We start from the raw sequence: 123,448 nt of genomic DNA, 5'->3' as shown, positions 1-123,448 counted from the left end.
CAGTTTTTTCGTGAAAACTTAACACGTAGCCTTATGTGTGGGACAAACTTGTTTAGCGTTTTTCTCAGCTTGCTGTTTTTGCATATGGGACATTTATGCGAACATGGGCAGTATAACAACTGAAAGACATTCCCCTTTTCACAGCGCATGCTCCAGTTTTAAAAAGCGCCTTGAAGTTTGCAACCACGCGGCACATTTCTTCTCACTGCTCACCCTGCTCACTCTCATCACCTTCCACTTGAGTGAGGACGCCGTTCGACGTCAAACTGCACACACACGAGCCAGAGCAGGAGAGTTTTGCGTTCACGTGGTCGCAGCCATGCCAGATATACAGATAAATCTGTATTGTACAGATTTTTTGATCCCAAAAATCTCAAAAATCTGTATATACAGATTTTTTTAAAAATGATTTAATTTTAAAATTTCATTAATTTAGTATATGAATTATGCTTTAATGTGATTAAAAAGCTTAAATCTGTTGTGAAAAGTCTAAAAAATTCTTCTATGGCTTCGAATTTGACATGATACAGATAAAATACAGATTTATTTTTAAGAAAATACAGATTTCCCCTAAAATAATCTGGCAACGTTGCGTGGTCGGTCTTTCTCACGCTCTCTCTGCTGTTCTGCTCAGTCTTTTGCTTGGGTTTGAGGGTTGATTCCTCCTTCCTTCCCTTGAGTTTCCCAACCTCCTGCCGAACCATTCCGCAAATTCCACGCATCTGGGCTGGGAGGATATTTTCCGCCAATCAAACGCAATGGTACCGGCGATTGGTGTGATTTGGATTATGTTGTGGGTTAAACAAAAAGTTCAGACTTGAGCATACGAAGCCTCGATTATCCGAAGTTTCGATTGTCCGAAGGTTTGTATGGGACTTCGGATAATTGAATCATAAGCAAAAAAAAACTTGTTTCAGGTTTTTTATTTCTTGATGTTTGACATCAAATTCGAGTTCTGCGATAACATTTGATTATTGCCTATTTATTATTGATTTGATTGCCTATGGGTCATTTCGCCTCAACTGTACACAAAAAAGTACAAAGTCGAAATGGACTTTTTCTGATCAAGCTCAGATTTGGTGGAGCTATTGATACCATCAAAACATATAAGAATTCCGATTTTGAACCAAATTGGACCACCCCTTCTTTTTTGGCACCCCCCCCCCCCCCCCCCGAAGTTAAGCAGTTTTCGTCATTTTATCAAAAAACATCGGACGCTGAATTGAATGGCGCTATCAGATTTTCGATTGAAATCAAACTTTGATGCATTTTGCGCAATTCAAAACCCTACAGCAATTTTTTCAATATAAATGCGCTTAAATTTTGAATTAAACTTCACCATCGTGTTCCCCAGACGATTTTACATAAGAATCAATTTTTCGAATGTTGGACAAATTGAAATCTCTTGAGATAACTATTTTTTAAGCTTGCAGATGCAGAATTTACCTACCACGCGGTGCATACCTTTAAAAATAACTGTCAAGTTTTGCTCTATGATTTTTTGTTTCCGAGATATGGCCATTTAAAAAAAGTTTTTTGCAAAAATGACCAAAATCGCAAAACTTTGGGGCGGTGTCAAAAAAGAAGGGGTGGTCCAATTTGGTTCAAAATCGGGATTCTTACATGTTTTGATGGTATCAATAGCTTCACCAAATTTGAGCTTGATCAGAAAAAGTGCATTTCGAGTGGTGTGCCAGTTGGCGCGAATGACCCCTTTTGCATTTTTCAAAATGTCCGGAACTTTGTCCGGACCCAGCATCAAACCCATAACCTTTCAAACAAGTCTAAATGTTTGAAGATCTGGCAAATTTTTATCAAGTTAAGACCACTTAAGTGATTTTGGTGTAGTTTTTTGAAGCCGGATCTTTCAGATTTAGTTGGTTCCATACAAAAAAACATTTTTGGTGCTTGATGTCGATTATGTCCTTATCTTTAAAGTGAGCAATTTTTGGTAAGGAGTGGTGAAGGCAACAACCACATAAGAGGATTAAGTTAGTTTTTTTCATTAAAAAATCCCATAAAATCAGGTGTAAAACTAATATTGCTAAAATTTAAATTTCATTATAAAACTTTCAAAATCGATTGTAAACTTTAAAGAAAACATTTTATATCGCTCTTTTGTATTTTGTTTCAAGTTAAGAAACTTTTTTACTTTTTGAATTTTTGAATCACAGAACGGAAAACCTTTAAAAAACCTTTGTGAAGAAATATTTCAGTATATTTATTGATATTTAATTTTTGAAATTTTTGGCGTATAGCATGTTGTCAATGAATTTATAATAATATTTTCAACATCAAAATATGATGCTTGGTTTGTACTTTTTTCAATTCAAGATGTCAAAAACTACCGCAAATTGACTGCAATAGAAAATAAACATTGCAAAACACATTAAAATCAGTTTACAAGCGTACGTATAAATTTCGCCAAGAAAGTTATAAGATTTTGACAATATCGAAGAAAATATAAGTTGCATAACGCCTTTGCAAACTGTACGGATTTTTTCCGTACCGTACGAATTTTCGATCCTCTTCGCGGATTTTTTACAGGCTGGATTCTTGTACGGTTTTTTTTGTATAATATGGATTTTAGAAGAATTTAATGATGTTAGCAAAAACATTTCAAAATATAATTGCTTTTATGCTCTGGCCATACTTTTCCAATTACACATTTTTTATTCAACTGTACACACTTAGATTTTTTTACCGAATTCGGTAGTAGAAAAAATCGGTAAAGTTTAGATCGGTAAACCTTCTGTCAAAATGAACAAAATTTTACCGAAAATCGGTTGTATGATGAACAATAACGAACTTCATTACTGATTTACCGAATTCGGTAGTTTTCAGTTTACCGAACTGTTCAGCAGTTGAAAATTCGGTAAAAAATTTAAGTGTGTATGTTTGATTATAAAAGAATAATTTGAGTACTTCAAACAGTAGTAAACTAATTAATGTTTTTAAATTCCTTACAAATTTATTTTATACAGTACAATATCCAAGAGCATTCAAAAGCATGGGAAAACCTGTGAAAATCACATTTTCTCGTATAAACACATTTTCTCGTATAAACACTCAGAGCAATAGTACTCGTAAAAGCAAACTTGACAATTCGTGAACTTTAAATCGCTTAATTTGAAAAAAAAAATTGAACCGTGCAAGTCATAAGCAGCAAATTTAAATTTATAAGGTGTGGATGCCACTCAGTTTGATGTTTGTATGTACTAAATTCATTTTTTTCTGAATATTTTTTGGAAAAATGTGTGTTATGCCCTGGGTCAAATCGGCGAAGCGTACGAATTTTTGCTAAGCAAGAGTTGGTAGCCATACACATGTCTACATTTTTACAATGTTTTTTTTTTTAATTTGCTTCCAACAAGAACTGGGTTTGCACGGCTTAGTGAATGACCGCCTTAAAAATTCTACTCTGGATTTTTGCCTGTTAAAAACTCATGTTTCTAAATCATTTTACTTAACAATAAAGCAATCTATTGTGACTGAACAAGCAGGAGAAATGGAAAAAAGATTCAATATTGGTGAGGTTAATTAAAAATCGATTAAAGATTAATGTATAGGGGAGAGTGGGGAGACTTGATCCCCGGGGACACTTGATCCCAAGCCTGTATCTCGTCATCATGTGGGTAAAACAATTAGCTTTGTTCTAGAAAGTTGTGCGAAATTAACTAAAACTCATTGTAGAAAACAAAGCAAAAAATTAAAAAATGTTTAGATTGAGTTACACACATTTTTCTAAAACGAGCTGCCAAAAACATCCAAGAGATCTTTTTTTCTTTGTTTTGATATGTATAGAAAACACTCAAAAATAATTCAAAAATATATTTTTATGCATGAATTGTTTGATATACTTATCAACTCCAAAACCCTTACGCATTTGATGTTAAATTTATCGTCATACTATTTTTACAATCAATTGATTAAAAAAGTGCGTTTAGGGAGACTTGATCCCTGCATTTTTACAGTCACTGGAATCAGCCTCAAGATTATTTAATTGGGCTGGGTTTTCATACATAGTTTCCTTTAGTATAGTTGCACATAACTTACTGCAGTTTGAACTTTTTTTCAAAAGTTTTGTAAACAAAAATTTCAAATTTTTGTAAACATGCTTAATTTTGGTCTAAAAAATAATATTTTAAGTTTTTAAATATTTTACATACTAAACTTGTTATATTTTGAACACAAACGTACAGGTTTTATGTGAAATTGCTGTAACTTATAGAAAATTAAAAGTTTGGATGAATAAAAAACATTTTGCTTAAGATTTCTTCAAAATGTTGAAAGGGGGCTCAAGTTACCCCTAACATTTTTAAAATGCCGGTTTAAAATATTTTTTTAAAATGCTTGGCATGATTCGAAGAGTTCATCTGATGAAATACCCTTATTAGCCAAACATAGATGAATTTTTAAGCCAGGGTTGCGAATGAGCGAGCGCTCACGGAAGGCGCGCTCGCTCCAGCTGGAGCGTGAGTTTTTATCAGGTAGCTCGCGCTCGCTCACGCTCACCGGAGTGTTTTGCGCTCACGTGAGCTGGTGAGCCAAAGTAGGTAGTTGTTTTTTACTGTTGAAGCATCTGCCTGTTTGAAACGAAGTTTCTAGAACTATCCTAGCACAGGCAGCAAAAACAAACAAGAAAGTGGTCCATCAAACAAAAGTAAGCAATGAAATGGATTTGGTCAGCGAACTGAAATTTACGTTCTATTTAAAATCTAGAATCATATAAAACTTATAATTGAATATTTTCAGGTTGCGGAAATGTTGAATAAAATCTACTTGGGGGAAGAAGAGTTAACCTTTTCGTGGTGAAAATATTGACAATTTATATGATTTGAGACAAAAGGGTTATTTCAACCATCAGCAATTTTGAGGCTTATTTTTAAAAATAGAACTGCTTCAACAATGTTACTCTATTTTCTAAAATGTTTGTCCAAATAAAGACTAACTTAATAGAAATGATCAGCCGTTTCTAATAACTGAATCACCGAAAGATTTAATAAACAGAATAACTTTTTTTTAATGGTAGCTCATTCAGTTTAATGTTACATTTTAATCAACCAAGCACATACACATTGAATCGATCTTACCAAAGCATAAATCCTCTCGAATCAATTCATTGTGTAGTAAGTTTTTCTAAGGTTTACAGGCCCTTTTATTTATTTATTTATTATTTATACAATAGGCCTATTAATTCGAAAATATTTATACATTCAACTGTATGTCTGTATGGTTAGCGAACGACTGGACATGGCGTACCATAGGTACTTCGAGTACCGCAGGAATAAAATAGACCCACCAAGCGGTCCTTTAGCCTCTTGTCCAGTAACTCCGATACCCTGGCCTCCCCGCGGCGCTAGCCGGGATACTAGTAACCATTGGAGAGATCGGGTAACCAACCCCGGTGGGAACTATGGTAGTATGCTGACAGGGAAGGGGGGCTCCATCCTCTTCGGAGGGTGTAGCTATGCCGTTAGGCCTCGTGAGAAAGGCCCCCGTTACGGTGTCGAGAGAAAACCGGAGCTGGGTCTCGGTAGCTTCAAGGTGGCAGCCCCACCCCGAGACTAGGTATCGCAGCCCCAATCCGGCTGCATACCGAAAATTCAAGTATTACGAACAATCAAGAAGGAATAAGGATCCGGAACAAACGGCATAGACCTAGGCACGAAAAGGACACCGATTGGAAACTCGGAACATGGAACTGCAGATCGCTACGTTTCGATGGGTATGAGTACGCTCTGTTGAACGAGCTCAAACCCCGCAACTTCGATGTTGTAGCACTGCAGGAGATGTGCTGGAAGGGAGCGAAGATGTGGGAGGATGATGCTTTGGAGCTCACCATGTACCAGAGCGGCGGAGCCGAAAACAAGCTGGGAACCGGCTTCATAGTGTTGGGCAAGATGCGGAGTCGTGTGATAGATTGGGAGCCGATCGACGACCGGATGTGTAGGTTGAGGATTAAAGGCCGTTTCTTCAACTATCACATCTTCAACGTACATTGCCCACACGAGGAATCATCCGATGCCGAGAAGGAAGCGTTCTACGCGAAGCTGGAGCAGAAGTTCGACAGCTGCCCGCAGAGGGACGTCAAGATCGTCATCGGAGATATGAACGCCCGCATAGGAAGGGAGGAGATGTACAAGCCGGTGATCGGGCCGAACAGCCTGCACACCGTCACCAACGACAACGGCCAGCGGTGCATCAACTTCGCAGCCTCCCGCGGTATGGTGGTACGGAGCACATTCTTCCCCCGGAAAGACATCCACAAAGTCACCTGGACATCGCCTAACCAACGAACAAAAACACAAATCGACCACGTCCTCATCGACGGCCGATTCTTCTCGGACATACGGAACATCCGCACGTACCGCGGTGCGGACATCCACTCGGACCACTACCTGGTGGGTGCAAGCATGCACTCAAAACTGTCGACGACGTACCACCGACGACGGACCCGGCTCCCACCGCCGTTCAACACCGAGCGGCTGCAGGACACGGCTGCGGCTCAGCACTACGTGCAGCAGCTGGAAGCGAGCCTGCCAACGGAGGAGGAACTCGGCGCTGCCTCGCTCAACGATGGATGGAGCAGAATATGCTCGGCCATCGGCAGTGCCGCTGAAGCCGCGCTAGGTAGTACGGTCCGAGTTGGAAAGCAGCGCTGGTTCGACGAGGAGTGCCAGCGGCTACTTGACGAGAAGAAAGCAGCTTATGCGGTGAAGCTGAGAGCTGCAACTGATGAGAACGTGGCCAGATACAAACAAGCGCTGAAACAGCAGAGAACGGTCTTCAAGCTCAAGAAGCGCCAGCTGGAAGATCGCGATCGCGCCGAAATGGAGCAGCTGTTCCGGCAGAACGAGACGCGAAAGTTCTACGAGAAGGTTAACCGGTCCCGCAAAGGCTATGCGCCGCAAGCCAACACTTGTCGGGACGCCGAGGGAAACCTTCTTATGGACAAAGGCGAGGTGTTGAACAGGTGGCAGCAGTTCTTCAACGAGCACCTCAACGGCGATGTAGCGCATGGAGACGGCTTTGAAGCCCAACTTGGACCGCCCGCTGCTGACCAACAGTTCCCGGCACCTGATCTGGAGACGGTGAAGAAGGAGATCAGGCAGCTGAAGAACAACAGGGCCGCCGGTAAAGATCGGTTACCCGGTGAGCTCTTCAAATATGGAGGAGAGCAGTTGGCGAGGGCGATCCACTTGGTGATTTCTAAGATCTGGAGGGAGGAGAAACTACCAGAAGAATGGATGGATGGTGTCGTGTGTCCCATCTACAAAAAGGGCGATAAGCTGGACTGCGGCAACTACCGCGGCATCACGCTTATCAACGCGGCCTATAAAATCCTCTCCCAGATCCTCTGCCGTCTGCTGACACCGTACGCACGGAGGTTCGTGGGCCCCTATCAAGCGGGGTTTACTGGCGCTCGGGCCACCACGGACCAAATTTTCTCGCTCCGGCAGATCCTCGAGAAATGCCGTGAGTACAACGTGCCCACACATCACATCTTCATCGATTTCAAGGCAGCGTACGATACAGTCGACCGCGAACAGCTATGGCAGATCATGCACGAGAACGGATTTCCGGACAAACTGACTCGGCTGATCAAGGCTACCTTGGATCGTGTGATGTGTCACGTGCGAGTGGCAGGGGAGCTAGCGGACCCCTTCCAATCGCATCAAGGGTTACGACAAGGTGACGGCTTATCCAATGCGCTGTTTAACATCGGACTTGAGGGAGTTGTGCGAAGAGCGGGTATAGACACGAGAGGCACGATTTGCAACAGGACAGTCCAACTTCTTGCTTATGCGGACGACATTGATATTATAGCGAGAGACCTAGAGACGGTAAAAAGGGTTTACACCGCCTTAAAGACGCAAGCAAGACGAATTGGATTGGCCATGAATACGACGAAAACAAAGTACATGAAAGGGAGGGGCTCAAAGGACGTTGACCCCCCAAGACTCACCCCTTTAGCTGTGGATGGCGATGTGCTGGAGGAGGTGAGTGAATTCGTGTACTTGGGATCGCTGGTAACGGCCGACAACGACACCAGCTTAGAGATCCGGACTCGTATCCACTCCGCGAATCGCGCTTACTTTGGATTACGGAAAACCTTGACATCTGATCGAGTGCAACGCGCCACGAAGCTGACCCTGTACAAGACACTGATTAGACCGGTTGCCCTCTATGGCCACGAGACCTGGACGCTGCGGCAAGAGGACGAACGAGCCCTTGGAGTTTTCGAACGGAAGGTGCTGCGAACGATCTACGGTGGAGTACGTACAGCTCAGAACGAGTGGCGAAGGCGCATGAACCACGAACTGCACGCGCTGCTGGGAGAACCGACCATCGTCACCCTGGCGAGAATCGGGAGGCTCAGGTGGGCCGGCCATGTCGCGAGGATGGACGAAGACCATCCTGTCAGGATGCTCTTTGACCGCGCGCGACCGGATGGCGGCACAGGCCGAAGAGCAGGAGCACAGCGTGCACGATGGGGAAATCAGATCGAGGCGGACCTAAGAAAGATCTGCAACCTAGGAGACTGGCGAGCTGCAGCCCAGAACCGAGCAACATGGAACAACCTTCTTGATACAGCACGGGCACCGCGTATGGTGTTCTAAGCTGATTGGTATGGTATGTATGTATGTCTCCAAAATGATTTGACACTTGCGAATCCAACCTATTATTCAAAAACATGGTTGATATATGGTCAAATATCATAAAATTTGTTCACAAAGTGATATTTCCACAGCCCTGCAAAAGCTCCATCTAGAATAAAAAAAAACTTTCTCAAAAACGTTAAATGATTAACGATACGTCCAAAATGAGCGCTCCGTGAGTGCAAGATGAGCGCGAGCGCGAGCGTGGAGCAAACGTGAGCTGGAAAAATCGGAGCAAACGTGAGCGCGGGCAAACGCGAGCTAGCTCGCGCAGCGCTCCTCCTCACGAATGAGCGAAAAGTGAGCGATCACGAGCGGGTGAGCGCGTGAGGAACGCAACACTGGTTTAAGCTTTCAATTCATGCAAAAAGTTTATAGTTTTGTGAGAAATTGACAGAGTTATGTGCGATACAAAAAAAGGGGATCAAGTCTCCCCACTCTCCCCTACTAAAGTGGAGAAAATATCATCAGTACTTTCAATATGAGATTTCCTAGGTTATTACAATTTGTTTTAGTTCTGGGAAATTTCAAAGGAATGGGGTGTTTTTGAATTTTGGTCCCCATCGAGAAATTAAAAGTGAGAGTGTGTGCAACATGGAGTTAAACATTCTATGAAGATGCTGTGAAGGTTACCATGACTCTGAGCTTAAAGAATCACTAACCCAACTAATAATTTATAAATCATTTTATTGATAATTTTTACTTCAACATTGTGACAGTTTGGTTTAAATTCAGTCTTGATTTTTTATGTTTATTTTTCCGTCATAATTTCATTAAAATCTGTGCACTTTTAAACACTTTTTTGATCAATGAAGACAAAAAAAACTATCGCTTTGAAGGTGGTAGGACTATAATATATTTAACAACATTTTAACATTTTTTTGCAAAAAAAAATTCAAACTGTGTTTTTTTCACTTTATCTATAGATTGATCAGAACCAAGAATAGAATTAGATTTAGAAATTTATAAAGAAGAATAAAAAACTTTTGAAACATTTCAATAACTCGATTTGTTGATAAGCATACCAGAATTTTTGCAAATATTTTTTTAAATGTCTGCCCTACAACATGTAGATTACTGTTACACTGTTAAAATGTTCCTGCAAAGATACAAAAAATACAAGAATGGGTAAAATAATATGTTGTTAAAAACAAAATAATTTAAGTTTAACGAAAATCGATGATTTTCTGATTTAATTTGTTAATTTTGTAGAATTTTGTTGAAAAAGGCGTTAAAAAGATAAGTTTGAGCATACTAAGTTTTTTGCTTGGTATGCTCAAAGTGTAAATGATTTTATATTTATAGCAAGGCCGTTTCAAATACTTTTTGAAGTTTATGTCCCTCGACTCTGACCATAGTCGAGGGAAGGGTAAAAAACAATTGAAATTACAAGTCAGATTTTATACATCTGGATGGAAAACCATGTTTTACATTTATTTTACACCAATCCAGTATTTTTGAACTCATTGGTTAAAAATAAAAATCTTGTAAGCTAATCCGGTAACACTATGTTGTCGAATTTGTAAACAGTGAAATGTTGTCAAAATCGTCATTATTTTTTCTGATTTTGAACTAAAATGTTGTCGATTTTGAAAACATTTACAGCGAAATCGAACAAATGTAAACGATTTTGGAACATTTCAATGTAGCCGTCATCTAGGGCAAATCGGAACTACAGTTTGAATAGGAACTGCAGGTTTTAGAGCTTTTAAAAGCTTGTGGTTTAGAAACCGATGCACTATTTTTTGTTAATTGGTGTATGTTAACCAATTAAAAATATCCAAATATTGTACAGTAACGAGGCTAAAACCGCTTCGCCTCAGATGGCGGTACCCTATTCTGATGGTACATTTTACGAGAAACAAATTATCATTTTTATCGACTGTCAACTCTCAACTGTGACAGAAAAATCTTACTAAGAAATAATAAAAATGTTTTAAAAAGAATTATTTGTTTCTGTTTTAAAATTTTAGCTAACCTCTATCACACATAAAAAAATAAATTAACTGAAAATAATAATAATTTTCCAGATCATATTTTTTAAATCCGTTCCAAAGTCACCCCCCTTCGACGGTACCCCAACACCGGTCGACTACAAATCCCATCCACGAGGCGACGTTTCTCTCAGTCTCATCGCAGCACTCAAGCTGCACACACCGTGTGTTCTCCTCTTCTGACAGCATCGGTACCAAGCGGGAGCCAAAGGAAGCTTTCCCATTTTCCTCCTTCCTCCCTACCTTACATATCGGTGGCGGGCAATCCTTGACACAGCAGACTGTGGTGTGGTGTGTTGTTTCCTGTTGATGTCCTTCCGAGCGGGTGCTAATCGGTTGTAACGCACACACACCGTGTACGGTGGTGGAAATCTGTTGATGTTTACGTGACTCAAAGTTGTGATTTTTTGATAAACTTTTCAAGTGAAATTCGCGGATAATCGGATTTTCGTGTGGTTTGAACTCGAGGACCAACCACACACTCAACCACCCCCCACCAGGGAGACGACCCAGCCGGAGATTATGTAATTTAGTGCAAACTGCAGCTGCAAAGTGCAACCGGACTAAAAAAATAAAAGTTTCTTCAAGTGAGTAACAAACCAATTTGAAAAGGCGACAGTTTTGAGTGTTTTTAAGCACTTTTCCACCGCGAAAAGTGCCAAGATTTTCCGAGCCAGTGTCGAGTGTCATCAGTCTGGGAGAGCCCTTCCAAAGGGGGGTGGTGGGTGGTGGGTGGTGGGTTTTCTATAAATATCATCCCTGCTGCTGCTGCTGCTGTTGGGGGGTGTTTTACAACCACCACCCACCACTCCCAGAAAATGGTGGAGCAAAAGTGGGGTGGAAAACTGTGGGTGAAGCGGTCGACATTGAGGGCGGTTTTTTGGTTGTGGCGCAGCGGAATTGGCCGGTTTCGGCAAGACTTTGTATGAATTGTCTTTTTATAAATTAGCGAGAAAGAAAAGCACGTGAATGCCAAAGTCTTGTTAGCAAATTTCTTTGAAGGAAAAAAAAAAAACTGCCAACAAGCCCGATAGAGATTTGGACGATTGCAGAATAATTGAGGGGTAAACAACGTGGCGAAACATATCGTACACGATTTCGTCTTCTTCTTGTGGTTTTAAAAGGACTCGTTCGAGGGCCATTCTTGAAGGATTCTTTTGTGGGGTTCTCTCTTGTTTGAATCGCGATTAAAGGGTTGAAGAAGGGCAACGTAAAAAGTGATGCAACATTGAACGGAAAGCACGTTTGCTTTCATGAGAGAGGGGGGTTAATGTTTATGAAACGTGGCCTTTGCGTGGTATCTGGAGTGCTGCCGATTAAATTTTGATGGTAAAAGAAAAAAGGACTTTCAAAGGGTACATATCAAGTTACTCAGAGTTATAAGTGCTGTTTTTAAATTTATTTTGAGCAAAACATCATAAGTAGTTCGTCTTTCAGTTTAAAGAATATTTTTTATATCGAGAATTCCGATGTTTTTTTTTATATTGTGTGCAACCAAAAAACAAATCTTGGTGCAAAAAGCTGTGGTTGATGTGCCCTTTAAAGCAGTTTAAAAAAATATATAAATTTTCAGGTTTCCGGCCTATCTGAAGCTATGTAAACTGATTACTTGACTAGACATTTTATTATTTTGAAGAAATAAAAATACTGGATAATCATTTGACGGTCTCCATACCAAATTTAAAAATCACCGCTTCCAAATCGTTCGGAACTTTTAAGGCTGATTTTTTTGCATATAAATAATAAACAATGCTACAAAAGAATCCATGTTGTAATAGTTCGATAATTTCACAAATTTACTAAACAATCTACATGTATTTTTTTTCTAAAGAAAAAGTGCAATTTAAATTATTTACGTCAAATGTGCCTTCACTAAGATTGCTTTTGATGTTTAATTGAAAAAAATAAAGATTTTTGCTATACACCCAAACTTCCAAGCTCGAGAAAAGGAGAGTCTTCATAAAAATTGCACCTTTTTATCAAGCTTGGGAGTTTAGGTGCTAAGATTACAAATATACCGGAAAAGTTGTTGTACTTTTTGTTTCAGATTTTTGCTCAAACCTGAAACCATTGGATAGTAAAAAAAAAAACTTGTTAATCTCCTGAAGATAACATTGGCCATAAACCGTTTTGAAGCATGATTAAAAACTAACATTCACCACTGTGCTGGTTCTACACAGCAAAAAAAAGTTGAATTTTGGAATGTTGAAAATTTGGTTGAATATTATCTCATTTTTGAGTAATATTACCGAAAAAATGTGTAAGAATGGGAACCTGATGAATATTCACCAGAAACCGATGAAAATTAATCATTTTCTGATGTAAGATAACACATTTTTTTACAAAAAATCTGTCACCATTTCCCGATGAATATTACCTTTATTTTTTCTGTGCACTTGAAATGCCAATATATTTAAAAACAAAGAATCCTGTAAAAAATAAATTTTTAAATGCTAATTTGCAGTTATAAATTGTCTTACATATTTCAGATAGATAATATGACATATTGAGGGTATTGAAGAATTGAAGTAATACTTAAAATTTTCAAGATAAAGTTGAGCTAAAAATATTAATTTATGTTTTTTGGCCCCACTCTTGAACGGAAGGACAAAGACTGGTATGAACATCAAGCTAAGTATTATTCCAAGCAATTCGTTAATACTTTTGATTCTATTCTGAAAAAAATATTACATAATTTTAAAAATTCAAATACTTGTATATTCAATTCCATTCAAGTCATTTCGTTTTACGGTAGTAATAAAATTCATATGCATTGAACTAACATGTGTCTTTAAATTGTTGTATATTATTATTCAAACAATTAGTTTTTTTTAGTTTTTTGTTGTTTTTGTACCTTTGTATTGAATTATTTGATTTTGAATCACCAAATTTTGTTACGATATTTTAAAAGCTTCATGGAAATAAATGACTTAGACCATAAAAATCAGGAGAAACATCTTTCTGAGTGAGTGCATTGCTAAACTCTTTGATGAAAAGTTCTTTGGTCTCTTTGGCTGGCTTTTTGGTGCAAGAATAAATGATAATTGTAAATCTAGAGACGTTTATGCTTAACTGCCCGTCTTTTTCTATAATTTGTTCTTTTCTTATGCAAAAAAACTGAACAGGATAGATGTTAATTATTCTTAAAAAATTGGGAAGGAAATTATTAAAGATAGGCATTAAATAATTTCTTACACAAAACTGGCCTTAATTTTTAGAATAAATTGCTTTTGCATTTATCTAGTTATTGTTTTTCGTATTATTAGTTTTGTGTACACCGTACAGCCTCCAATTATTATCTCTTGTCAGTTTTATAATTTTATATTTTTTTCATTGCAACACATTTCTTTAAAACATATTCCATATAAATTTTAGTCTAGGAAATGTTTTTGAAAGTGGCAGCCAAAGCAGACGACATTTTTTTTCTAGGTTGAGGCAATTGTACAAAAAAAAGTCGAAACATAAACTCAAAACACTTTTAAGAAAAAATATTGTTTGAGTAATGTTGGTTTGGCAAATTTTTAACAAAATTATATCACTGTTACCTTTTCTCCGTCTTTGACTTTATCAAAGTAATGCGACTTAAATATAAGTTAAACATGTTTTGATATTGACAAGTTAAATTTTTTGGAATATCTTAAGAGATGTCCCCTGGCTCAATTCTTTAGGTTTTGAGCAAAATCGGTTAAGGTTTAAGGGTCACTGTTGGTCGTTGAAGTTTGTATGGGAAAATTTGCATAAATGTATGAGGAAAAGCAAAACTTTCAAATTTTCATCAAATGGTGGCATTGTATGTGTCGGATCATAGTCAAGTTTGAGATTCTTATGTAAACTTTTATGTCAAACAACTTTGCCGAAGCCCGCAAAATGATCCGAGTTAACTCTGATGAGTTATTAGTGTTTTAAAAAAGACGTTTCTGTATGAAAAGATTTGTCATCATCAGCTTTAACGAACTGTAGCGACCCTTAAACCTTAACCGATTTCGCTCAATATTTTCAGAGTTACTTATTTTTGCCTAAGGAATCGAATCAGAGGGTATTCCTGAGGTCGATTTCTTAAATGTTATCCTAATGCACAGTGGTACTGATAGCAAAATTAAGTGGAAAGTGGATTTTCCAAAAAAAAAAAAATTTTTTTTAGACCTATGTTGTCTTCAGAAGAGTTGTTGCAAATGGAAACTGGGCAACTTTTGGTTTAGTTGAAAATTGGGGTGTTTCACGGTTAGTATGATTTTGAAAATCTAACTTTTCAGGAAAATTTTGGTATCTTCTTGAAAGTTGTTGGGCTTGCTAATCTTTGCAATTTTGTCGAAGACACCAATACTTTATCTCAAAATCTTCGCCATCTACGACCAGATTTAGAGAAAGCAAACCTTCAAAAATAAGTAAGTTAAAAAAAGTTAAACGTAGCAATTCCAGTGCATTTTTGAGATTGAGTTTAAAGTTTGCAATTTTTTTAAATTGAAATGTCTGTAATTTTGACCCGTAAGTACAAATTTACCTGTCAAAAAATTTAGTATGTTTGTCACTTTTCTTAAACTTAACCCTGAACTGCTTCGTTTAAAATACTTATTTTTGGAGGTTTGCTCTTACACGCCGTAGAATTGCGAGATAAAATTTTGATGTTTCGACCAAGTTGTTTGGATTTGCAAGCCCAACAAGTTTCTAGAAAACAAAAACAAACCCAAAAATATTTCTGAAAAGTTAGATTTTAAAAACCATCCAAATCGTGAACCACCCTAGTTTTCAACCAAACCTAAAGCTGCTCAGTTTTCATTTGCAACAACTCTTCTGAAGATACCAAAGCTCCAAAACTTCACAATTTTTCAGAAAATCAATTTTCCACTTAATTTTGAGCAATTCCAGCCCAAAACAGTAATTTTTTAAGTACTTTTTTCTCGACCCTCTCCGATTTCAATGAAACTTTGTAGACATGTTATCCTAGGCATATATAAGCCATTTTTGTGTATATGGAGCCAGTAACACCCGATAATGACATTTGAGAAGGGCGTAAGTGTTTTAAATATTTTTGTATTTCGTAATTTAAATATCGCTATATCTCGAAGCCGTTGCATCGTATCAAAAAGTGGTCAAAGACAAACTTGTAAGAAATTTGACGAGCTTTCCGGAAAAAATACACTGAAAGAAAAAAATACGCCACTTTTACGAGATTTTTTGATTTTTATGTTTAAAAGTATAATTTGAAGGTGAGCCCACGATTTTTTTTCGTTCAAATTTTTTGTGAAAATAGATGTTACAAAGATTCACAAAAAATGCATGAAAATACAAAAATCATTTACTGAAACTGTTGTTTTGAAAAGTGCTCTAAACGTCAAAATTTTCAAAATCAGAGTACGGGAATCGATTCTCCAGACAATTTTACATAAAAGTCTCCATATTGACCATTGTCCTAATCCTTAGGAATATACAGCGGTTCCAAAAATAAAAATGTTGAAAAAATAGGTTTTTTGATGGTTTTTGACTATTTCTATATGACAGACTTGATTTTTCAGTCTCAAAAATATTTTTACCGGAAAGCTCGTCCAATTTCCCATAAATTTGTCTTTGACCACATTTCAATTAGATGTATGGGCTTACAGATATAAGCTAATTGCGTTGCTCATAACTGAAAACATAATATTTTTTCAGTGTAGTATAGTAACCTGGATAGTAAATAAGCTTTTATCTGTAAGCCCATAAATCCAATTGAAATGTGGTCAAAGACAAACTTATGGGAAATCGGACGAGCTTTCCGGTAAAAATATTTTCGAGACTGAAAAATCAAGTCTGTCATATAGAAATAGTCAAAAACCATCAAAAAACCTATTTTTTCAACATTTTTATTTTTGGAAACGCTGTTAATTCACAAGGATTGGACGTAGGACAATGGTCAATATGGAGACTTTTATCTAAAATTGTCTGGAGAATCGATTCCCGTACTAGAATTTTTAAAAATTTTGACGTTTAGAACACTTTTTAAAAAACAGTTTCAGTAAATGATTTTTGTATTTTTTAAGGTGAGTTGCTCCATGCTGCATTTATCGTGAGTCTTTTTGTAACATCTTAGGCTATTTTCACAAAAATTTTGAACGAAAAAAAATCGTGGGCTCACCTTAAAATTTGACTTTTAAACTTAAAAATCAAAAAATCTCATAAAAATGGCATATTTTTTTCTTTCTGTGTATTTGTAAAAGTTTGTCTTTGACCACTTTTTGATACGATGCAACGGCTTCGAGATATAGAAATATTTAAATTCCGAATTACAAAAATATTTAAAACACTTACGCCCTTCTCAAATGTCATTATCAAGTGTAACTGGCTCCATATACACAAAAATGGCTTATATATGCCTAAGATAACATGTCTACAAAGTTTCATTGAAATCGGAGAGGGTCGGGTACAACCGATTCCCTATTTGACATGGAATTGCTCTTTTGCGATCTGGATCACTGTGCAATGCTATCATGAGAAAAACCGGAATTTTATATGCAACAAACTGCGTCTATCTGAATGAAAAATGGAAGTTGGATATGTGATTGATATTTCAGATTTGAAATTATTGTTGCCATCTGTTTGTTTTTTATCCATGGGATGAAAAACTATTTTGCGGGGATCTAAATGGTGAAGCATGAAAGCTGTACCAAATTGCTTTTTAAACTTATTGTATCAAAATGGAGATGAGTCATTTACAACTTATCGAACCTGACAGGGTTAAATTTTATAGCAACAAACAAATTTAACCGAATTTTATTTTAATTTATAGATTCACTGCACATTGTATCTGTCAAAATCTTTTGTCATCTATTGTACTGACAGTGTCAAGGTTAAATTTGATAATTCGAAGAGCGTTTCATCTTGTTTTACATAACTTATTTTAATTTGTGTATTGATGTTGTTCAAGTGATGATATAATAGTTATCATTTGTTTGGTTTGTAGTAATAAATAAATATGGCATCCAACTTAGGGTAAGTCAAAGTACAAACCTCCAGTATAATAATTGACCAGAAAATCTGGTTCAATTGGTCGTTTAGGGCCATGCGTCTGCGTGTACGTCCCCGTTTCTCCAGTTTCTACCATTGGTCACCGTTTCCAATCAGGCTGCAGACATGCAAAAGTCCGAGAAGGGGCACGTGTCGGTTGTTAACGTTACTTGTTACATGTGCACTTTGCACTTGTGTCTGTCCTCAAATGGACCAATTTACTGTTTGACACGTTCTTCTTAGTCGTCTTCGTACTCTTAGCGTAGTGGACGGTAGTCAAGTGACAATAATGCACCTCTCGTGATGTATTCTTTTAATTTGTGTCCACTGCCCCCTATAAATACCGATTTGTGAGCCCGAGCGATGCACAACAAAACGTGTGCCCGGGATTCAATTGGCCACCAACCCCGGCCTCTGGTGGCGTGTGGAACGTCAGGTTAACTGGTGACGTCCGTTTGATTCGGACGTCATGGGCTGGGCAACAAGTAAGCGTGATGGTTTGTTGTCATCTTCTGGTTTGTTGTTGTGACCGGGTGAGTGCAAGTTTCATTTGGTTTTGGGTACAGATTCGTTTGGCCTTTTATTGGTTTGGTCAGATGACCTGTAATGTTCCCAAATTAAATTAATTCGAATAGTTAATAGACTCAATTATTTAGGAAACAGACAGTTATCAACAACTTTGTTTTTTTACGTAAAACTCAGTCTTCTTCAAATCGAATCTTTTAATAACTCAATTTGTAGTTGAATTGATTTACATGATACGTGAAATTCCTTCTTTCGTGCATCCCATTAAAAAAGTGCTGGGAAAAGCTGCCAACGCAATACTCCCCCCTCCCCCTGGACCACTTTTATTGGTTTAATTTAGTTTGAACCGCCAACGCAAACCAACCCAACGACCGACCACCAACTGGGGCCGAGAAATTCCCCGTTTGATGAGCATGTAGAGCAAAGGCGTCGTCGTCATCGCTAATGCAAAGGTTGCCAACAAAACGTCACGATCGATTTTCCCAGCATCCCTAGGACACTCGATCACCAGCGTTTTTCCTCCCGCAGATGGTTTCAAGCCGTGGCGCAGTTCGGAAGTTGGACGCATAAATTTTCTGCCTTTGCAGTGCAAGTCTGGCCACAACAGTGTGTTCATTTTGCCAACTTGGAGGAAAGTTTTTGCTGGGTTGAGAGAAAAGCGTGGAGGCGTACATTTGGAATTTCGTGAACAATTTTCTTGGAAGCAAAGATCTGTGAAAAGCACTTGCAAGTCTGCCAGCCGTGGGATTGTTTACGATTGGTGGATTAAGTTTTCCGCTGGATAAGATAGATGAGTTTAATTAAGTGGTGTGAAGGTCCCGTCATGTGTTGATAGTTGACTGTTAAAACTGTGATATTACATAAATTGTGAAATTTCTCTCAGTAAGTAACTGAAAGTGTTTTGAAAACTGGATTCGAAATTAAAACAGCATGGATTTTCCATGGCGCAAAAAAAAAATCGCGGGGTGCCAATTACAAAACATAGGCATTTCACGGCTATTTTACGCTGCACTAAAATCTGGTTAAAATAAACGCAAAAATGAGTTGTTCTAGAATATTTGTGTACAGGAAAGTTACAGAAAAGTTCATGGTACAAAATATAACCCTTCGACACATAAAATCATGGTACAAAAATAGATTTCAGATTTGTGAAATTGTGTAGCATTCATCAGCTATATTTGAGGTATAGCTATTCTGAATGTACGTTGATTTTTGGAATTTAATTTGCTAAAATATCTAAAGAACGAAGCACAACACAAACATAAAGTAACATAAAATTGTTTATAGTCATGATTCTAGCCAAAGCAAAATTTGAGTTTTTCGTTCCGAGTTGTATATATTTTAAGCATTTTTATATGACTGCTTCTAAAAATACCAGATAAAAGTCTTCTGAAAAAAAATACACCAAGAAGCTATTTGAAAATAGTTTATTTCAAATTTCGCTAAATTCGTGGTTTCCCTCAATACTTATGTATATCCAGCAGTTACACACGAAAACAGCACGAATCGAAAAAAATGTCCGATCTGGCCCATGGTCTGAGTGTTGATTATACCTTTTTTTTTCTCCTGATTATAATCGTTTTTTTCACTAAAACTGCGATAAGTTTAAAAATTAATCGTCTTTCAATTACGCAAATGTTTTTACTTACAAAATTTAGATCATTGCCTAAATTTCATCCTTCCTTTTTGTAGGATTTGAAAATTTACTGGAGAATGTAGTTATGAGGAATCTATCCCATTCTTTATTTTTTCAATGATTATTTCAAATTGCAAGCCTTATTTTTGAAATATTGGAACAATTACCACATAATGCACCAGTCAATAATTTGCACAAAATCAAGCAGCTTATGTAATTTTTTAAAAGGTTTTTCATCATAATTCTAAATTTTAAAAAATCTTTGATTTAACTACTGGATTAAAAAAGCAAAAACCATCAAACAATGTATTTTCAATAGTTTAAGATCAATTGCACAAATTTATTGAAAGAAATTGTCAATTTCCAGCATTATTGTTTCCCATAGTTTCTAAGAAAATATTTAAGGCCTATAAAACAAATTGAGAGCAGTTCTCTACGGAATCGGTCTTTTTTCTTCAATTTTAATTTTTGTATTTTTTAATCCGGCTGAACCTTTTTTGGTGCCTTCGGTATGCCCAAAGAAGCCATTTTGCATCATTAGTTAGTCCATATAATTTTCCATACAAATTTGGCAGCTGTCCATACAAAATGATATGTGAAAATTCAAAAATCTGTATCTTTTGAAGGAATTTTTTGATCGATTTGTTGTCTTCGGCAAAGTTGTAGGTATGGATATGAACTACACTGAAAAAAATGATGCACGGTAAAAAAATTTTTGGTGATTTTTTATTTAACTTTTTGTTACTAAAACTTGATTTGCAAAAAAAAACTCTATTTTTATTTTTTTAACATTTCAAAAAGACCAACCATTCAATATTACGCCCTTTTGAAATGTTAGTCTTGATTTTAAATTTTTGAAAATATTTTTTTCGAAAAGATCGGAAAATTTCACAAATGTTTCATATTTTAACATTGTAAATCGGACCATTAGTTGCTGAGATATCGACATTAGAAAATGTTGGGTTGTTTGGGTGAGACTTAGAAAACATCAATTTTCTTGTTTTTAAACCTTTGCATGGACATATCTCAGCAACTAAGGGTCGTATCAACAAAGTCCGAAAAAGCAAAATATAGAGAATTTTCTCAGCTTTTCAAAAATATTTTTTTCAAAACTGCGACTATTTTGAAAAAAATACATAAAAATGGCTATAACTTGAAAACGGTGCACTTTATCAAAATTTCACAAAAGTACTTTTGATTGCAAATTCAATTTTACATCGAAAAATGAAGATGAAAAGTTTTTGCGACAAATATTTCGATTTTTTGAAAAAAATTGTATTGATTAAAAAAATCATAACTCGTAAAAAATCATAATTTCATTTTTTAAAAGGATTAACATGGATGGAAATAAACATTTTTATGCAAGTTTCTATTGTGAAATTGTCTCAGGAACACGAATATGATAAAATTATCACCGACAAATTTGATCTAAGGGGTCCCCCGAGCAAAAAATTACAACCAAAAAAATCGTTTAAAGAAAAAGTGTCTATTGAACATGATAAACTGCCTTACCCAAAGCGTTCTTAGTCTCAGATGGTAGTCCCAGATGTCCTCTACAAGCTGCAGGTCGAACCGAGTTGATATCTGGATGGAACACTTTTTTATTTAAGTTTGAATATTATGCTATTTTTTCACTAAAATGCCAATAACTCCCTTTAGATTTAACCAATTGGGATGCTCTATCCTGCATTTTGTTGCATTTTTTAAGCCCTTTCAGATGCATTTTGAATTTTGAAATTAAATTGAATTTTGCCTAAGTTATAGCCTTTTTAAGATTTTTTACGTTTTTAAACCATAAAACTTTCTGTCCCGATTTGCCCCACTTCCCGTTGACCTAGAGTGCTCATAGTTTGGCTAGATGCTAGATGCAAAATTCCAATAACAAAGTATCAATTTTGGTTCAATATAACAGAGATATGCCAAATTTTGTAAAAAAAAGAGTGACTATCTCCAAAATTTCTGGATTTATTTCCAATTCAAATGATGAAAAACACTTGCCAAGATTTTTTTATGATTATTAAAAATAAATCCATAAATTTCAACAAAATTTTATATAATTTTCATTATATAATTCGTCATTACAAATATCGGAGTAGGCTGTGTTCATCATTTGATTGGGAATGAAATCTAGAAATTTTAGAGAAAGTAACTTTTTGTATTATATTGAACCAAAATTGCTACATTTTTAAGGAAATTGTTCTAGAAACTGTTTTCTAGTATATGATTGGCTGGAAAATGTTTTAAAATGTCATGGTATAATATAGCAGTAGATTGAAAAAATAATGCTGGGAACCTTCTAGGTAACACATAAATAGCTTTTTAATGAAATACTCCAAGTTTAGCAGTGTTTTATGCTCAAATTTGTATCTGGGCAATCTATTGTTGTTTTTCATGACACAATGTACAATGAAAATATATTTATTCAGTTGTATTGGGTTTTCCAGCTAAGATTATGGGGTTCTTTGTTGGATATTTACATAAATCCATCGATTTTCAGCTACTTTTCTGAAAAAAAAAAAAACTAAAAATTGTAATAAAAAAAACACAAAAAAAGTTGCTTCAGAACCACCGCCAAATATCGGGAAAGAGCTCTTCATTCATGGTGCCAAATATCAGACTTGTCAAATTTGTAAACTTAATGTTCTCGAAAAAAAATACCGGGGTGACATAAACATTCAAAAATATTTGCAACAGCCTTATAAAAAGCATTTAAATCATCGTTTAAAATTATTTAAATTTTTTATTAAGGGAAATGCTTTCATTAGTCGCTCTGCCTTAAAAGTATTTTGAAACTTTCCTGAGGATGAGAATTAGGAACTAAATGTTTGGAAGATGCAAAAAAAATATTAATTATTATTTAAAATAATCCTTGTTCCAAACTCCATTATTTTAATGTCAAATTGAATTAATCATAAAATCATACCTTATCAATATCGAGTTTGACCCTAAATTGAAGAATTTGTTAAATATAAATATTTTGATACACATTTAAATTGACAATTATTGAATACTGTTACTGTATACTGAATGGAGTATAATGTTGATATTGGTGAAACCAGTGTTGACTTGTGGATAAATCATCAAGCATTTATACAAAGCAATTTGTTAATTCTCTTTTTTTTATTGAAATCCAGCAACAAACTATTTCAATTACGACAATTCACCAACAAGCGCACCATTCCGTCGAATTTCAGCCAGCATATCTCTTTGTTGCTCAACCTCATCCAAGTCGTAGATGACCTCTGAAAAAAAATCTCTTATTAGCTTGGATTAAATAATATCAAAAAGCGTCCAACTTACCACCCTTTTTTGGCCCAACTATCCAGACTCCAAGCGGTTTTTGTCCATCGTCACTATAGAGCGGCGTATCGAGACATTTGAGAATCTTGATGGAGCACGGTTTCCCAACCGAAGTGGACACAATTGCACCGAGCAGTAGGAGTAAGAGGATAGTCTTCATTTTCGCCACTGATTTGGGTACAATGGACGAATTTATACGTCTGGAACCGAGCACTGCTGGAAGGGAACTAAGACAGTTTTGTCACAGTTTGGTGATGATAAAGAATATTCTGGTTTCTTGGTGCAGCTTATTGAGGATGACACAACAGTAATTTAAATAGAAAAAAAAACTTAGAGACATGTTCATGACTTTATTAATGATCTTGTTCATCTTCTTTAGGAGGCCACGTGCCATTTCGACGCATTTCCGCCAGCATTTATTTCTGTTGCTGCAACTCTTTCTGATAATAGATTATTTCTAAGAAAAAAAACGAGGCTATTTAAACGATATTTTTAAAAATAGCTGATTTTCACAACTTACGCCCTTTCTTCGGTCCAACGATCCAAATTCCGACAGCTTTGAACTGCGCTCCAGGTTCAGCATGCTCAGCTGTGGGAACGCAATCTGGTGTTTTGGTAGAACAAGGTTCTTCACATGAAACTATGCAAAGAGTGCAAAGAACTACCGAGAATATCAGGAACTTCATTTCGACTAACTGTGTGCTAATGAGAACTGCTCAAGATGGCTGGTGATAAGCAACTGTTTGCTACTTTGTAATTCTGTGGTAAACATCTATACTAGAATTGACAATACAGTCCGGACTCGATTACACGAAGCCTCGATTATCCTTAATTTCAATTTTCCAAAGTTCCAAAGAATAAATTCAAAATAAATTTAAAAATTCTAAATAATTTCAGCGTGGTCATACTTAAGCTCGACCGATTTTTTTTTGTGGTTTGATTATCAGTAGGGTTGGTGAAATTTCACGATTTCGCGGTCAGCGTGAAATCCGCGAAATTTGGCTTTTCCCGTGAAATCCCGTGATTTTTTTTTTGTGTGAAAATGTAACGGTTTTTCTTAAAATAATTTATCAAACTCAAAAATGAATAAAAATAATCTTATGAACTGCTGTAAAATTTAGCGAGTGAATACCCTGGTTAAATAACTAATTTAGGGTTAGTGATTTTTGACGATTTCGTGGACGGCGTGAAATTCGTGAAATTTATCAATTTTCTTAATTTTTTATTTTAAAAGCAACTTAATAAATATTTCATCCAAAAAGACCATTTAATTAAATTTTATTAGTTTTCAATTAAAAATCTTGAATATATATATATATGTCAAGTTGATATGAACCATTTGAAGAAATTTTCAGATTTTGTTTAGTTTTTTAGACTAAATTTAGAGTAATATTTTCAATTGCTGTATTGAAAATTTTTATTTTTGCTATTTTATTTTAAAGGCATAGTTTTGAAAGAAATAAAAAGAATCAAGCTTTGTTTTATTCAAAATAAAATGAAGAGTTTTTTTTTATCTTTGGAATCTCATTTTAAAAACATGTACATTTTTTTTTTGAGTCTGTTTAATTTAACGATATTTGTTTATTTGGGTGGATAATTCCCGTGAAAATTAAAGAATAAACTACTTTTCTGTTTTCTTCTCTCATTTAGAATTAAAATTTCGATTTTGTTAAAAAAAAATTTTTTTTGCAAATTAATTTTAAATTTTGTTTTTGAAAAGTGAGCTGAACCCTTAAAAAATATGTTCAATGCGCTAAATTTCGCAGAAAATTCAATTTATTTTACTCATTTTGACTGGACAAGATTGTTAAATCTTGCTTTGATATGAAATTCAATAAAATGTAAAATGATATATCAGATGCAAATTAGCGAAAACAAATTAATAAAAGTCGAATATTAAAAGAGCAGTTCAGTAAATGAGAATACGCGTGCCCTACATCCATACAATCCATAAACCAAGAGGCTTTTTTTTTGAAAATTTGGAGAATTTTGTTTGTGTCGCATATAAATTTAGTGTAGATTTTTCTAGTTTATTGAAGAATAATATTTAATGAAGCATAAAAAGTAGTTTCTGTGATTTAAACATAGGATTTTCAGAGTTATTTTAACATTTTTCAAGTTCCGCGAAATTTGCATGAAATTTGGTGTTTTGAATTTGAGGTCTCCGTGAAATTTGCAATTTTCGAGCGTGAAAAATCACTAAGCCTAATTATCAGAAATAAAATTCGAAATAAAATTCGAATAATCGAATCTGGACTGTACTGATTACAGATGACATTTCACAGCCATTAATATGTAAATAGTTGGGTCTTTGAATATTATTTTGAATTTTTATCTTCAAAAACTCAAAAATTCTTTCGTAATTTCATGACGCCGGTCGAAAAATATTTTCCAATGCATTTTTGGCACAGTCACAATCAACCTCCAATCACGTGACATTTGAAAACACTTTCGAGAGCATGCAGCTTCCTTCTGACTAGAATTGCAACTAATCTGCACAATGTCAGCTTTGTCAACTATTTTGGGACTCGAACCGGCAGATGTCTCATGTAATCCAAAGAAGCCTAATTACATCCGACGTTCAGCTGATCGGCGATCGTGAATTCTGCCGAGGGGTTGACTTTGACCGAGTTGTGACGAACCAGGTGCTTTCATAGTGTAACTCAATTGGCGGAGATTAAAATAAATTTGTTTAAACCACAAGGGGGCAGGGGAATGTGTCTAGTTGGTATTTGGTACTAAGTGGGGACGTCGTCGGACGGGGTGTGTTTGAAGTTCCCAAAATAAGCTGCACGTAGGGGGGTGTGAGGTGGACTTCAACTAGTTAAGATCTGTTACAAAATTAGATTTCAATCGCAAGATCACGGTCACTAGCCGGTTTGATCTGGTATTTCTCTGGGCAGAGTTGAATTTGATCAATTTTAAAGGTAGACTTGGACGCAGATGATCGATCAAGTGATTCCCTGACTGATAGCTCGAGTTCAATTAGAAGTTGCTCCTGATTGTTGTACTGATTCCGATTGAATCACTAGATTGATCTTAATTGGAAGTGACTTGCATTGCTAGTATTAATATCAAGTACAGAGTCCAGTGCTAACCTCCTCCACGTGTTTGTTTCTCCCCGTAGACCATTCAAGTTACCTCTGCCCATCATCACCATCGAGATGAGCAGCCCCAAGAAGGATGTCAACCTGGACATGCAGCTGCTCAGCAAGCCGGGCTCGCCAACCCGGAACGGGGACACGATCGTGGACGACAACTACGATCCCCACCTGCACCGGAATCGACCCCATCCCACGACGTAAGATGATTCCAATATCTAGTTTGAAACCGTAAAATCTGACCATCCTTCCCCCTTCCCTTCCAGCAACTTTGAAACGTTGGTCCATCTGCTCAAGGGATCGCTGGGAACGGGCATCCTGGCGATGCCGCAGGCCTTCTACAACGCCGGATGGCTGTCCGGGTTCATCAACACGATTCTGATCGGTGCGTTGTGTACGTACTGCTTGCACGTGCTCGTCCAAACGCAGTATGCACTCTGTAAGCGGCACCGCGTTCCCATCCTGACGTACCCGATCTCGATGAAGATGGCCCTGGCAGAGGGACCGCAGTGTTTGCGGGGGTTTTCCAAGTATGCCGTGTAAGTACAATCATTATAATTAAAAAAAACGTAGATTTGGTAGTTTGAACTAGTTCCTTGAACTGGATATATGGATTAAAAGTTAGTTGATTTTTATTTTCAAGCTGGAAAAAGGCTGTCAGTTTTAAAAGCAGCCTTTTGACAGGCATATTTTTTTTTGCATTTCTTGCTGAGTTTTTCGTTAGTCCAGCTAGTTTGTAGGCTACTATTTTTTTTGGAATTAAATTGCATCCTAGAAAAATACTAAAATACTGAAATACTAAAATACTAAAATACTAAAATACTAAAATACTAAAATACTAAAATACTAAAATACTAAAATACTAAAATACTAAAATACTAAAATACTAAAATACTAAAATACTAAAATACTAAAATACTAAAATACTAAAATACTAAAATACTAAAATACTAAAATACTAAAATACTAAAATACTTAAATACTAAAATACTAAAATACTAAAATACTAAAATACTAAAATACTAAAATACTAAAATACTAAAATACTAAAATACTAAAATACTAAAATACTAAAATACTAAAATACTAAAATACTAAAATACTAAAATACTAAAATACTAAAATACTAAAATACTAAAATACTAAAATACTAAAATACTAAAATACTAAAATACTAAAATACTAAAATACTAAAATACTAAAATACTAAAATACTAAAATACTAAAATACTAAAATACTAAAATACTAAAATACTAAAATACTAAAATACTAAAATACTAAAATACTAAAATACTAAAATACTAAAATACTAAAATACTAAAATACTAAAATACTAAAATACTAAAATACTAAAATACTAAAATACTAAAATACTAAAATACTTAAATACTAAAATACTAAAATACTAAAATACTAAAATACTAAAATACTAAAATACTAAAATACTAAAATACTAAAATACTAAAATACTAAAATACTAAAATACTAAAATACTAAAATACTAAAATACTAAAATACTAAAATACTAAAATACTAAAATACTAAAATACTAAAATACTAAAATACTAAAATACTAAAATACTAAAATACTAAAATACTAAAATACTAAAATACTAAAATACTAAAATACTTAAATACTAAAATACTAAAATACTAAAATACTAAAATACTAAGATAGAGCAATTCAAGCTCAAATCAGGATTTTTTCTGGTACATTTGTACCCGACCCTCTCCGATTTCAATGAAACTTATGGGAAATTGGACGAGCTTTCCGTTAAAAATATTTACGAGACTGAAAACCCAAGTCTGTCATATACTGCCGCTCTAATCTAGTCCGTCCCATATGTATTTTTGTCAAAATAGAGATAAACTTGACAAAAGTTTTAATTTTACATGTACCTTTAGCCTACTGAATAAAAAAGTAGTGTTTGTTCTAAAAAATCCAAAATAAATATGACTTTGGTGCTGTCCCATATGCAAAATAAAGGCAAGTCAGTTCCTCATATAGAAATGTCCCGCAAATCGTTTAAATGGCTGTAAAATTATTTGAAATCAACAGAGTATGTTTTTAAGAGTACGTTTAACTTGAAAATATCATTAATTGTTCATTTCTGAAGAAATATTTGAAATTTTTAAAACAAGATGCTCCATCCTTTAGTAACTTTTTTCTTTTGAAATGTACAACCACGGAAAGAAAATAGAAAATACATACCGTTATAGCTACTATCTTAACCATAAAATTAGTTATATTAGTTATATCTTGAATGAATAAGGTTGATCCTGGTTCTGGGAGAGACTCCGCCAACGATAAGCGTAGTTTTTAAAATTATTTTCAAGGGCTTAGCAGTTGAGAATTTGCCTCTGTAATATATTGACAATTTCTGGTGACGTTGCAGATCATATTTTCATATCCAGGAACTTTATTAAATACATTATTAAAAGTAAATAAATCTGAAATAAACATTTTTTTTTATAATTTGGTTATAATTATTTAATTAGAAAACTACCAAAACAAACCTGGAAATGACAGTTGAACCAGGTTGAAACTGTGTTGTAAATGTTCAAGCCTACCTTGATATCATAACCGACTTGCCTTTATTTATGGACAAATAAAGTCAAGTTGGTCTCTTGCAGGAAATTTCTAAAATTTACCTCCAAATTGTTAATTTTTTAAATCCAATTTATGGTAGTTGCGTTTTAAGACTGTTATTGAAATAACTGTACGAATATTTATATAAAAATATTTAGTTTAGAATGGGAAAAATGGTGAAACTTTTTTTGGGTTTCTCACAGCGTTATCTCAGCACTCACTTTTTACATATGGGACGGACCAGATTAGAGCGGCAGTATAGAAATTGCCAAAAACCACATAAAATCCCGTTTTTTCAACATTTTTATTTTTAAAACCGCTGTATCTTCACAAGGATTGGACAAAGGACAATGGTCAATATGGAGACTTTTATGTAAAATTGTCTGGAGAATCGCTTCTCACTACCAGTTTTCAAAAATTTTGACGTTTAGACCACTTTTCAAAAAAACTGTTTTAGTAAATGATTTTTGTATTTTTTTAGGGGAGACATACCATCCTGCATTTTTCGTCAGTCTTTTGGTAACATTTTAGGCTATTTCCTCAAAAATTTTGAACGAAAAAAAATCGTGACATCACCTTTAAATTTAAGTTTTAGACTTAAAAATCAAAAAATCTCATAGATGTGGCGTGTATTTTTGTTTCAGTGTATTTTTTTCAGAAAGCCCGTCCAATTTCCTACAAGTTTGTCTTTGATCACTTTTCGATACGACGCAACGGCTTCGAGATACAGTAATTTTCAAATTATAAAATACAAAAATATTTAAATATCTTACGCCCTTCTCAAATGTTATTTTCGAGTACTGTTGGCTCCATATATATAAAAATGGCTTATATAGGCCTAGGATAGCATGTCTACAAAGTTTCATTGAAATCGGAGAGGGTCGGGTACAAAAGCACCAGAAAAAATCCTGATTTGAGCTGGAATTGCTCAATACTAAAATACTAAAATACTAAAATACTAAAATACTAAAATACTGAAATACTAAAATACTAAAATACTAAAATACTAAAATACTAAAATACTAAAAAACTAAAATACTAAAATACTAAAATGCTTAAATGTTTAAATACTGAACTACTAACAATTAAATGAAAATCCCATTTTTAAGTGATTTTGTATGATATCTTTTCTAGGGTGATCGTCGATGGCTTCATGATCCTGTATCAACTAGGAATTTGCTGCGTGTACATTGTTTTCGTCGCCACCAACATCAAGCAGGTGAGTTAGTATATCTCCGTCCAAAGACATTCGGCTAATCCTCAAACAATGACCCCTCCCCTAGCTCGTCGACGTGTACCTGGTGCTGGACGTCAAGCTGCACTGTCTGATCCTGCTGGTGCCGCTGATAGGCATCAACATGATCCGCAACCTGAAGGTGCTGGCTCCGTTCTCGTCGCTCGCGAACGTGATCACCTTCGTTGGCATCGGCATGATACTGTACTACGTCTGCCAAGACCTGCCGTCGATTTCCGAGCGCGAAGCCGTGGCGGACCTGGGAAAGTTTCCGCTGTTCTTCGGCACGACGCTGTTTGCGCTGGAAGCCGTCGGAGTGGTGAGTTGGTTACGGGTGGTTGGAGGAGTTGAGATGGGTTTGATTGTGTAATTCTTGTTTGTAGATCATCGCGCTGGAGAACAACATGGCTACGCCCAAGTCGTTTGGTGGAACCTGTGGAGTTTTGAACTCCGGCATGACCGTCATCATCATCCTGTATGCCGGCATGGGCTTTCTGGGTTATCTGAAGTACGGAGCGGATGCGTTGGGAAGTGTTACGTTGAACCTGCCTGAGGGAGAATGGTAGGTCGTTCTTGGAATTTGGGTGATTCTTAGTGACTTGATCGATCTTGCTGTTTCAGGGTTTCCCAGAGCATCCGAGTGCTGTTCGCCATCGCCATCTTCATCTCGTACGGCCTGCAGTGCTACGTCCCGGTGGACATTATCTGGAACGTGTACCTGGCGGACAAGTACAAGGATTCGGGCAAGAAGCAGCTGGTGTACGAGATGTTGGTCCGCATCGTGGTTGTCATCACGACCTGTAAGTATATCCAATTGACTTTCAAATCTCAAAGTTTCACGCAATTTTCTTCGTTTCAGTCCTCCTGGCCGTGGCCATTCCGCGTCTTGGCCTGTTCATCTCGCTTTTCGGGGCACTCTGTCTGTCGGCGCTGGGAATCGCCTTCCCGGCCATCATGGAGATTTGCGTTCGATGGCCCGACCAGCTCGGTCCCGGAAAGCTCATCCTGTGGAAGGACATCGTGCTGATTTTGCTCGGAATTGTTGGCCTCGCCGCTGGAACGTACACCAGCGTGCGGGATATTATCTACAGTTTTCAGTAGAAGGTTAAGCTAGGTTGTCCCAAACTTTACCCCACCCCGAAAATCCCCATCGGAAGCAATTTGTACTCCTCTTCTCAAGCTATCTCTCTCTTTTCAACGTGTAGTAACAGAGATTACCAATATTCGGCCTCGTCAGTGCAACAACACAAAAACTAACAAAAGAAATTCAATAGACTGTAGTCGTTGTAACGTTTAAGGCACCCACCCAAACCCACAAACAAGCAACAAGCTTAAACGCATCAGCCAATCTCAAGAATACCAAAAAACTAAACTAAATACTAACTAAACACAATCAGGCGCTTATCACTTACAAAGTGATACTGCTGCACCAATACACTAAAACACACACCCCCCAACTACACAACAAGGCCTTGGTAGCAATATTTGTGCGAACTCTAGTTACTATAGCAAACAATAGCAAACAATACGTAGAAGCTCAAGCGAAGGTAGATAAAAGAACAATTGCTGGCCAACATATCACAATTTAAATTTTCATCCGTTTCTCAATCTCTCTTTATTTGTATTTGTATAACGTTTAGATTTTAGATAGCGCAATAATGAAGGCTCTACCTGTGTCCTATTATTTGTCTACACTCCTTTTTTTTTAGAATGGTGTTTTCTAATTGTATGTCTAATGTTTAGTTTGTTACAAAAAAAAAGAAAGTGGAGCATTTCACTTTAAAAAGCACTCGCGCAAAAGAAGCTGGTTTAGGTTTTAGGTACTGCAAAAATAAAATAAAAAGATAATTTGAAGGAATGCGCTCACTTTTATCTGCATCTAATGTAACAACTCACATGTTGTATTGGTTAAACTTAAACAAAACAAAAATGTACCAAATTTATCGCCCGAAAATTGTAAGCAGGGAAATAAAGCATACCGTGCATAGTATTGTGTAAACGTTGTTGAGTTTTATTTGCAGTAAAATGTGAAATCTTAATTCAGAAATGTTAAGATGAAATGACGAGCTTTATATTTAAGCCTTTCACAATATAATAGGTCAACCAAAACAATAATAATAAAAAAAAAATATTTCGTTGTTTATTTTTGATTGTTAAGCCATAAACTACTCTAAAATGAATTAGAATTTTTAAATCCAAGATTGCTGCCAAAATGGCGGTGATAACATATGAGCAGTTCTCTCAGATTTCGGTCATTCGTTTTTTTTTGTATTTTTTAATCCGGCTGAAACTTTTTTGGTGCCTTTGGTATGCCCAAAGAAGCCATTTTGCATCATTAGTTTATCCATATAATTTTCCATACAAATTTGGCAGCTGTCCATACAAAAATGATGTAAAAATTAAAAAATCTGTATTATTTGAAGGAATTTTTTGATCGATTTGGTGTCTTCGGCAAAGTTGTAGGTATGGATACGGACTACACTGAAAAAAAAAATGATACACGGTAAAAAAATTTTTGGTGATTTTTTATTTAACTTTTTGTCACTAAAACTTAATTTGCAAAAAGCACTATTTTATTTTATTTTTTCATTTTTTGATATGTTTTAGAGGACAACAAATGCCAACTTTTCAGAAATTTCCAGGTGGTGCAAAAAATCTTTGACCGAGTTATAAATTTTTTAATCAATACTGATTTTTCAAAAAAATCGAAATATTGGTCGCAAAAATTTTTCAACTGCATTTTTCGATGTAAAATCAAATTTGCAATCAAAAATAACTTTAGTGAAATTTTGATGAAGTGCACCGTTTTCAAGTTAAAGCCATTTTTAGGTAACTTTTGTGAAAATAGTCGCAGTTTTTCATTTTTTTAAATTAGTGCACATGTTTGCACACCTTGAAAAAAATATTTTTGAAATGCTGATAATATTGAATATTTGGCCCTTTTAAAATGTTAGTCTTGATTTAAAAAATTTGAAAATATTTTTTTCGAAAAGATCGGAAAATTTCACGGATGTTTCATATTTTAACATTGTAAATCGGACCATAAGTTGCTGAGATATTGACGTTAGAAAATGGTGGGTTGTTTGGGTGAGACTTGGAAAACATCAATTTTCCTGTTTTTTAAACACTTGCATGGCCATATCTCAGCAACTAAGGGTCGTATCAACAAAGTTCAAAAAAGCGAAATATAGAGAATTTTCTCAGCTTTTCGAAAATAATTTTTTCAAAAGTGGGCAAATATGTGCACTCATTTAAAAAAAAATAAAAACTGCGACTATTTTCAAAAAAGTTAACTAAAAATGGCTTTAACTTGAAAACGGTGCACTTTATCAAAATTTCACTAAAGTTATTTTTGATTGCAAATTTGATTTTACATCGAAAAATGAAGTTGAAAAATTTTTGCGACCAATATTTGGATTTTTTGAAAAATCAGTATTGTTTAAAAAATTTATAACTCGGTCATAGATTTTTTGCACAACCTGGAAATTTCTGAAAAGTTGGCATTTGATGTCCTCTAAAACATATCAAAAAATGAAAAAAAATAAAAATAGTGCTTTTTGCAAATTAAGTTTTAGTGACAAAAAGTTAAATAAAAAATCACCAAAATTGTTTTACCGTGTATCATTTTTTTTCAGTGTAGTCCGTATCCATACCTACAACTTTGCCAAAGACACCAAATCGATCAAAAAATTTTTTCAAAAGATACAGATTTTTGAATTTTCATACATCATTTTTGTATGGACAGCTGCCAAATTTGTATGGAAAATTATATGGACAAACTAATGATGCAAAATAGATTCTTTGGGCATACCGAAGGCACCAAAAAAGTTTCAGTCGGATTAAAAAATACAAAAAATAAAATTCTAAAAAAAGACCGATTTCGTAGAGAATTGCTCATATTGAAAAATGCAATTTTTCATTTAACCCATTCAGGCCTGATATATGACTAAAAATGTTTTTTTTTTATTTTCAAAAAGTGCTTAAACCACGTTCATTAAGGGATGTGAGTTGAACTTAAATAAAACAAAACATGTTTTTTGTTTTTATGGTATCTTTATTCCAGTAAGAATTTTTGTCACTGTCCACATTAAAACATATGTTTAGTCCAATTTGCCTGATAGTTTGATAGTTTACTGTTTACACGTTTTGAGACACCTTTTATCCACACCTATCTATCGATTTAATTGACAACGAATGACACTCTTACCAAATCGCTATCCTCCACTAAAATTAGCCTGTTAGAGAAAATTAAAAAAAGAAAACCAAAAGTGACAATGTTGTTGTCTGGCTATGGCTCGTTGCACTGTTTTTTATAAAAATCAACACTCCGTTTCAGAGCACGGGCGCTTGGTCTAACCTAATGAAATCAATTCACGCTCATCCGATATGTGTAGTACGAATTAAACTTAAAAACTTTGGAACTTTTTTTTCGCTTCTCAGCTGTTCCGATTCCCGATTTCCCTTCTCTGCCGATTTGACCCATCTTCAACACAGAAGGTGTGTGCTTTGCCACTTAATATCACAACTATTATCACAAGCTGTACAAGTTTATCATTCGCGCGCGGTTCGCTTTCTTCTCCTTCCAATAATTGAAACATAGACTGAAACCGATTTGATCGGTTCCACTTCTATCCTCTTACTCGCTCTCGCTCTCTCTCTTTCTTAATTAAGCTGCCACTAATCTTACTCACTATTACTATTTTGTTTAATGTAACATTTCTTGTTTTGTAATTGTTTACGGAAGCTTTCGTCCTGGTTAGATTTTCTTACAGTTTGTTAATTGGGTTTTTGTATCCGTTTTTAAGCATAGCTTAAAAGCATCGTTTTTCTTCACAAATCTTAAACGTCTAATTTGATACTCTCGGTAGTGTAGCATTGTTTTGTGTTTCTCGCTTGGCGCTGGGTAGCCGTTTTATGGTGACGACAGCTCGAAATCACACACCAGCGAAAAGTGATCCGACGGGTACTGGTAGCTGGGCGTCCGGTCCGGGCTGATCTCCTCGCCCGTGGGGAACATGAGACAGTTTTTGACCTGGAATATAAAGTGATGTTTGTATGATTTTTTTCTCAGTTTCAACATAAAATTCTTTAAATCAATTCGAAGGAAAAATATTTATAACAGTCGAGTAGTTCTTAGATTTTTGCAAATTGTTTCGCGATTTTTAAATATGTGTTTTTATTTGAATGAAACATTGCCCATTCCCTACGTCATAAAAAGCAACTGAATCTTGATTTTTTTTTTCATTCATGTCTCCAAACAGACACAGTAAAAAAATTGTGTAAATTTGAAAGGTGTAATTTTGGAAGCTTGAAAAAAAAAAACGGAATCGACGTAACACCTTATAATGTGGCCCTCTTAAACCTTGCGGTTTCGTCTACGGTTCCACAGGCGTGTATCGTTCTTTTTGCGACAAGACTCCGCCTCCCGGGTCTCCTAAGTGTGAAGGTATGGCACGGGGAGAGGGCACCGAATACCTATATTAACACTTAGAATTTTTTGCGTCTGCCTCGGGATTCGAACCGGCGACCTCTGGATTGTGAGTCCAGTGCGCGGTCCGATTGATCCACACAGGCAGACAGGCAGATTGATCCACACAGGAAGCTTGAATATAACCCCTTTAATGATGTAATTTTATCTCAATTTAGACTGAAAAAGTGAGATTACACCAGAAAAGTGGTAAAATTACACATTTTTTCTGACATCAAAAATGTACCCCTTCCCAGATGTAATATTACCATGATTGTTTTACTGTGTGCATATCAAATGGAATACATAATGGATAGGTTCATATATGAAAATCTATATTTTGTTTTTCATTCTGTGTCTTCGGCAAAGTTGTAGATTATAATTTGACTTCACATTAAAAAATAATGCGAATTTGGAAGCTGTAATTTTGGCCGGGACTGCTGTAGAGCGAACCTACGCTACCCCTAAGAAAATATCTTTGAAAAGCTGAAAAAGTTTTATACAATTTTTTCTCTGAGACTTTGCAAACATTAAATTAATTGTTATTTCCAACTGTAAATTAAAATTTGTTTGGCCTTCTTTTCGATATTTTTCAAAAAAAAAACTTTTGGGGGAAAAAGTGTTTTAAGTAGCATTTCTCACTAGTCAAGTTGTTTTGCAATCATTGGTTTTCAAAATATTAAAGCACAGACGAAATTTTATTTTTCCACGAAAAAAAAACTTTTTGCGGTACTGTACATTCCAATGCATTGGAATTTCACAAAAAGTTAAAATATGTTTAAACGTGTGTAAGGAAAAATACGTTTCAAATAGTTTTCAGTTGATTAGACTTATAATTCCTTTAAAATTTGCAGGTTTTCGTAAAAAAAAATATTTCTCCTCCGATTTTTGGGCCAGTTTTAAAAGGGAGGGATATAAAATTTGAAAAATATATTTGCTATATATTTCTGAATAGTCCTTATTATAATTGGGACTATTATCATTTTATTGGACCTCATATTTGTATCTGACGATATCTCGGAAAATATTGATTCGGCTTTCGATGTTGAAATGAAACGTTTTGTGAAAGTTTCGCTGTTTTCACCAAAAGTATCTTTTAAATTATCAAATAAAGCATTACTCTTTAAAATTAAAAAAAATAAGGGTTTGTCCTATAAATGTAAGGCTTCATCCATAAAGTACGTCACACTAAAATCAGCCAAAATTTCCCCACCCTCCCACCCTTTGTCACGCTTTTCCTATACTTATAACACGCAAAGTCTCACTTCCTCAGACCCCCCCCTCCCCCCACCCCCTTCTAGAGCGTGACTTAGGCGTCATCCATAAAGTACGTATGCTCTACGTGTGACAAGATGTGACCAAGGGGGGAGGGGGGGTTTGCGAGACTGTGACGTCACGCTAGGTTGTTTTTTTTATGATTGCATAATATTAATTCGAAATGTACACAATTAAATTAAATCCTCGTGTCTAAAATTGTTTGCTTACTATTATTTAGAATTTCCGTTATCAGGGGTGACATTGGGTCTGGGGGGTGAGATTGGGTCATACAAATTTCTGCATTTTTGTATAACCCAAACTCACCCCCAGACCCAATGTCACCCCTGATGACGGTATCACATTATAATTTATTATATAGTCACATTTTTTTTTCAGCTGGAACTTCAATATTTTGCAAATTCTTGCTTGATAAAAATAAATGCTTTGAAAGCAGGGTGTTCATAAGAAAACTGCTATAAATGGTTTGAACTTATTAGATATAAAGCTATGAAAAACAGTTTTCAAGATTTTTAAATACTTGAATGTTATACCAGGTCTTCTAATTTTTAAAAGATACAATTTTTTTATATAGCAATGTTTATTCTAAAAATTGAATAATTAGAATAATTTAACTTTTTTTTTATATTAAAATTGCCAAAATTATGAGAGTTTAAAGATATAAAAACTATAGAAAATCCCATCGAAAACAGGGGGAGGGGGTTTTGGCAAAATGTGACGTACTTTTTGAGGGGGGGTTCAACCTTGTGTGACAAAGTGTGACATAGGGGGGAGGGGGGGTTAATTTTGGCCAATTTTTGCGTGACATACTTTATGGATGACGCCTTACTTTATGGATGACGCCTAAGCAATGTATTTAAAAATTTGAACATTTTGATTCGAAAAGAAGGCAAATGACAAAAAAAAATTAATTGCAAAATATTGAACATTTTGAAAATGTTAACCCAAAAACTTGAACCCTATAACTTGAAAACGGTCCGCTTTATCAGAAAAAAGTTGGGGTATTCTCTGTTGATTGATTTTGGTTTCCAAAAAACCTTTTTTTTTTTTCAAGGAAATATACTGCCGTTCTACGCATAATTGTCCCATGTTCGAAAAAGTGCAACTGAGAAAAACGCGATTGAAATTTTTCGATCGATTTCTGTGTTTCTACGCATAATTGTCCCGTTGGTCCCTATTCACCCCATAAGTCCCTAATCATCCCAGATAGCAGTGTATTACTCTTTTTTGTGATCCTCTTGCTAAAAAACAGGTAAACACGACATAATGCTTCATAAACCTATTGATTCCGTATGAGAAAATACTTGGTGGGACAATTATGCGTAGAAGTACAACGATGGGACAAACAGACTTGATGTTGTTTTCAGTGAGTTTCCGAACAAAGTACCAGATTTTATGTGTTTTTCTGAAAGTATACGACAAACTAAACATAAAAATTTTAAAAAGTCAAAATCGACAAAAAATGATATGGGACAATTATGCGTAGAACGGCAGTATAACTGCCGTACAAGATTTTGCACAATCTTAAACTCTATCAAAAATGGAATGAATAACACTAAAGTGTTCATAACTTTTTATGGGTTGGTCAGATATGTAATGTTTTGGTCTTTCAAATACCTTCTGAAAAATATATAAAAATGATGCGTTTTCTTAAAAAATTACCCTTTTCCACAATTTAGCCACTTTAGCCAAAATCATTTTTAAGCATAACATTTGAAATACTTCATGAAACTTCATTTTTGTTTCAAAACAGTCAAAATCGGTTCCGATTTTGAAATTGGCTTCCACTTGAAAAAAAATAAGGCAAATTATCCAAGAGAGCAAATAACCAAAATAGTGCATTTAAAAAAAGAACCTAACGTTCTAGCAATATAAACAAATAATAAAATATCTCGTCCCGGGCAGACGGTAATAACAACATTCATGCCATTTCAATAACAAAAACTGTTAAAATAACAGAAAGTGTTATGGAATCTTCTTGAAAAATCCAGTTCTGCATAACGGTTTTTTTTTGCATAAGGGTTTAATAACAGTTTATGTTATCATAACAAAATATGTTATTGGTCTGATTTTGGTTGAAAGCCAAAACAACTTGGGAATAACATTTTTTGTTATGGAAGAATACCTCGAACTGTTATTGGGATGATCGGATTAGTTGTTAAAATAACAAAAAATAATAAGCAGACGGAAATAACCTGGGAATAGCATTTTTTGATATTTGAAAATACTAGGCCAATAACATTTTATGTTATTTATAACAAGATTTGTTATTCGTCGTTATGATTTTTTTGTTATTGGATCGTTATTGTAATAACATACCAATAACATTTTGCGTTATTCTTCGAACAAATCTTTGTTATTATTTTTTGTTATTTTAACAACTAATCCGATCATCCCAATAACAGTTCGAGGTATTCTTCCATAACAAAAAATGTTATTCCCAAGTTGTTTTGGTTTTCAACCAAAATCAGACCAATAACATATTTTGTTATGATAACATAAACTGTTATTAAACCCTTATGCAAAAAAAACCGTTATGCAGAACTGGATTTTTCAAGAAGATTCCATAACACTTTCTGTTATTTTAACAGTTTTTGTTATTGAAATGGCATGAATGTTGTTATTACCGTCTGCCCGGGACGAGATATTTTATTATTTGTTTATATTGCTAGAACGTTAGGTTCTTTTTTTAAATGCACTATTTTGGTTATTTGCTCTCTTGGATAATTTGCCTTATTTTTTTCAAGTGGAAGCCAATTTCAAAATCGGAACCGATTTTGACTGTTTTGAAACAAAAATGAAGTTTCATGAAGTATTTCAAATGTTATGCTTAAAAATGATTTTGGCTAAAGTGGCTAAATTGTGGAAAAGGGTTATTTTTTAAGAAAACGCATCATTTTTATATATTTTTCAGAAGGTATTTGAAAGACCAAAACATTACATATCTGACCAACCCATAAAAAGTTATGAACACTTTAGTGTTATTCATCCCAATAACAGTTGGTGTTATTATTCCATAACAAAAAATGTTATTCCCATGTTGATTTGGCTTTTAACCAATATCAGACCAATAACAAATTTTGTTATGATAACATAAACTGTTATAAAACCCTTATGCAAAAAATGATTTTTCAAGAAGATTCCATAACACTTTCTGTTATTTTAACAGTATTTGTTATTGAAATGGCATGAATTTTGTTATTACCGTCTGCCCGGGGTGATACACAATTATTAACCATTTTTAAAATAAGTTTTGGGGATGCTATTAGTTTTCTTCTCATTACCGATGATCATGATTTTCTGACAACAAAACAAGTTTTGTAACAAGTTTTGTTATTCCTACCTTCCCGGGCAGTATGAGCATGAGAAAACTAACTCCTTTTAATCATAGCCTCTGTTTTGCCAAAACTACGAAGGGGAGCTGGGGGTAAAATTTTAACATTCTATCACATTTTTTATGGACAGCTGCCCAAACTGCATGGAAAGGTGCATGGACAAAAGGAGCGTTCTTTTATTACATAACGCAAAAAATCGGATTTTTAAACCCCCTCGTAACAAAATTTCCATACAAATTAAAAAAAATGTATGGAGCGTAACACGGCCTCAAAAAAGGTGCGTTACGTAATAAAAGAACGCTCTTAAACCATTGATGCAAAATGACCTCTTCTATCATATGAAAGGCCCCACAAAAAGTTTAGGTCCAATCAAAATCTTAAGAGATTTAAAACAAATGAAATTAGTCGTATTGCAAAGAATTAATCGAATGTATAAATATATAAAATTAAAATTTATACTCATCTTACAATGCACTATTCAATTTTGACAAAAATATACCGTTACTTTACTTGACAATTTGGGACAAAACTAAATAAAAAAAAAAAACATCTTTCCAATACTCACAGTGATCTGCTCTTTGGAATAGAAGACGTAGTCGATGGTGTGGCACACTTCGCCCTCCTCGCGGATCTTCCACGTCGTGTAGGAAGGCTCGCAGGAGGCGGACTGTTCGGCCTTGGTCCGGCCACCCGCGCTTATACTACTGGCGCAGTCGTCGTCGACACTGTGCGCGGAGCTGATGCTGGACTGGTGCTGCAAAGACTTGAGGTCCTTGATCATCAACGACGGATCGCCCTCCTCGGCCAACAGGTCCGAGTACGCACTGGTCAGTCCGAGCGGTTTGTAGTTCAACACCGTGCTGTAGATCGGCTCGATGGGTTCGGCGTTAAAGTCTCCGCACAGTATCACAGGTCGCTTCTCGGCCACGGCATCGACGAACCCGAGCAGATCCTTGCCCTGCTCGTTGCGCAGCTTGGACAGCAGCGCTCCCTTGCGGGCTTTAAGGTGGGTCGTGGTCACGCACAGTTCCTGGTTTGTGTCACGCGTCCGGAAGAGGGCGGCGATCGCGACCTGGTTGCTTTGGACGCGCCACACTTCCAGGACCCGCGTAAAGTGGTTCAGCAGTTCGAGGCGATCCTTTTTGTAGAACACCGCACAGCCGTCCGGTCCGTTGTTGTCGTTGATGTACAGACAGGGCGAGTCGGGCTTGGGGAAGAATACGCCCTCGTAGTTCTGGGTGGCGAGGATCTTCTGCAGGAACTTGAAGTGGTCGACTTCCTGCGGAATAAAGTAAAATTGTTGAAGTGGTGAAACCAATATTGGATCTTCAAATTACCTGCAGGCACACAATGTCCGGATCGTTTTGTACAATTTCCTGTATCAATTGATACCGCCGGCAATCCCAGGTTAGCGCATCAACTGGACACCGTACAAACCCATCGTTATGCATGCCGAGGGCTGAAATTTGAAATTAGATATTTATTAACTTGAACTTGGACGAATCAAGCCTAAAGTACTCACTTTGTGAGAGCATATTCCACTGGAAGATCCGCAGCTGGGCTGGATTTGTCGTCGGTTCGCTACAATCTGAAATTTGCGCAACATTATTCAACACTGTCTTCTTCCTTCTTTCCGCAAAAACAAACTCACTCTTGGATATCGCGTCCAGCTTCAGCATCCGGAAGCCATCGGTCAGGTCGGGCTGGCCCGTGCGCTCGTCCGGCCGCAGAAACTTGCGCTTCACGAGCTGGGGCCGGTCCTCACCCCGCATGATCCGGCAGTACTCGACCAGGTCCGGGATGGACATCCCGTCCGAGATCTGCAGCTGGTCGTCCTGGTAGTCGACGTTCTTGATTTGGGGCGCCGACGTGAACGAACCCATCCTAAGGGGAAGAAACAATAAATAGTTTTTTTTTGGTTAAATTTAGGTAAGATTCTGAGAAGTTAGGGTAATGAGGATGAGACGAGGTTTCCAGGTTCTACCTTTGCAGCATGACCCGCTGCAGGTGGGACTTCTTCTTGGGACCACCAGCATCTTTGGGCAGCTGTTCGTCGCAATTTCTACCGTTTACAACCGCTTTAGTTTCAATCATCTTGTGTTTCCTTGACTACCTTAACGACTCGCAATTCACATCCCACTCTGTCTACGATCCACGCTAGACTGAATATCTACGAACAAGACACGACTCTGGTTGAGCTATCTCAAAAAAGAAGTAGAAGATCCAACGTTTGAGATATGGCGAGGAAAGTAGAGCTCGCGCGTGGACTAGCAAATCACGCGAGTGCGAGAGAGGTGAATAAAACATTCAATCTTTGCCTAGGACCACGCTTATTGTTGGGTAAGAATATTCAACAAACACGCGGATTATCAAGATCAAGTCCCCCTTCCCTAGGGGGTGTCATCTTTCTTTTGTTAGTACGATATGGTCGAGGCCGAGGTTACTACTCCTGAGTGAAGATAGTGCCGACGGATTTGTTTGTATGCGAAGTCAGTGAGAGGTCAGAAAATTTTTCTTTGAATAGTTGATAATAATGTGAAGTTTTATATAAATTTTCATTAGGGTGGTCCGAATTCGGAAACCTCCTTATTATTTTAGATTTGCCCATGAATTGGTTACATTGAAAATAATTGTTCCGAATATTACCTCTGTTTCGATGTTATTTTACCTCAATGTATGTGAAATGAGTGCAATCAATTTAAAAAAATCCATAGATCTAGGGTTTTCTCTCAAAATGTATTTTCCATAAAAGGGAACTTAGCTAGCAAAATCTAAACTTAGAAACATGTACCCTCCCTGTAAAGGCTTATGAATTGATCTCAGTTAAAAGGTTCTCCAAATCTCTGAACTGCAAATGTAACATCCTGGAGCAGAACTGTTAAATTCTTATAAGCACTAATTGAATTGAATTGAATTGAATAAAAAAAATCACTTGTTTTCTATCAAAAAATCTGTCGACATTCCAAGATGTAATATTACCAAGATTTTTTATACAGTGAAAATTCAAAAATTGAGCTTGATCTGAACACGGGAACCCCTCTCACCGAGCCATTGAAATTTGTATGAGAAAAATTGTCAAAATGTATGGAGAGAAGCAACTATTTCAGTTTTTGGCTAATATTCTTTCATTTTTCGGAGGCAAATAAGGCCGTTGCAAATATTTTTAAAATTTTATGTTGTCCTTCGAAATTGTCCCGAAAAATCAGATGGCAAAAATTATTTTTTCTAAAAACCACAAACATTTAAAGGAAAAAGAAGTCTAACCAATCAAGTAAAAAATAACATGGTAATATTACGTCTGAGTATGAGTACATCTTTACTATCAGAAAAAAATGAGCAATTTCACCTCTAAAAATATGTAAATTTACCACCCTTGTGACGAAATTTTTCAGGCGAAATTGAAGTACAGTCCAGACTCGATTATCCGAATGCCTTTTCAAAATTTCACTTCGGATAATCAAATCACGAAAAAAAAATTTATGTATTATTTTTGATTGTTGAGGAGTCATACTAAAGACTCCTAAACTACTCTAAAGTGATTAAGAATTTTAAATCCAAGATGGCGGCCAAAATGGCGGTGATGAAATATTGAAAAATTGCATTTTTTAATTTAATAGGCAATCAATCATTCAAATTTGACTAAAATGGGTTCGCAGAACTCAAATTTTATGTAAAAAGTAAGAAAATAAAAAAAATACGAAAACATTTTTTTTTGATCGTGATTCGATTATCCGAAGTCTTATACAAACCATCGGATAATCGAACTTCGGATAATCGAAACTTCGGATAATCGAGGCTTCGGATAATCGAGTCTGAACTGTAATATTACATGGTAAAATATGTAATATTAAACCTTTCAAGCATGTTAGAGCTCCTTTAAAAATATCTGGATTTTTGGACATATTTAAAAAAAAAATAAAAATTTGTCGATACTTACATATTTTGAAAACTAATGATTGCATAACAACTGGACTGGTTGAAACGTTTTTATTTGGTTAAAATGCAAAAATAACAAAAGGTAATGCATTCTAAATAGTTAACAATCTGTTGCACAACATTTCAATGAATATTTCAATGTTTAGATAAGATTTTTCTACTGTTACACAGTAACAAAATCATGGTAATATTACATCTGGGATGAGCACATCGATTATGTCAGAAAAAATGTGTTATTATCCCCTAAAAAAATGTTAATTTACTACTTTTTTTTTTTTTAATTGAAGTAATATTACATCATAAAAGAGGTAAAATAAAACCTTACAATTTAACACCTTCTACATTTTTTAACACAATATTGGGTGTTTCTGTTTTTTCTGTCTGAATAAATTTCTTAATTTATGAAACTCTTTACAGAAAAAAAAAACTATTTTAGTTTTGGAATGAAAATCATTATTAAAATTAAAAACATGGCTGGTTCAAGTTTGTTCAGTTTATTGGATATAGTACACAGTAAAGAAAGCTTAATTTTGCACGATATAACAGTTGTAAATTAACCTGCCAGGATTGGAAGAGGACAAATTTTTAAGAAACATTAGTCATCAAATCAAAATTAAATACACAGGAGTATGCTTTATTTTTCTAAAATGGAAAAAGGCAAAAAAAAAAAAATTCTAGGAGGTTACAAAAATTATTGTTAAATGTTACCTCTTTTTCTATAATACCTTAATTTATTTGAAAATGTGAAATTACACATAAAATGATGTTAATTTTCATATATTTATATTTAATAAAATTACAATTACATTAATTTTTTTCTGAAAAATATGGTCAAATCTAAAGATTTATTTTACAAATGTACAATGCGATTTCGTTTATAACATGCATTGATATGATAGGATTTGGTTATTTATTTTACATGGAACTCAATTTTCTTACGGTAATTGTTAATTTAAAAAAAACTTTTTAATTGATTATTGACAATGTTAAACAAACTAATTGATATCACACTAAATCAGACTCCTTCGGCTTGCATTCATGTTCAGAAAAATGATGCTATAAATTCTATCTAGAGATTTAATTAAATCTAATAATTTTTAAAAAAGTTGTGTGTGCACAAAATGCGATTAGATAATAATTTCACAATGTTGCAATCATATTTGAAAAATTGATTGTGTTTTTCCTGGCAGTGAAGGGTTCATTATTTCAAAATCTTATACTACCAACAAATCTTTTCACTGTATGCCATTAAAACAATCGCGAAGAAAAACTCAATATTTTCCTTGCAAGTATTATTGATCAATCAGTTTATAGGCAAGGTCGCGGTGCACCACCAAGTTAGTGACATCAGCGCGGCGAATGTCAATGCCAAACAAATTGCGTATTTCGCGTGCTAAGAAAAATGCCACGTAAAATCGTAAAAATAAAGCAATATTTTCCCTCTAGTCAGCCGACGCGGCTTAGTTTCACATCTTTGAAGTTCCACACATTTTGACGTCCGGCCAAAATAAATTTTCATTTGTATGTTTTGCTGAACAAAATTTGCAGAACCAATCCGGTGCACGTTTTACGTAATAATTTATGATGTGCAAATTTTCCACATTCTAGCTCGCGTAAAAAAGGTAAACAGAGTTGGCAAAATTTGTTTTTCGCACTGCCAAAGCCAACACTCGTTGTTTTTTTTTTCCTCCCGAACCAAAAACACTTGCTGCAGCTCACAAATGCACACAACAAACACCCTTCGCTCCCGGACAGGACTTGAATAGCTTTCGTTCGTGTTTTGCGTTGTAGGCCCCGACTCGACTGTGAATGAAACGGCGGAATCCACGAGCGCTCCGAATGTAGCGAGATTCTCTGAGAAGGTGAAAGTCCCTGCTTTTCGGGAGAATAGATGGTGTACGATATAAGCCTCTCGGGTGGACGATAAGATGTAAACATATACCCTCTGCTTAAGGGTGTTAGTGCTGAGGGGAAAGCAGTGATGGTAGTTTTGTTGGAATAAACGTGAGAGAAAAGTTTTTGAAGTAAAAAAATTTTCTGGAAAAAATAAATTATTTGCGAATGGTTTCAAACGACGTATATAAAAGCCCAAATTTAAAGAGTTAGTATGAGCATACACTTTAATCTGAGTTTAAGGTATTAAAATACATGCTTTCAAATTTTACCAAAATACATTTTAAGACATTTGGTTGCGTGATTTTCAAATTCCCGACTATTCCAGAAACTCAAATAATAATCTAAATAATGGTTTCAAACCAAAAAAAAATGTCAAATCAAAAAACTCTTTATATAAAAAAGTAAATATCAGCCACCGGAAAAAAATAAATTAATTTTAAAGAATTCAACAATTGACAATTCTTGTAAAACATAAATTTAACAACAAATTCCTAAAAAACACTTCAAAAATGGAAAAACTCATTAGTTGGATTCAGAATAGAAACATAAACAGAAAAATAACCGAAATCTTAATAATACTTATAATTTTAGATACTTCGTTTCAGCTGAAAATGGCAAAAAGCTAAAGAAAACTGAATTTATTTTTTAAATTTTAGGTCAAAGGACGCCTAAAACATGTTTACTATTATTATTCTTTCAAAGAATTAAGAAAAATATCTAGGAATTCGTTGGTAACAAGGATTTGACCAAGTTCCATTTTCAATTTTGCAAATTTTGATATCGATTGTTTCAATCATTGTCGATTTATCTAGTTGTCAGTATTCAAGAGCGAGTCCACGAACAGAACATACCCAACTCGCATTGACCTCACCAATTTGCCAGAAATTTTAAGAGGTTGTTTGGACATATATAACTAGCATCTAGGCCAAATATGAGCACTCTAGATCAACGGGAAGTGAAGGAAATCAGGACACAAAGATAAAAGGATAAAAAACTTGAAAAAAAAAACGCCAAAAATCTTAAAAAGGCTGTAACTAAGACAAACATCAATACCGTAAAACGGGGTGCCTTTGATAGCCGGGGTGACTTTGATAGGTTCGAGATTTTTCCGCAAAATGAAGAGTACTATTTAAATACGTACGGAATGGTTTAGAATCATACTGATCGTGGTAGAAAAAAAAAGTACTTCAAGAAGAACTTTTCATAAAATTTTGAAAAGTTTAAAAAGTTATTTAACTTTAGTTAAGAAAATGTTGATGAAAGTCATTATTTTAAACTTCTCAAAGTGTCATGATTTTCACAATGAACATGATTTTGAATCGTTAAACGGAATGCATTTTCGGATTCATCAAACTATTTTCCACTAGGAGAAGGTTAAATAAGTTTACAAATATTAAATATATGTGTTTTTGAAACAAAATTTAAAAAAATCTCCATATTTATATGCAATTTCAGTTAAACAAATTTTATGTAAATTGTGAAAACTTGTGATTCGTGCTTCGAATTCAGTATAAAATGCAATATAAATCGATAATTTTATACACAAAACGAGTTTAAAAAAAAATTCAGGCTAAATTACGACTTTTTAACAATTTTACCTAAAATAAAAATGTATTTTGTTAAAAAGCTTATAAACTTAGTTAACTAAATAAAAACATTGATTTTTTTCTTTAAAACTATATTAGCTACTTTAGTGATGGTACATTTAACGTACAAAAAAAGTTTGAACATCTTAAATATGATTTTAACAAGAAAAACTATGACTATCAAAGTCACTCTGGAATTTAACCTAAGAATTATTAACGTAACTATTTTTCTAAACACTATTAAAAAAACTTTTTTTCCAAAATAGTGCATGGACTTTGTGTGGCCTAACCCAGAACATGTTTTAAAAATAATAATCTTGAGTCACCCCGGTTTACGGTAATTGGATTTTATTCGATATTTAAGTTTTCCGGTAAAAGAAAATCAAGCCTCTATAGTAATTTACCCATACTCAAAAAAAAAGTTCAAAGGGAAAAATAGTTGAAATGACTGGATGAATTCAAAATATTTCGATTTGATTAAACCAACAGGGCCACCAAAAAAACCAATGCCAAACTCAAGTTGGGATCTTTTTTCAATCAATTTGACAAAATTAAACAAAAGAAAAATTTTAAGCTGGCAATTATTGTTAAAGTTAGGCTCTATTTTTTTTATTATTTTTTCATTAATTTGTTGTTTTTTGTTACCTCATTTTGACAAACAAAAGTTAATAAAACTATTATGATTCATGAAAAAAAATATCATGAAAATCTGTGTTTTTATTCATCAGGATTTTGAATGTCTTTAATAGCCTTTTCAATCTCAAATAGATTGAAATTGTGAAAAGAACCTTTTATTAATAATATTAAAAATTGTGCAAAATATAAAAAAAATATTCAAGAATTAGAAAAAAAATTAACCAATATGCCTGAGTTTCCCGATTCCGATTTTTCGGGGATTTTTGCGAATTCCCGACTTTTTTTCCGATTTCCCGACTAAAGTAGCCACCCTGAGTGTTACAATATCTCAACATTGCTTTGACCAAATCGGCTCAACATTTTGTTAAAAACTTTTTTGCACATGTTTTTTTATGCTCATTTCTAGATTAAATTTTCAAAATATCCTATCTGCATAGGAAACCCATGGCTCATAGGTTGATTTGAAAATTACTCTAGATATCATAATTTTTAAGTATTTCATTTTTTGAACTGACTTTAAAAGTTTAATTTGAAAAGTTTTTCAAAGATAGGCCAGCTCTTTTCTAGTAAATTTATTTTTGTTATTTATTTATTTATTTATTGTTGGATTAGCAAACATTCTTTAGAAAGTAAAATACAGTAGATACAATCCACTTTTGTATAACTCCCTGAATTTTAACAGATACCAAGAAAAATTCGCAATTCGCAATTCGCAATTTTCAGTGTTAGAACGGGCCTTGACCGATCTTATGCACCAGGTTCCCGACGAACACGCACTGCCCTTACACCTACATCTCATCCTTGCTCTGAGTCAGTACGAGCAGCACGCTAGAACACGCTTTGAGTGTTCGTGCCAGGCATGCACACCTTCTTTTCCGGTTACGCATTTTAACTCGGCCGGGGGTGGTACATTAAGTAGGGTTTGATGTAAGTATAAGCGCCTAACCATCTATAGTGTGCCTATCAACTTTCATTAAAGCAAAAACTGTTTTATTTTTAGTTTGAATTCAAAAACTAGTTGTTATTTTACTGTGTATTGTTTTCTTCTGAAATCTTTCCTAGTGTTGAGTCGTGTTTATATGTTGCTATTTCTTTTGTCGCGGTGTTTTGTTACAATTTTTGGTCCTAAGCATGTTTTAAAAGTTTACCAAAAATACAATAGTAATATTTGTGTTAATCCTTTAACCATTCCATAAATTGAGTAAGGGTTCAAACCTCACTTGTTTGAAGAAAAGGGTGAAGATTGATAACAATAGACAGTAACAGAGAATTTATTTTATAAAAATCAAGAATCAATAGTAAGAGAATGATGAGCGTATTTTAAAGAATAAAAATGAGAAGCTAGATGTATTAGATGTAAAATTAGACAATAGTTAATAAATAGAGATACAAAACAAGCTTAGATTAGTAATGATAATTTATAGGACAGATAAAGAATTATTCAAATAAATAAATTCGCAATAAAATCAAAAAAGATTAGGCAAATGATAAATAGACTTGATATTACTAGTACACGAAGGAAAAGTATATTTTTAAGGAAAAAAAAAAAAAAAAACAAAACAAAGTTTGTTCCAGCAGTATCAATTGGTAAAAAAGAGTGGAAAAGCTTTGAGAGATAAGAGAAACAAAAGTTAGTAAAATCAAAATCAAATGATGGATATTAAACAGAAGAATCAGTGAAGAATTGAGAATCAGTAGAGCAAAATAAAAATAGGAGATAGGTGGTAGCTGAGAATGAATAGAAGAGAAAACCCCGTTGTGCGATGTTTCAGGTACATCCACAGCAGTTGACTCAACATACTGCGAATCAAAACAATACCGTCTACAATCACAAATTACTTCCCTTTCCCACATTGTCGCGCCCCTTTCTTTTAGCCGTCTCGACTCTGACCCGCGGTGGTCAAAGGTTTACGATCCGTTTCCACAGGCCACCAGCTAGGTCATCATGAAAACCAAGCCAACGTGGAGGTAAGAAAATAGGACACTCGCAAGGAACCAGAGCTATACTGTTCTGATCAAGATAATTCGGATGATCTAACAGAACTACGGATGTAGTTAGTTACGCTCCTTCCAGGATGTTCCTTACGTGGACGTCAACCGAAGAGCACGCAACAAGGTCAGTGCCATTGCATGCTCTTAGGTATCAATCCTTGACCTGCTTTAACAGATACCAAGAAAAATACTATGAAATCAGAGATCGATATTTGAAACATCGATACTATTTCAATAGTTTTTCTCCGAAAAAATATTAATTCAGTCATATTTTGTAACAGGCTATGACTACAATTTTATGCTTGGTTTATTCAAGATAAAATAAATTATATTATTTTGATATTAAAAATCAGGCCTTTTGAAATTTCAATGTTTTGTCTGAGTCCTTTGAAAATTTGATTTTTTCATGGTCCACGTTGAAATCGCAAATTTAAAATTTGAATTTATGTTATTTATTTAAAGATTGTGTTGCAAATTATTTCATAACTTCTTGATTTTTAAATGATACTTTTAAAGGCCACTGCATATTTTATTTCAAGTTGTTTTCTCCACCCCCCCCCCCCCCCCCCATTGTATAACAATCATTTTTGTATTTTTTAAACAGATAGGTTAATTTTAAAATTCAGGAAATTTTTAATTTTCGAGTCAAAGGTCGGAAAATGATAAAAAACATCAGTTAAAAAAAATTCTTCAATTCATTGAAAAAGGGCTTGACCATTGCAATGCATTGATAAAGAAAAGAGAGGGAAGGAAATAAAATAAACATTTAATGTACTTTTTGAAAATTATACAAATCGCTTTCGAGGTTATTTAAATTTTTTCACGTTCCGTAAACAAAATGTTTTGGAACTTATGGTCTTCGTGAAACTTACAGTTTTTCCGCGTGAAAACATTCACATTCTTCAAAATATTTTTGATTTTTCATAAATCATGGTTGAAGGAACGGAAAAAAATTAAAAAAAATAGAGCTGAAACATTTTGATTTACTTTGTTCGAAATAAACCCACAGATTTTTTTTATGGTATTGCATTGTACTCTTTTGAACTGTATTGTCAGAGAGAAGTGAAATGTTCAGTATTCATATACTAAATAGTTAATACTCTTTGGTATTGTATTGCAGTTGTTTATAAAGTGCATCATTTTTAAAGAATCGAAGAAATATCTGAAACAATTAGTTCGATTTTCAGATAAAATCCGCTGGCAACCCTGCCACACCTTCTTCTCACCCCATCAACACTTCATTCACACAACAGCACTTTATCCCCAACAAACACCTTACAACACACATCCGCGCGTCGTATCACGTTTCTCGTAAAGGTGGTTCCCTCCAAAAAGAGCAAGCAAATAAATTAGGGCGTCCAATTTTCCCGGGTTTTGAATTTCCCGGGAAACGGGAAAAATATTTTTGGAATCCCGGGAATTCCCGGGATCCCGGGAAATTTTCGAAGAAGTTATAAAATCTATGTTTCCATTATATTTGTTATGTTTTTTAAGCTTAAATCATTAAATTAGCTCAATACCGATAACTGGTGATAAAATACACTTTAATCTGAACAAGGACAGCAGTCTTGAAATAGTTTAGAACACATATTTTTTTTGTTCTTCGATGTGCTTTGGAATTTAAATGAACCGCAATTTTTAATATATTTATTTTATTTATTAATTTATATAACATGACTAAACTAAACTATCTAAAAAAGCAAGAAACGAAACAAATAAAGTTTTAGCAGACAATGTTAATTTTTGGATAAGTTTAGAATGTTATATTTTAAATTTAAAACATATTTTGAAAATTATTTTTAGGTCACTACCGCCAACTGGGGATAATCGGGACTACAGTCTGAAAAGTACAGAAGATTTTAGAGCAATAAATTTGAAAATTGGCGTACTAATAGTTTTGTTCTGTTCCTTTTGTAACCGAAACCAATCAAAACAATTAGAACAGTATGCAAAAAAAAAAAAAAAAAATGCGTAAGCAACAACTTTTATCCTGATTTGCTCCGGATGCTGGTTTTTGATTAAAAATTAAATTATTTTTTTTATTTAATATTTTTTTCAAGTTTAAAGTCCTAAATATACGTGAATATATTACTTAGTCTTTTTTTTAATAAATAAAATGTATTAGAAAATATTTTTGGCGCAAAGCATTTTGCAGTTCTGTAAACAAAAATTTTAGCAATTTTCCATAATAAGCCAAATCAATGCTGATATATGCCGAATACAAATATTAATGCTTTAAAATTATTATCCATTACTAAGTATTCAACTGTTCATCTATTTCCACAACCAAATCAGATATTGCAGACAAAAATTTGATTTGTTTTCAATTTCTGGAATTCCCGGGACAAAATATAAAAAAATCCCGGGATTCGGGAATTCCCGGTTTTGGAAAAATCCCGGGATTTTTGTCCCGGGAATTCCCGGGATGGACGCACTAAAATAAATGTTATCCACCCATCTAGTATGCGATAATCTCCACTTTCACCACAATTTGTCACCGTGACCAAAATTGATGTCATCCTCCTCGCCCAAGGACGTTGTCCCTGTTTAAGGTGCGCCCACACAGCTCGGACCCAACCCAACCCAACTTTACAACACACCACGCGACATCCCACCCGTCGCCGCCTGCTATGAATGACATGGAAGGTCAACCACTTTTCCGTCCACACTACTGGGACGAACTTTCGCGGAAATGTCACCCGTCTCTACCTGTCCGGATGTTTGCCACCCTGAATCGCCGCCGCCAGCCGATTCCGTAGCATTACGCGACACTTGGACACGATCAGCTTGAACATTTCCATGCGGGGTTGCTTCGATCGAAGAACTGACAAAAAACGCTACGCTCTACGGTCAATCGAGGATGGTGGTTACAGCATCACTACTGAACTGAACTACTCTGCCGCCGATTCAGGGATAGGTCGCGGACGATTGATGGGATGTTCTGCTGTAGAGAAGCAGAAGCATGTGCAGATGAGTTGGATACACAACAACCTGACGCGAGATATCTATAACTGTATTACGGGCTAGATTCACACCTTGAGCTGGGCAGCGCTTCCTGGTTGGCCGCACAACATACACGGCAAAAACACGGCGACACGACGAACACAGCGACTTGAGACTTGAGCAGCGGCTACAGGTTCCAATATCTACATCGGGTAATGTCACTTAATCGAGGCAAAGCTGTAGCAAGCTTGTAGATCCGCGCGCGCGTTGATGAACACTGAATTACACTGAACACACACACAGAACACACGCGGAGAAATGGACAGCGCCGAAACGTCAGAGGTCAGTCCGTCAGTGTCTGGTACAGAACATCAGCCCGTCGTTACCTTGGGATTAGCAGTAGCGCTCGGAAGCGTCTCGTACTGAACACACAGGTCGTCCGTACGCATGGTCCCATCATGGTGTGCGTAAGATCGGTAAGACTGGTATCTGCTTGCAGGTGGTGGTCGTGACTACTTTCTCCTCTCACCACGACTACGCTTTCCGCGTTTCTTCTCTTTGTGTGTTGCTGACCAGGCCACAACAGCTGTGTGGTTCGCGGTGAGAGCGCGACTGTTCCCGGTCGCGAGCGTTAGTCGCGAATCCGCTCACGTTCGCTCACGCTCACGCTCTCTTGATTGGTTTGTGTCTTGGCTAGAAGAGTGTGTGTGGGTGGTGGAACGTTGTGGGGTGGGGATTTGTGGGTGAAATAGAGGAGGTGAGATGGGAAGAAAAACGTTGATTCAAGGTCAGTTTTATTTGCTGTTCAAAATTGATGTGCTATTTTTCGAGCGGTACACACACAGAGTGACACGATCCGGCAGCAACTAGCAAACACTGTAGGGTTGTGACTTTGTAACGGGTTTAATTAAAGGCAAAATTATTGAAGGGTGAAAAAGGAGGTTAATTGTTGTTGAATGGAGACGCTTTGTTCTTTTTAGTGGTTTCATGGTGATTTTTACGGAAATAAATACATTTTTTTATTTATTCCATAAAGATTGTCGTTATATTTAGTACCAACGTGCTGATGAGCTAAAAATACTGGAGTGATTAAGATAAATATATAAACCCCATACAAAAAAAAGACAATTAACGCAGTTTCATATGAAATTTCATACGATTGAGCTTAAATTAGGTTCAAGGATTAATTAAAAGTGTTTTAAATGCATTTTACACTAGTTCAGTTCTTTTGCAATCATTAGTTTTCAAAAAATGTAACTTTGAACTTTGAACATTGAAATAAAATTTTTACTGGCCTAATTGAAACAAAATAAATATACTCTTTTAAAGCTTTCACTAAGATGTATTTTAAAATATTTCAGTAAATTTCTAATTTATAAGTTCTTAAACATTTTTAAAAATTATTTATTTTTTTGAAAATACTTAAATTTATAACTTGCTATAATCAAGAGATGCGAAATTTGGTATGTATTTACACTGTAGGCTAGCTTCTGAGGCTATAATGCTACAAAATTTCGGTCGAGGCGTTCGAAATTGAACACTTTTGTCTTTTTCATATATCCGTGAGCCACGCTAATTTACAGTAATTACAGTTTTTTTTTAGAAGAATGCTCAAATTTTCACAAAATACCGTATTTCAAGAAAATATTAAAAAACAAAACTTTTAATATCGTTTTAAACTATTAGAAATGTTGCGTGCATTTTCTTTTTTTTGCAATAAACTGAAAAAATAAAAAAAAAACGTTAATCATAAAAAATCATTATTTTCAATATGGGTGCGAAATTTTCGATTTTTTTCACTTGATGACAGTTTGTAATTGTAAAAAAATACAACACTTAAAGAAAAATCATCTCATTTATGCAAATACTTGTTTTTTTTTATATTTTCATTTAGGTATCTAAAATACATAAAAACCTACTTTAAAAATCATAAAATTTTTAATATTTTAATGATTTACAGTATTTTAAGAAAAAAATGTATTTTGGGAGATTAAAAAATAATAATTGTAAATTTAAATTTGAATGCATTATTTAAAAAAATCAACAGTTTTCAACATTTCAAAGTACCAACGATTTTAAATTTCGCTTGAAAAAATCGTTGAAATATATTTTCAACGGTTTAAAGTACAAATGCATAAATATTTTCAAAAAATATGGTATTTTATAAAAATTTGAGTGTGTTAAATTGAAAATGCATACCAAAATTTTACATCGTTTGAAACCCATATTGAAAACTAGAAATTAGGATGGTACAAACATTTTTAAAAGTCAGGGGGGCAAAACAGATATTTTTTTCAAAAAACTTCTTAATTTCAATGCAATTTTTAGTGCAATTAGCTGAAATCAATTTAAAATGCATTCCTCTGCGTTTAAAATCATTTTTGGCATGTTTGGGTTCATTTTTGAAAATTTTCGATGTTTAGTTTCGTAAAAAGATTTGATTCGCTATTTTTTGTTTTCTTCAAATCTTACATTTTCTGAAAACTAAAGATTGCAAAACAACTAAACTAGTGTAAAATGCATTTTAAAACACTTTTTGCATTCAAACGTTGAGACTATGGCTTGTTATTTCAATTTTTATATTTTTTGCCCCACTCCCCATTGACCTCTAGATTAGAACGACTTATATATAATATTCCACAATATGTTCACAAATTATTTACCCTGAATTCACATCACATTTTTTATATTGCAATTTAAATACATTTAGCATTAAAAACAAAATAAATCGAAAAGGAAAAAGTTAATTTCAAATATTCTCAAAACATTCAAGAAAAAGCTTGATAATAAAATGAAGTTATTTTGCTCACAACAACCCCCTGATATGCAGAAGTGTACAAGCTTTTGAGATATTTATACAATACTACCGCAATCAAATTTAAAGTCCTCCCTCTTTCAAAATTTCTCTCAAAAGATGGGAGGGCAAAAAAATAACTGAAACTAGACATTTTATTGAAAAGACTGTAAAACCGATTGAATACATTTTATGTATAATTGAATAAAGACTATTAAATCTTTTTACAAATTATGCATATTTTCATAGATTCATTGATATTTTCTAAATATTTAATACTAAATTAATTGTAATGATTTGTAAAACATTTTGTGATATTTTTCGTCAGTAAAATTTAATAAAATTAAAATTGAGCTTGAATTTTATTTTTCAATTTCAGATGCAAATTTCGCGTAAAATTTTATGGTAGATTTAAAAATGCGGAAACCAGAAAATAGTGAACAAAAACAAAAATCAATTTACTTTCAAAGTCTTCCCTTTCAATATCGAAGCAAATCCATAAATTTAAAACTAACCACCTCAAAACCCCACAACAAACCGGATATCGAGCAAAATTCCAAACCTCACAAAAAAAAGTTTGTTTACCACTCTAAATTTCCTTCCTGCAACCCGCTCACATGCAGCGGTAGATCGTTCGTACAGGTCAACAAAGTGCTTCACATTTCGGGTCTCTCTGGCTAGACATCGTGACTGCTCTTTGCCCAGCTTGTTGTTTTTTTTTTCTCTTCTGCTCCATCATTCACATGACACATTGGCACTTTTTGACTCCATCGATCAGTCGTGCAATCGCGTCAACACCATCACTTGCAAACCCACCCAAAATTGAGTAGCGTGCTGCTCTCGTTTGATCTGTTGGGGTCAACCATCAGCAGCAGCTTAGTGGTTACACTGTTTGACAAAAATGATGGAAATTTGTATTATTTTGTTTTTCAACAAAATCAACAAAACCAATTCCACAATTTCAATACAAGATATTCAAAATAAATGATAAAATTAAGCTTCATACTGTTCTTAGTTCAGTGCATATGAGTTGAGCAAATGCCAAATACGCCATCAAGACTTATGAATCAAGTGAATGAGTCAACCGACGCGACGCGCGACGAATCAAAACAGCATGACGACGACAGTCGAGACATGGCTTGGCTTAGCTTGAAGTTTTGTGCAATCTGCCGTTCGACACAAAGCGCCGCGGCGATGATCGTTTACGCGGTTGTCAGGTCAGGTTGGCGCGAGACCTAGGAGGGGTAGAGATCTTAGCCGACTAGAAATGTTAGGCAAGTCTTGATTTAAAATTTTGTTGAAATAGTTAAATTATCAATAAATTAAATTAATCAATTAAAAATTAACCAAAAATGTGAAATATTATAGCTTTTTTTTCTTTGTGAACTTGCCGAAATATCTTATTCAAATTTTTATAGGGTCAGAGCATAGAGCAGATTTGAAAGAAATGAATCGTGAGTGTCCCATTTTTGCTTAAGATAAAGTGCAGACATTTTTTATAAGTTGATAAAATGGTAAATTGATAAATGAAAAATTCTTCACGAAATCTGCCGATTTCAGCAATTTTATTTTACTTATCTTATTTATTTATTTGGATCAAACTATGTGAAGGCCATTTTGCGTCATTCATTTACCTCTACAAGTCTCGATACAACTGTCCATACAAAATTTTCTGATCGATTTGGTTTCTTCAGCAAAGTTGTAGGCATTGATTAACACTATTCACAAAAATAGAAATACAAAAATTCAATTTCCCAAAATCTCTTTTTTATATTTTTTGAAGCTTTTTTGATGTGTTTTAAGGAACAAAAACCTGCTTTTTTCAAGCCATAAAGAGATGTGGATGAAATGTTTGCCTCCAAGTTATTTACATGCTTTGTTAAAATTTGTTTTTTTTTTTGTTGGAAAAAATCTGTTTTCAATGATTTTATATTGCAATAATTTGCAAACCTGCCATTTTTTGTTTTTAAAATAGATCATTTTAAAATAACCACCATTTATAGAAAAAAATAGCATTTTTTATATTAGTTAAATATTGTACATCTTTGTCTACCTCTGAAAAAAAAATCAGATAGCTGATAAAATTATCTATAAATTTCATATTTTGGCTTTCAAATCGGACAGTAAGTTGCTGAGAAAGAATAAAAATCGATAAAATTAGGTTTTTTCATTTTCTAAGTGTCATGTAATAAGCACTTAATTTCCACAAAGCGATAGCTTGACAATCATTCGTCTAATTTTAAATTTGAATTACAAAAAAAAAAGTTAAATGTTTCGATATTTCTAAAAAAATATATTAATTTTTGAATGTAGTAAGTTTAGAAATGTTGAAAAATACATGAAAATTTGGTTTTCAATCATTAGCTGAATCACAAAATATTGAAAGGTTTTTTTTTTTTTCATTTTAAACACTGAAAATTTGGAGAATAGTTGTGGAGCTATCGTCTTTTGAAAAATAAATAACCAATTGATAAATTGATAAATTGATAAATTGATAAATTGATAAATTGATAAATTGATAAATTGATAAATTGATACATTGATAAATTGATAAATTGATAAATTGATTAATTGATAAATTGATAAATTGATAAATTGATAAATTGATAAATTGAAAAATTGATATATTGATATATTGATAAATTGATAAATTGATAAATTGATAAATTGATAAATTGATAAATTGATAAATTGATAAATTGATAAATTGATAAATTGATAAATTGATAAATTGATAAATTGATAAATTGATAAATTGATAAATTGATAAATTGATAAATTGATAAATTGATAAATTGAAAAATTGATATATTGATATATTGATAAATTGATAAATTGATAAATTGATAAATTGATATATTGATAAATTGATAAATTGATGAATCGTCAAAATTTTTATCAAGAATCAAGCGTTGAAATCGACGTAACCAGTAATCTTAATATTGAATGAAATAGATCAAAACACTAATTGATCAACTTCGCACCCACAGCTTCCCCTTCCAGTACTTTAATCTTGTAATTGCAAACCTAACCACAACCCACAACACCTCAACGGCAGCTGCAACAAAACGGTCTACTCCACTCGGGTCATAACCGCTCGGCCTGCCCCAACAACACCAGTCGAGCAAACCCATAAATTGCCCTCCTGCCGAAACGGAAGCAAATAATGCTGGTGGATGCTGTGCAGCAAAAAAAAAAAAAAAATACACACGTTAAAATACAGTTACCCCGGATGACCTTGCGAGAGGGTTGACGTTCACGTCATCCAACGCAGCTCGTGGCGCGGCATACGTCACCGAACCTTAATGGGGAGCGTTCAAAGATCTAGATCGTCACGCGCCAACGGCGACGAGACGCAGAGACATGAACTTCAGCGAGTAGGTACTTAAATCTAGGTTCGGTTCATCGACGACGCGGGGGATACTTTAGGAAGAACGCGTCGTCAACTGCCAACTTAGTTGTGGCTGATGACGACGTCCCACTGAGCTGGTGAGGTCTGGCTACGAGCAGAGAGGTAGTGCTCTAAGGCGACTATCAGACAATTCGACAGTTGTGTATTTTTTTGTTTGCCTTATACTTTGTAGGGTCCTTCCCTATGATCAAAGAAGCAATTTTTCATACAAATTTGACAGCTGTTTCATGAGAACGGAATTCCTGATAAATTTGGTATCTTCGGCAAAGTTGTAGGTATAGGTAAGAACAATTCTTCAAATTAACTTCAAGTAATGTACAAAAATGTTGATAAAGTTTTCGAGGTAAGTCAAGTCGTTGAGTGAAAGGAATGGCATGTAGTTCTACAGTACCCCTAATAAGCACTCTGATTTATGGCCAAACTGACCATTTGCTTGTTGTTCGTAGCAATCTAAGAGTTTTTAATGCATTTTCGATAATCTAGAACTTCATCGTAACAATCACATTAATCCGACATGGAATTTTTACGACCCAGAACTAGATCTTCCCCCCGGGGCCAAAACCTGTTTACTTCTCCGGGATGTCGCTCCCGCTCCCAAAGTGCAGGTCAATCTACTGCGCAGTTTGTTCTGCAGCCATCCATTCACTTTTGAGTAAACCAAACAAACAAAAAACGACGAGCACACGTTCTGCGATAGGCTGGGGCGACCGTCCAGGCATCGAACTTTGAACAAAAAACGGGACTGTTGAAAACAATTACCCGACAGTTCGTACAGTCATCAGGGTGAAAGAAAACTGCCAATTGGTTGGATTCGGAAAGTATCGATCATCTCGCGCTTTACAGGTTAATTATTGTTTAAATAAATGACGGTTTGGCCAGAGTCTCCTTCCTGATAAGTGTTCAAAAGTCGGAGGATTCCCAAACTCATCGGAGATAAACGACGCACCCACGATCAAACAGGTTAAGCGGGTTCGGACAATGGCGTGTGAACGTACCGAGTCATGTTATCGTGATCCAGACCTTGATCCCGGGGTGTAAACCTGATGACCGACAGAAAAAAAAGATGATCTTCGAGATGGCAACCAAACGTTCTGACCAAACTAGAACGCCAAGACCGGTTCACTCATGTGGTTTGTTGATTTGTTGGTCCCAGTCTGGGGCAAAACTTTTTGTGGTCGATGGCTTACTTCGAACAAACTTCCGCAATTCTATTATTTTACGCTTCCCACCCCGTAGTAATGTTCTGAGTGCGTTCGCGTTGCCGCGATTCGATACGGGTTAGAAGCTGGGAAACCTGGTCGTGACCGAGCGACACTGGAAACGTTCTATGGTGAACACATGTGGTCCATACCAGCACCATTAATCGATCGATAAATTGGTTGATTGAGTGTGGTGATTTGAGGAGCTATTCTAGAATCTAGAATGGACCCAAACTGGATCAACGATCGGTCAAACTCTTCCTGAACTCTCGACAACGACAACTCGAACAACGCGCGTGTTGCTATGGCAACAAACTTGTTGGTAGCGGTAGATCGTGCATAGATTTAATATCATTTTAATAACAACATCGCGGTGTGCGTTCCGACAAGCTACCCTTTAATCATAAGGTATTAGCCGGTACCGGTGTAAGTGTAAATTGACGCACGTGTGTTTGTGGAAAGAGGAAAGGAGTTGAGTGCTAAGTGTGGGTTAAGAAAGGGCCATTTACTTCCAAGAGAGTTTCATTAGCTATTGTATTGGGTAGTTCTAGGGACAACAAAGAAACAATATCGGTTAAAGAAGGTTTGTATGAAGCCTGACGCTGTGATTGATAACCCACACGACCGTTGAGGCTTGTGAATTTTAGAAGAACAAAGACTGGTATAGTTAAAAACTAACTAGATTGCTTAACTTTGCTCAAATTAAAATTACATTACATTCATCTTCCCAGAAACCGTTCAATTCCAAGCGAAACTTACTTGGGGATATCGAGGAGAATTTCTCTTATACCCTTAAAAAAGTGAAGCACCAGCACCTCCTGTCTACCGAAGCGTAGCTGACGGTAATGGACAGCTGTCACGGTGTTGAGAATCTGTTTCAAGTGTATTAAGGGGTTACATACATGTAGAAAATCACAAAATTTTATATTACAGAACATTTGTTAAGTCCACTCAAAAGATGATTATTTATCACTCCTGAAAGTTTCATGAAGATATTTTATGATTAAACTGAGTAAGAGACGTTATAAGCTCAAAAATTTGCCATGCGCAAAGCGGGCTGTCAAACTTTGTTGGCGTTTTTCTCGAAACCCCGAGTTGATTTACGGGTGCCACGATATCTCGAGATGGGATGGACCAAATTGGCTGAAATTTGAGGTGAAGGCTCTCAAGATGTATCCCGTGTGCATGACGAAGCCCAATTTTTAAAAATTGCTTTTAAAAAAAAATACAAAAATTAGAAACTAACGATTTTTTTATATGAAAAACACAAAAATATTTTTATTTTTTTTAAATAAACTTTTTGAAAATCGGGCTTCGTCATGCTCACGGAATCGATTTAACGAGTCTTCACCAAAATTTTGAGCCGATTTGGTCAAGGCAGTGTTGAGATATCGTGGCACCCGTTTTTTGAAACTGCTAACTTGAAATTACTATATCTCGGTAATGGGGCAACCAAATATCTTCAAATTTGTTTAGTTAGTAGGTGAAAATGTGTATATTAATGCCCTGAAAAAAGAAATTAAAAAAAGTTGAAGCGTGTGCTCACACTAACCTCTGACTTTTTTTTGCCGATATACATGTATGTAACCCCTTAATTAATATTTCCTAGATAATCATCAAATATCTATGACGAAATCCAGTCTGAAATTCGCGAAAATTATATGAAATAAAAATCATAATCCACGTAGTTTAAAATGAAATAAATTAAATAAGCAAAATCAGAAGATAAAATTTTGTGTGTATCAGTCCAGAAAATTCCTTCCAGATCTTTCTCCAAAAGATATTTTTGCGTTAAGCTCTCAACACGCTCCAGGGACCCGGCGTCTCAACGGTTTATTTATAAATATTTTTTTCGGTCAACAATTTGCATAATCCAACCGCGAACACGCAGTTTTGGGCCGGTCGCACACACCTTCTTCTCGTCAGGTAGCTCCCGTGTTTATGTTTGGCAGCTCTATGTTTGGCTTTCCTGTCATGTCTCCCTGGAACCTCCGCGAAGAAGTTGTTTATTTTGATATCCACACACCGTCCGCTTTGGTTTGGCGCGTGGTCAAACTTACTGTAATCTGCGAAACAGGGTTGGACATTACAGCACTTGTTTTATCAGGTTTTGTGATCAGTTAAATAAGATTTTTATTTTGTTTTCAAATTGTTAAAACAAAGAAAATTACATCTTTTCCAACACTGCTTCAAAATTCTTAGCAATTTCTAGAACCAATCTTCCAATTTTGGAATCTCACAATCACCCCCAGAAAGGTGAACAACACCCCCACCTCTCCGCTGTTTGTAGAACTTTTCGACAAGAACTGAACCGTGGCGCATGGTTCATAACTCCAGTCAGTTGAAAAATAAATTAATATTATATAGGTTTAGGTCAGTGAATTGCGCTTTTCTTGTCGGGAGGTTTGTAAGAAGTGTAAAGAACTTGTTTATGATGCCAAATTTTGCGCAGAAATTTTTCGGTTCGAAAATGTCGGCGGAAGGTGTCAAGCTGATGACTCATTTGTTGTTTACAATCAACAAAAGCTTAGTACTTTTTATTCGACAGGAAATAAATCATAATGATTGATGGCTTGATCAAAATTATGACCATTGACGGCGCCTGCCTTGTCAGACTGTAGATCTGAAGAAAGCGGTAAGGTCGTTGATAACGTAACCGAATCGAACTACCCGTTTGTAAGTGTAACTTTACAAATCTTCATGTACAACACCAACACTCCAAACCAACGACTGCAAATAACTACTATAAACAAGCTCATGAAACTTCAATCATAACCCTCACGTCGAATTAGATATTGCCCGGCGATAAGTGTGATTTGTGAGTAATGCATTTTGCAAGAGGGTTTTTTTTTCAGTCGTGATCGGGCTGTTTGACCGTGCCCCGATTGATTATACAGTCGGTCCGGAGATCCAGAGATCCGTGACGCGGCTGACACGCGAAGTTGCGCCGGCACTGTTTTGGCGGATTTTTGAGGGCGTTTGAGCGCGGTGAGACACCGCGAGTGCGTAACACCGCGTTGAGGTTTTAATATTTTTGGGGTCTCGAGCAAACGATGGGCTGGGGAAATTCGGATTGTGAGTCATTTTTTTTTCGGGGACTACCCCGTTTTGTTAGACATTGAAACCCCGGATCGGTTGACGGCGTTATTTAGTTGTGGGAGATTTGTAAGGATTTTGCTATATCATGACGGATAATTGTCAAGTTATCACGAGGAGATTTTCTTGGAAAGTGGCGTTTGACGGTTTTTGGGATTTTCTGATGCTGAACGACTCCATTTAAGATAGTTGATTTGATTTTTAGATGAAGCTGAAGATAAAAGCTACTTTCACTGTTTTTTTTATTAACCAGATAAGTTAGTTAAACCTATTTAAAATCTTAACTTTTCTATTATATATGATAAAGAACATCGTAATTAGCATTGAAGAAGATATGGAAATACAACATAGAAAAAAGGTTATATTACATCTGGGAATAAGTATCTTTTATGTAATAAACTATCTTTGATTTCACCTCTGGAAATGTATAGACTCACAACTTTTAAATCAAGACAAACATTTCAAAAAGGCCTAATATTGAATGTTTGGCCCTTTTGAAATGTTAGTCTTGATTTAAAAAAAATGAAAATATCGTTTTCGGAAAGATCCGAAAATTTCACGAATATTTCATGTTTTAACATAAAAAATCGAACCATTAGTTGCTGAGATATCGACATTACAAAATGGTGGGTTGTTTGGGTGAGACTTAGAAAACATCAATTTTCCTGTTTTTAAATCTTTGCATGGCAATTTCTCAGCAACTAAGGGTCAACAAATTTGATTTTACATCGAAAAATGAAGTGGAAAAATTTGGCGACCAATATTTCGATTTTTTGAAAAAATCAGTATTGATTCAAAAATTTATAAGTTGGTCAAAGATTTTTTGCCCATTCTAGAAATTTCTGTAGAGTTGGCATTTGATGTCCCTTAAAACATATCAGAAAATAAAAAAAATAAAAGTAGTGTTTGTTTGCAAATCAAGTTTTAGTAACAAAAAGTGAAATTAAAAATCACCAAAATGTTTTACCGTGCATAATATATTTTTTTTTAGTGTAGTCCTAATCCATACCTACAACTTTGCCGAAGACACCAAATCGATCAAAAAATCCTTTCATAGATACAGATTTTCAAATTTTCATAAATCATTTTTGTATGGACAGCTGCCAAATTTGTATGGAAAATTATATGGACAAACTAATGATGCAAAATGGCTTCTTTGGACATACCGAAAGCACCAAAAAAGTTTCAGCCAGATTAAAAAATACAAAAAAGACGAATGACTGAAATCTCAGAGAATTGAATAGTACCATTTTTTTTTGTAATAAAAAGTATTGGAAACATCTCATTCTCACAGTCACTAAAACATCACAAAATGACAAACAAGTGTTATTGCTTTTTCACAGTGAAAAAATCATGGTTATATTACAAAGAAAAATGCTGGAAAAAATCACATCTTTCAATGATGAATTGAGGAAAAATTAAAATGAAAAAGTGATAATACATAAAACGGTTAACAAAAGACTCTATTTTTTACATTGTACAAATATCTTTTTTTCAACAAGCCGCGTGAAATTTAGCTGTTTAGCTTTTTTAGCTGTTATCACACAGAAAAAAAAACGGTAATATTCATCAGAGAATGGTGATAGATTTTGTGTAAAAAAATGTGTAGCATAAGAAATGGAATTGGTTAATTTTCATCAGTCTCTGTTAAATTTTCATCTGGTTCACACATTCATAAGGTAAAATTATTAATTAATTCAACCAACCAAATTTTCAAGCGGAAAAAAATATCTACACAGAAAAAAATTTGAATTTACTCGACACGGAAAAAATGTAAACTTGGTTGATGTAAACTTGAGATTCGTTATAAACGGTTGAATCGCATGTAAAACCATGTGTTTACGTATAATTTGTTGCAAATTTACTGTTGAGACGAATTTCGGGCTCTTTTCAGCAATTTAACACCGTTGATTTTTAAGTGTAAGGAATCGCTAAAAGCTATAATTAATTCATTAGATTTAAGTACAATTTTAAGTTAGATTCTACTTACATCGGTCACCCTAGTTCAACACTGTATTTAACAATCTCTCACAGAGAATAAACCAGATTTGCGGGCAACTATAATAAGTAATAATTTTAAGCTAATTTATAATTTTCTAGTTATTTCTTTTTCCGTTTAACTCACGCACAAATAACCCCAATTGCCGGCCACTTTGCAGAGGAGCCGATGAGAAGTGCAGTTCAGCTTTGGTCTTCCTAATTTAGTTAAGTTTAGGATTAGTTTTAGCTAGGCATTATTTTCTCCACAAACTACTCACAGGCAGCACAGTACACTGTAAAGCAGTTACAAGTAGCAAACAATTTCGTCTGCTAAATACCGCACAAATTTTCCACCTTCCAAATCACACCTGATCGCGCAACTTTCGCTTTGTTTGTAAACAAACTTTCACTCTTCCACCTCTGACGTTTCTTCGCGCAGATGTCACAGTCTGCCCGAGAAATAATTCCTCGACGAAGGTCGCCGTACCTCGATTGTACTTTGCCTTCTTGTTCCCGCCGAGGGGCTTTCTGCAGCGACGTTGGTTGCGCCGCGTCGGAACAGTTCCCCGACCCGTTAAGCTGGTTTGGTACCTCCGGCTCCGGCTTACACCCATCCATTTCCGAGCGCGCTAGGTTTGCCGCACCTAGAACTCTTACACCTGGTGTCTGAGTGTTCCTCCGATCGCGTACGTTCGTCGTAGACTTCCTCTGACCCTCTCCTATTCCTTGCCATCCACGCTTCTTCAGTTGATTCTTGTTCCTACTCACGAAATTCTCCCTTCCGGCCAGAACGAGTTGTGCGAGTAGATCGTGCCGTTTTGTTGGAACTTTCTTCCTCGGATCGGTTTTGTCTGAACCATCGCACTTCACGAGATCGCTCGCCCCGACCCGTGTGAGAACCGCATTGAAGTTCTTCAGCGTTTCGAGGCACTGGTTGGCCTGTTTCTTCTGCTCCTGGGTCCTCTCGACTTCCGCCAACTCCGTCCCAGATTCCTTCTGGCCATGCCACTTCTGATCGTCCTGACACTCGTACTGCTTGCCGTAAACCGTCCATCCGAGTCGCGATCTTGCCGCAATTGGTTCTCCAGGTTGCCCTTCCTGGACCTTAAGCATCGTCGTCACATGCACGTTGTCGTTGCCGATGAGAATGCGTGGCATAGCGTTGTTGTAGTCCTTCACCGGCAAGCCCTGCAGATGCGGGAATGTCTTAGCCAGCTCCGAGTACCGCAACGACTGTCGAGGCAGATCCAGCTTTCTGACCGTCCGCACGTCGTTCAGCGCGTATCTGGCACCTTTTTCACCATCGGAAATCTCCAGCGTGATTCGCTGGGACTCCGATTCGGTGCGCTTGACGTTCGCTGTCCACTGCAAGCACAGCGGAAGCACCTCACCCTCGACGCCGAGTTCCTTCGCAATCTCCTCGTCCACCATCGTCCGCGACGATCCGTCATCCAGAAATGCGTAGGCCGACACTGAACGTTCGTTTGCGTGCAGCTCTACTGGGATGATACGGAAAAGCGCCGTCTTCCCGGCGTAATGATGGTTGGTGATAGAGTTTGATTCGAACGCTTTCGACTCATCCTTCTCCCGCTTCGGCCCAGCGTGCTTCGGCTCCGTTTCATCCGGCATCTGCTTCAAATGCAGCAGAACATGGTGCTGCTTTTGGCACCCGTCGATCCCACATTTATCGCTGGTTCGACACGGTTTTGTCCCGTGAACTCCCAAACAGCCGCGACACAGCCTAAACTTATCGACAATCTTCCAGCGTTCCTCTAGCGCCTTTTTGGCGAACTCGGCACAGTCTTTCATGCGGTGCTTGATGTCCTTGCAGACGAAGCACGCTGCTGCAGCTTTCTTCTCTGCTTCTTCTTTGACCAGCGTCCGTGGCATCTCTTCGGCAGAATGCGCACCGCAGAAGTCTTTGTCCTTGCCGCCCTTGTCCGGTTTCGCACCTCGCGTATGCTGTTGTTGCTGTTTGAAGCCGTAGCTGAGCGTCACGTCCGATGCCGCTTTCATCAACGCCGACGTGTAGCGCGCAAACGCAGAGACGTTGACTTTTTCGCACCGCTCCTTATACAGCGACCAGTCCAATCTCGCACTTGGTGGCAACTTCTCCACCAACTCAAACAACAGCATCGGGTTGTTCAAGTGTGCTTCGTGTCCACCGGCCTCCAGATGATCACACAAGTGCTGAACCGCCAAGCCGTAGTCGATGTACGACTCTAGCCGATCCGCTTTCGGCGCGGGTGCGCTACGCACCTTTTCCAGCAGCGTGTGTATAAGGATCTCCGGTCTGCCGAATAGCATTTCCAGCATTGCGATCGCATGTGGAACTCCCGCCGGATGTAGTAAACGACCTCGCACCCTTTCGTACGCGTATCCTCTCACGAACTTCTGCAATCTGGACAAGTTCTCCGCGTTCGAATACCCGCAAGCATTCGTCGTGTTGACGTAGGCGCTGATAAACAGCGGCCAGTCCTCCGGATTTCCCGTAAACACGGGTAACTCCCTTGAGATCACCTGCCTGGCCACGAGCTGTTGCGCCGTCGGACCACAGTAGACTTCCGGTGGGGTTTCGAAGAAGTCAGCGTTCCGATTCCCTTGGTGGCTGTGATACCCCTCTGGCAGCGTTGATTCCTTCTGTCCAGTAGACTTCGGAACGGGCGTCAGATCACCTCCTGTTGGGACTGCTTCAGTCCCAGTCTGCGACTGCGAATGTCCACCAGCTGGCGGCTGTGGACCCGGTTGAGTTCCGGAGTTCGTTTTCTGTGCATACCCTTGGACACTATTCCCACTTACTTCCGGCTTCGCAAATGGTAGACTTGACAGAGGACTCTGGATCAGACTGGTGGGCTTGACAGAGGTATCGTTGGGGGGAAGAGGGGTAGAATGCTTGGGATGAGGAGAAAGATCCGCAGTACTTGGTCCCGGAGCTACTTCCGGTACAAGTGGCTTCGTGGCACGTGTCGGCACAATGATATCTGATACCCTTCCTATAAACCCTCCTAACGTCGACTGAACTCCTGACTCATTCAAGGAGATTCCCGCTAACGCCCTATCCAGAACGGATCCATCACCAGCCGGTCGTTCCACCTGACTAGTGCTTGTCCTGGATGTCGTCGGGTTTCTCCCCTGCTGACCAGTTCCAGCTGCAGTCTCCGCCGGGCCTATACGTGTCGAGCTCAGAGTTTGTTGTTCTTGCCATAGCCTAACCTTACTGCGTGAGCTTTGCTCCGAAGCCACACTCTTACCGTCGTCTTCTTCTTCCGCTCGTTCGATCTCCTCCATCAACCGGAAAGTCTCTTCGAGCGCTTCCGTTTCCACCTGCAGTTTCAGGGCCGCGAGTTCTGCTTCCTGCCGTTGCTTCCTCGCCGCGCGCTCTGCATCTTGCTGCTGCTTCTGGACCGCAAGCTCCGCTTCCCGCTGTTTTTCTTCCATCTCCAGACGCAGCAACGCGAGCTTCTTCTGCTCTTCCAGCTTTTGCAGCTTCAGCTCGGCCAACCTGGTTCGTACCCCGGTAGCCGACCGGACAGTACTTGCACCCGATCGAGCAGAACCTGCCTTCGAAATTCTCGCCTTCTCGGGCACCAAAGGCGCCGGATTGGATGGATACTGGCAGCGGGGGCAGATAACCGAACGGTCCTGCAACACGACGCTGTTGCTTGTTGCAATGCACTCGAAATGCAACCACGATCCGCACCTGCAGCAGTTCGCCATCCTGTCCGTGTCCGGCTGCTCGCATACTGGGCAATTGGTCATTCTCTATCGTAGATACTCGGTCGATCTTTTAGATTATGTTGAGACGAATTTCGGGCTCTTTTCAGCAATTTAACACCGTTGATTTTTAAGTGTAAGGAATCGCTAAAAGCTATAATTAATTCATTAGATTTAAGTACAATTTTAAGTTAGATTCTACTTACATCGGTCACCCTAGTTCAACACTGTATTTAACAATCTCTCACAGAGAATAAACCAGATTTGCGGGCAACTATAATAAGTAATAATTTTAAGCTAATTTATAATTTTCTAGTTATTTCTTTTTCCGTTTAACTCACGCACAAATAACCCCAATTGCCGGCCACTTTGCAGAGGAGCCGATGAGAAGTGCAGTTCAGCTTTGGTCTTCCTAATTTAGTTAAGTTTAGGATTAGTTTTAGCTAGGCATTATTTTCTCCAAAAACTACTCACAGGCAGCACAGTACACTGTAAAGCAGTTACAAGTAGCAAACAATATCGTCTGCTAAATACCGCACAAATTTTCCACCTTCCAAATCACACCTGATCGCGCAACTTTCGCTTTGTTTGTAAACAAACTTTCACTCTTCCACCTCTGACGTTTCTTCGCGCAGATGTCACAGTCTGCCCGAGAAATAATTCCTCGACGAAGGTCGCCGTACCTCGATTGTACTTTGCCTTCTTGTTCCCGCCGAGGGGCTTTCTGCAGCGACGTTGGTTGCGCCGCGTCGGAACATTTACATCAAGCTGCATTTAAATTTAAATGTTTAATGACGTGTAAAAGTGTTACATCATTAATGATGTAACATAAGGATTTTTTTTGTGTGTACCATTCAAAATTAAATTGATGTATAAAATACAAAAATTCAGAAATTTGTATGACCCATTAGGGTGTAATATCAAAATCGATTTTCCAGCACAGCATTATTTTAGTTCCTTTTGGGGTCCTAAACAACTCCCCAAAGTTTGGTAACGATTGGTTTAGTCCTCACTTTGCGCAAAGCGATTCAATTTTCCATACAAATTTGTATGGGAAAAATCATTTTTTGAATTTTGATATTTAAAAAATCCAAGTTTCACGCTATACCAAAACCGGATTCATATTCGGATGCTCTGGAATGTTCCCTACAACTTTCCCCAAGAGAGTATGGTGATAACTTGCTCCTGAAAGAAGATACAGCGTCTTCAAAACTCGTCTAAAACGTGGTTTTCGATCAAAAAACACGTTTTAGACGAGTTTTGCACACGCTGTATCTTTTTATAGGAGCAAGTTAGCACCATACTCTCTTCGGGAAAGTTGTAGAGCACATTCCAGAGCATCCGAATATGAATCCGATTTTGATATACACTAAATCCCCCATGTGCGCTCTTTTTGGGGGGGCGCACACCGGGGGAGAGCGCAATTCGGGGGAGCGTTATTTCGGGGTTTGAGCGCAAACGGGGGGAGCGTTATTTCGGGGTTTGAGCGCAAATCGGGGGAGCGTTATTGCGGGGTTTTGGCGTAAAATGGGGTTTTCTTTTTAAATGTACTTGATTTACATATAAATGAAATATTTGTATAAAGGGTCATCCACAAAACACGGATAAGGGGCCATCCACAAATCTGGGTATCCAAGAACTCCCGGAAGTCATGCCCTAGATATCTACTTGATCAACGGGGGTCTATATGGGTGTATTAACCATCGGTATAGCTTCAGGTAGCTTCAGTGAACCACGATGGATATTCTGGGTTACGTTGGATTGTTATGGGCCCTCCAGGAACTTCCGGGAGGTATGACCTGATGATCTACCTGATCAACGGGGGTCTATATGGGTGTATTAGCCATCGGTATAGCTTCCGGTAGCTTCAGTGAACCACAATGGTTATTCTGGATTACGTTAAATTGTTATGGGTCCTCCAGGAACTCCCGCAAGTTATGACCTGATGATCTACCTGATCAACGGGGGTCTATATGAGTGTATTAACCATCGGTATAGCTTCAGGTAGCTTCAGTGAACCACGATGGATCTTCTGGGTTACGTTGGATTGTTATGGGCCCTCCAGGAACTCCCGGGAGTTATGACCTGATGATCTACCTGATCAACGGGGGTCTATATGGGTGTATTAGCCATCGGTATAGCTTCCGGTAGCTTCAGTGAACCACAATGGATATTCTGGATTACGTTAAATTGTTATGGGTCCTCCAGGAACTCCCGGAAGTTATGACCTGATGATCTACCTGATCAACGGGGGTCTATATGAGTGTATTAACCATCGGTATAGCTTCAGGTAGGTTCAGTGCACCACGATGGATATTCTGGGTTACGTTGGATTGTTATGGGCCCTCCAGGAACTCCCGGGAGTAACGACCTGATGATCTACCTGATCAACGCGGGTCTATATGGGTGTATTAATCATCGGTATAGCTTCAGGTAGCTTCACTGAACCACGATGGATGCTCTGGAGTTCGTTGGATTATTATAGGTCATCCAGGAACTCCTGGAAGTGATGGCCAGATGATCAACTTGATCGACGGGGGTCTACATGGGTGCATTATCATCGGTATAGCTTAAGGTAACTTTAGTGGACAACGATGTATACTCTGTAGCTTGTTGGAATGTTAAGGGTTTTCCAGAAATTTAGGAAGTCATGGCCTGGGTGTCTACTTAAACCAGACCATGACTTAAGGGAATTCCTGGATGACCTAGAACAATTACCGATGATTAATTCATCCATATAAACCTCCGTTGATCTGGTAGATATCCAGGTCATGACTTCCAGGAGTTCCTTGACGATCTATAATAATCCAACGTACCTCAGAGTATCCTTCGTGGTTCAGTGAATTTACCTGAAGCTATACCGATGATTAATGTATTCATATAGGCCCCGTTGATCAGGTAGATCATCAGGTCATAACTCCCGAGAGTTCCTGGAGGACCCATAACAATCCAACGTAACCTAGAAGATCCATCGTGGTTCACTGAAGCTACCTGAAGCTATACCGATGGTTATTACACTCATATAGACCCCCGTTGATCAAGTAGATCATCAGGTCTTAACTCCCGGGAGTTCCTGGAGGACCCATAACAATCCAACCTAACCCAGAATATCCATCGTGGTTCACTGAAGTTACCGGAAGCTATACCGATGGTTAATATACCCATATAGACCCCCGTTGATAAGGTAGATCATCAGGTCATAACTTCCGGGAGTTCCTGGAGGGCCCATAACAATCCAACGTAACCTAGAAGATCCATCGTGGTTCACTGAAGCTACCTGAAGCTATACCGATGATGAATATACCCATATAGACCCGCGTTGATCAGGTAGATCATCAGGTCATAACTCCCGGGAGTTCCTGGAGGGCCCATAACAATCCAACGTAACCTAGAAGATCCATCGTGGTGCACTGAAGCTACCTGAAGCTATACCGATGGTTAATACACTCATATAGACCCCCGTTGATCAGGTAGATCATTAGGTCATAACTCCCGGAGTTCCTGGAGGGCCCATAACAATCCAACGTAACCCAGAATATCCATCGTGGTGCACTGAAGCTACCTGAAGCTATACCGATGGTTAATACACTCATATAGACCCCCGTTGATCAGGTAGATCATCAGGTCATTACTCCCGGGAGTTCCTGGAAGACCCATAACAATCCAACGTAACCCAGAATATCCATCGTGGTTCACTGAAGCTACCGGAAGCTATACCGATGGTTAAAACACCCATATAGACCTCCGTTGATCAGGTACATCATCAGGTCATACCTCCCGGGAGTTTCTGGAGGACCCATAACAATCCAACATGGCGAACGGTATTCATCGTGGTTCACTGAAGCTACCTGAAGCTATACCGATGGTTAGTTCACCCATATAGACCCCCGTTGATCAAGTAGATATCTAGGGCATGACTTCCGGGAGTTCTTGGAAACCCAGATTTATGGATGGCCCCTTATCCGTGTTTTGTGGATAACCCCTTATACAAATATTTCATTTATATGTAAATCAAGTACATTTAAACAGAGAACCCCATTTTACGCCAAAACCCCGCAATAACGCTCCCCCGATTTGCGCCACTTAGAGCGTTATTTGGGGGGAGCGTTATTTCGGGGTTTGAGCGCAATTCGGGGGGCGCAAAACGGGGGAGGCGCAATCGGGGGGAGCGTATTTAGGGGATTTAGTGTAGCGTGAAACGTGGATTTTTAAATATCATAATTCGAAAAAAATAGTTTTTCCCATTCAAATTTGTATGGAAAATTGAATCGCTTTGCGCAAAGTGGAGACTTAACCATTCGTTCCCAAACTTTTGGGAGTAGTTAAGGACCCTAAAAGGAACCAAAAAGTTGCTGTGCTAGCTAACTTTGGACAACTTTATTTTTTCCATACAACCATATTACACCCTAATGACCCATGATGCCGGTATTTTAGAAATACGATGTTTTGTGAAATATATAGGGACCATCCACAAACCACGTGGACACTTTAAGGGGGGGGGGGGGGGGGTATGCGATTGTCCACGCTCCATACAAAAAAGATTTTTTATGTATGAACAATTTTCCACGAAGGGGGGGGGGGGGTTGAGATTCCCAAAAAGGTGCCCACGTGGTTTATGGATGGTCCCTGTTGCGACGGAGCGCGTCCCTCGTACGGCGCCGAAGCAACCCCCTGTTTTGCGTAGTGTCAGTGTTTGTTATTGTTTATATGGTGCCCGTGCTGTCGCTAATCAAGAGCAGAAAAGTTGAAAACATTCTGAGTTAGCGGGAGCACGGGCGCAGCGAAGAAGAGTAGCTGTGAAAAAACACCGAACTTGTAAGTAAATTGTTATTTGTGAATATCTGTGTGATTAATTGACTAAATAAAATGATTTAGTTTTGTAGCGAGTGGAAAATAAGTGTTTTTATTACGCCACTCCGCTCACAGAACCGGTGCCCGGTTCGACATCACCCCGCGACTCAACAGTCCCATAATAAGTTTTGACGATAGCTGAGATTATTTGGCTTAAGAAGGTTCATTATAATAAGATATTTCTCCGCCAACTCACACAAAACAAGTTTTTGGCCATTCTTCTTGAGAAAAAAAAAGTTACTAAAAAATAAGCATGCTTCATATTTCTTTATACATATTTCAATTTTAACAGTGTAAAACTAACTTAATCCACCTTTGTGGTTGATGCCTTCCTCACTTTTTGACAAAAATGGGTAATATGAGTGGTTTCAGTTTTTCTGAGATCCAAAAAAAAAGAACACAATATATAACTTATGTGGCAATAACTCGATACAGGGTTGTTAGTTCTTCAATGTTTTGGACTCATTGGAAAGTCCTTTCAATTACCTAACCAACGGTCGGATGTTGGATCCGGACATAGTTTACATACATTTAAGTGAGATCCGGCTTCAAAAAAAGTACATAAATATCACTCAAGTGGTCATAACTCGAGACAGGGTTGCCAGATCTTCAATGTTTTGGACTCATTGAAAAGGCCTTTCGATAACCTTACCAACGATGGGTCGGATGATGGATCTGGACATAGTTTACATACATTTAAGTGAGATCCGGCTTCAAAAAAGTACATAAATATCACTCAAGTGGTCATAACTCGAGACAGGGTTGCCAGATCTTTAATGTTTTAGACTCATTGGAAAGGCCTTTCAATTACCTAACCAGCGATGGGTCGAATGATGGATCCGGACATATTTTACATACATTTAAGTGAGATCCGGCTTCAAAAAAGTACATAAATATCACTCAAGTGGTCATAACTCGAGACAGGGTTGCCAGATCTTCAATGTTTTGGACTCTTTGGAAAGGCCTTTCAATTACCTAACCAATGATTGGTCAGGTGATGGATCCGGACATAGTTTACATACATTTAAGTGAGATCCGGCTTCAAAAAAGTAAACGAATATCACTTAAGTGGTCATAACTCGAAACTGGGTTGTCAGATTTTCAATGTTTTGGACTCATTGGAAAGGCCTTTCAATTACCTAACCAACAATTGGTCGAATGATGGATCTGGGTATAGTTTACATACATTTAAGTGAGATCCGGTTTAAAAAAAACTACATAAATATCACTTAAGTAGTCATAACTCGAAACTGGGTTGCCAGATCTTCAATGTTTTGAACTCATTGGAAAGGCCTTTCAATTACCTAACCAACGATGGGTCGTATGATAGATCCGGACATAGTTTACATACATTTAAAAGAGATCCGGCTTCAAAAAAGTACATAAATTTTACTTAAGTGGTCATAACTCGAGACAGATCTTCAATATTTTGGACTCATTAGAAAGGCCTTTCAATTGCCTAACCAATGATTGGTCGGATGATGGATCCGGACACAGTTTACATACATTTAAGCGAGATCCGGCTTCAAAAAAGCACATAAATATCACTTAAGTGGTCATAACTCGAGACAGGGTTGCCAGATCTTCGATGTTTTGGACTCATTAGAAAGGCCTTTCAAATACCTAACCAACGATGGGTCGGATGATGGATCCGGATATTGTTTACATGCACATAATTGAGATCCGGGTATTTGTGAAAACACATTATTAAACATAACTTTTGAACTACTTATCAAAACTTCAAACAATTCAATAGCGATGTATGGGACCCTTAACCAAGTCGAATGCAACTGGTTCGATCAAAATCGGTTCAGTCAGTGCTGAGAAAACTCAGTGAGAATTTTGGTCACATACATACATACACACACATACACACACACATACACACACACATACACACACACAGACATTTGTTCAGTTTTCGATTCTGAGTCGATATGTATACATGAAGGTGGGCCTAGGAGCTTTTAATAAAAAGTTCATTTTCAGAGCAGGACTATAGCCTTACCTCAGTGAGGAAGGCAAAAAGAAAAAGCAAAAAAATTGCTTAAGATCCAAAAATCTGAAAGCAGACATATAATTGTTTAAATCTAAACAGAGATTGCCATTTTCACGCAAAAATATCTAGAAAAAGAAAAAGAAGAGAATAAAGTTCTAGAAGTTTTGGTTAAAGAAATTAACGATTTTAGGATAAAAGGAGAACAGCTATTCGCGTAACGTGTTACCTCAAATGTGCAAAATGTCGTGCAAAATGTACACAATGGTTTAATTTTGTAGTGAAAAGAAATAAAATTATGATGAGCTATTTTATATCCTCACTTATATGACAGTAAAAAGGTTCTAAGCGCATTGAAATGCATGTCACATTCCCAAAGCAGTTGTAAAGAAATCAATCAAAAATAAAATATGTTGGAGCCCATTGTTTATTATTCTTCTCCGGTACATATTTGTATAATGGGCAGCACGGCACAATTGTCGAGATTCTGGACACGTCTTGTTTATCGGAGCCATACGTGAACATTACGCACAAATGTTTGAACGGGACCGTGGTGTAGGGGTAAGCGTGATTGCCTCTCACCCAGTCGGCCTGGGTTCGATCCCAGACGGTCCCGGTGGCATTTTTCGAGACGAGATTTGTCTGATCACGCCTTCCGTCGGAAGGGAAGTAAATGTTGGTCCCGGACTAACCTAAAAAAGGTTAGGTCGTTAGCTCAGTCCAGGTGTAGGAGTCGTCTCCCTGGGTCCTGCCTCGGTGGAGTCGCTGGTAGGCAGTTGGACTAACAATCCAAAGGTCGTCAGTTCGAATCCCGGGGTAGATGGAAGCTAAAGTGTAAAAAGAGGTTTGCAATTGCCTCAACAATCAAGCCTTCGAACACCTAGTTTCGAGTAGGAATCTCGCAATCGAGAACGCCAAGGCAATGCTGTAGAGCGAATAATTTGATTTGATTTTTTTTTTGTTTGAACGGCACAAGCCAAACCGGCTTGCAGCATTTTCATGCTAGAAATAACAAATACTTGTATTAAATTGAAAGTATTTTCCAATATTTTTATCAAAACTACAAAACAAGTAGAGTTTTCAGAAGAGAAGAGACTGCTTCCCAAGTAACAAATGATATGCTTAGTATTCTTATAAGTTTTTATTAAAGTTTTAAAAAGTGCAATAAAGTATTACTAAAGCTTTGATTTAAACCTACTTGTTTTATGGTCACAAAACTTAATAATAGTTTCAAGATTTCTTCAAGATAATGCTAAGAATTTTATATTAGGTTTTAATTTGGTTTTATTCCTTACACTTCAAACTATCTTGAAGAGGTTGTTTTGTTGCTAAATGACTTTATCGAAGTCTGCCTTAAATCAATCCCGTCTTCAAAGAGCATTTTTACAATCCTGTAAGACTTAAACTGTCAGTATCTCTGCAACTTCGTTCTGTGCAGAACGTGAAGCTGTTCCCTAAACAATTATTCATGAATATTCAGTTAGATTATTCATTGTTACGTTCAAGGTGTAATAAAAATGGCTTTTTGTTGTTTCTTATTGTGTTTTAGTTTTGATGAAAAGAATAATATATAATATTTTCCTGAAATAGTTAATACTGTTGTGTGCCTTGGAATTGGCTCCAAAAAAGTGCTTTTAAAGATTTAGTGAATTTTTATTTCACCTTTAAACACATCCGACTCTGCCTGCGGTTTTTACATTGTGGGAAATAATTCTATATTAAAAAATAATAATTTGAATTTATTTCCGATAAAGTGTGCTTGGTTGATAGTTTTTGGGGAACACTTCTGGAGCGTCATTTGGAAAGGTCGCAAAAGCATTTTGATAGCTGGAACTGTTTTGCAAATTCTGAAACAACAGGTAGGGGAGAGTGGGGAGACTTGATCCCCGGGGACACTTGATCCCAAGCCTGTATCTCGTCAGCATGTGGGTAAAACAATTAGCGTTGTTCTAGAAAGTTGTGCGAAATTGACTAAAACTCATTGTAGAAAACAAAGAAAAAAAATAAAAAATGCTTAGATTGAGTTACACACATATTTCTAAAAAGTGCTGCAAAAAACTTCCAAGAGATCTTTTTTCTTTGTTTTGATAAGTATAGAAAACACTCAAAAATTATTCAAAAAAATATTTTTTATGCATGAATTGTTTGATAAACATATCAACTCCAAAACCCTTACGCATTTGACGTTAAATTTATCGTCATACTATTTTTACAATTAATTGTTTAAAAAAGTGCGTTTAGGGAGACTTGATCCCTGCATTTTTTCAGTCACTGGAATCAGCCTCAAGATTAAATTTTTGGGCTGGGTTTTCTTACATAGTTTCCTTTAGTATAGTTGTACATAACTTAATGCAGTTTGAACCATTTTTCAAAAGTTTTGTAAACAAAATTACCAGCTTTTGTAAACATGCTCAATTTTGGTCTAAAAAAGAAAATTTTAAGTTTTTAAATATTTTGCATGCTAAACTTGTTATATTTTGAACACAAACGTACAGGTTTAATGTCAAATTGCTGGAACTTATAGAAAATTAACAGTTTGGATGAATAAGAAACATTTAGCTTTAGATTTCTTAAAAATATTGAAAGGGGGATCAAATTACCCCCAACATTTTGAACATGCCGGTTTAAAATATTTTTTTAAAACGCTTGGCATGATTCGAAGAGTTTATCTGATGAAATACCCTTATCAGCCAAACATAGTTGAATGTTTAAGCTTTCAATTCATGCAAAAAGTTCAAAGTTTTGTGAGAAATTGACAGAGTTATGTGCGATACAAAAAAAGGGGATCAAGTCTCCCCACTCTCCCCTAACTATTTAACAAAACCCGTAATGTTAAAAGGTAACCGGGAAGCCAGCTTTTGTGTTGTGAAAATGTTACCTTTTGTATCGAAACTTGTTCCAGCAGTCAAAATGCTTATCCGCCATTTTCCCGTGTTGCTACATGTCTGCAGACTATTGAGATTTAACAAGGACTGGCATAAATACTTAAGGTATACAAAAGGCTATCCATAAAACTTTATATTCGTAAATTAGTCTTCGATAAAACCCATCAGATCTAGTTTTGTGTATTGTTACGCCCAATAATTGACAGTTGCGCTCAAGGTGTCATTTGTGCTATTGTTGCAGTTTTTTGTATTTTTTTTTGTGAATAACTATTTCAACCAATAATATGGTCTTTTTGTACTGTCTACTTGTGTAAGTGAAGGGAAAAGTAAAAAAAAAACTGCGGTAAATGTTGTGACGATCACTTAACAATAGTGATAATAAGTGCAGTGTTTATAAAGCTACACGAATAAAGTTGCGTCAGTTGGTTCTTCATTAAGTGATCTTATGTGTGTTCATGCTGTATGTTTTTTGAATGAATAAATATCGTTGAAAAGCAAAAAAAAAACCTTTCTGTTTTTAATTCAGTTATTTTGAAATTTAATTTCTCCACCAACGAAGGCGATCTACTTGCAGCTGAAAAAGTTGCATGTGCTACGGTCACGCCAAGTGCGATATAATCTTGTAGAAAACCATGATAAAACGTTTTGGTTCTGATTAAAGTCCTTATAAGTCTTTTATAAATCTGGTATGTTCTGGCTAGTTTTGGGGCAGAACTGCTCAAGAATGAATAGATTTAAAATATATTTAATCAAGAGCATTTATACTTATCGAATTTCGCCATATTGCTGAAAGAAGCAAGGGACAAAAAAACGCAGCCATATTGAATTTGGAAGCAACAACAAGCAAAAATTATTATTTTTTGAAAAAATAACCACTTTTTTTCAGGGAATTGAAAGTGCTCACACTAATTTTTCGAGCTATCTTTGAAAATTGGTCGATGATTTTTTTTTGCATAACTGTTGTGGCTTATTATAAGTATAAACTTCAACAAATATTTCTTAGTTACAATAAATAATATTGCCAAATTATTATCATCTGCCATCAGTCATTGTATTTGCGTGTAAGAATAATTTATTTTAATCAAGTAAATTTGTATGTCATTCCCTCTGATATACAACCTTTTGGTTTTACTGCAAAACAAATAAATAAATACTTCATGCCCTGATATAGCATTCAAGAATAATTACAGACTTCAAGAAAACCTTTTTCCAAGCCAAGCAGTTTTAATCTTGTTTTGAAGAGCTCTATAATGTATTTATAAAGCACACATTAAAACTGGTAAGTTTTAACATGCTCCTCAAAAATACTCTTGATAACCTCCTAAAATAGTCCATTTTGGATTTAATGTTGATTTAACTGGTATTTAACTCAGCATGTAGGACCATAAAGCATTTCATTTGAATTTTCTTAAGAATTCTACAGAAACTCTTAGAGACTATTACAAAACTGAAATTGTTACTTGGGCTTACAAATAATTCTTCAATTTGACCATCTAGAATCAAAGTGCCGCCTAGAAACTAAACGTGACCTTCTTATCAGTGTTTGATCCCACTATTTAAAGATTTGACAAGCCCTCATTTCAAGTACAATATCAGTTTCTATGCCACACGAGACTCCAAACCTCGTGGTCCACATCCACACTGACTCTATAGAACTTCAATCGCTGCTTAAGTTCACCTAGTTTTCATTCGGTTTCAGTACTGTACCATCGATACACCGATCCCATATTAAATGTAATGAATTCACACGATCGCGCTGGCTCATCAAGGGGCCGGTCTAATTATCCCATTCGCGAAAACGATAAAGATGCCCACCTTATATAACTCCACAGTACCCCCACACTCCGGTTGAGAAAGAAAAACTCAAGACCCAGTGAGCCTTTACAGCTCATGTGGTCGATGGTGTAGTGATCTGTTGGCACAGTTTAAGACCTTAAATAGAAGACCCACGTGAGTGACAGTTGAATTGACATCTCTTTCCTCTTTGTTGGGGCATGATCTGGTGCGAACTTTTTCAGTCTCTTGAGGACCTTAATTTCCAAAAATGAAGTCATGACAAGGGCGCACAACGCCAACCAGATGAAGAGGCGCCGCCGCGCGTTGATTTAATTACCTGACCAAGTACATGAGCAGCTGCTTCGGCGGAATACACTCGTAGTCCCCGGCCGTAGCCGACTCCATCTCGATCTTGCGGGCCGCTAGGCGCCTGTTGGCCGCGGCCGGCGTCTTCATCGACGCCTCGAAGATGGCGAGCCGTTTGCGAAAGTAGGCCCGGGTTTGCTTTTCGTCCGCGAACTGGCTCAGGTCGATTTCTTCCTCGTCGGCTTCATCCTCGGTGGAGTCCAGCTGACCGAGGTCGGACGAGTCCTTCCGGCAGTTGGCCCGGTACGGATCTTCCGACACCATGCGCGAAACCTGCCCATTGGTGGGCTTTTGGTGGTGCTGGTTGCCGAACTGACCTCCGCAGGTCAGCAGGTCCACGAGCGACGACGCACTGCTCATCACTGATCCGCTACCAATCACTGATCAAAAGTGTGTTCAAAAAATCTCCTACGCCGAAGTGGCTTCAAATATCAATCGAGTTCTCACTAATTCACACGTCTTCTTCTGTTGACCAAATATTTCACGATCTCTCCACGATCCCGAAAACCTGACCGCCTTGTTTCGACTTTTACTTAAGACTGAACGCGGAAAAGTCCAAATCAAAACACGACCCCCGCGAATCTCCGTACGGGGCTGCACTTGCACCTTAAGTTTCTCGCTCTCTCACTCTCTCGTAGTTCTCTCGCGCAACGGCTTAGTAGAGAACCGCCAGGCCCCCTCTCGCGTAGCCGGTTTCGGGAACGGCCGTAGGGGGAACGACGGTCGGTTGGTGGTGGTACTTTCCCAAGATCAAGGTCGTTCGGCGCGGTCTAATGGTGTGCCCGGCGGATGGTTGAGGTTAGTCACTCCCGGAATGGTCGGCGGCGGTTGTGGTGATCGAGGTGGCGGCGACAGCTAAGAAGATGAACGAAGTGCTTTGTTTTATGCGCGTTGTTTTGCGGCTGAACGGGCTGAAAACGGTTCGGATTTTGCAGTACGAGTGATGATCTTTGGCATGTGAGAAGAGGTTTTTTTTCGTCTCTTGGTTTTATTTGAGAGGAAACTGCGCGAAATATTTGTTTTGAGTTTGAGGAAGTAAGACATTATCGAGAATTCTTCCGGTTATTCTGGGTTTGCTTTGAAATATGATTTATGAATCGTTAAATTTTCTTCAAAATCAGTGATTATATAACTTGTGATAAATCTTCACTTATTGAATAAATAACAAATCACTCAACTTCTGCCTGCTGAAAATATTCTGAAATTTTAATTATTTTTTTAAATTATTAGGTATCAATCAATTCGTTGCACATGTTTCATGTTGCTTTAAAGCTTTTAATAGCTCTTAAGTAGTCGTTGTGGTGAATATTTTTAATAGTCATAAAATAATTACTGAAACTAACAAGTTAACTTGAAGAAATTTCTTATTTTTTATCATCTATTAAAATCTTTTATGAATTCTACAATGTATCTTAGGAATTAGGAAACTCATTCAAAATTTTTTTTAATGGACTTTTACTTTGAAAAAATCTCTCAAACTTTAAAAGCTGCTCGAAAAAAACATAGGTTTAATAATGTAGTAGTGTCATTTAACAGTGTCATAGAACTCAAATATGTTCACAGAATATCGTTTTCATGTGTTGAAAATACGCAAATGTTCTTATTAATTACAATATGGATATCAAATGATGCACAATTTTTGTAGTATGATGTGAGTTTTGCGTAAAATGCTCTAATTTTCACACAACCGTATAACAGTTTAGTTTCGATTACAGAGTTGGGATTTTTTGTTATCTTTTTGGGTTCTTGTGCTCAAATATGACTCCAATATTGCTTTTAAGTTTTAAGATGACGGTAAAGAATTTGAATTGAAAAAATAAGAAAATCAAATCAAAGCCTTTTTTATGTTTTGATTATCCGAAAAGTCCATGAAGAGCTTCTGATCATTGGAAAATTCCATTGTGGAGGCTTTGAACAATCGAGTCTGGACTGAATTTTGAAAATACTCAAACTCCATTAACTGCACTATTGGTTTCAAATGACGCAAAATTTGGTATTGATTTTCACTACGCAAGAATTTTATGTAAGTAAATTTTTAGCCAATAACTAAAATTGTTGTATAGGTTTGCACGCCATCATTGTTTTCAGGATTAGATACAAAAATTTGAGTATTTAGATGCATACATAAATGTTTTAAAAATTTTAATATTTTATACGAAAAGAGGAGATATTCTACTGAAAAAATTCAAACTGATGGAAATTTTAGTGTTTAAAAAAATACGCCATTTTGCAAAAATAAAAAAAAAAATGCATCAGCCCTATAAATTGAGCATTTTCTGAATTAAATAAAAATTGGAATATTTGATACAAAAGAAAACACTTTAAATACTTTGGTGTTTCATTAGGAACTGTGAAACAGTGAAAACACAATATTTCACTTTGTAATAAAATTACGACTAAAAACTTTTTTTTTCTTGTTGAGTTATTTAACCCTTAAGGCCAGATGGCCCAAAAATCAAAATTACAAAACCAATAATTTTTGTTTGATCATAAGAATCATTTTTCCATCATTAATTTGAAAAATATTTTTTTGAAAATTTACGGTTTAAGGTTAAACAAGAGCTCAGGTGTTCAAAATCAAATGCAAATATAAAAAAAATCAGCCTTTTGAAATGTAAGTCCTGATTCCAAAATGTTAAAAATTTGATTAGAAATTTTCACAAATGTTAAAATTTTTAACCTTTTTGAGATATTGAAAAAATGGTACTATAAAATTCAAGGTTGTATGGATCAGACTTAACCCTTTTAGGCCTGATGGGTCATATATGACCCAAAAATCAAAATTTTGAAAACTAGCCTATAATTTTCGTATGGTCCTAATAAGTTTTTTTCCCATAATTAGACAACAAAAATATATTTTTTTTAAATTCAGGCCTGAAAGGGTTAAAACACTTAAATTTTCTTGTTTCTTTTTGTTTTATTCGCTGTTTTCAGCAATCAGAGGTCAAATTCTCCAATGTTATACAATTTCATAAGAAATTTTCTCAAATTTAGAGAAAAAATATTTTCAAGAAAGGACAGAATATTTGCAAAAATGAACACTATTTTTAAAATCGAAAAACTGGAATTCGTCGTTTAAAATAAAACTTTAAGTGGCAATATCTTGAAAAAGGTGCACCTTTAAAAAATCTGAAGAATAATTTCGATTGAAAATTTGATTTTACATTTAAAAATTGTTTTTTTCCATAAAACTCATTTTTTCAAAAAATGGTAGCTATGCGGCCAAATTTTTGTTAATATTTTTCTTTGGCTCAATAGTTGCGAGTTTTGTTCCCTTAACCCTCTACTGCCCAAATTTTTTTTCGAGAATATTTATTTTTCCCGTGTTTAGGAGGTCATTTTGAGCATTTTTTGTTCTACGAAAAACTTTACTTCTCTTGTTTTATGTTTTTCTTGTTTCATTTTTAGTATTTTAATTTGCATTTATCTTGTTTAGTTTATGTTTGTTTTTGGTAGTATTTGGCCTATTCTACCACCCAATAAAATAACATTTTGCCTATCTAATTTTTTCACGTTCTTGCAGTCACTTTTTCAATTTTTTGCATGTTTTTCACATTTTTTGCTATAGAATGGCACCATCATCATTTAAATTGCAAAAAATGCGTAGAAGCATAGTCTGGGACACTACAAAAATTACTGCATACTTCTTTTTACTGAAAATAAAGAAAATGTTTCTAAAAAAACACAGCCAAAGTTGACCCCTAAAAAAATGACATTTTTAAAAACATTGGCAAAGTCACATAAAACAAGTTAAACTTCCAACCCTGAATTTTTCTAAAATTTTAAGAGTTCTTCTTTCCAATGCTTTTTAAAGATCAAAAATCGGTTGGAAAATTTATTTTTGGCGATTTTTTAGATCGAAGCCCGTCTAGAGGCGGGGTTAGGTTGTAGAGGGTTAAACATACCAACAAATTTCAAAAATAAAAATACAGTCCAGACTCGATTATCCGAAACTTCGATTATCCGAAGTTTCGATTATCCGAAGGTTTGTATTGGGCTTCGGATAATCGAATCACGAACATTTCTTTAAATTTTTTTATTTTCTTGCTTTTAACTTCAAGTTTTAGTTCTGCGACCCTATTTTAGTCAAATTTGAAAGCCTTTAAATTAAAAAAAATGTTTTTTTGTTGATATTTCATCACCGCCATTTTTGCCGCCAACTTGGATTTCTAACTCTAAATAATTTTAGAGTAATTTAAGAGTCATACTAATGCTCAACAATCTAAAATAAGACAGCGAAATAAATATTTTTTTCTTGATTCAATTATCGGAAGTTTCGTTGGATGGTGCCTTGTATGGGTAAACCAATAACAGAAAATTGCTTCTTTGGCCATTAAAATGTGTGAGCCAAATTATGAAAATAGCAAAAAAGGCACGAAATTGGCCAATTTTGTAGGGAATTGCTATTTTGTCTCAAGCCAAATGTAATGTTTTAAGTGAATTTTTAAAACATAAAAATAATCTGGAGAAAATGATCAAATGTTGGCCTCAAAATCCGGATTAAGTTGCTCCATACACGATTTAATTCATATACGGATAAAAAAATTTAAAAAATATAATAGAGATATTAAAAAATAAATAGTGTTTGTAAATTTTGCTATTTTAAACATTTCTATAAAAGGTAAGGAAAACAAAGATTTTACAGCAATAAGAATTCAGCGCCATTCGTTACGCCACTAACGACTGAAAACAGAAGTTTTCACAAATGCTAGAAAAATAAACCCTCTCGATAGGGTTCTTGTTTTTATGTCCCACAAAGCACCAACAAAAAATGTAAACGATCGACGTTTGTCCAATTCGCGACGTGTCAATTGGCAGTTTGGCATAAACAACGCCATGATAGATGGACATTTTTGTGTTATGACTATAAGTTTGCTTCCAAGCGGAACCACCAGATATTTGGAAAAATTGTATAAATTTACGACGTAACAAGCTGCTCCCATGTTTACAACTTTGAACCAGTCCGAACCTGTTAAGTGGTTTGTTTACATGATCTTCAGAGCACGTTGATTGACTTCTCCGTAATGAAGTTGTGTATTTCTTGGTCGCCTGAAGTGATCTAGAAAGGGGATCTTAGCTCAATTAGGCGGCACTGTAATTTACATACAAAAAGTCACGTTGTTTTACTGGTGGTGCTTCGAAAACGTGATCTCTGTAATGAGTGGCAAGTTTACATTAGGTATTCAGGTGACGAAAGGAATGTAGATTCCCACGGTACTTAAAATTTGTACGCTGAACCCGAATCGAAAATTGGTTTGAATTGTTACAAATGTAACAGGTTAGGTGTCAATCATATAAAAGACGATGATTTTTTTTTTTAATTTTATAAGATAATACGAGTAATTCGGGATTATTCTCATTTATTTGTTATTTATTCTCTTTTTTTTTCTAGGATTATTTTTTTTAGTTTAATTAGTTTTTATTAGTAAATAATCAATTCATAATTTCGCAATTCGCAACCTAAATAGTTTTGGAGTTCCTTTCAACTATGATTTGTACTATAGTTAATTTTGATGTAATTGGATATTCTAACAATGGATTTGCCAAAAAAAGGAAAAAATATTTAAAGAGGTAAAAATGGGCAAATTTACAAAAAAAGCTGAGACTCTTGAAATAAACTACTGTTTCTTTCACATGCCAAGATCATCACTCGTTTCTGCTTATCACAACCAAATTTTTAAATCTTATCAAACAATCATACTCACAGTAACGTTATAAATGAGTCTTAATTAGCACTGATTTCTAAAACACTAGCTTGTCAGTCTACCCAAGTTCCAATCAATGTCTCTATCACTGCGCAAATCTCAACCGAGTGCCGAGCCCCGATCGCTGAGACGTGAGCTAAAGCTTTTCGATCCGGTCGTGTTGTCTTCTTGAGGAACACACCTCTCTTTCTGCGTTGGCGTTGGCGTCGGCGCTATCAAACAAAAGCCGGCTCAACCATGTGGTTTACGGCTCTTCCGTTGAGTCGGGTCTAAAAATAGCTCTCGACGCCGGTCGGGCTCTTCTTCAGTCTTCCTTCTTGAGAAACGCGATCGCGAACTCCTACAGGAACCACTCTGATAAAACCACAAAATTGATCGTTTCCTTAAGGAGAGTCACACACAAAAGATCAACAAAACACAACAATTACCGCAGAGAGCGAAAAAAAAAAACGAGCTCGACGAATGACCGACAACAACAAAAAAGGAGTAAAGCGTCAAGCAAGTGAAACAAAACAAAAACACAAAAGAGTAAAGAAAAAAAAACGCGATGTAAAACTGCTCACTGGGAGATACGAGTCCGGTTTGCCTAATGAGATCGATCTCGATCGGCGAAGCACTGAGCGGATACTAATTGGCAGCCGAGAACGGGGCATTGGTTTTATCCCCCAGAACCCCGCGAGTGACGAGACGACCGATGACGACGGAGCACGACAACGACTTCTATTAGGAAAGGGTTCTAAAAGCTACTCGAGCGCACACACTGCTGACAACGTCGCGAAGCTCACGATTCTTGGCTGATATTTGCATACACGAAGAAGCTTGTAGTGAGAGAGAAAGGACTTGAATGTTGATTATGATAAAGTTGTAATTTTTTTTTGTAAAATTTAGCGTTTACAGCAATTTTGGCAATTTTTTTTTCTCAATTTAAAACTATTTTTGGAATGCTTAAAAAATAAAAAATAAAAATTCAAGCCATGTTTTCAACAATTGAATTTAAAAAGTGTCATTAGTTTTCAAAATATCTAAATGTTGACGAATTTATTTTTCGCCAAGAATTTTAGTTGGGGCACTGTACATTGAAATTTCTGAAAAATTAAAAATATTTTTAAGATAGCTCAAATATGCTCAAAATGATATTAAAAGCAGAAAAATGCATTTTAAAATATTTTCAGCTGATTGCACGTCTTATTGCACGTCTTTTCAAATTTTGAACTTAACTGAAAAAAAAATTATACCCTGATTTTTCGATCCAATTGGGTCCTAAAATGAAGCTTAGATTGCTGATATTATTGTTTACAGCGATAAAGCTTATTTTTCCGAGTACAATGACCCCCACAAAGAGTTGAAAATGGATTTTTATACCAATTTTGAAAAATTAACCTCGCGGTCCTTCTTGACAGAAAAGCTCCTACTTGACAGCTCGTTCCAAGGGGACCATAGTTGATCCATCGAAAAAATATTGTCTTGTCAAAAAAAAAAGTTTGCATTAAAATGAAAGAAAAGATGATCAGAAATGGTTTTTAATCGTGTTTTTAACCGTTGTTCATAAAAATTGACAAAGGGCTTTAGAACCCAATTGTGAAGGCGAGGACGACATAAACTTTGAAATCTATTTGCAACGACCTTACTTTTACATCAAATTCGAATTATGCGACCCAATTTTAGTCAAATTTGAATAGTTGAATATTAAAATACAAAATTTCGCTGCAATGGTAATTACCATTATGCTAATTTTCAACATATTTCAGTTTCTGGGTTTACAGTGAAAATAATCAGAAGTGAACCATTTCAAAATTTTAATTTTTTTTTCAGATTTTGCCAAATAGGTTACCAAATTAATAAATTTGCTGGAATTCTGATACTTCCTAGGACAAATCTCAAGTTTTTTTTGAAAAGGTCATATAAACAAAATTTTGATTTTTTGCTTGTTGGGCGTTTTTAGAACCGCCTTGAGTCAAGGGTATTCAAAACACCCATAAAGCAAAAAATCAAAATTTTGTTTATTGGAGCTTTTCAAAAAAAACTCTAGAAATGAGCTTAAACTGCAAAGCAAGTGCGTCATCTGATCTTGAATCTTCGATGCATTCAAAGTTTTGAAAGTTTTGAAAGTTTTTAAAGTTTTTAAAGTTTTTAAAGTTTTTAAAGTTTTTAAAGTTTTTAAAGTTTTTAAAGTTTTTAAAGTTTTTAAAGTTTTTAAAGTTTTTAAAGTTTTTAAAGTTTTTAAAGTTTTTAAAGTTTTTAAAGCTTTTAAAGTTTTTAAAGTTTTTAAAGTTTTTAAAGTTTTTAAAGTTTTTAAAGTTTTTAAAGTTTTTAAAGTTTTTAAAGTTTTTAAAGTTTTTAAAGTTTTTAAAGTTTTTAAAGTTTTTAAAGTTTTTAAAGTTTTTAAAATTTTTAAAGTTTTTAAAGTTTTTAAAGTTTTTAAAGTTTTTAAAGTCTTTAAAGTTTTTAAAGTTTTTAAAGTTTTTAAATTTTTTAAAGTTTTTAAAGTTTTTAAAGTTTTTAAAGTTTTTAAAGTTTTTAAAGTTTTTACAGTTTTTGCAGTTTTTTGAAAGTTTATAATAAATGAAGCCCAAATTCGAAAAAGTTATTCTTTACGACAAAGTTTCACGCAAATCAAAGAGGGGTCGGGGCAACTTTTTCAATTCCGTGGGACTTGGCGGAGAATTACCCAGGTATTTTTAGAATTTATAGGTTTCAAAGTTTTTAAAGTTTTTAAAGTTTAAAAGTTTTTAAAGTTTTTAAAGTTTTTAAAGTTTTTAAAGTTTTTAAAGTTTTTAAAGTTTTTAAAGTTTTTAAAGTTTTTAAAGTCTTTAAAGTTTTTAAAGATTTTAAAGTTTTTAAAGTTTTTAAAGTTTTTAAAGTTTTTAAAGTTTTTCAAGTTTTTAAAGTTTTTAAAGTTTTTAAAGTTTTTAAAGTTTTTAAAGTTTTTAAAGTTTTTAAAGTTTTTAAAGTTTTTAAAGTTTTTAAAGTTTTTAAAGTTTTTAAAGTTTTTAAAGTTTTTAAAGTTTTAAAAGTTTTAAAAGTTTTAAAAGTTTTAAAAGTTTTAAAAGTTTTAAAAGTTTTTAAAGTTTTTAAAGTTTTTAAAGTTTTTAAAGTTTTTAAAGTTTTTAAAGTTTTTAAAGTTTTTAAAGTTTTTAAAGTTTTTAAAGTTTTTAAAGTTTTTAAAGTTTTTAAAGTTTTTAAAGTTTTTAAAGTTTTTAAAGTTTTTAAAGTTTTTAAAGTTTTTAAAGTTTTTAAAGTTTTTAAAGTTTTTAAAGTTTTTAAAGTTTTTAAAGTTTTAAAAGTTTTTACAGTTTTTGCAGTTTTTTGAAAGTTTATAATAAATGAAGCCCAAATTCGAAAAAGTTATTCTTTACGACAAAGTTTCACGCAAATCAAAGAGGGGTCGGGGCAACTTTTTCAATTCCGTGGGACTTGGCGGAGAATTACCCAGGTATTTTTAGAATTTATAGGTTTCAAAGTTTTTCATGCAAAATAATTTTTTTAAAACAATTATAGAATTTGCAGTATTTAAAGTATTTTTATGTTTTTAACACCTAAACTCCTAAGCGTGAGAAATTTCCATTTAAATTCCCCGTTTTTTCTTAAGCTTGGGAGTTCATGTGTTAAAGTAGTTAATTTTTTAAAGTATTTGATGTGTTTAGTAATTAAAAATAATTTTAAGATTTTTTAAGTAATATTGAAATTTTTATGTTTTTTGAGTAATTAAATATTTTAGATTTTTTTTTGGTTTTTAAATATTTCCAGTATTTTCGGTATAATTTCTGAATTGTTTTAAATATTTGAATATGTTCAATTTTGAATGCTTTCTTTGTACTTGAAATGTGTTGAATCTTATTTGTTTTAATTTTGAATATTTTAGGTATTTAAAATTTATTATTCCAATTATTACCAGAATTGAAATTATTTTAATTATATAAACTTTTTCAAATATTATCAATGTTATGTTGTATACTTAGTTTATTTAATATTGATTTTTTATATGTTTTGCATTTTTAAAGTGTTCTTTTGTTTTTAAAATTTATTTTAGAGTTCTTTTTAAATATTTTTTACGATTTGTTTCAAAAGTAACATACAAAAACGAATTTGGTGACGTTTGATCAAATACTGGTCGAGTTAAATGGCTGCTTTGACGAAATCGGCTAATTTTTGGAGGGAAGACTCGTCAAAAATGTGTCATGGTCATGTCGAAGACCGGTGTTCAGTAAGCGCATATTAAAAAAATGCAAGTGGATTTATATTAAAATATGACTGTTTTTGTAAGATAATACTTTAAGCACATCTGTTAAATTAAAATTGTAGTATTTTAGAATTATGCAGGTAACTGATATTGCTTGAACTTAAATGTTTGTTTAATTTTTCATAGAATATTCAAAACATTCAAGCTTTCATCCCTTTCGAACTCACCAACTTTTTATTACTTAATATCTCGTACACATACTTGACAGTCAACTGTCAGCTGAACGTGAATAAACAAACATGAGAGAGAGAAAAAAAGTTGTCCCACTATTTGCGATAACATATTGCGCAAGTAAAGACGGCACTATTTGTTCTCGCACATTGCAACTTGTTTCGATTCTCCATAGTTCCCTGAAGAAAAAAGACAGCAGAACAAACTAATCTCACAGAGTGTATGCATTTCACTTTTACTAAACCCTTAAGAGACATGTGCGAAATGTGTTTACTCTCAACCATTTAAAGCGCCATTGTCTTTCAACTGACTTCTGGCGGCGTCAGAAGCAACTGTTTTTTATTGTTGCTTGCAAACTAATTGAACGAAATTGCCTTACCTAATCGATGGAGATTGCTTGTTTGAAGTGGGATAAGGTGGAATAAAAAAAAGTATCTTTAACGTGGCTTAAAACTTTCCACTCTTTTTGCGTAATTATTTGGTGACTAAGCAGCAGTTTTTTGTTATCAAGCATTTTGGTTGAAAAAAGTAATCGAGACGATATGAAAAAAAGATTCTTCTGTGATTCATAGCTGATTATTGCGCAGATTTTCTTTAAAGAAACGTCATTTCTTGGTGGCGTGACTTGAACGCCGGTTGGCGCCTTTCAAGCGACGAACCTAGCTCCCGGTGTCAAAAGGTTATTTGCGTGACGGTTTTGTGTGTATCGTTCAGCAGAAAGAAACCCAGTCAAGTTGATTCTGTAGTCTGGACCTGTCTGGACTCAAGCTTCCCGGTTTCCAGTAACGCCAGACACACCCGCGACAGCTGCCCTTATCTTCATTAAGGTGACAGCGGGGATCGTCGGTTGTAAAATTGTAATAATAATGCAAATAGGTGCACTTTGAACAAGCAGCAATCACCGCGAGGAAGATTTACTTAACTGATGAAGAAGAAGAATGCTAATGCAAATGAACACGGTTCGTCTACCGGCCCGAACGGCGTAAAGGTGTGAAGAGAGTTGAGTTGAGGTGAACCGTTCAAAGCGACGAACCTGTAAATCAGGAAAGCGGATGGAAAAATACTCAAAGTAGTTCCACTGCACGGTATTCCTTTATTACGAAAGGTAACTGGATGGAGATGGCAGGTGTGAATTATGCGGGGATCATCAGCGCCGTGAGAGAGATATCTCTCGAGTCAGAGTTTATGACCGGGACCACACTTCCTGAACAATTCGAGCGCCAGTAAGGAGGACCACCTTCGAGATCATATTCACAACGGGGTTGAGCATGAATTGATGTATGATTTCACCGGTGTTGGGCTGGCCGCAATTGCGACGGTAATTGAGACTTTAAACGGCATCATTTGCCGGCTGGTTAGCTGTAAGGAAATTCTTTGTTCAGCTGGATATTGATGGGTGCCGATCGTATTGACTGATAATGATCTTGAACTGAGCTCTAATCCCAGGTAATCTCCGGGATTACACTCTTTCCAATCAGCTAGCTTCGAACCTGCAGTCAATTAGTTCAAACAATAATCGTCCAATAAAACTGTCACCATCGATCAACGACTCCGCAGCAAAATCACATCGATCACCACCAGTCAACGGGTAGGTCGTATGTAGAAAAAAAATGTGCGCATTCCATCGCGGATTATGACAGCCGAAGGGGAACAACAACCTTCCTTTTTCGGACGAGACACGCGAGCACGAGAACGGTAATCCTACTGCACGTGTAACTGGCCAGCCGTAAATCGGAGAATGTAGATCATGGAAATCCTTCAAACGAGAGCGCTCCCGTCTGTTTAAGGGCCACTCACCCGGAACCGTTCACCGCCAAATGCATTATCAGCGGGCTCCTCGGAGCTGACCAAGATCGCAAGAGAGTCCGATTTGCATCCCTTGGCATATCCCAATCAGTGAATGTTAGTTATGCGGAGCGATTAAATGTCGGCTGGAGGTTTAAAGGACCTTGTCATCTTGTACTATGGTTCAATGGGACTTCTTGCGAGACGGTACCTATACCTTCTCTTTTAATTTGGACGAAACATGTGCTAAGGATTTCAAAGTTAAAAAAAAACTGTGATTGTACTTTGGAGCACTTGGCTCAAGTTTTTAAAGTTTTTAAAGTTCTTAAAATATTTAAGTTTTTAAAGTTTTTAATGTTTTTAAAGTTTTTAAAGTTTTTAAAGTTTTTAAAGTTTTTAAAGTTTTTAAAGTTTTTAAAGTTTTTAAAGTTTTTAAAGTTTTTAAAGTTTTTAAAGTTTTTAAAGTTTTTAAAGTTTTTAAAGTTTTTAAAGTTTTTAAAGTTTTTAAAGTTTTTAAAGTTTTTAAAGTTTTTAAAGTTTTTAAAGTTTTTAAAGTTTTTAAAGTTTTTAAAGTTTTTAAAGTTTTTAAAGTTTTTAAAGTTTTTAAAGTTTTTAAAGTTTTTAAAGTTTTTAAAGTTTTTAAAGTTTTTAAAGTTTTTAAAGTTTTTAAAGTTTTTAAAGTTTTTAAAGTTTTTAAAGTTTTTAAAGTTTTTAAAGTTTTTAAAGTTTTTAAAGTTTTTAAAGTTTTTAAAGTTTTTAAAGTTTTTAAAGTTTTTAAAGTTTTTAAAGTTTTTAAAGTTTTTAAAGTTTTTAAAGTTTTTAAAGTTTTTAAAGTTTTTAAAGTTTTTAAAGTTTTTAAAGTTTTTAAAGTTTTTAAAGTTTTTAAAGTTTTTAAAGTTTTTAAAGTTTTTAAAGTTTTTAAAGTTTTTAAAGTTTTTAAAGTTTTTAAAGTTTTTTAAGTTTTTAAAGTTTTTAAAGTTTTTAAAGTTTTTAAAGTTTTTAAAGTTTTTAAAGTTTTTAAAGTTTTTAAAGTTTTTAAAGTTTTTAAAGTTTTTAAAGTTTTTAAAGTTTTTAAATTTTTTAAAGTTTTTAAAGTTTTTAAAGTTTTTAAAGTTTTTAAAGTTTTAAAAGTTTTAAAAGTTTTAAAAGTTTTAAAAATTTTTAAAGTTTTTAAAGTTTTTAAAGTTTTTAAAGTTTTTAAAGTTTTTAAAGTTTTTAAAGTTTTTAAAGTTTTTAAAGTTTTTAAAGTTTTTAAAGTTTTTAAAGTTTTTAAAGTTTTTAAAGTTTTTAAAGTTTTTAAAGTTTTTAAAGTTTTTAAAGTTTTTAAAGTTTTTAAAGTTTTTAAAGTTTTTAAAGTTTTTAAAGTTTTTAAAGTTTTTAAAGTTTTTAAAGTTTTTAAAATTTTTAAAGTTTTTAAAGTTTTTAAAGTTTTTAAAGTTTTTAAAGTTTGAATGTTTTTAAAGTTTTTAAAGTTTTTAAAGTTTTTAAAGTTTTTAAAGTTTTTAAAGTTTTTAAAGTTTTTAAAGTTTTTAAAGTTTTTAAAGTTTTTAAAGTTTTTAAAGTTTTTAAAGTTTTTAAAGTTTTTAAAGTTTTTAAAGTTTTTAAAGTTTTTAAAGTTTTTAAAGTTTTTAAGAAGTCTGGCGTGATGAAATATCCATCGAGAATCATCTACTTTGGAAATTCGATCGGGGTTTACATGTTTCTACCACCGAGTTTTGCAAGTTGATATTTTGTTTGACTTACCTAGTTTGGTCAAGTTACAGTGTGATGAGGCATCCGCCGAATATTTTCGAAATACTTTTTACATAACTTTCTAATCAAAAAATTATGCTGCTTCCGGTACGACGAGGTAAGTGGTGATCTGAGTTAGGTTAACAACGATTTTTTTTTTCAATTCTTTGGGCGTCACTAAAATAAGACTCTCATGCGTTCTATTTTCATAGAGGCACCATTCCGAAGCACTCAAGTCCGGTCATAAATTTGCGCATTATTTAATTCGCCACGATTCGGTCATTATCACCTTGAGATTAGCAGTTTGCTTTGCTAATTTCACGAAATTCTTTTTCGAGCCATATGCACTAATTAATTCGTTAGGAGGTGGTTGAAAATTGCGAGATAGTGTCCGGCTTAAATCATCACTAGAAATAATAGGTTGAGCATTGTCTACATCACAACAAATGTGAGCAAAAGTAAACAAGTCGTGGTGGCGTCTGCGAGAAATTATTTCTAGCAATTAGCGACAGACACATAAATTCCAGCGACCAGAAATGTCTGCAGAACCAGCTGCTGGTGAATTGGCTGACGCCAAGCGTTTTAGCGTTGGTTTGAGAAAGTTTGCTGATCGAATTCGATTTGGTTTCCACCGGAATTTGGGATGCTGTATGCAATTATTGAGAGGTATACTCAAAACATAAAGATTTTTTAATAGTTATATGAGAAAGATTCGAGAGCTCTTTGCTCTTAATTGAGTGCTGCAAATTTGTGTGAGCATAGTTTAAAAATAAAATAATATTTTTTTTTGTAGGTGACCTAATTAGTAAAATTTCTTAGATCAACAACCTTCAATTAGTCATAATTCACTCAATTTAAACTGTCACTCTTAATCTCAAATTTGAACTGCTTCAATGTTATGAACCTGCAACTGACTGATAACGACATCCTCTCCGCGATAACAGAACTTCGCGAAAAAAGTAAAATTAAATTGTATTGCCATTTTCTAGCCAGCTATCTTCCCCCGGCCCAGCCGGTTCGATTCTGTTCTGCCTTACATAAGGACCTCGCTCGAGCCGGCTGTGAACCGGTTTGCGGCTGTTGAACTCCCCTTGTTTTTGTGGACCAAGATTACACACGGCGTACACACTATCTGGTACCCCATAACGCTAGAAGAAGTAGAATTGAACTTTGCTTTTATTGTTAAGGGTTCCGCCAGGATGAGTATTTTGTATTTACGACCTTGTTTACGGCGAAAACGATGACCATGACAGAATCCCGTATCTCCAGACGGACTGTCGAAAAAAAATATCTCTGTTTACCAAATAAGTTGTAGTACTCGCCGGATTCAACGAGCATCAATTACCAATCCGAGACGGTTCGGGCTGGAAACTATCGCATTGACATTAGGATCAACAAACAAGCTTAAATTGTAGATTGTCGTGAGTTTCACATGTGCGGAACTAAACCTCAAACGAATGCACCATTCATCAACTGTCAAAAAAGCGCCACTGTGGTGAGTAGCAGAACTAGTTCAATCTTTGCACGATATTCTTCAAACTGGATGTCTTCTTGTCTCTGGCGCAGCTTTGTTCCACGTTGTCTGCAGAATAGATTCCACCAGCTGATAGTTTAACCTTTTTGACGCCATTGTAAAAATCGATTAAACAGGGAATGTTTATAAACTCGGTGCACACTTCGTTGAGTAGTGTTTACATAATACACCATGTGACTAGGTTAGATGGTGCATTCGTTTGAGCGTTCCCAATTGATTTAGGATTAATTTGCAATCGTTTCCTAATTTCTTGGTTACTCAAACCGTTTAGTCATCGTCACAAAAATGTAACTTATCACTTGAGGAAGTCGCACAAAAGTCCCAGACAATGTTCAAAGTCTGCAACTTAAAGGGAACTCACCACTTTGTAGTAAGCAGACTCGTTATCAGTATGAAGTTTCGCGCAATCGCGCAATTCCGATCACGTTTGCCGGCCCCGACTTCCACTTGGTACGTTTTGGGACGAGGGTTGCGATGAAGTCGTCATAATTTATCACAGATAAAGAGTGGCTTATAGTGTGGATCATCCCAAAGGTTCGCGGAGGGACAGCGCACGATAAGCGTGAAATCGCCGCCGCACGAGGTTGTTTTATAAGAAGAACTAAAAGTGAACGGATGTTCACGATTTGTTGATGCTGGTTATGCTCGGACTCGTAGTTGATAGAGAAAGGTGATTACGTACATGGAAGACTTGCGTCAACTACAGGCTCGTTGATAGTGGTGCTGCACTCGGTCCTGATGGCAGGTTTTTGAATTATGCACGAGATGATTTGCATATCGGAAACATTGTAGTTATGAGATAAAATCAAATGGCGATGCTTTCAAATCAAGTAGGGGGAGAGGGGGTAATATGCACCCCCTAAGGGAAAGCCTTGATTTCTCAACCATTACAGCATTACTGTGGAAGAATTTTGTTCGATGTTTTAAAACAACTATTATTCTTCGTCATCCATGTGAAAAAAGTCTTAAAAAACCTCAAAATTGTTCGAAAATATCAAATTTCTAAAATCATTTTTGATTCATTTCAAACAACCATTCGGGGCAATATGCACCGCAACATTGGGGCAAACGCACTACAACAACGGGGCAAAATTCACCACAACATGGGGCAAAATGCACCGGGTAAAAGCAGTTTCCACTAGTCACCACTAGATGACGTCGCTGTTTTTACAAAGGAGCTTCAAAGCGGTTTTTGGACTCATCTATCTACAGAATAATGAAGATTATGGCAAAAAATATATACCTCAACACTTACAATATCAATAAATGCTTTTTATATTGTCCAAAAATCATAATGATAGTTCAATAAAAATTTGAAAACACAACATTTTGAAGTTTTGCAAATAACTTAAGCTGTTTTTATACAACGATGCTCAAACTTTTCCAGCATGGTTTGGCAATGTTAAGCTTCCAATTTCTATGATTTTTTCCCCGGAAAATTCTTCCAAATACTGAGAAAAGCAGGGGTACATTTTGCCCCGGGGGTGCGTATTACCCCCTCTCCCCCTACATGTTATGACTTAGACAATTTTTAAAGCTTACATTTTTTTTTTTTATATTGAAGAAATGAAATATTTAAATGAAAATCAGCTGTTTTAAGGCCCTTGCAATTATTTTACAAAGTTTATGTAGCCCCTCCTCCCCTTTCAAATTAGGCCCCTTTCAATTTAGGCCTGAAGAAAAGGAAAAAATATTTTTTTTCAGAATTCTTCAAAATTTTTGTAAAAATGGAATTTTACACACTGAGATTATTGTACCGAATTTGGTAAAGTTTACCGAATTTTCAACTGCTAAACAGATCGGTAAACTAAAAATTACGGAATTCGGTAAAAACTAACCGAAATTCGGCAATGAAGTTCATTATTGTTCATCGGACAACCGAAATTCGGTAATATTTTGTTCATTTTGACAGATGGTTTGCCGATCTAAACATTACCGATTTTTCATCTACCGAATTCGTTAAAAAAATTAAGTGTGTAATTAACTGAAATAAAATCTTAAATGAATTTTTCTGCATTGATAATTCTATTAAGCATGTCATGCTCATTATATTCAGCATGTTAGAGATCGTAAGTTTTTATAAATAAAATTCCAATATACAGCCCCGCAAAAACTTTTTTCCCGCATTTTAAAACACTTTTTTTATTCAAATTTTTAAACCATTAAATCCATTTTCATACCTTATTTTTTATCCCTTCCCCTTCCTCTGATATTTGTCAGAGTCGAGGGACATAAACTTCAAAAAATATTTGCAAAGGCCTAATGAATAAAAAAAATACATGTAAAGATATTTATAATGAATTTTAAATTTATAGCAATATTTTTTGAAAGAGCAATAATATATGTTGTTTTTAAAACTTTTGAAATCATTTTAATTTTTTCATATATTTTTAAACTTTTACAACACTTAACAAAGAAAAACTTTAAATTATTTAATATATTTACCTATGATCAATACTAGAGTAACTTTTTATAACGAACTTAATAGAGGTTATGGATTCCATTTGCAGACAGGACCATTGCAGAATAAACATGTAAAAAAGACGTTACATTAAATGGAAATAAACTCATTAACTCTGGTGTTGTTTTTTTCATTTATCTTAAGCGTTTTATATGCATTTAATTTGTTTAGTTTAAGTTTTATTTAGTTAATTCCAGGCTCTCCATCTCCAACGATTATGTTTTGCCTATTTGCTATGGTTTATGATTTTCTAGTCACTTTATTGATTTATTTTAGTGTTTTTCACCATTAACTTTTAAGTCACAGCAAACTATGTCAAAGCAAGATTGGAGACAAAACCAAAATTGCTGCATCCTTTTTTTGAATTAAAAAATTGGGTCATGAGATATTTTTTTGCTGAACATTGGCAAAGACACATGAAACAAGTAAAATAATCAAACCCAAAATTTTCTTAAAATAATATGCTCTTTGAAAATTCGTTAAGAAATGATTTTTTTTTAGAATTTTTAGCTCGAATCCCGCCTAGAGGCGAGGTTAATTTGCATTAAATACTATAAGGTTTCTTGTCTTATTTTGAAGGGAATTTTCTAATATTATAGGATTTTTTGATGCTCGTCTGCCGCAGCTTCAAAAATTTTGGGTTTAAGCTTTTCTTATAACTCAAGAAATCTTTTGCTTCAAAAGTGCGAAAAAAAAAACAATTTATAATTATTTTAATATCTTTTTTATGTTATGTAAATTTATAATCATTTGTAAACAATGCGACCAGGTTCATATCAATTCAACTGCACTTTTTTCAGATACTTTTGTGCACAGCAACCAAGGAAGCTGTTATCTTCTTATTCCAAAATTGTTGAACTTATGAACCCAATCCTCCAATAATGTGAGTATGAAAATTGACCTATTTTGTTGTAAACGTTTATAGAAATAGTAGCTTAGGGTATGAATAAAAAATTATTTCGATAGTTCCCGTAGTTTTGAAGATACTAAAATGTATGTAACAAAAATCTGGGGGCAAAAGTTCTGGTTGATGTGCACCGTTAACCCTGAATTGTACGTTTGAAAAACTCATTTTAGAAGGTTCGCTCTCATGCTTTTGGTTTATTTCCTCGAAGAAAGTGGAAATTAGGAAACGTTTGCAAATTAACCAGGGATGGAATAATCGCAAAAGAATCAATTTCGCTTGCGAACTTTCTAAACCCGCGAAAGAAAGAGGATGCAAATCACACAAAAGAAAATCGCTCTCGAAATTCTCCAAGAAAATCAATCTGCTGATGATTTTTTTGTGAATTTCCTTGACAGCACCACTTAACAATATTTATTTCACTTTGTTTACACACATTGCTCACCTACAAAATGTGACAGGTCATTTTTCGAGTGTGACGTTGCCCTTGCAAGTGTAGTAGTGAAATAGATGTTCCACCGAATAATCAAGATGATGATTTTTTAGATTCTTTTTACCCATCTTTCGTGCGCGTGAGAGGAGAGCCATGCTCCTTTCGGATTTTTTTCTCTTGATGAACTTCTAGAGATTTTCTTTTGATGATGATTATTCCATCGCTGGAAACAACTCTTTTAAATAGGTACACCAACTCTCCAACATTGCACCATTTTTTGGAAATCCAAATTTCCATTTAGTTTTACGATCTGTGACGGACAGCTGTGCATTAGAAGATCCATTAAAGATTTCGTTAGAATGAACTGCTGCTGTTCGCATGAATGTCCTATTTACATTTAAGAGCGAGTTTTTCACCAATGTGTAACAGGTCGTATTTAGGTGCTCCGATTTGGATGAAACTTTCAGGGTTTGTTTGTCTATACATGAGATGAACTCATGCCAAATATGAGCCCTCTACGACAAAGGGAAGTGGGGTAAAACAGGCTTTGAAGTTTGAGGTCCAAAAAACATAAAAAATCTTAAAATTGCTCGCGTCTGCGTACAACTTCATCAATTTTAACACTCTTAGATGCATTCGAAAGGTCTTTTGAAGCACTTCAAAATGAGCCATAGACATCCAGGATTTGTTTAACTTTTTCTCATAGCTTTTGCAAATTACTGTTAAAAATTGATTTTTTTAAAACCTTAATATCTTTTTGCAACAGCCTCCAACACCCATACTCCCATAGGTCAAAAGTTAGGGAATTTCATGGACTATAAGCCTACGGTAATAACTTTTTGGCCAATCGCAGTTTTTCTCATAGTTTTTCGATTTTTCTGTATCAAACATTTTACAACGTTAGTTTTTGCCCTGAAGGCTTCCATAGCGGCACTTTTTAGTCTCATTGTTGTCATATTCGGAATCCTCGGAAAATTTCACGTAAGTTAGAAGTATTGGAGTTGTAAATTTGATTGAAAAAAAATGCCATTTAGAATGAATTAAAATATTTTTTAACAATTTGTTGAATTGGGGGTAAAACAGGTTTTCGCCTACTTGATACAGCATTTGACGTATTGATCACAGGGTAAATAAGATCTATTTCTTTTTTCAAAAATGTTTTATTTAATTATTTTTTAAATCAAATTTACAACTCCAATACTTCTAACTTACGTGAAATTTTCCGAGGATTCCGAATATGACAAAAATGAGACCAAAAAGTGCCGCTATGGAAGCCTACAGGGCAAAAACTAACGTTGTAAAATGTTTGATACAGAAAAATCGAAAAACTATGAGAAAAACTGCGATTGGCCAAAAAGTTATTACCGTAGGCTTATAGTCCATGAAATTCCCTAACTTTTGACCTATGGGAGTATGGGTGTTGGAGGCTGTTGCAAAAAGATATTAAGGTTTTAAAAAAATCCATTTTAACAGTAATTTGCAAAAGCTATGAGAAAAAGTTAAACAAATCCTGGATGTCTATGGCTCATTTTGAAGTGCTTCAAAAGACCTTTCGAATGCATCTAAGAGAGTTGGAATTGATGAAGTTTTACTGAAATGCGAGCAATTTTAAGATTTTTTATGTTTTTTGGACCTCAAACTTCAAAGCCTGTTTTACCCCACTTCCCTTTGTCGTAGAGGGCTCATATTTGGCATGAGTTCATCTCATGTATAGACAAACAAACCCTGAAAGTTTCATCCAAATCGGAGCACCTCGATACGACCTCTAGAACAAACCGAGCAATATTTACAAAAACTGCCTCTTAAATCAAATTTGAGCCCCTTCCTTTTAGATATCTTATTTAGAAGCTTTAATTGGACGACAAAGTGTTGATGTGCCAACCTTAGGTGCCCGATGGAATTACAAAATTCCAGTTTTTCGTGAATTCCTTACACTAACTTTATAGGGGAACAGCATCTAATTCCAGCGTGCCTCTAATGTTGGCAGGTCAGAACTTTGACATTCAATTAAAGCTAATTAAAAGCGTTTTCAACTGAAATCGAGTGATAAAAAGCTCAATAAGAAGTGAGCAAACAAGCTTCTATCAAAAGTTTTGCAAAATTAGTTGTTTTAATAGTGAAAATCAGCAAATTGGATGGAGTTAGGAGCGAGTGCTTAACCTCCTATGTGAGTCAACATGGCTTGCGTTTTGCTTAGTTTCATTCTATTTCGAGCAAATTTCGTTCCATCCACTCAAACTAACACGAAAAGTTTGATTTTGTTTAAGAAAGCGATCAGAAACAGTATTTTTTGAATGCCAGTCGTTTCACACAAAAAAAACAGCTTGGAGGATGGGAAGACCAGCAAACCACATACGCGGATAGAAATCCTGTAAGTTAATCCTGTAACTCTCTGCTATCAAATTTGTAAGCATCGAAATGTTTTCAAAATCGACAACATTTTTCCGATTCTGAACAACAATATTGTCGATTTTGAAAACATTTGCATCGAAATCGAAAAAAATGTTAACGATTTTGGAAACATTCGACAACAGAGAGTTATTGGATTATCGTACAGGATTTCTATCCGTGGAGTATCAAACTTTATTTTCAGAATTGACAATAAGCCAATAAGGCAAACTGATTTCAAACAATTGTTCTTGAATCAAATATTTGAGTGCCCTAAAAGTTATTTTTGCTAAGAGTCGAATTTCTTAGAATCAATCTACCTCATTCCGATCCTCCATTGAGTCACTCGGTAGAGTAAACAAAGCGTCCATACTATCGCTTTGTCATCCCCCCTCAATCGGGCTATCAGCTCAGCTTCTTTGCTGATCCTTGACGTGGAAAGTGCGTTCAGTATCAGCTGCAGAGAGTCAGTTGCCAAGTCACGCGTCTTTCACATGCTGAGAAGGGTTGTTTGCTAGTTGCCGGTGTCCGCTCTGTGTGTGCACACTTTTGCTCGCTATCTCAACGCTTGCAGGCGTGGGTGTACTTACCGTTCGCCAATTAGATAAGACACTGTCAGCTGGAAGGTGACAAATGATGCACCCCGAGTGGCGGGAATTAGGACATCGACTTCACTTGCTTTTTTTTATTACTAGAAATTTCAGCTTTCCAAACCTGTTTTAACTTTTTTTTTGCACTTCTCGGCGAAGATAACGCCGCCCACCTTATCACTTGTCACGTTTGCAAATTTTTCCACTTCTGGAATCTTCTCAATTGGGGCTTTTTGGAAGCTTCTATTTATGGCACTTGATACTATTCACTTGATAACCGCAATACGCCCAATTAATTCCCAAAACCACCAACTGAACCGTAACTGTACCACCCCGAAGACTCACGGAACTCAAGAACCGCCTTGAACGCGACCGTCTCGTACAGCTTTCACCGAACGATTGAAACCGGCGGCCAGGGCCAGCTTTGGCTCGGCGAGGTCCAACTCCACAGCGGCTTATCAGTAGCAGTACCGACTACGACCAACGCTGAGAGACCACTTGGTGGTGGTTGAAACGTGCCCGGGACAGCTGATAGCAGTCTTTGTTGAACTGTAACGCATCAGACTTGGCTGGGCACTACTATGTTGAAGGAAGTGATACTAACTAGCACAAGTCGGAATCACTGTGAGGGATTTTTTTCTGCGGAGCAACTGAGTGGTTGATCAGTTTGATAGTTTTGACTAAAGTCTACTAATGAATCACATTGTTTCTTTAAACTCATCAACTAGGTATTACTCTCAAATAGTCTCACAACAGTTTTTCAAGACGCTCAAACGGTGTTATCAGCCGGCAAAATGATGCTTAATTTGGACATATGCAGGGAACAAACCAACCACAACTAGAAAGAAGTAGAACCTCCTAACAAGATGCGAGGCAATGGCCCAATAGGGGGTGATAAGATTTGCGTATTTGAGGCATAGTAAAAAAGCGCGCACGTCCTTGGACAACCTTTGCTCGGTTAGGTCTTATCGAAGGTGATGGTGATCACGATGAAGAAGAATGGTAGACATTATGGTACTATGATAAGATGGTTAGTGAGTTTAATTTGCAAGGTAGACAACTCCTGACTTAAAAAATGACCCATTCATTTAACCCTTGGATATAAAAACTCGGCAAAAATCATTTTTTTTTAAAGAATTTTGAATCTACTGAAAGCATTGGAAAGGAGAACCTAATTTTTAGATCTTGAGTAGATAATTTTAATTGCTTTATGTGAACTTGCAAAAGTTTAAAAAAATAGTGTCCGTTTTTTACTAATACCCTCTACTTTTTATGTTTTTCAAATAAAAAATATCGTTTTTGAGCAATTTTCTAGTATTTCGCATTTTTTTTCGAGATTATCATATGAGCAATTCTCTACCAAAACCGGAAATGGATTTTATTTGTATTTTTTGATTTGGCTCAAACTTTGTGGGGGCCTTCCCTATGACCAAAGAAGCCATTTTGCATCATTAGTTTGTCCATATAAATTTCCATACAAATTTGGCAGCTGTTCATACAAAAATGGTACGTAAATATTCGAAAATCTGTAACTTTTGAAGGAATTTTTTGATCAATTTGGTGTCTTCGGCAAAGTTATAGGTATTGTTGAGGACTATTTAGAAAAAAATAGGTACACGGAAAAAAAAATTTCCCGATTTTTTTATTAACTTTTTTTTCACAAAAACTCAAATTCCCAAAATACGTATTTTTTGATTTTCGAGATTTTTTGATATGTTTTAGGGGACAAAAATCCGCAACTTTTGAGCTATAGAGAAACATGGTCAAAAAATCTGCCGCCGAGTTATGATTTTTTTTGAAAAACTGGTGATTTTTGGAAAAAATCGAAATTTCATACATACAATTTTTTTGACCTCATTTTTTTATGCAAAATTGAATTTGCAATCGAAAATTACTTTACAGATTTTTTGATAAAGGGCCCCGTTTTCAAGATATAGCCACCGAAAGTTTGATTTCAGCGAAATATTTGCAGTTTTGCGATTTTTAAAAATAGTGACCATGAGTGACCATTTCTAAAAATATTTTTTTTGAAAAGTTCAGAAAATTTGCTATAAAATTGTCTAAGAGACATTGAAGATTGGACCTCTGGTTGTTGAGATACAGCGGCTTAAAGAAAAAGAAACACGAAAATTGAAGTTTTCTAAGTCTCACCCAAACAGCCCACCATTTTCTAATGACGATATCTCAGCAATTAATGGTTCAATTTTCAATGTTAATACATGAAACATTCGTGAAATTTTCCGATCTCTTCGAAAAAAATATTTTGAAAAAAATTAAATCAAGTCTAACATTTTAAATGGGCATAATATTCAATGTTTGGCCCTTTTAAAATGTTAGTCTTGATTTAATTTTTTTCAAAATATTTTTTTCGAAAAGATCGGAAAATTTCACGAATGTTTCATGTATCAACATTGAAAATTGAACCATTAATTGCTGAGATATCGTCATTAGAAAATGGTGGGCTGTTTGGGTGAGACTTAGAAAACTTCAATTTTCGTGTTTCTTTTTCTTTAAGCCGCTGTATCTCAACAACCAGAGGTCCAATCTTCAATGTCTCTTAGACAATTTTATAGCAAATTTTCTGAACTTTTCAAAAAAAATATTTTCAGAAATGGTCACTCATGGTCACTATTTTTAAAAATCGAAAAACTGCAAATATTTCGCTGAAATCAAACTTTCGGTGGCTATAACTTGAAAACGGGGCCCTTTATCAAAAAATCTGTAAAGTAATTTTCGATTGCAAATTCAATTTTGCATAAAAAAATGAGGTCAAAAAAATTTTATGTATGAAATTTATATTTTTCCAAAAATTACCAGTTTTTCAAAAAATCATAACTCGGCGGCAGATTTTTTGACCATGTTTCTCTATAGCTCAAAAGTTGCGGATTTTTGTCCTCTAAAACATATCAAAAAATCTCGAAAATCAAAAAATACGTATTTTGGGAATTTGAGTTTTTGTGAAAAAAAAGTTAATAAAAAAATCGGGAAATTTTTTTTTCCGTGTACCTATTTTTTTCTAAATAGTCCTTAACAATACCTACAACTTTGCCGAAGACACCAAATTGATCAAAAAATTCCTTCAAAAGTTACGGATTTTCGAATATTTACGTACCATTTTTGTATGAACAGCTGCCAAATTTGTATGGAAATTTATATGGACAAACTAATGATGCAAAATGGCTTCTTTGGTCATGGGGAAGGCCCCCACAAAGTTTGAGCCAAATAAAAAAATACAAAAAATAAAAATGGTCGAAATCGGCCGGTTTTGTAGAGAATTGCTCATATATTTATTTTTTTGATTTGGATAATACTTTCTCTTATCCATTTTGTATTATTGGTTTAGTCACCATTCAAATTTGGAGGCACAAAGCTTATTTATTTCACTTTTTATTACAAATACTCGATATTGTCAAACTCTACCTCAATCGATTTCTTCATTCATTGATATGTTTCAGTGGACAATAAATGCCAGCTTTTTAAGTACCATAAACCGGGGTGACTTTGATAGGATTTCAATTTGTTTTTGGAATATTTATCAACTGATAAGGTTTTTCTTAAGATTATTATTTTTTAAACATGTACTGGGGTGGGCCACACAAAGTCCATGCATTATTTGGAAAAAAAGTTTTTTCTATAGTATTAAGAAAAATAGTTACGTTAAAAATTCTAAGTTTAAATTCCGGGGTAATTTTGATAGTCATAGTGTTTCATGTTAAAATCATATTTAAGATGTTCAAACTTTATTTTTACGTTAAATGTACCATTACCAAAGTAGTTGATACAGTTTTTAAGAAAAAAAAGCAATGTTTATATTAAGTTTACTAAGTTAATAACCCTTTAACAAAATACATATAAATTTTAGGTAAAATTGTTAAAAAGTAGGAATTTTGCTTGAAATTTGTTAAAACAAGTTTTTTTTATAAAATTATCGATTTATATTGCATTTTATACTGAATTTGAAGCACAAATCACAAGTTTTCACATTTTACATGAAATTTGTTCAACTGAAATTGCTTATAAATTTGGAGATTTTTTTTTAATTGTGTTTCAAAAACACATATTACTTATTATTTACAAACTTAATTTTTCTTCTCCCGATAGAAAATTGTCCAAGGAATCCGAAAATGCATTCCGTTTACCGATTCAAACTCATGTTCATTGAGAAAATTATGACACTTTGAGAAGTTTAAAATAATTACTTTAATCAACATTTTCTTAACTGTAGTTAACTAACTTTTTAAACTATTCAAAATTTTATGAAAAGTTCTTTTTGAGATACTTTGAAAACTTCTCTACCACGGTCAGTATGATTCTAAACCATTCCGTAAGTATTTTAATTGCACTCTTCATTTTTCGGAAAAATCGCGAACCTATCAAAGTCACCCCGGCTATCAAAGCCACCCCGTTTTACGGTACATGACAGACAAATTCATTTCGACAAAGCTATGAATTATGAAAATAAAAGATATTTGAAAAATTATGGAAAAACATTCGCTTTAAAACGTTTGGAATAAAAATAAATTTGAAATCGAAAAGAACTTTAGCGAAATTTAAAAAAAAATCTACCGTTTAAATGTTACAATTTTCAGAACAATAAAAAAATCAAAATTAAAAAAAAATAGATGGCAAATTACAAAAATCAGTTTTTCCAGTAAGTCCTTATTTTCCAATCGACGTTATCTTGAAAACTAATGATCCGATTCCTAATTAAATCAATGAAACATACGTGAAAAAAATTGATTTTAAAATAAATAATACTTTCAAAATTTATGTATCACAACTTACAGTTCAAAAGGGTAAAAAATACGTTACGTAATCCATTTTGAAATGACAGTCATGAATTTTAAATAATGAAAATGTAGTTTTCAAGGAAATGAGAAAATGTTATGTTTTGCCACTAAAAATCGAATAAATAGTTTCTAAATTACCATCGAGTACAAAATGAACCCTCATTAAATATAGAATAGCACTTTAAAATATTTTTTTCTTTTTTTTTTCCAAATTTCCATTTTTAAGCAAGATTATACCTCAAGAACCAAAGATTGAATCAGCAATTTAAAAAAATAAAAAAATGAGATTTTTCTCAGTAATTTGAAAACATTTTCATCAAAGGTTGACGATTATGTATATTTTTTTCGGGAGAATTTAACTTAGAAATGGTTTTTACTCGAAAATATTATCAAAACATAATTAGAGGTTTTTTTCGATCAAAAATTAATTATTACATTGAAATAACAAGCAATGAATATTTTCGAACAAGCTCGAATTTAGTAAAATTATTTTCAACGTTTGAAAATGCAGTCTTAAATATTTTCAGATGATTGCACGTCGAGTTTATTGAAATTGGATGTTTTTTTTTGAAAACTTTGTTTTTACCCTTAATTTTAAGGGACGGACATCAGGGTAACAACATAAACTTTGAAAAATATCTGCAACGGCTTAAGTTGTAAAAGAGTAATATTCCTAAGAATCAGGATATTTTTCAGAAAACATTTTTTTTTGTATTTTTATATTTTGATGAAACATTGTGTATACTTTTTTGATGACCATAGAAGTCATTTTGCATCAGCAGTTTGTCCATACAAGTTTTAATACATTTTGGCAGATGTCTGTGCAAGAAGTCTATTAGAATATTAAAAAACTGTATCTTGAAATGGATTTTCTGATCAATTTGGTGTCTTCGGCAAAGTTGTAGTAATGCTTAGGACTTCTCAAAACAAAATGATTACACTACAAAAAAATTACCTGATTTTTTATTCAACTTTTCACACACTTTTGAAAAATCTCATTAATTGGATATATTTAAGATGACGAAAAATGCCAACTTATGAGCTAAGGCACAGGTTGGTCAAAGTTCATTTGGCAGTGTTGCCAATTTTTCTAAAAATATCATAATTTTTGAAAAATATGGAAATTGGAAAAATGGTTCAATTTTTAGATGTGAAATCAAATTTACAATCGAAAATTACTTTACAGAAATTCGATACCGTGTACCGTTTTCGATTTATATCCACCAAACATGTTTTTTTATTGTTGATAAATATCAATGAATTGCTAAAAAGTGAATGATCTTTTTTTCTCTTCTGACGCTGTGGTGCTATCTTGTCGCACGTCGTTTTTTGACGTTCCGAGAAAAAAAAAACGTTTTAATGTTTGATCTTGAATAAATAAAAACCAAAGCGCACGATGTTATCAATAACAAACACGGTTTTGTTTGGTTAACCATTCTGTGAATTTTCCCTAAGTTTGGTTGAATTTGGTTGCCGGAGTCCAGAGTTATACAAATTATTTGTAAAAGCAAATGTTTACGGTAGTCGGGAATGTACGTGTGTCAAACGCGTTCTGATCTGAAATCCCTTTGGCCAGTTGTCGCACTTACATCAATTTTTAGGCTGTGTCAAGATAGCACGACAAGATTGAAACTTGTTTCATATGAAGAGTGATAACAATGCACGGAGTTTTATTTCAGTTTTTAATGAATATCTAAGGATTAAAATATCGAACAATATCGAACTGAGAATTACAACTGCCACCAATCCATTGAAAAGAACACAATTCCATTTCCAACGATTCTCTTTCAGGAAAAAATTCCACCCATCTCTTATCTGCCATTGCATCGCCTATTTGACTAGACAGGCTGACAAGTGCATCTCCCAACGCACATTATCTTCCCTGCGAATCTAACCTCTACGCGTCGCTGGGTCACCAGTTCTCTGGCGGTGTTGCCACTTGCGCTCTACACGGCAAGTGCAGTTTCGAATAAAGAAAGTGCACTCTTCTCTGAAGTGCGTTCGTCAGCTCAGCTGGTTCGGTCTAGATTGGATCGGTTTCTTATCGTGTGCTGGGAGGAAAATAGTCCCGCTGGAGTTCAGTCCGGTTTGCTGAGAAGACACTTGGGCTTTTTACAAACCGTCAGTGGCGTCCACACCATACGCGCTGGTTATCAGCGGAATCTACGTGAATTGCTTACTGTCTAGCTGGAGCAGTCCTTATACCTTTCTAGTAGAACCCGCTTATTTACTGTCTGCGATTGCAAAGCGTGACTGATTTGTGATAGTGCGGGTTTTCAATTTACCTCAAACAAGTAAAACATTGTTTCAAGTTGGATTTTTCTGTCTGCTTCTCATTTATTCACAAAATATACACTCTGTCTCACTAGAAAGCTACGGTCGGTCCGAAACCTGAGGTCATCCCAGGTATTCCGGGTTATTGTTTTCCTGTTGCTTCGATTACTGATTTGCCTCCTCGGCCAGATCGCTCGCTTTGAAGTGATTCACAATGTTGACGGTCCAGTCCGAATCGACGCCCTTGGTGAACTCCTTGATGAACCGATAGTTGCAGATGCAGATCTTGTCCCGGAACTCGGGCATTACGCTGGAATAGTGGAAGAACATTTTGGTTTATGGTATTACTCAACTTTCATTGTAAAATTTAGTTGTCGAATTAAAAATTTATTTTCGCAAAAATCCAGATGTCCGATAAATGGCCAGAAATCGTATCCAAAGCAGCCTAAAACATTGAAGATCTAGCAACCCTGTCTCATGCAATGACCACTTAACCCTTTCAAGCCTGATGGGTCATATATGACGGGTCCGGTGGTTTAGTGGTTAGCGTGGTAGCCTCTTACCCCAGCAGGCCTGGGTTCAATCCCAGACGAACCCGGTGGCGTTTTTCGAGACGAGATTTGCCTGATCACGCCTTCTATCGGATGGGGAAGTAAAATATCGGTCCATTTGCGTAAAAGAGGTTTTGGGTGACTCAACACACATAACCTTCGGACGTCTAGAAATGAGCAGAAACTTGCAACAGAGCCCACACAAGACCCGAGGGTCGTTAAAGTTGATTGCTTTGCTTTGGGTCATATATGACCCAAAAATGAAAATTTCCAAAACTAGCCTATAATTTTCGTTTGGACGTAAGAATCATTTTCCCATTATTAGATTAAAAAATATATTTTTGAAAATTCAGGCTCGAAAGGATTTAAGTGATGTTTATGTACTTTTTTGAAGCCGTATCTCACTTATCGGTATAAAAAACTCTGATCGGATCCATCATCCGACCCATCTTTGAAAAGGTGTTAAAAAGGCGTTTCAAACGAGCCCGACGTTCCGAGAAAAACTCGTTTTAATGTTTGACCTTGAATAAACCAAAACTAGAACACGCAATGTAAATAATAACAAACAGTTGAAACAGTTGTTTGCTTGAACATTCTGTGCATTGTCCTGAAATTTGGTTGAATTTGGTTGCCCGAGAGTTCCGAGTTATAATTTCAAATGTGTACGGTAGTCGGGCATGTACGTGTATCAAACGCGTTCTGACGTGAAATCCGTTTGACCAGTTGTCTAACTTACAGCAATTTTCATGGTGTGTCAAGATAGTAACAAAGATTCTTTCATATTTTTGGATATTTCTCGTGATTGAAATCGAATTTTGGGAATATCCCGAGCAGACGGAAATAACTTAAGAATATTTTGTTTTGATATTTGAAAATACTAGGCCAATAACATTTTATATTATTTATAACAAGATTTGTTATTCGTCGCTATGAATTAAATTTTTTGTTATTGGATTGTTATTGCAATAACAGACTTATAACATTTTAGTTATTTTTCGAACGAATCTTTGTTATTATGTTTTGTTAATTTAACAACTTGCATAACAAGGAATGTTATTCCAAAGTTGGCTTTCAACCAATATCAGACCAATAACAAATTTTTTTTATGATAATGTAAACTGTAATTCTTGAGTTTTTTTTTGAAAAGGTCCTATAAGCTATTGTCTTTCATATGTTTATAGGACCTGTTAAAAAATACTATAGAATTAAACCCTTATGCAAAAATGGATTTTTCAAGATGATTCCATAACACTTTCTGTTATTTTAACAGTATTTGTTATTGAAATGTTATGAATTTTGTTATTACCGTCAGCCCGGGATCTGTGACGGTGAGGTGAGGCATTGTGAGCTGCACAAAATTGCGTTCTTAACATTCCAACGCCCAAGGCTCCAAAAAAGTTGGAACGGTAACTTCAACTCGCTGGTTTTCGGGCATAACTCACCCAATCAAGACGATTCTTTTTTCCAGTGATTTGTTAGGATGTCTAGATTATCCTAGAACTTTGCAGAACTCAATTTGATCAAATCTGTAATTTTTACGATCAAAAACATCGTTCCAACTTTTGTTTTCGCGTGTAAAAAAAATTCGCCAAAAATTCCGCGGAGGCAGTCTTTTTGAAAAAGTTGGAACGATGTTTTTGGTCGCAGAAATTAGGGATTTGTTCAAATCAAGTTCTGCCAAATTTTAGGATCATCTAAACATTCTTACAAATCCCTGGAAACAAGAATCGACCCGAATGGTTGAGCTATGCCCGAGAAACAGCGAGTTGAAGTTACCGTTCCAACTTTTTTGGGAGGCTTGGGCGTCCGTGTAAGTTGGACATGCGTTGGGCGTTCCAGTGTTAAGGGGTTACATACATGTAAATTGGCTAAAATGTCAGAGGTTGGTATGAGCAGACATTTCAACATATTTTAAAATCTGTTTTCAGGGTATGAAAATATACATTTTCAGCTATTAAAAATATAAATTTGAAGACATTTGAATGTACCATTGCCGAGATATAACTATTTTAATGGCAGTTTCAAAAAACGGGTGCCACTATATCTCAACACTGCATTGACCAAATCGGCTCAAAATTTTGGTGAAGACTCACTAAACGGGTCCTGTGTGCATGACGAAGGCCAATGCTCAAAAAGTTTATTTTTAAAAAAGAAAAAAATATTTTTCTATTTTTCATATAAAAAAGCAACAGTTTTTGATTTTTGTATTTTTTTTAAAACCTTAATTTCAAAACCGGGTTTTGTCATACACACGGGATTTGTCTTGAGAGTCCTCACTCCAAATTTCAGCCAATTTGGTCCATCCCATTTCGAGATGTCGTGGCACACGCAAATCAACTCGGTGTTTTGAGAAAAACGCTCACAAAGTTGTACGGTTCGCTTTGCGCATGGCAAAACTTTAAACCTAAAACGTCTTCGACTCACTTAAATCATGAAATATCTTTATGAAACTTTCAGGCATGATTGGAAATCATCTTTTGAAAGGTTTTAGTAAATAATTGGAAATATGATTTTTTGAGATTTTTTACATGTATGTAATCCCTTAACTCAATTTGGCCCAAAATGCACGTGCGACAAGATAGCACGACAGCGACGAAATGCTCTAAATTGATTTAGAAATTTCAAATTCAATATGGTGGCCAAAATTTCGGTATGATTTGATTATCCAATTCCTTAGAAACATAAAAAAAGTTTGGTTCATGATTCGGTTATCCGTAGTCCTATACAAACTTATGGTTAGTCGAACTTCGGATAATCGAAACATCGGATAATCTAGACTGAACTTCTAAAGAACAAAACACTCACCCAATATTCAACGGTATCTGGTCACCTCGCTCAATCATTCCCTTCAGTCCTTTGAGCACGTGGAACACCATGGTAATTTCGACAAACCTCTTCTGACTATCTTCATCCTCTTCGTCAAACATGACGCCGACCTAAAATCAAATCTGTTAGCTAATCAGCAGCAATAATTAGAACCCGTCAACCCCAAACCTGATAAGGAAAGGAAAAGTAAATATCCTCCTTGGCCACCATCAGGTCGTACCGTTGCGCAACAGACATCTTGCCGACGGCCGTCTTCAGGTCGTTCAGCGTTTGCCGTTCAACAAGGCCGTCCAAATTCTTAAGTTCTCCGCCGGCCAGCGACGCCGACACGACCTGCAGCGCTTGCTTGGCACCCTGGACAAAGTCCGGCAAGGTAAACTCCCGATCAAAGTACGGCCGGATGATGAAGTGCACCATGATCCAGTTCTTGACGGTCTTTATAACGGACGGCCATACGAGTTCTGGGAAGTCCATCAGCCGCGGCAGGCTGCGCGGTTTTCGTGGAGCCGCATCATGGTCCTCGCTTCCGGTGGAATAGTTTCTCCTAGCTAGAAACGAGGTTTGGCTCCCAGCGGGCAGAAGTCGCTGGAGCTGAACACTGCTGTTGGACTGCCGGAGGGCAGACGTTCCTGAGTTGGTTGAGGAAGGGCTGGACACGTAACGGGAAAAGTTGATTAAATTTTGAACGGAGCTGCGTTGACGGAGGAACATTGTAAATAAAATTGCGGAATCAAACGACGGTGAACGGGCGGCGTAACATAACAAACAACAATAACAAACCCCGGATCGAAGGGGGCTGACGTTTGGAATTAATGAATAAACGCCGGCCAGCCATGACGGATAGTAGGTGGGAAAATTGACAGTGTACTGCTTGGTAATTTGGCCTTGCGTGCAAGCTTGCATGCAAAGCTTTTACCCTGCAATGTTTCATTCGTTGCATTCCAGCTCTGATTGAAATTACAGTTGAAAACTTGTTGAAAACGTCCTAAGGAATCTGGTTATGTATCACCGAATAAGAAAAAAACGATTATTTCAGTTCGACGTTGTCGTGCTATCTTGTCGCATTTCGCTTTTTGACGTTAAAAAACGCATTTAATGTTTGATCATGAATAAAAAACAAATTGAGCACGCAATGTAAACAAAAACAAATAGATTTTGTTTAATTGACCATTCTGTGCATTGTCCTGAAGTTTGGTTGATGGAGTCTCGAGTTATTATTCGCGCACCACCAAACCGAAGTGCGCATCTCTTCTGTTGCGCGAAAAAATCTGTTGCGCCGTACAAAAAATGGAGTGGTTTGTCGTAAGCGTGTACATCAGCCTGTGGCGCAACAGGCTTTGACAGGTTGCGCTCGTATTTTGATTTTTGTCTGCCTTCACAATATTATTATAAATGTTTACGATAGTCGAGCTCGTACTAGTGTCAAACGCGTTCTGGGCTGAAATCCTTTTGACCGGTTGTCGCACTTACAGCAATTTTCAGGGTGTGTCAAAATAGCACGTCACGATCGAATCTTCTTCCATATGAAGAGTGACAACAATGCACGGTGTTTTTCGGTTTTTATGGAATACAAGCCTTACCCGACAAACTTCGTTCTGCCTTTTTTCGTTTGCTGACGTTTTTAACTTTTTTGCTTATTCAGCCTCCTGTGATCAACATTTGATTTTACGTAACTTTTCCCATACAATCTGCAGAATTTCCGGAATCGGTTCCAGAGTGGCCAAAGTTGTAACTTTTTGGCGTAAGAACCTTCCTTGGACTTATACGAACCCAACGCAACAAAGAGCACCTCGATCCGACGCTCCGTATTGAACTGATTCGCGTTCGAACAAAACCGTCGAAATTTTTTATATATGTAGAAGATATCAGGATTAAAATCGAATTTTGGGGATCTGTGAAGGTCAAAGGGTGAGGCATTGTTAGCTGCACAAAATGGCGTTCTCAACTCAATTTGGCCCAAAATGCATGTGCGACAAGTTAACACGATAACGAAGAGTTGACGATATTTATCAACATGTTTACAAATCCGTTTTGAATATACCTACTTGTCCAAAACTTCAAAAGCAAATAGTGCTGAAAAGTTCATTAAATCACTTATTTAAGACGTTTTGAAAGGTTTTACTTTTCGACACTGTTTTGTATTTTGAGTTAGCTGTCAATCTAAAACGTAGAAACTAAAGTATCACCGAAAAATATCATTCAATATAGTATAAGCACAATTCTGAAATAACTTTTCATAAGAACGCAAGAGCCGTTTGTAAACAAACCCGTATTAAATTGGTATTTACAAAAATTCTCGAAATTGTTTATCTACACGCCCTCCAAATCTAGAGTAACACGTGTAAGGGGCGATACGACATGGCTTTTATGATTTTTTTTTAATGTAGCTCCAGAAATGCTCTGGAGCGTATAAATAGTGGCTCTTGCGTCTTTTTGGAAACTTACTCGAGAAAAAACTTCAAACAAAAACATTAGCGAACCTGTTAAAATCCCACAATTCCTGAAGAACTAACCAACAGTAAATTTTCAGCTGCCTCAGTTCATCCCACGTGTCCCGTTTCGCCCCAGGTGGCGGTACTCGAGAGTGTTTTAGAGCAATTCCATGTCAAATATAGCCGATTCAGAGAAAAATGTCAAATGTCAATCAAGGGTTGACTTGAGTCATTTTTCTCTGTAATGGCAATAGGAAATCGGTTGTACCCGACCCTCTCCGATTTCAATGAAACTTTGTAGACTTATTATACTACGCTTATTAAGCGAGTTGCACTCAATAATGACATTTGAAAAAGCCGTAAGAGTTAAAAAAAAATTATTTCGTAATTTAAATATTGCTGTTACTCGAAGCTGTTGCATCGAATCATAAGGTGGTCAAAGAAAAACTTGTAGGAAATTGGACGAGCTTTCTGAAAAATACAATGAAAGAAAAAAACACGCAAATTTTATGAGATTTTTTGACTTTTAAGTTAAATTTATTGGTGAGCAAATTTTTGATTTTCGTTCAATTTTTTTGTGAAAATAACTAATATGAAATTAAAAGACTCACAAAAAATTTAAGATGAACCAATTCTTCTGTAAAAAATACTAAAATCATTCACTAAAACTGTTTTTTTTAATAGTGCTCTAAACATCAAAATTTTCAAAAAAGTGCCCAAAAATTCCTATTTTGGGCTGGAATTGCTCTTTAAAATTTTTAAATCAAGGATGTCGGACAAAATCACAGGGATGAAATATTGAGAATATGCGTTTAGAATGCTTACGGGAAATCAATCACTGAAATTTTACCTAAAATAGGGTGACAGAACTTGAATTTGATGATAAAAGTAAGAAGATATAAAATAACATAAATAAACGATTTTTTTTGATTTTTCAAATCTTTTTACTGATTGCATAATTCACCAAGAACCAAAAAAACAAAATTGTGTTTAAAAATTGTAAGGCTTCCAAAATACACAAAAACTTGATTTAACGTTAACTCTGGTACATTTATCCGTCAGTATTGCTTATAATATTAGAATTTATAAACAATGTTTTAAGTCTGTTTACAATCGTTGGATACAACGATAGTGTTTCAAAAAGCTTACTTTCAGTTTCTTTATTCAATTTATTGAATTTAAATTGAAAAAATATTCAAAACATGATGCACCCAAAAGCTTTATTTTTTTAGATACTGTAAACTGGGTTGACTTTGATAGCCCGGGGTGATATTGATAGAAATTTGATCAGGCCACTAATTTTGATACATATGTTTGCATATATGTTCGATAGTAAGTTATCCTTTAATGCTTTCATACTTAACATTTTCAAAAAAGTTCAAATATTAATTTGACGGACATTCGAAAAACCTATCAAAGTCACTCCAGGCTATTAAAGTAACCCCAGTTTACGGTATATGGAAAGGAATTTACTTGGTAAATTAAGCTTAGTTGAATAACTGAACTAAATAGAAAAATCAATTTAATAAAAAAAAAATTTGGAAAAATTACCCGTTCCCAACCATATAATTCAAACGTCCCACAATTTGCAATCATAATGGCAAGGATCAGATGTTCTTTCTCTAGAATTTCCAATCAATTCCGCAGAACTCGTTTTAAAAAGACATCCAAAAAAAAAAAAGATCCAAAAATGCCATGAACTAGAGAAGAAGTGGTACAAAAAACGCATCACTTAAAAGAGTGCAATTTCTGATGATGAAAAAAAAACTCTCCAACCAAAAAACTGCAGTCCAGTCATGTACGCGAAATCGAACAATTTTCAGGAAAAATCAAACAAGAAACGTGTTCCACCACAAGTCTTTGTCAGGTCGGTCAGATCCTGCCGTTGCATCCCAGAACGTTGCAGTAAGAGCCCCGGTCACACATCATCAAAGAGGTGCAAATTCATCGCCAGCTGATGAAGAAGGCTGCACAAAATGCAACGCACTTTGAAGAACGAGGGCCCGACTTTGACGACCCAGTCGTCGCTCATCAATCATAGAGCAATCCGGCTTTGATTGGATTAAAATCTGCCTCCACATCTTGCACGAATTGGACGTTGTACAGTCTGATGGTCCGAAAGCACATTTTCTATCAGAGTTTTTTTTAGTTGGAGTGAAAAATGATGTTTGACAAAAATTTGAAGATATTTTAAGAAGCCAGAGCAGTTTTTTTTTTAATAAAACTTCTTAATTGAATGCTTCTCGATAATTTTCATATTAAATTGTGTTTTCCCAGAATGTTCAACTTTGAATTTGAGCATTTCTCTACGGAATCGGTATTCTTTCTTTAATTTTAATTTTTGTATTTTTTAATCCTGCTCAAACTTGTAAAAACCAGGTCAAAAGATATTTCCTCTATTTTTGTTGTGCAACTTCAATTACACTCCAGTAATCATAATTTGAATTAATATCCAAGAAATACAGCAAACAAAAACGCATGACTCAAACAAAACACCGTTAAACCGCATTCACATTAAGGCACACGATAATCTGCCAGCGAAATCCATTATGATTTGTATTCAGAGCCGAAGAGCAAATAAATTGATGCTGAAATGTGAAATAGGTTTCATAAATTTACCGGTACCTGTTTTTGACGCATATTATTCCGTCCTGCCCACAACCGCCGCCGCCGCCGTCGGTGGGCCGGCCGTCGTCGGAACCTGTGTCCCGTGGCCTGGCCGACTGGCGCTGATCGGTTCAACATCCTTTTCATCGCAAATCATTTCTATATTCTATTTACGCTATTATGAGCATTAAAAGTCTGATTTTATTATACCCATCACAATTTCCACGGAACCGTGACGATCCGACCGGGGAGAGTGGGAAAGCTGAGGGCAGGGCAGCTAGGAAAAGTTTGGTCACGAGGCTGTGAGAATCTAGGGGAGGGGAATTATTCGAGTGATGAAAACGTGTGGTGGACGCAGGTAATGTTTTTATTTGATTTAATGTAGGAATGATCAATTTACTTATCAACCATAAGATTCCATATTTGAACTCATTTTTAAACACTTTGAAGGTATTAAAATAATCCTTTTTATTTTCGTTTTGCTGTTGAAGTTACATACCATAATTTTGAGTCATTTTGAACGTTTCTCTATCAGGCTCAGTAAAATTAAAACCCATTCCGATCGTATTCAATTTGATTTTTTCATTTAAAAAAAATCTTCATCCTTTTATTGTCATTTTGGTTTACGTTTTCGTAAAGGACATCCATAAAACACGTGGACACTTTTTTGGAAATCTCAAACAACCACCCCTCCCCCCTTCCTTCCCCCCTCACCCCTTCGTGAACAATTGTCCATTGAAAAAAAAACCTTTTTGTATGGAGCGTAGACAATCGCCGACTTCTCCCCCCCCCTGGAGTGTCCACGTGGTTTATGGATGGTCCCTAAATCGGGGTGATATTGATAGCCGAGTAAACTTTTATAGGTTTGAGATTTTCCCGCAAAATGAAGAAAACAAATTAAACACATAAGGATGGTATGGAATCATACTGACCGTGGTAGAGAAGTGTTCAAAGTACTTCAAGAAGAAGTTTTCATGAAATTTTGAAAAGTTTAAAAAGTTATTCATCTTTATATAAAATATAATGATGAACAGTTTTTTTTAATTCGCATTGTTTAATGAAAATGAGTTCGAATCGAAAAACAGAATGCATTTTCATTTTTTTTTTGCAATTTCCCGCTGAGGAAAGATATAATTAGTTTGTGAATAATTCATTTTATGTGTTTTTGAAACACAATTCGAGCAATCTTAAAATTTTGGGCCTTGGAAAATATGAAAACTTTTGATTCGTGCTTCAAATTCAGTTTGATATGCAATTTTAATCGATTTTTTTTTTAGATATTTACAGGGTAATATTTTAAAACTTTAAATTTTTGAAACAAAATTTTAAAAAATATTTATTTCTTATGCTTTTGAACAGTAATTTAATTAAATAGTTGACTAAATGAAAACATTGTTTTTTTTTTAATATGGCATTAACCTTAGTGATGGTACATTTGACTTAAAAATAAAAATTTAATACTTTTAATTTGTTTTTTGGTAATAAAAATATGACTATCAAAATCACCCCGTAATTTAAAATTAAAATTTCAAAAGCAGCTATTTTTTTCCACACCATAGATTTTTTTTTCTTTTAAAAATATTGCATGGACCTTGTGTTGCCTACCCCAGTACATGCTTCAATGGTAATAATCTAGAGACAACTTAACCCGTTGGAAAATATTCCAAAAACAATTGATGGCCTAACAATGTCACGATGGTTAACGTTACTTTGATCATAACAGTATTGCAAATTGCAAATATGCAATATAAACACTTTTTCTTGATAAAATTAATCAAGATTTAATGTGTTATTAGGAAGTTTATCTTATTTTATTTTGATGAAATTTTACCCAGTTTTTTCTTTGGTCTGAAGATGCCATTTTGCATCGTTTTGTTTTGCTGTTGTTGTTATTTTTCAACTTGTCTTAAGAGGTGAAACATATTTGTTTGTGCCCTTGTTATTTTTTTGATATTTGGTTTTTAAATTTAATTAAAATATTTTTAGAAGTTTTTGTCTCCCTCCTTCGAAATCGGCCCAAAACTTCAGGCGACAAAAAAAAATGTTTCAAAAAACATAAAAATTTTATTGGAAATTCAAGTGCAATCAACTGAAATCAATTAAAAATGCATTTCCTTTCGTTTAGAAAAATTTTTGACATGTTTGGCTTTATTTAAAAATCTCTTGAATTTTTGAAAATTTTCGATGTACAAGATTTTTTTTTCGCTAAAATTTTTGTTATCCTCAAATTTAATTTTTTTTTTAAATAATGATTTTTACAACTGAACTACTGCAAAATGCATTTAAGAATACTTTTTTCATTAAAATGTTTAGATTATGGCTTGTTATTATTTTTTTTTTTTGATTTTTTTTGCCGCCAAAAACTTTGAAAAATATTTGCATCGGCCTTATTAAAGAATTGAAAAAAAGATGTTTTTTTTCTATCAAAACCAGATTTGCACGGTTTTAATGTCAGAGCCAAAATGAAAAAAATAAGCAATGGATTTTTATCATAAAATCTAAAATATTTAAAAACATTTTTTTTTCGTAAAAAATTTCATAACATTCTTTGATAATATTTTTTAAATAATATTTTTCTAGAAACAATTTTTTGATTAGGTCAATTACAAATGATATGCTAAATGTGACATTTGTTAAAACTCTTTTTTCTAATGTTTTGTCTTATTTCGGGTCAAACAACCTTTTAAGAAATGCAGGATTGCCATTATTGATTAGATTGAAACAACCGAATATGAGCAAGCGCAGAAAAAAATCTTAAGAAACTTCAAAGGAAAGCTTAACAAGAATCAAATATTTGACATATGAGTAATTCTCTGAGACTTCGGACAACCATTTTTTTGGTATTTTTTTATTTGGACGAAACTATGCGTGTATTTTTTCCTTCACCAAAGAAGTAGTTTTGCAGTTCACTCGTACATGTCTCGCCCGTTTAAGTCTCCATACAATTTTTAATACCAAAAAATGTTTTTTGAGAATGGGTTCTGATATTCCAAGTCTTTGACAAAATTGCAAGTATTGCTTAGAACTTTTTAGAAAAAAATGTTCAATCTAAAAATGAAAATTATCCATTTTTGAATTCAGATTTTTCACAAAAAAAACATTTTATAAAATTCTTATTTTTGGATATGTTTAAAATGACAAACATTGCCATCAAATGTGTTATGGCACAAGTTGGTCAAATTTCATTTAGCAGTGTTGCTAATTAGTTTTAAAAAAAATGCCCTTTCAAAAAAAAAACAAAAAGTTCTTCACACAAATTTTGATTGCACGCTAACAAAATTACAAAAAGTATATATACAAAAAAATCTCACTCTTGAAAGAATTGCTCAAAGTCATTTTTATGATCGTAAAAAAATAAATCGAGATTTTATAGAAAATATCTTGAACTACTCAAATGACAAATGAAATTTTTTTAGACATCCCTAGCTACAACCTCCATAACATTGCTCTGCGAGTGAGCTGCCGCCGCTGATGTGGACAAACAGAATTCTGAGCATTGGCGATGGCCCGCCGTCCGTCATTTGGCGTGTCTGTTCTGTGGGCGCACGCGAGTCAGCAACATCCGTGAGCCAGCCAACAGTGTGCCTACCAAGGGTTGGTTGTCTTAAAGTTGACTTTTTTAAATATTTAGTTGATTTTGTTTTGAGATATTTTCTCTTAAATTAAGTTGCGTTGATGTTATTTCAGTTGTTCAATTTATTGAAATATATTTTAAACGAAACAAATTTTAAATACGCAGGTTGCGATATAGGTACATTCACCTTATCATTTTTAGCAATCTGGAGTGCAAATCTGTTGTGTAGGCGAAAAATCTGCAACATATTCTGCTTGCATGGCCTAGTCCAGCGGACATGCGATTAAGTAATTGATAGAATTCAGCGAGAGATTCACGTAAACTTCCATACAAAATAAAAAGAAACATTGGTGGAATAAAACATTCGACTTCGATACATTTTATTGGCACATCACCGTCCAAAGCAGCCTGTCACGACCGGGCGTGTTCCATATTTTGACGAGATTGGCAGAAGGTTGAGGCATTTCGGAACGAACCTTCGATGCCAATCAAAAAGGCAATTGGGAAAGTCATTTGTTTTGAAACAAACGTCGTGGCTTGATGAGGAGTTACGGTGAGTGGGAGTGTTTCTGACAGGAGGATTGTATGAGTCAAGTTTGAATGACTAAATTTGTGACAAATTGTGATTCCTTTCAAGACACAACTTAAATACACGATCGATTTTTTGATAACGCAACCAACAGCTACCGTAATGAAGTGAAGTGCACATTTTCCTCAAGGGCTCTTAAAAACGATTTCATTCCATTCAAATCCGTCCCAAAAGTTCAACTGCATTTCAATTCATGTGATGAACTCACAACTGTCACCTCGTCTTCACTTCCCCAGCACCAAACTCCTCAATAAATCCATCAAACCTTCCCAGCCAACGGCAACTTCAGCCGTCCTTTGACAGAGAGCGTAATTTTATGTTGATTGAATTACCTCAAATGTTACACTTTTTGTCCTTTTGGCTTCGATTCGCATCCCGCTCTCCTTCCACACTTTCCCCTCTCTGATTTTCCCCGGGAAAATCAGCATCAACTTGTCACGCTCTTTCCGGACCCCTGACTTGGAGTTCCCCAACCCCTCCCCTGAACAAAAATCGATGACGAGCGACTTGATGGCAGCCCGACTACGACGGCACAAATCTTGTCAACTCAAGCAAACTCTTCTGGGTGGCTCATCCTTTAACTTTTTCTTTTCCTCCCTCAAAAGGAAAAGACGAGCGTCTCTCTGGATCGATAAGAAGGAGGAAAGGTCTCGGGGAAAAACTTTGAACTCGCAACAAATCAAATCAAAATAAATCAAATCAT

At 35.4% G+C, this 123,448-nt stretch overlaps 4 protein-coding genes and 1 long non-coding RNA gene across 15 annotated transcripts; 1 reads left to right on the top strand and 4 right to left on the bottom strand.

Annotated features, from left to right (window-relative positions):
* The first annotated feature begins 10,803 nt into the window (after positions 1-10,803).
* On the top strand, positions 10,804-31,955 carry LOC120420815 (proton-coupled amino acid transporter-like protein CG1139). 3 transcript variants are annotated; one of them, XM_039583937.2, is made up of 8 exons: positions 10,804-11,244; positions 26,227-26,400; positions 26,467-26,739; positions 29,926-30,010; positions 30,075-30,344; positions 30,409-30,587; positions 30,647-30,825; positions 30,885-31,955. In XM_039583937.2, exons 2-8 carry the CDS (start codon positions 26,264-26,266, stop codon positions 31,124-31,126), a joined length of 1,365 nt encoding a protein of 454 aa, XP_039439871.1. In that variant the 5' UTR covers positions 10,804-11,244; positions 26,227-26,263; the 3' UTR covers positions 31,127-31,955. The 3 variants fall into 3 exon arrangements, with proteins under 3 accessions (XP_039439871.1, XP_039439870.1, XP_052564337.1); XM_039583936.2 differs by lacking the exon at positions 10,804-11,244 and adding an exon at positions 17,474-17,623; XM_052708377.1 differs by lacking the exon at positions 10,804-11,244 and adding an exon at positions 18,703-19,045.
* Positions 22,933-23,843, bottom strand: LOC120420816 (uncharacterized). The gene is made up of 3 exons (XR_005605900.2): positions 23,620-23,843; positions 23,100-23,556; positions 22,933-23,041 (listed from the first exon to the last, which is right to left on the bottom strand). It is a non-coding gene; the product is annotated as an uncharacterized LOC120420816 (long non-coding RNA).
* Positions 31,956-34,058: 2,103 nt separating the features above from the next.
* On the bottom strand, positions 34,059-103,494 carry LOC120420797 (nocturnin). Of its 6 annotated transcripts, none has more exons than XM_039583914.2 (7): positions 103,103-103,494; positions 53,478-53,784; positions 41,754-41,986; positions 41,625-41,690; positions 41,440-41,561; positions 40,668-41,381; positions 34,059-35,057 (listed from the first exon to the last, which is right to left on the bottom strand). In XM_039583914.2, the coding sequence occupies exons 2-7, from the start codon at positions 53,549-53,551 to the stop codon at positions 34,938-34,940; spliced, it is 1,329 nt and encodes a 442-aa protein (XP_039439848.1). In that variant the 5' UTR covers positions 53,552-53,784; positions 103,103-103,494; the 3' UTR covers positions 34,059-34,937. The 6 variants fall into 6 exon arrangements, with proteins under 6 accessions (XP_039439848.1, XP_039439845.1, XP_039439843.1 ...); XM_039583911.2 differs by lacking the exons at positions 53,478-53,784; positions 103,103-103,494 and adding exons at positions 81,132-82,015; positions 86,866-87,433; XM_039583909.2 differs by lacking the exons at positions 53,478-53,784; positions 103,103-103,494 and adding exons at positions 81,132-82,015; positions 86,866-87,463 and having other exon boundaries at positions 41,625-41,986.
* On the bottom strand, positions 65,465-70,002 carry LOC128093008 (uncharacterized). Of its 4 annotated transcripts, none has more exons than XR_008212170.1 (3): positions 65,851-69,754; positions 65,718-65,788; positions 65,465-65,650 (listed from the first exon to the last, which is right to left on the bottom strand). XR_008212170.1 is itself a non-coding variant. In XM_052708370.1 (3 exons), exon 3 carries the CDS (start codon positions 69,329-69,331, stop codon positions 65,903-65,905), a length of 3,429 nt encoding a protein of 1,142 aa, XP_052564330.1. In that variant the 5' UTR covers positions 69,332-69,560; positions 69,628-69,698; positions 69,761-70,002; the 3' UTR covers positions 65,465-65,902. The 4 variants fall into 4 exon arrangements, 1 of the variants encoding a protein (XP_052564330.1); XM_052708370.1 differs by adding an exon at positions 69,761-70,002 and having other exon boundaries at positions 65,465-69,560; positions 69,628-69,698; XR_008212169.1 differs by having other exon boundaries at positions 65,718-69,754.
* A 6,710-nt stretch (positions 103,495-110,204) lies between the features above and the next one.
* Positions 110,205-114,346, bottom strand: LOC120420825 (m-AAA protease-interacting protein 1, mitochondrial). The gene is made up of 3 exons (XM_039583947.2): positions 113,712-114,346; positions 113,523-113,653; positions 110,205-110,476 (listed from the first exon to the last, which is right to left on the bottom strand). The coding sequence occupies exons 1-3, from the start codon at positions 114,252-114,254 to the stop codon at positions 110,332-110,334; spliced, it is 819 nt and encodes a 272-aa protein (XP_039439881.1). The 5' UTR covers positions 114,255-114,346; the 3' UTR covers positions 110,205-110,331.
* Positions 114,347-123,448: the final 9,102 nt, after the last annotated feature.

Source organism: Culex pipiens, chromosome 2 (assembly GCF_016801865.2).
Source record: "Culex pipiens pallens isolate TS chromosome 2, TS_CPP_V2, whole genome shotgun sequence".
In the NCBI taxonomy this organism is placed as follows: Eukaryota; Metazoa; Arthropoda; class Insecta; order Diptera; family Culicidae; genus Culex; species Culex pipiens.
This window is presented reverse-complemented; position numbering and strand designations above follow the sequence as displayed.

Excerpts from the sequence above, each read along its gene's own strand:
- LOC120420815 (XM_039583936.2), top strand. Across the intron at positions 26,740-29,925 it reads GGGTTTTCCAAGTATGCCGT|GGTGATCGTCGATGGCTTCA; the intron begins GTAAGTACAATC and ends TATCTTTTCTAG. Across the intron at positions 30,588-30,646 it reads AACCTGCCTGAGGGAGAATG|GGTTTCCCAGAGCATCCGAG; the intron begins GTAGGTCGTTCT and ends TTGCTGTTTCAG.
- LOC128093008 (XM_052708370.1), bottom strand. The coding sequence starts at position 69,331 with ATGACCAATTGCCCAGTATGCGAGCAGCCGGACACGGACAGGATGGCG.
- LOC120420797 (XM_039583909.2), bottom strand. The coding sequence starts at position 81,520 with ATGAGCAGTGCGTCGTCGCTCGTGGACCTGCTGACCTGCGGAGGTCAG. Across the intron at positions 41,562-41,624 it reads GTGGAATATGCTCTCACAAA|CCCTCGGCATGCATAACGAT; the intron begins GTGAGTACTTTA and ends TTCAAATTTCAG. Across the intron at positions 41,382-41,439 it reads CGGACATTGTGTGCCTGCAG|GAAGTCGACCACTTCAAGTT; the intron begins GTAATTTGAAGA and ends TTTATTCCGCAG.
- LOC120420825 (XM_039583947.2), bottom strand. The coding sequence starts at position 114,254 with ATGTTCCTCCGTCAACGCAGCTCCGTTCAAAATTTAATCAACTTTTCC. Across the intron at positions 113,654-113,711 it reads ACTTTTCCTTTCCTTATCAG|GTCGGCGTCATGTTTGACGA; the intron begins GTTTGGGGTTGA and ends ATTTGATTTTAG. Across the intron at positions 110,477-113,522 it reads CAGATACCGTTGAATATTGG|CGTAATGCCCGAGTTCCGGG; the intron begins GTGAGTGTTTTG and ends CCACTATTCCAG.